Source organism: Dama dama, chromosome 21 (genome assembly GCF_033118175.1).
Source record: "Dama dama isolate Ldn47 chromosome 21, ASM3311817v1, whole genome shotgun sequence".
NCBI lineage: Eukaryota > Metazoa > Chordata > Mammalia > Artiodactyla > Cervidae > Dama > Dama dama.
Window position 1 is genome coordinate 8,780,311 of NC_083701.1, and position 142,293 is coordinate 8,922,603.

The 142,293-nt window shown below is 50.8% G+C and overlaps 1 protein-coding gene and 2 non-coding genes across 7 annotated transcripts; all 3 read left to right on the forward strand.

The window, feature by feature from the left end:
• The first annotated feature begins 1,323 nt into the window (after window positions 1-1,323).
• Window positions 1,324-91,175, forward strand: ST3GAL1 (ST3 beta-galactoside alpha-2,3-sialyltransferase 1). 5 transcript variants are annotated; one of them, XM_061123146.1, is made up of 8 exons: window positions 1,324-1,565; window positions 18,981-19,132; window positions 71,699-72,614; window positions 79,402-79,598; window positions 80,553-80,732; window positions 82,147-82,192; window positions 84,122-84,241; window positions 86,786-91,175. In XM_061123146.1, exons 3-8 carry the CDS (start codon window positions 72,312-72,314, stop codon window positions 86,957-86,959), a joined length of 1,020 nt encoding a protein of 339 aa, XP_060979129.1. In that variant the 5' UTR covers window positions 1,324-1,565; window positions 18,981-19,132; window positions 71,699-72,311; the 3' UTR covers window positions 86,960-91,175. The 5 variants fall into 5 exon arrangements, with proteins under 5 accessions (XP_060979129.1, XP_060979130.1, XP_060979131.1 ...); XM_061123147.1 differs by lacking the exon at window positions 1,324-1,565 and adding an exon at window positions 2,145-2,208; XM_061123148.1 differs by lacking the exon at window positions 1,324-1,565 and adding an exon at window positions 17,340-17,485.
• An 8,664-nt stretch (window positions 91,176-99,839) lies between these two features.
• On the forward strand, window positions 99,840-99,912 carry TRNAC-GCA (transfer RNA cysteine (anticodon GCA)). Its single transcript has one exon. It is a non-coding gene; the product is annotated as a tRNA-Cys (tRNA).
• Window positions 99,913-111,719: 11,807 nt separating this feature from the next.
• Window positions 111,720-111,792, forward strand: TRNAE-UUC (transfer RNA glutamic acid (anticodon UUC)). Its single transcript has one exon. It is a non-coding gene; the product is annotated as a tRNA-Glu (tRNA).
• The last annotated feature ends 30,501 nt before the right edge of the window (window positions 111,793-142,293 follow it).

Sequence of the window (142,293 nt, forward strand, 5' to 3'; positions counted from 1 at the left end):
ATTACGCCCATTTTCACAGATGGAGAAACTGAGGCACAGAGGTAGCGAGCTTAGAGATTCTGAAACAAGTCTAATTTCACACATCCAAGGAATGGCAGTGTGGGCTGGAACCAAGAGTTTGGTCCTGCGGGTCCTGCTCTGGAGCATCCACTACATCTTTTTCTGATGTAGAGCTAAGCCTGTTCTCTCCGCTTTCATTGCAGAAGGCTGGCCTTTCGGGCTGGGGCCAGGGAGCACTGCAAGAATTAACTGACTCCCTAGGCCAAGCTGGGCCTTTTTCCTCGTAGCATTCCTCAGAAAAGTTGTGAGAGAGGAAAAGCCCCAATAAGGAGTTAAGAGCCGTAAAACTAGATTTTTTTCTTTTTCTTTTTTTCTGGTAGTGCCTCTTAAATCCTGTGTCTAGCACTTAGCCTGTAGGACTGGCATTCGGCTACAGAGCAAGATGCCAGCACCGCCCCACTTCCCTATAAAAGAGGAAGGGCCCAAATCCCCAAAGCTGACCCCGAAAGGGGGCCTGGTCCTGGCAGTCGGGCTGGCGAGAGAGCTCGCCCTGCTCTGGATCACGTCGCAGGCCCGGCGGGTGGGAGGGAAGAAACCGCGGCGGGCAGCAGGGCCAGGGCGGGGGGCCGGGCCGCGGTGGCCACTCCACGGCTCTCCTCTGGGCGCCCGCCCCGGGGCCTCACCCGCCGCCCCAGCCCCGCTCCCGCCATCCCTGCTTGCAGTCCCCACGCGACTCGCGCGCCCTTAGAGGAAGTAGGTGGTTTGGCCCCGCCGCCGGCAGGCGGATCGGCGCCTTCCCGCTACTGCGCACCCACGCGGGCTCTTCAGAGCGCCGCCGCCTCTTCCGCGGGTCTGAGCCCGCGGCCCCCCCCAGGCCGCGCCTCCCCAGCCTTGCCAGCCCGCCGGCAGCGGCAGTCCCCGCAGATCCCAGCTCGGGGCGGCGATCCCGTCCCCGCGCCGCCTCCAGCGTCTCCCCCGCCGGGCCTCCGCCGAGCCGGCTGCAGTCCACGTGGCTCGGCGCTCTAGGTTCGGCTCGCCGGCAGCCCGGAGCCCGGGGAAAACTGAGCCGAGGCCGGGTGGGAGGGGGGGCGGCCGCCGGGGGAGCGGGGGGCCGCGAGGGGCGGGCGCTGGGCGGAGGAAGGGGAGGGCCGCGCGCGGGAGAGGCACCCGCTCGGCTCCGGCGCGCCCCGGCTCCAGGCTCCCGGCCCCGGCCCCTCCCCTCCCCGGCCGGCCCGCCCGCCTCCCCCTCCCATTCCACCCGGGGGAAGGTGTTCCCGAGACCGCCCCCCTGCTCACCCCGCCTCCCCGCTCCCCCGGCTCCAGCCTCCGCCGGCGGAGCTCCACTATGCCAGACAGTTTCGACACTTTGCAAAGACAAAGACCAGGGCGAGGGGGAAGAGGAGGACGGAGAGGAAGAGGAGGCGGAGAGAGAGGGGGCAGGGGCAATGTGAGCCGGGAACGGGGCGAGTGTTCAGGACACCCCCGTTTTTATTCTCCTCCGGATCGCCTCGTCCCGTACCCCCCAACCCCAGAGCCCCGGAAACTTCCGCGTGTCTCCGGCCGCGGTGAGTGAGCGCGCGGAGCCGGGGGTGCGCGGGGGGCTACATCCACCCGAGTTGGGGCTCGGGCAGTTTCGTGTGTGTTCTGCGAGTGGAGCGGGGTGATGGTCCGGACCCGAGGACAGAGGCGATGGGGAAGGATCTGGGAGTGTGTGACAGGGGCGTGGAAGTGGACTGAAGACCCCGGCGCCGTGAGGGAGGGGGGCACACGCAGGGAGCCCCGCTCCTTAGCAGCGGCGTCGCCGGGGTCTTTGGGAGAGCGAGGAGGTCGGAGTGGAGGGTCGGGCTCAAGGGGGTACAGCCGTTTCCAAAAGAGCTGCTGGGAGCTCTAGGGAGCCTACGCCGGGTCTGGGGCAGCGGTCCCCGGGCTGGCCCCAGTGACACTGCACACGGCGCGCGGAGCTGGCATCTCGCCGATCGGGGCCGCCGAAAGCGAAGTGGCCCGCCGGGTCGCCTGTGGGCCAAGACCCCACGAGGAGACGGGGCCGCGCGACCCTTTAGAGCGGAATCCGCGGTGCGGGGGCGCGCGGAGGCCGCCCAGTGACCCGAGTCGAGCGTCCAAATCCGCTGCGAGCAGGCGCGGATCCGGGAGGTGGCCATCGCCCCCGGGGACACCGCAGGCCCGCGTTGCTCCGGATACGGCGGAGAGGTTGGCACTCGGGGCAGACCAGCTGGACGTGGCGTGTTGGGCAGGGAGGGACTGGGGTGGGCGAAGGGGAGCTTGACTGGGGTGGTGCCCGTGGCAACTCGAAACTCTGAGTCCGCCCGGGATCCCGTTAGGCGCCGCAACTGCCGCGAAATGACCCGACAAAAGTTAGCAACTTGTCTGCGTCTGGGGTGTGTGACCTGCGCGGGGCAGGGGCGGCTCCTTGGGCGGGCGCGGGAGTGGGCAGCAGTGCCACTGGGGCAGAGCGCCCAGATGGGGGCACAGCCTGGTTCGGAATCGGGACTGTGGCGCAACTTTGAGCTCCTTCTCTCACTAAGCGAGAGTGTGTTTGAGCTTGACCTTGCGGGAGGCAGCGCGGCTGAACTTGAGATGGGAACGGAGGCTGCTCCCTAGCTGGGCACAGTTATGCCCCAGGGCGCCTACGCTGTATCCCGTGGCTTGGTCTCCCGGGAAGGGTGTTGGGATCTTTTGGGCTCTGCCTGTCCGCCGGAGACCCGAGTCCCACCTCCCTCGCACGCGAAGGTCGCGGACAGAGGCTAGAGAGCGTGGGGCTCGGTGGGGGCGCTGGACCAGCGGGCTAGAGTCCGCTCGCAAGTGTGCGCGTGCCTGGGGGCTGGGCGGGTCACTGCGTCTCGCCGGCTCTGCGTGTCCCGCAGAGGGAGACAGCCTTGACCCTGAGGGCAGTGCCCTCCTGGCTGCGGCCCCGCAGCGGTCATCCGCCTGGCTTTCACGTGCCCACCTCCGGGAACCCCTCGCCTCTGCCGGCCCATCCCCTTCCCGGGTCCCACGCCACGTGGATTTGCGCCGAGATGTTTCCTCAGGGAGACAGCGAGCACCCACTCCTGCTCTGCGGCTGTGTGTGTTGGGCGAACGGTACTCGCCAGCTCCGAAAATAATGTCCGCTGGGGACTGGGTAGGTAGTCCAGCTGTCGCGTCTGGCACACAGTAGGTGCGAAAGGTCTGAAAAGGTCCCTTCCCGGGAAGGCGCTGGCGGAGGCCACGGTGTCTCTTCCCTCTTTCTCCCCACGTTTACTATTATTGAATTCGCATCCATCTGCCCTGTCCAGCGCTTTTGACTTCTAGACGTACCTTGCGCACCTACTATGCGGTAGACTCAAAGATGGGCTATTCCTAGAAGATGCGGGAGCGGCCATCAGGGTTTTTTTTTTTTTTTTTTTTTTTTTGTCCATGGGGAGCTGCGCGACTGCGTTCCTCAGGTTCAGAAAAGGCAAAGTGCACTGCCCCCTGCCGACCACTATGGAAACTGCCGCTTGGCTATGGGGATGGGAAGGGGCGCCGGAGGGGTCGCTCCCTGCACCGTCTCGCACCTTCCGTTATTGACCCCAAACGTGGCCTGGCCTTTTTCTGCAATCCTGCAGGTAGCTGAAGAGACCAACCCGAATTCCCCACGTTAACTTGTCCCGATCTTGTGCCAAGTGGGGGTAAAGTGGGGTCATGGCTATTACCTTCCAGATATGTTACACTAAATATTATATGTAATTGGGTGAATGTGTGTGTATAAGTATATATACATACATATGTTTACACACTATTTTTGTATATATATACATATGCCTTGATCTCAAGTCTGGGCATGAAAGGAATTTCATCCTATGAAAAATTTATTTTGTGGAATAAATAACAGAATAAGCAGTGGGGGAGCCATCCCCTGCTTTGAAGAATCCCACGTGGGTGGGAATATGCTGTCCTGTGTTTTGCAAGGCCCGCATTTGCTCTCCAGGTCTGCCTCCCCGGCAAGGCCAGGGCCTGGGCCCCAGCAGAGTCTTGCCTTGACTTCCCTCCTCTGTTGGAGGTGGGACCAGCACCCCCTGGAACACTGGGCTTAGAGTTTAAAAAAAAAAAAAAAGTGTTGGGCAGAGGAATTTATCTAGGGGGTGCACATTCTGCTCCTCCAGGCTCTTATCAGCAGCGGCCTCCTGCTCACCTCATGACTGTTTCCACTTGGAGGCACAGGCCGGGATCACCAGACCTGAGGTCCTGGAGTCCTAGCACCGGCTGTCCGGAGCTCTCTGTGCGCCAGTGTTGGTGGGCCGGGTCCATCTGCGGGCCTGGCGGGGAGGGTTCTGTGCAGGTGGGTGTCTGTCTCTTCTCTCCACCGCCAACCCCCGGAGTATCAGCTGGAAGCCAGCTGTCTGCAGCCCTGTGGGAGCCCCATAGAGGCCCCATAGGGGCCTCTTAATCTTCTGGTCAGTTAACCTCGCCTGGGTCTGTTGCTGACTCAGAGGATTTGTATCTGAACAGGCTTGGCCTTATAGGATCTAAACCTTAACCCTCCCCTGAAGTCCCCTCCCACACCATGAAAAACAGCCAAGAAAGCAAAAAATAAAATCCACTTAAAACCTTGCACGGCTTCCTGGTGAGTCCTCCGTGCATGTCTGCACACACCCATCACGGGCCGGTGAAAGAGCTGGCCTGGTCACTAAGAATTATTCTAGCATAAGGCTTCCATGCACTTTGTCCAGTTGTGGAACCCTCTGGATCCTGCCGCACTGACCCCCACCTCACCCCCGCCCTGGCCGAGCAGAGGATCTGGGTGCCCCTGCTCCGCCCTAATTTGGTTCCAGGAGCCCAGCCTCAGACCCCAGCCAGAGCCTGTGTTCTGGCCTCAGGGCCTGTGAGCAATGGCTTGACCACTTGGCACCCAGACAAATTCAGGCTCAGAGTCTCAGTTTCACTGTGGGAATGAGAGGCTCGGAGCTCTGCTGACATCACCTTGGGGCCCTTTGAGCCTTTTTCTTGTGAAGGCAGCCCCCTCTCCCCCGCCCTTTGCTTTTGCCTCCAGCTCCATCCTCAGAACCTTCCAGGCCTCCCTGGCATCACAGACAAGCCTCGCCCACCCCATGCCAACTCTGCACCTCCTGCTCTCCATCCTGGAGCCTTGAGCAGCACACCCTCATGGCAAAGTCGATCTTTTATGCCCAAGAGCCCCGCAGGGTCCTGCTTGGTATCAGAAATGGGGTTTTCTTATTTCTTTAAGTTTTGTTGTTGGATTATTTTGATTTCGGTTCAACCAACATTTATTAGGAGCTTATTGTGTCCCCGACACCATGCAAGGTGCTGGACGCGTGGTTGATCCTTGTCCCCTACATGCAGATGTGAAAGGTTACCCTCCAGTGGGGTTTGCACTAGAGTGGAAGTGTGCATGAGCTGAGGCAGGGTTTTGACTGAGAAGAAAGGATTCTTCTGCCTTGGGGGACCCAGGGAAAGATTCATTGAGGATACAACCCATGAGTACCTTGGGGAGTTCTTCTAGGCATAAGTCAGACTGCTGGAGAGCAAAGGTATTTTCTTGAATGTATAGTTATTGTTGTTCAGTTGCTAAGTCATGTCCTACTCTTTGTGGCCCCATGGACTGTAGCCGGCCAGGCTCCTCCGTCCATAGGATTTCCCAGGCAAGAATACTGGAGTGGGTTGCCATTTCCTCCTCCAGGGGATCTTTCCAGCCCGGGGATTGAACCTGAGTCTCCCATGTCTCCTACTTGGCAGGTAGATTCCTTACCGCTGTGCCACCTGGGAAGCCCTGATACTCTGGATGTATGTGTGTATGTGAAGTCGCTCAGTCGTGTCCGACTCTGCGACCCCATGGACTGTAGCCCACCAGGCTCCTCCATCCATGGGATTTTCCAGGCAAGAATACTGGAGTGGGTTGCCATTTCCTTCTCCAGATACTTTGGATAGTTGATGTGAAAGATAAATGAGAGTCTCTCAACAAATGCTAGCTTTTATTCCTGAAAAGGTCTAGATCCAGACCTGTTGGTATAGAAGTGGGTTGTGTGTCATCATGTCCTTTTAACCTATTCAATATTCAAGGAATACTATTTGAATATGCTTATATTAAAGATTTTTTTTCCCTTCCAAAAATACCTGAGGATGTTTGGACCATTTCATCTGCTTCTATGTGTATGTATACACATATATTTTTTCTTCTCTAAGATACATGTAAGCTATCTAATTAGGCCTGATTCTGGAACCCATATGAGATTATAAAGTAAAAACTGAAAATTATTTATAGTCTTTCAGAGTTGAGAAGAAAACGTTAGTTCCAAATTATGTGGAAGAATAAAAAAAAAAAAAGAAGAAGTTGCAAATGACTTTTGGAAAGTCCCTGTTTGGGTGTACAAAGAAAATACATTCTCCGAATTTCACTAGATACCTTAAAAAAAATCAAACCAATATCGATATCATTGTAATAGATTGTGCTGCATTAAATATACATCCATTTGAATCCACATGGAACCAACAGACCAGAGTGGCTAAAAATTCCCTTCATGCATATTTACTTAGCAGAGTGCTCTTGAGAAAAACCCAACCGAGAAACACAACCAAAGCAAACCTGGCTACTTCTCTGAGAGGGTGGAATGACTCCAAAAGATCATTTCATGTTCAAAAAGCCTAAAACAACTCTGCATGAAAGATGAAAATCCTTCTAATTGGGCATTTACCTTTTCAGAAATAAAAGGCTCAGTAGAATGAAAAGAAAATGAAAAAAAAAAAACCCTTCAAAAAACCTTTTTCCTTGGAAGACCAGACTGGAGCCCAAAATAAATCCCCTGAATTGGCCAAATCATGAAGAGCTGCATTCTCCCTCCCCACCCCTGGTCTAGCTCAGAGAACTGCCAGTGCTCTGAAAGCAAACACTCCCTGAAATGCCCACCTCTGCACGCCAACATCTGCAGCTCTGACCTTGTGTGGACCTCAGTCCATCTCCTGTGTGTGCTCCACTGTGACGCGGGTCCTCCCCATTTTATGGATGTAGTGACTTACTCAAGGTCACACGGTCTTGCTCTCATTCAGATCTTCCGTGTGCCTGGAGCTACCCTCATGGGAAGTCGGTGACTCCTGGGCAAAGGAATAAGCCCACACATCCATCCACCTCTAATCCCCATCGTACATTTTCCTCTGCTCACTCTCTGCAACCCCCACCTTCACCCTTTCCACCCTGAACTGTACAGATGAGGAAGCTGAAGATCAGTCAGGTGACCAAGTTCGTGGAAATGACCTCCAACCTTGGTGGGGCCACCTCCCTGCATCCTGGCCTTTGCTGTCTCCACCTCAATGCCGGCTCCCTCTATCTGCTCGGCTAAGTCTGAGAACAATGACAGAAAATCCCATAAGTTGAATCTGAGCATCCTTATTAGATCTTACAGTCAACTTAGGGAACCAAAACTTCATCTTCATACAACACAATATGACACAGCCCTACATAGCACAGCACCCGTAACAACCACAACTGCCATTCACAGTTCATGCAAAGAGTGTATGAATGCACTGGAACGGAAACAGACTGAGCTGAGAGCCAGCTTTAGTATTATCAGGAAGCCAGAGAGCGCCATCCCAGGGGAAGCCTTAAGGGAGGGGTCAAAGTGGGGTCTGCTGGTGAGACTCAGGTAGACAGATGACAGTGGAACCTCCAGAACGGAGCTCTCAACCACTAACTCAGGCGTGTCGCTAGATAATTTCCCTATTGTTCAGTTATTTTGCCCATAAATAATTTTCTCTCAGGAGATAGAGTCAGCTAGCGAGTGCATAGAGTCAAAATCATAGAACAATAACATGAACAGAGTTTAGAAGAAAGCCTATGGGAGAGAAAATGCCTGCAGACAGTCTGGGAACAGGGAGGCTTGCCTGCACATTTTAGAGGGTGGGCTCCTAAATGGCCTCCTGATACTTTGGCCTCCTGATGTGAAGAACCAACTCTTTAGAAAAGACCCCGATGCTGGGAAAGATTGAAGGCAGGAGGAGACGGGGACAACAGAGGATGAGATGGTTGGATGGCATCACCAACTCAATAAGCATGAATTTGAGCAAACGCTGGGAGACAGTGAAGGACAGGGAAGCCTGGCATGCTGCAGTCCATGGGGTCGCAAAGAGTCAGACACGACTTGGCGACTGAACATGACATGACATGAGTGGGCTTCCCAGGTGGTGCTAGAGGTAAAGAACTGCCTGCCAACGCAGGCCGCAGAAGAGATGCGGGTTTGATCCCTGGGTCAGGAAGAGCCCCTGGAGAATCCCATGGACTTCGGAGCCTGGTGGGCTGCAGTCCATAGGATAGCAGAGTCGGACACGACCGAAGTGACTTAGCACACACGCGGTCTGGTTGGAGTCTCTGATTTTGCACATGGATCCCAGCACTGCTGACTGCAAGCTCTCATCCTTTGCTCTTCTGCATAAATTGAATTCAGAGAGCCCACACAGTGCCCAGGGGTTGAAGAAGGACTGGGCAGGAAGGCTTGGTATGAAGTTTGTCACCAGGCATGTAGACCTAACCAAGTTCCTAGACAGTTTGTCTCTCGGGCAGTCTGCTGCAAGAAAAAAGAACAGTAGAAGTTGCTGTTGCGACACTAAAAGCTTCCCCTTTTTATATATTTATTTTTTTTAATTTTTACAATGTTGTGTTGGTTTCTGCCATATAACAACACAAATAAACCATAATCATACATATATCGCTCCTTCTTGAGCCTCCCTCCCCTCCCTGCATCCCACCCCTCTAGGTCATCACAGGGTGCCAGGCTGGGCTCCCTGTGTTACATAGCACCTTCTCACCAGCTGTCCACTTTACACATGATAGTGTATGTATGTTGATGCTACTTTCTCCACTTGCCCCACTGTCCTCGTCCCCCTGCTGTGTCGACAAGTCCCTTCTCCACGCCTGCTTCTCCATTCCTGCCCTGCAAATAGGTTCATCAGGACCATTTTCCTAGATTCCATATAGATGCATTCACACACGGTGTTTGTTTTCCTCTTTCTGACTTACTTCACACTAATAACACCTTCACAATGGAGAAAGTGTTTGCTGTTCTTCTTCCTTGAAAACACCGTTAATCCTACCACCTGGTGGAGAGTTTGATGAATCAAAACTGTTGGTTTGAACCATTAGCTGCCACCAACAAGAATGTCTTAGTGGGGGGTATTCCTGGTTGTTTCTGAAGCATATTCTTGGCAACAAAAAGGAAATTAAAATGAAAAGGAGATATTAGAAGATAGTGAGGCTGTGCACCACTGCCTAAGGGTAATTTCAGATGAAAAACACACCTCTCAGAATGGTTTGAAAAATCGGTTCCAGCATAAGGGCAGCTTCTATTTTCTGTCTGTAATCTATGACAGGGAACAAACTGAGCTACACAAAAATCCATCATGAACTACAGGATTATAGAAATTAAACTGATGTCTTCGCTGCAGAAAGTCGGGGGAGCCCTTCCAGGGCCCAAGAGTGGGCTCTTGTCTAATGCTTGGAAATGAATTGTCCGAGGAGACACAGGTACTGACAAAGCAAGAGACTTTATTGGAAAGGGGTGCCCGGGCAGAAAGCAGGAGGGTAAGGGGACCCAGGAGAACTGTTCTGACATGTGGCTCACAGTCTGGGGTTTTATAGTCATGGGGTTAGTTTCCAGGTTGTCTCTGGCCAATCACTCTGACTCACAGTCTTTCCTGGTGGTGCACGCATTGCTCAGCCAATATGGATGCTGGCAAGAAGGATTCTGGGAGGTGGAAGGACACTTGGGGTCTCCTTTTGACCTTTCCTGAATTCTTCCTGTTGATGGTGGCTTATTAGTTCATGTTCCTTACCACGACCTCCAGTTGTAAAATAACTCATGCAAATGGTTACTGTGATGCCTGGCCAGGGTTTCAGTCAGTGTGTTTCCCCTAACATGTCCACAATGCCAAACATCCAAACAAGGAGAAAAGATGTGATGGTCCTGGAGGCATTTTGGAATATCGAAATACTCCTGTGTCCTTGGGAGCCTGCCTCTGGGTTGGAGTGAAGGGGCTTCTCTTTTTCTCTGAACATAAGCTGTGTTGTGCCTGAGTCGATTGAATGATAATGTTACAAAGGTTGTACCTTTAAAGAGCATGGAATCAGAAGGAATTGTCAAATCTGAACATTTGCAAAGATCCTTAGCAGTGCCCTTGTTCAACCTTCCTCTACTCCCAGACTTCAATTATTCATTGACTGAGTCATTCATTGATTCATTCAGTGGAAGTGCTGGCTCTGCCACTTGCTTGCTGTGTGACCTTCAGCGTGTTTCATAACCTCTCTGTGCCTCCATCACCTCATCTCTAAAACTGTGGACAATAATAGCACCAACCACCTGGTAGGTACTAGATTAGTTAATACTTGGAAGGTGTTTAGAACAGGACCCTGCTGAGTGCCTACTTTATGAGTGCTTGCAGAGTGCACGCTGTGATCATCATCAGCTTTCGAGTTAAGCAATGCCTTGCTCAGCTTCCCCTGAATTGTTTCCTCACTTCGACTCTACCAGGTGGTTAATGCTCCTCTGCTTGAATGTTGCCAGTGATGGCCCTCTGATTTCTGGACACCTCTGCGGATTGGAAAGCTCCTCCTCACACAGAGCCTCCATCCACAGAGGACTTCCTGAAGGAGGTGGTAGGGTGGGGGTGGGGGGGCTCTCTGGAGCTGTCTCAATTTAAGGCTGGGAAAGTTCTCTGGGCTTAAGAAGCTATGGTGTGGCCCCTGGATACTAGTAGTAGAGAGGGTCCTCCTGAGACTTCGGACATGACATTTTAGACGCTCTCTGCCCTGTATTTCACCATTGAGACAGCTCAGGTGGAGGCCTGACCCATATGATTCCTCAACTCATTAGTAGGCGGATCCAGAGTGAGAAACCAGCCCTGAGTTCCAGGCTGTCACAGCTGACTTGGGCACCTTGAGGTGTGCTAGAGACGAGCTTCCAATGTCCAGAGCACGGGACACAGCAGCAGGCACAGCCCCGGGTGCCAAGGGCTCCTGGGTAACCCCGCTGGGCAGGCCTCCTCCATTAGGGACCCCATTGTGTTTTCTCCTCAGTCTCCTAGACCACCCTCTTGAGCCCAGTCTCCCTGAGACCTCCCTCTGAGCAAGTCCGTGTTGGTTTTTGTGAATTCTGGCATCTTTCTGCCCTTCTCTCCTTCCTAAGTCCCTTTCCTAGGAAATACCACTTCTGGACACTCGACACTCATTTAACCTTCTAAACAGGGCTTTTAGGTCCTTCTTGTTATCAGTATTTTGACAGTTGAGAACACCGGGGCTCTTGGAAGTGGGCTGCTTGACCTCAGGCCCTCCAGGCGGGGATTGTTCCCCTGCCAGCACACCCCCACATGTCCCGTCCACCCCCATGTGACAGCAGCTTCCTTCCACTTCCCTTCGGTTGTTCTGAGAATCAGATAGTGAGTGAAAGTCGCTCAGTCATGTCTGACTCTTTGCAACCCCACAGACTACACAGTCCATGAAATTCTCTAGGCTAGAATACTGGAGTGGGTAGCCTTTCCTTTCTCCAGGGGATCTTCCCAATCCTGGGATCGAACCCAGGTCTCCTGCATTGCAGGCAGATTCTTTACCAGCTGAGCTACCAGGGAAGCCCAAGAATACTGGAGTGGGTAGCCTATCCCTTCTCCAGCAGATCTGCCTGACCCAGGAATCGAACCAGGGTCTCCTGCATTGCAGGCGGATTCTGTACCAGCTGAGCTATCAGGGAAACCTGGGAATCAGATAAGAGGCCAAAAAGAATGAAGCCCCTCCTTCACCAAACGATACTTCAAAGGACTATAAATAGGACACTTAATGGTAATACTCGGTCACATTCACCATGGACAGGACAGACGCTGCGTGATGCCAGCGTGTCCTCCAGCCCAAGGTTTTCACGGTCAGCACTGGTTTTCTTCCCTGCCTCCCTCTCACTCTCTCTCCGTTCTTTTTCTTTCTTCTTTCTTTCCCCTCATCCACTGTCTTGCCCCAGAGTACATAGTTCAGCCTCCTTCATTTGGCCATGGTTGCCTAGAAAACAAACACATGCCTATATCACTATTTCTCCCAGTTCTGACAGACTCAAAACAGTGCCCAACAGGCCCCCGGGAGGCTACCCAGCCTCCCATTTCCCTCTCTGCAGGCAAAATCAGGTTACCCAACAAGAAAGTCCATGAGGGCAACTCCCATCCTGGAAGCCATGGGGGGCAGAGAGGTCAGTGAAGGCTGGGGTTGGGGGAGAGAACAGGTCCACTGTTGGTTAGCTGTGGAGTGTGGGGCAAGTGTCTACCATGCCTGAGCCTCAGTCTCCCCACCAGTACTCTGGGGACACCAACACCCGTCTTTCTGGCTGAGAGTTGAGATAAATCAGGCTGGAGAGGGTGGGGGAAGGCCCAGAGAACAGATGGTCTTCAAGCTGGAAGATGGGAGAGCCAGGGCATGGGGGACCCCAGAGTGGGACCCACATTTGGAGCCAAGGGCATCTCCCCAGCCATGTGATCAATAGAAGGAGAAAGAGAGGAAAACATCAAGGCACCTGCTTGGTGGGTCCCAACCACTCTGCCCTCTTCCAGCCATGATCAAGGTGTCTTTTCCTGTGAGCAGAAAGAGATTTAGGCAGACCCACATTTTAGGTGAACCAGCGGGCTGAGGTTTGCAGAGGCCTGAGCATCTCCTGGGTAGTCCATGAGGGAGTGTTTGCGTTGCTCTGGTGTGAGAAGAAGTGGTGACTGTAACTCTTTGGGGTTCAAGAGCTGATTGTACTCAGATGCTGAGAAATTAGAAAGTGAAAGCCACTTGGAGATTTCCAGTCTGGTTGCGGAGGTGACTGTGGGGGCGGGGCGTGGATGACCATAGGGAGCATGGCAACCAGACAGACCAGGGGACCATAATGTCCCTCCCGTCCCAGACCTGTGGGATTTGAGGTGTAGGAAGACACCCTTCTGGAGCCCCACCAGGCTAGACGGTGAAGAGGAAGCCTGGGGCTCAAGACGGCCCTGGCTTCGAATCACATCTCTGCTGATTTCTAACTGTGTGGCTGTGGGCAGATACCTAATTCTTTCAGAGCCTCAGTTTCCACATCCGTGAAGTGGGGATAGGACTATCACCCTCAAGAGGCTAGCTGTGCAGGTTGAATGAAATCACACACGTGGAATGTGACTGTGGTGCTGGCCTTGTTGTCCAGATGCATTCCATGGTAGCTGTTGTTATGATATTATCTCCCTTGGCAGAGCAACCAGAACTCAGCATTCAGGCACTGGATTCAGAAATTCACTCCTTCTCAGGACTCCAGCATGTGGAACCCTTTCAGAGAGGGAGGGTGCATGCTAGCTTTCCCAGCCTGGTGAACATACCTGCTTCTTGCCTGAGTTCTGACTGGCTTCATCAGCCCACACACCAAGAGCAGGGAGGTGCAGTGAAACCCTGCAGAGGGCCAAGCTGCTGAACTCAGCTCCCTTTCACTTTCGGTATTAGCTCTGTCATCTCTGGTTTGCACACTCAGAATTTCTGCCTTCATACCCCACTTTCGGTCCTGCTCTGGACATTCTAGCACTTACACCAGGCTTTTCTAGGGCATCTCACAGTTTACCCTCGCTCTTCTGCGTCATCTGTTCCCTTTGCAAGCTGATCTAGCCAGTCTCAGTTCTTTATCTCGTCCTCCATGATCATTGAATGCTGGTCAGGAATTCAGATTAAGAAACCACCCACTTAACCCGTGCCCTCTCTCACTGGGTACAGAGTGAGGTGGCTCTTACTGTCTGCCCGAGTCCTCTTCCCCATAGTGGGAGAACCAGCAAGTGTACTGCCGTCCCCATCAGGGCAGAGCAGGGTGCTTTCACAGTGCAGAAGAAGCTTAGTAAACGCTGACTGAAGGGAACTGTGTTAGTCCTGGTCTTAAATGGAGTCCACCTAGGAATTAGTTTATCATTCAGACTCCACTCTTTACATTGACCGTGAGCAAGTTACTTCATCTCTGCAAGCCTCCACTTACTCATCTGCACATCGACTGCAGATAATAATAGTGCGCACATCACAGGAGCATTATGAGGAGGCACCGAACTTTTGAGTACAAAGGGCTTAGTTTGGCAGAATCTTCATAAACATTTAAAACTGGTACCTGCTACTATCACAACTGCTAGTTTTACCTTATAATTTTTATTAAAGCAACTTCATGTCATTTCTTATTCTCCTGCTTTGCAGTACAGCCCTGTAAAGCATGGAAGGAGGCACAGTTTCCATTTTACTAGTAAGTAAACTATGACTCAGAGAAAGGCTGCTTTTCTAAACTCACACAGCTAGACTTTGTGTGGCTGGCCTCCTCTGCTTGGCATACCTAGCAGCCAGCCACACTGTTTTGGAACATGATATGACTATGGGCCTCTGAGAAAAGATTCCCATAATTTAAAAGCACAGCAGTATTTTTTTTTTTCACCTAGGCCCAGTGTTAATAATTATTCAGATGATCTTTTTTTTTTTTTTTTTTTGACTTGGAGGAGAAAGGCTATGCTTTATTAAGCAAACTGCTATGTTCCAGGTGTTCATATCCTGTTCCCTGCTCTATCCTAAGAATAAATACAATTGGAGAACACGATCTCTTATAAGATGTATTGCATCCTATTGCACAGAAGAAAGGAATTTCAGGTGGTAGATGCACTAACAGGGGCAAAGAAGGGATGATTTAAGAATCCAGATTAGGAGAACTGAGAACTCACTGATTCGTTTGACTGGAATTTGTCCATCTGTGCACCAGCTGGAATTTGTGGGCCTTTTTCTTGCCTCAGGTCTCCTGGTTTAAGCCCAGCAGTTTACCATTAAGGACCTGGTTGGTAGCTAGTGACTGCCAGTTGGATGGAGAGAAATAAGGGGGCAGGCCCTGAGCCTGGAGTCAGAAGCCTTTGACCCATGTTCCCACGGCCCTGTTCTCAGCCGTGTGATCCATGGGCCCACCTCTCTGGGGCCTCAGTTTCTTCATTTGTACCTTGGAGAGTCACATGAGCTTTTTCTGGGCCCTTTCAAAAAATGAAGATTACATCTGATCTATCTTCCTATGTAGTCCCTGTGTATGAACACATTTCACCATTTTTAAGAATTGAGTTAGAAACAATTGTGGAAGCCTTGGGAACGTAGGGAGAATATAAGAGGATGCAGGGCAGGAGGGCATAGGGAAGAACATTGTGATGTGGCATTTTAGAAGAGATTTTTAGGGCTTCCCTGGCGGCTCAGTGGTAAAGAATCCACCTGCCAATGCAGGAGACACAGGTTCAATCCCTGATCCAGGAAGATCCCACATACCACAGAGCTAGGAAGCCCGTGTACCACAACAGTTAAAGCCTGCGAGCCCTAGAGCCCATGCTCTGCAACAGGAGAAAACACTGCTGTGGGAAGCTTGTGCACGGCAACTCGAGAGCAGCCCCCGTTCACCATGACTAGAGAAAAACCTGCTACCAACGAAGACTCAGCAAAGCCCAAAATATACTAAATAAAATCATTCAAAACAAGAGATTTTAAAGAGTGAAGTCACTCAGTAGTGTCCGACTCTTTGTGACCCCATGGACTCACCAGGCTCCTCCATTCATGGAATTCCATCCATGGACTTTTCCAGGCAAGAGTACTGGAGTGGGTTGTCATTTCCTTCTCCAGGGGATCTTCCTGACCCAGTGATCAAACCCAGGTCTCCTGCATTGCAGGCAGATACTTTACCAGCTGAGCCACCAAGGATCAGTTAAAAACAGAAATCAGGGAGAGTCAAAGTAGCTTATGAGGCTGCTTCTCCTGGGACCAGCAGATAAGGTAGTGGGGTCCTCTCCTCCTCTGTGTGATCAGTGCCTTGGGTCCTGTTAGAGCAGCTGAGAAACCCAGGCTCTGGAAGGTGGTTGACACTTGGGGGCACAGATCCTGTTTTTAAAGGCCCTGTGGTTGCAAGCTTGCTAGTTGGGGTTGGAAATCCAATGCAATTGCCAAGATATTGTGTATCATTCCCTGTGCTATAGAGTAGCTCCTTGTTGGTTATCTATTTTATATACAGAAGTGTGTATATTTTAATCTCAAACTCCTGATTTATCTGTCCCCCCCTTTCCCCTTTCATAAACATAAGTTTGTTTTCTGTTTGTGAGTCTATTTCTCTTTTGTAAATAAGTTCATTTTTTTAAGATTCCACATATAACTAATATCATGTGATATTTATCTCTGACTTACTTTCACTTAGTATGAGAATCTCTAGGTCCATCCATATTGCTGCAAATGGCTTTATTTCATTCTTTTCTTTAGGGTTGAGTAGTATTCTGTTATATTTAGATAGATATATCTATCTATCTATCTATATATCTCACATCTTTAGGGCTGAGTAGTATTCTGTTATATATATTAATATATATTATATATAATATTAATACATTATTGTATATTATATATTAATATATAATATATTTTATATATTATGTATTGTTATATTTTATATAATATATAGAGAGTATATATTATATAAATATATATTTATTATATTTTATATATAACATAATTGTATATGTATATATAACAGTATTGTTATATCTATATATCTATATCTCACATCTTCTCTGTCCCTTCACTTGTGATGGACGCTTAGGTTGCCTCCATGTCTTGCCTGTTGTGGATAATGAGCGCACTCACTCACTCATTCATTACTGAGTGCCCCCTCGCCGAGTGCCTCTTTTACCCATACAGTGTCCGGTGGGGCTGGGGAAATCTAGTGATAGGTAAAGTCAGTAAAATTCTGTCCTTTCCACCACCCCTAAGGGGTTCGGTCTCATGAGAACAATGGGCGATAGAATGGAGGTGGTGGCTTGTGCTTGGTAAATTCTTGTTAAACGAAAGAATAAACCAGGGGAGATCAGCAGAGGGAACCATGGAGTCCCTGTGAGGTTCCCTAACCCATTCTGGGGGGAAGGACGGGAGGGTGTCAAAGCAGACATCTTGGAAGTGCAGTCCGTGAGTTGCGTTGCTCACTCTCTGACTCAGGAGATAGTAATCGCCCTTCCCCGGCGGGGAAGCTGGGCGGTGGCCTGTAGAGGGGCGTGTAGGACCGCCGCCTCACGCGCGCCTCGTGGAATTACGGGGCTGTGGCCGAGGCGTGCAGGGGCGCAGAGAATGCTGGGAATGTGTCATGTCAGCGGAGATGGCCCTGGGAAGTGTGCTGACGCCGACCCCGAAGGGTGAGGAGGGCGTGGGTGGGGATGCTGTGAGTCAGCAATGGGAGGGAGGAAGGCGTGAGCGGCAGTGTACAAGGACCCCTCTGGCGTTGGAGGAGGCGGCGGACACCATTTGGAGGCTGGGAACAGTGAGCCTCCGCCTTCATTCCTCCAGAAAACTGCGGCTGAAAAAAAAGTTTCATTCCCGGAACTTCCCCTAGCTGCTCTGGCCACTTTGTGTTTCTTCTGTATAAACATCCTGCCTACATCAGGACCTCCAAACAGAGTCTGTTTATCATCAAAACCAGATGCCTGTAGACAAATCTGAGTGAGTTGGTCACTGAATCCTGTTGATTTTATGTGTAAAATAGTTCTTGAATCTCCTCCTCCGCGTCTCGCCCACAGCCCAGCCTTATACCTGGCCCTCATTGTCTCTTGAGGAAGCTGACTCCAGACAGCACAGACTGACTTTTCCTTCTGACATAAAAATCATGTGGTCTCATTGCCAGCAGTGTGACGATAACTTGGTGGTTCTATCAGCTAGCTCTCTCTGTGTAACAAACAGTCCCAAACCTTAGCACCTTCAACAATAAACATTTATTATTTTTCCTGATGCTGTGGGTAAGTAGACTGGGTGTTTCTTTTGGACTGGGCGACTTGGCTGGTGCTCAGCTGCCGTGATAGTCTCACCTGCAAGGCTGGGGGCTCAGCTGGGAGGGCTGGAGCTTCTCCCTGTGTTGGCTGGTTTCATCCTCCAGGGGCTAGCTCAGGTGTGCTCTTGTGACTGCAGAATGGTTCCCAGCAGCAAGCCAGAGGAAGTCCTCTGCCTAAGCATTCTTAAGGCTTTCTTTGTGTGGAGTGTTTTCATTGGCTTATTGCTCAGAAGCAAGCCACGTGGCCAAGTTCAGACTCCGAGGGTGGAGAAATGGTTTTCACTCTGTGGTGGGAGAGGTAGCGGCCCGCCACAGAGGGTATGCCGCAAGGTGATGTGAGTAACAGGGGACTCTCACCGAAATCCTCTCTCCCAGGAGCTGAGAAGGGTTTGGAACCAGACAGGATGGGTGTGTCCTGTCAGTCTCTTCTCTGCCACTTACTGCTTTTGTCATGCTGGGCAGCATTACTCATGTCAGCTCTCCAAGCTTCAGCTGCCCACCGGTGTTATGGGAATAATCAATCTGGGCACCTTGGATTTCAAGAGAGTATCAGCTAAGAACACCCATGGTCTGCATGTTGCAGTACTTGACACTGCAACTCAACTGAGAAAGAACTCAACTGAGGGTCTCTGTTCCCGTTGTCAGACGAGGTCTTCCAAAGCCCTTTCCTGTCCAGCCTCAGGCTGGTTTATCCTACCTTTGATTTCACAATTTTCACCTTCACTTCTTACCTATTTCTTTATCTCTGTCCTGAAAGACATTTCCCCTGAGGCTTTTCTTTTGCCAGACAGCATCTTGCTTGTACCCTGATCAAGGAGCAGCTAAAAATACCATCTCCTCTTCAGATTTGTCTTTCAGACTGAGTTTGCTATTTCTTCCCCAGATATCATCCACACCCTCATATCATACTGCCCTGGATTGTTTATTTGTTTCCTCCACCAAGCTGAGCTCCTGAGGGGAATGAACTATACTTTACTCACCTTTCTGTCTCTGGCACTTGAGTCTGAGCATGGAACAGAATAGGGGTTTATTTACAAAATATTTGATGTATAAATCATTGGCTGGGTGAATGGGGAAGTGGGTGAATGCCTTTTAATTATGTTGAGTCATCTTCAAAAGGCAGTGAGTGAAATGTCAAAGCTGACAAACTTTTCTCCTCTTCACTTCCAGCTGGTACTGTTTTCAAATTCAACCTTTCTGATGTGGAAATGCCAGTGGAAGTGATTAGCATCTCCAGGGGCTGTGGTGAGCAGACAGTCTGAGCTTTGTGTCCGGGACGGTCGTCTGAAGAGCAGAGATGGACACTCCCTCAGTCCAGCGAGGTAATGACTGACTAATGTCAGTGAGGAACTCTTTCCTGTTTCCACTGTGGCTTACGTCAGGTTGTGGGGAGACGGTGGAGGTGGGGGAGATTTCCCCTGTTTCTTGATCTCTTTGCAACTTGGGTATTCCATAAAAAGGGAGGGCTTTCTCCCTCAAGGAGAAACGTGCGCCTCTTAGGGTATCAAGCAACCTCTCTTTTTTGGAGGTCATTGTGCTCTCTTGAAAACTGGGAAATCCTTCTAGGACAAGTGCCTGTCATCCCAAAGAAGTGCTGCAGTGACAGTCTGGTGCAGTGACGGTCTGTTGTGTCCTGGCGTGAATGCTCAGCCAGCAGACCCTGTGACCCACAGGACAAGTCCCTCCTGGCCATGTTTTACAAATAAAGTTTTATTGGCACTCAGCCATGCTCATCCATCAGGGCCATCTGTGGTATGTCACACCACTGCAACCATTGCGACAGAGAAAGTGTGGCCCCAAAGGTTGAAATACTTACAGACAGGTCCTTAAGACAAAAAAAAAAAAAAAAAAATGTGTCGGCCCCTGGTCTAGAGTTGAGCTGTCCACATATATCCACTCCATCTGTGACTATTTAAATTTTAATGAATGAAAATTAAATAAAGTTAAACCCAGAGCATTCTTTTCAATTAAAAACTTTTTTTTTTCCAGTTAGTTTATTTTTGTATTATTGCAAATTTACAGGTAAGCTGCAAGAATAGTCAGAAAATCATGGATACCCTTTACCCAGGTTTCTCAAGTGTTAGCATTTTATATATTTCTGAAATCACAGCATTATTACACAGCATTATTACACAGCATTATTACACAGCATTATTAAATCACAGCTGAGTCAGAAGCTTAGTATTGATTTGCTGCTAACATTGATTTGTATTTCACAACACTGACCTTTTTTGACACGTTCAAGCCAATTATTTTCCAGAATACCCCTCAGTTTGTGTTTGTCTGATGTGTCCTTGTGATTCGATTGAGACCATGTGCTCTTGCCAAGAATCTCACAGAACTGACGCCGGGTCCTCAGGGCCCCCTGTTAGCAGGATGATGCTGGTCTGTCTCAGAGCTGGTGATGTCACTTTGTCACCTGGTTGGGGTGGGTTCTGTGAGGTGTCTCCATGTGAAGTTATCATTTCATTTTTGAATTATCAAGTATCTTATGGGGAGCGTCTCTAAGACTCTGTAAATATCCTTTTACTCCTTAATATGGGGAGCGTCTCTAAGACTCTGTAAATATCCTTTTACTCCTTAATCTGCCACACGAGCATCTATTGATGGTTCTTGCCTGCATCAGTTTATTATCAGCATGGTTACCAAAGAGCAATTTTTCTCATTTCACTGTTTCTTTTTCATTGGTTAGTTGGTTTTCCACCATAGAAAAGAACATTCCTCCTTCCTTTCCTTCTTTATGTGGGCTGTGAACTGGCAGATTTTAACTGTACTTAATAAATTTTAAACCTTTGTTATCATTAGTTCTTTTGATATTTTAAAGTTGTCCCAGATGTATCCAGTGAGGGATGACTGCTGCAGCTTTTTAACATCTCCCTGTTGGTTTTTGAGCACTCTCTTACTTGTTGGTGCAACACAATATTCTAGCCTCATTTTGTGCTTCCTCTGCCCAGCCTCAGAGTTAGCATTTTTCAGGGAATCCTGGCACCTTTCCGTGCAGGATGTTATTTAGGAGTGCCATCTGGTCACAAGGCATGTCCTCTACTACTGGGGTAGCATTGCCTCCAGGCCCTCTGGGCAGATGGAGCTGGGCAATGTGAAATGTGTGTGGTGTGTGTGTGTGCGCATGGCTGTACACACATCCATCTTTTTAGACACATGCATACATCTTCACATATACATCCACCCACATCACATATACCTGTTTCTATGTGTACGTATACACACCATCTAGATTATTTCTAACTCACACGTGTGGGTGTGTGCTCAGTCACTCTGTCGCGTCCGACTCTGTGACCCTATGGACTGCAGCCTGCCAGACTTCTCTGTCCATGGGATTTTCCAGGTAAGAATACTGGAGTGGGTTGCCATTTCCTCCTGCAGGGGATCTTCTCAACCCAGGGATCGAACCCGTGTGTCCTGCTTTGGCAGATGGATTCTTTACTGCTGCGCCACCTGAGAAGCCCATTTCTAACTCAACCTATTTCTATGTTAAAACCGCCTTAGGTGCACACTGATGATGCTAGAATATTCTTCACACACATCTAAATGTTGGAGTCACCCCACCCCTGCTGTCAGCAGCACCGCCCACCATATTTACTAAACTATGGATCAGATCCTGTCCAGACCCCTTTCTGGCCATGACTGCTCACAAAATCCCAGTGGCCCAAGTTCAGAGGAGGAAGCAAGATTCTGAAGAATTCCTTAACTTGTGCAAAGTGATGCAGCCAGCAAATGTGGCATGCTTGCAGAGAGTGCCTGTCTGCAGGCTGACATTTGATCAGATGGCCCTGGGAGACAGAACAGTCTCAGAAAGAAGAAAAAGAGCAGAAGGTGAGGGGAGCATTTGTCCCTGTGGATCGGGGAGCCTCAGGCCCTTGCAGCAGCAAGAATGCCAAACCACGCTGGTGGACACTGTCTCCTTTGCTTCACACCCCAGGAGCTGTGCTTATGACTACATCGCTGATAGAGCCATGTCACATGTAACAGGATGTGCGGCAATGCACGTGGTGGAAATGTGCGTCCGTGTGTGATTGCTGCGCCTGTGTGCTTCCTGTGTGCCTGTGTGCTTCCTGGGGGGTGGTGTGTGGCTGCTGTCCTAGGCCTGCAGAGACCTTGATCTGGTTGAAGGTGTGATTACGAAACTGGGCCTCTCTGGGGAGTGGGCATTTCCTCTCGTACTGGGGTTTTCTGGGGGGGAAGCTACTTAAGCACAGAGGCCTTAATGTAGATATATTTGTGTTTCCAGCTCTCAGCAGAATATATGCAGAATGTGCAGTGGATCCATGCTAGTTTTATTTGTGCTTCAACCAAATCAGAACTGAGTCAGAGAGCTCTCAGATCTCTTGATGCACCAGGCCCTGTTCTAGTCAGGCAGAGACCCAGAGAGTTCATGTGCTGGCAAACGGTGGGGAAGGCAGGAGATTGGCCTTGAGCAGGAAGAAATAGATCTGTGAGTGGCAGGGCTGGGGGCAGGCAGAGAGAGCCCTGGGAGGATCACAGTGTAGACATGGTGGGCCAGGAAGGTGACTCTGAGATGTTTAAGGAACTGAGTCCCACTGCAGAGAGAAGAACAGCGAAGGGGGGCGGTGAGCCAGGACTGCTGACCCAAGGACAGGCGAGGGGGCTCAGTTGCTCTCCGCCAGGGGCTGTGGCCTCCCCCCACCCCCAGAGCCAGGCCCATGTCCGGCCATGAGTCCTTTCAGGCCTGAAGAGTCACATGTGTGCATTCTCCCCCCTCAGAACCCAAGCATTTCCTCTCCCAAAATATATGTCATCAGCTGGCCCGCAGACAAACTGCAGGCCAAGACACTCTGCTAGATAAGAGCATAGCCTAGCAGTCGTTAGGGGGATGGAAGCGGACAGCAGGAAAGGCTGGTGGAATTTCTGTTGCTGATAACCTCTAAGAAAAGGGCACTCATTATAGAAGCCAGGGCTGTGTCCCAGGAAGGCAGGAGCCCTCTTTGAGTGTCTGAGATGCTGTCAGGTGGAAAAGGATTAGCTTGTCCTGAGCAAGTGTGAGGAGGGAACCCAAGTGGAAAGAGTGAAATGAACAAATTTCCGTTCACTGAATGTTTTTCCTTCTCACTCCCTCATTTGCTCATTCATTCAGCGAGCACACCTGGGTGCCTGGCGCTGGGCCAAACACTGGAGGGATAACGGAATAAGACAAGGGCTGTATCTTCAACATGTTAGTGATTTAGTGGGTCCCCACTGCAGGCACAGGGAACTGTGCTCAATGTCAGGTGGCAGCCTGGATGGGCGGGGAGTTTGGGGCAGAATGGATACCTGTATGTGTATGGCCGAGTCCCTCTGCTGTCCACTTGAAATTATCACAGCATTGTTAATCAGCTGCTGCTTTTTGTTTAGCCGCTAAGTCGTATCTGACTCTTCTGCGACACCGTGGATTGTAGCCCACCAGGCCCCTCTGTCCATGGGATTTCCCTCGCAAGAATAACTGGAGTGGGTTAACATTTCCTTCTTCAGGGCATCTTCCTGACCCAGGGATCGAATCTATGTCTCCTACATTGGCGGGCAGATTCTTTACCCCTGAGCCACCAGGGAAGCGCCGTTAGTCAGCTATACTCCAATATAAAATAAAAGCTTTTTAAAAAAAATAATAATTTAATGGAAGAAAGATGAACAAATCAGTGATATGTAGACATGCAGTTCTGAGTTCTGTGAGGCTGGAAGCTAATAGAATTTAGGAGTTCTCTTTAAGAAAAGAATACAAGGTTAGGAATTTAAAAGACAAGCCCTAGATTAATGGGGACCCTCTGAGGGCCCCTGGTCCTTAGGCTTCCTTGGCCTGGCCCAGGCCTCCAGTGGGGGAGGTGAAAGGGCCCGAGGGTTTGTTTCCTGCAGGAGGCTGGATGAACACTTGGCAGAAAGGCCTGCAGCAGGAATTCTGGTGTCCATGCAGTAAGGCCCCCACATAGGAACCTTCAAGTTGGGAACTTTCAGAGATGCAGACATGTGAATGCAAGCCAGTAAATCATGAAAATGAGTCCACGTGTCTGACCGCATTGTCACTTGTCACCGAGGTGCATCTTGGTCTTTTGTGTACCTCACTGTGCGGTGCTGTATAGAGAACAGCAGTTTTATCTCAAGCTCAGGATGCCCAGAAGCAAGCGCAGAAGCTGTGGCAATGTAGCTGTACTGTAGCTTTCAAGGTGTCGTATTGTAAGATTTAAAAAACATATACATTTTATTTCTTGCATTTGTTTTTATGTCTTATTTGTGTGAAAAGTTCTATAAGCCTGTTACAGTGCAGCACTAGATAGCAGATTGCGTTATTTGGGTGCCTAAGCTAACTTGGTTGGACTTTCGACTTACAAACGTGCTCTTTTTTTTATTATTATTTTAATCTTGAAATATGTGTTTTTATTTTTTAATTAATTAATTTATTTTAATTGGAGGCTAATTACTTTACAAACATGCTCTTAAAATGGAACTTGTTCATATGTAGGGAACTTACTGTACAGTTGGGCAGCCTCGTCTTCTGGGCCCCTTGAGCCTTTGTTCTTGGGCTAAAGACTTTTTTTTCTTAGTTAATGCTGTTGGGATTTTCACAGGTGCTTTCCTTAGAGTTCTGCAGGCTGACCGTGTGATCCCCCTTCCAGGACGATGTTCTGTGGAATTGCCTGGACTTAGGGGTGTAAGCGCTGGTGGGGTGAGTGTGAGCACTCACAGAGGGCTGACCAGGACTCACAGGCTCACCTGACAGCCCCGAATATTGACAACTTTACCGCCACAGCCACTCTGAAAGCTGGCTGCCGACCATCTCCCTATTCTACTGATGATGGAACCAAGGCACAGGGTGGTTAAGTAAGTTGCTCACAGATGCCCAGCTAACAAGTGGAGGAGTTGGGCTTTCGGGGTACCTCGTCTGCCTCCAGGGCTCCGGCCCCTGCTCCACTGGGTCCCCTCGATCCTTGCTGCCTAACTCTTTTATAGCAACATTATGGAGACATCCCAAGGGTCCAGCATTGGCGAGTGGCTAAAGGACATCCATAGAATGGGGTATTACATACTTGATCCTTATAGAGAGTTCTTTTTTTAAAATGTATTTATTTTTAATTGGCAAACAATTGCTTCACAATATTGTGTTGGTTTCTGTCGCACATCAGCATGAATCAGCCACAGGTATGCACACATCCCCTCCCTCTGGAGCCCCCCTCATGCCTCCCACCTCATCCCCCCTGTCTAGGTCATACAGAGAATTCTTACCAGCACGTTGAAACGCTTTGATTAAGTGCAACAGTGGACCACACGGTCGACAGCGTCTCAGGGCATGAACCCACTCTCAGCCTCTGTACCCTCTCCTGGATGGTCATGATGGCTCACTGGTTCACACACCCATCTGACAGGCTTTAACCCTGTCCGTTATGTGCCTGGTACTGGGCCTGTGATGATGACAAGCTCAAAAGCGGGCTCTGCTGTCCTGCCGCTCATTTACTGTCCGGCTTCTCTTTGAATGAATTTTGACTGGAGTCTAGTGGCTTTGCAGAGCTCTGTTAGTTTCTGCTGAGCGGCAGAGTGAGTCAGCCACTTACGTACACGTGTCCCCTTCTTTTCTGGATTTCCTTCCCGTTTAGGTCACCACAAAGCACTGAATAGAGTTTCCTGTGCTCTACAACAGGTTCTGGGTTACCTATTTTATTCGCAGATAAACCCATTGTCTCTCACATCTCCGGTACTGGCAGGTGGGTTCTTTACCACTAACGCCCCCTGGGAAGCTGGTTTTATGCTTAGTAGTATATATATGGGGCTTCCCTGGTGGCTCAGTGGTAAAGGATCCATCTGCAGTGCAGGACACCCAGGTTCGATCCCTGGGTCAGGAAGATCCCCTGGAGGAGGAAATGGCAACCCACTCCAGTATTCTTGTCTAGAGAATCCCCTGGACAGAGGAGCCCGGCGGGCTACAGTCCATGGGGTCGCAGAGTCGGACACGACTAAAGCAACTGAACATGCGTGTGCGCAGTGTGCACATGTCAGTCCACATCTTCCAGTTCATCCCGGCCCACTTTCTCCCCGTGGTGTCCACACGTTTGTTCCCTCTGTCGTATATTAACACGTATATGTGGAACCTGGAAAAATGGTACAGGTGACCCTATTTGCAAAGCAGAAATACCGTCTGGCTTCTGACTGCGAGGTCTGCCTGGGCTTTCTCCCTCCCTGTGACCCTGGATATATTTTCCTAGGACTCTGATTGCCCCTCAGCCCTCAGATCCAGCCCCTCTCTGCACCTATTGCCTCATTTCTAAAATGGACCAGGGATCCACGGACCTCCTGGACTTCAGAGTGTAGGTTCTTCACAGTCGTCAGCAGCCACACCTCACATCATTACCATCTTCTAGAAAAGGCCAAGCTCCTGACAGCTGTAGGGAGTGCTCTCCTCCCTGGATGTTCAAACATCCAGCCCCTGTGGACAGTCAGGCTGGAAGGGAGGAAGCAGGGGCCCTGGATTCCAAGAAAAAGCTTCAGGATGGCTCTCTGATTGCCAGCTGTGAGTCCTTAACCTGCTGAGCTTTGTTCTCTTGATTAATGGGGCCAGTCCCACCCACCAGGGGAGATGGACCTGCACGGCGACAGGCAGGCTGTGGCAGGTTCAAGGCCTGGAGTGGGACCTGCCTGGCAGCACCCACGTCTGTCCCTCTCCAGCTTTTGGGCAGGCATCTTGCTTTTCTGCGGTTCAGATCCCTGATCTGTAAGAAATGGGGTGGTCACAGTAGCCACCTACAAGGGGTTGTGAGAATTAAATGAGACGATGACGCAGAAAGCTGGGCGTGGTGCCTGGCCCGCAGGCAATGCCGGATAAGTTACAGCCCTGTTATGAGTGTTATTACATTATAGCTGTGCTGCTGAGATGTGGGTGAGCCGTGAGGGTAGCAGGGGAAGGTGTCTGGTTACAGCACGGACCCCCAGGGTAGCTGCTGCAGTCAGGCCCAGAGGCCTTAACAACACTAGTCACAGGAGGAGGGCATCCACATCCAAAGCGCGGCGTTTGTTGTTATTGTTCAGTTGCTCAGTCGTGTCCGACTCTTTGCGACCCCATGGACTGCAGCACGCCAGGCTTCCTTGTCCTTCACCGTCTCCCAGAGCTTGCGCAAACTCATATCCGTCGAGTCGGTGATGCCATCCAACCATCTCATCCTCTACCATCCCCCTTCTCCTTCTGCCTTCAATCTTTCCTAGCTTTAGAGTCTTTTCCAGTGAGTCTGTTCTTCACATCGAGTGGCCAAAGTATTGGAGTTTCAGCTTCAGCATCAGTCCTTCCAATGAATATTCAGGACTGATTTCCTTTAGGATTGACTGGTTGGATCTCCCTGCAGTTCAAGGGACTCAAGAGTCTTTTCCAACACCACAGTTCAAAAGCATCAACTCTTCCACATTCAGCCTTCTTTATAGTCCAACTCTCACATCCATACATGACTCTTGGAAAAACCATAGCTTTGTCTGCAAAATAATGTCTTTTAGAAGCCAAGCCCCCAGACTGAGTTATTCTCCAAAAAACAATTTCTATTCTATTCAGACCCCACTGATAAGCATTTGGGTGTTTACCAATAACCTTTGCTCCTGAAGGGCATCGAGTTGTGCCTTTCCTTCTTTCACTGACCATTTCCCTTATGGCCTAGGGACCAAGTCCAAATTCCACCACAGACAAGGCCACCATGAGCTGGTGCTCTGCCAAGATCCTCAGCCTTATCACCACTCTCTGGCCCTTGTAGTTCTAATTATGATTACAAGATGCACGTCAGCAATGACCATCAGGGAACTTAGGGAAAAACAAAAACAAACAAGGTTGTTGGCTCACGAGTTCTGGAGGTAAATGGCATGCCCAGGGCCACACAGGGAGGTGGGGGGCATGCATAGACCTGGGGTTCTGCTTTTACTGGGGCCAGGGTTGGTGGGGGGAAGGGCTAGTGTTTTGCAAGATTGCTCTTCTTTGGCAAATCTGAAACAAAAGAGAGGGAATTAAAGCAAGCGTGGGTAGGGAAAAGCAAGGGCACTCAGAAAGGTCGGTTATCTAGATCACCCAGACTTTCTAGAAAGAGGAACTTGATGGGTGGGGCCAGGTGACTCTAGGTGTGTATCTGTGGCAGTGTGTTTACGACATAGATGTCTAAACAATTAAAAGCTTAATGTCAGGCACTTACATTGCAATCAAAAGAGCTAATTGTCAGGCATTTACAACTACACAGATAAAGAATCTGCCTGCCAATGCAGGAGATGCAAGAGATGCAGGTTCAGTCCCTAGGTTGGGAAGATCCCCTGGAGAATGGAATGGCAACCCACTCCAGTATTCGTGCCTGGAAAACCCCAAGGACGGTGGAGACTGAAGGGCTACAGTCTCTGGGGTCATAAAGAGTGGGACGCGACTGAGCACGGTACACAGTACCATGGCGAGAGATACAGATAGAGATACAGATGCTTCCTATGTTCTCATTGCCCTAAACAGCTTTCATACTAAGTGGAACAGCTTTGCTGTCTCCAGAACTTAGAATACGTGATGTTTATCTGCTCTGCCCTCCACCTAGAATACCCTTCTTTTATCTTCCTGTTTCAATCATCCTTCCTTCAAAACTCAATTCAAACACCGCTTCTCCTGGGAATCTTTCCTCCCTGCGTCCTGTACATTCCCCAAAACACCCCGTGTGTGTGTGCCCGTGTATATGTGTGTGTCTGACTTTCATCCTGCTGACTCCACTGCTTACCTGGCCTGTGTGTGTGTGTGTTTGCCCTGCTGGCCCAGGAGCTCCATGAGGAACAGGAATGTGTGATTCATCCTTCGTGGGGACTTCTTGAGAAGCCCACTGGGCCAGGTGCAGCTCTGCATCTCCGCATCTCCAGGTCAAGCATGAGCTGCTGAAAGCGGGCATGGTTTGTCCACTTGTCTCAGCCACACAGAGTCAGCCCTGGCTGTTGGTTTGATCAACACGATGTCCAGCTCACTGACCTCTCTGCTGAGCTGGACACGAGCCTGCACCCCCCTGGGGATCATTTCTCTCTCCTTGGACACCCCCTGGGGCATCACTCAGCTTGCCACACTTGCTCCGCCTCCAACTTTCGGAGAACTGGAAATGAGGGAATCCCATGTCTAGAGGCTCTGGCTCTTTAATGTTGGAACTGTCCACCTTCTCTGCTGCTCAAAGCTCGGCCTGCCTGCCTTCAGCACACCTGCTATTTATAGCTCTACATGCTCAGCCTAAATTAAGCAAGCACACCCTGCCAGGATACCACAACCCTTTCAGATTTGGATCATGAGAAAGAGGAAGAAAGACATGGGAGGGACCCAGAGCCAGCCTGTGTGAAATGCACTTGGCCAAAATGTCCCATGCACTCTGCAGGGAAGAGGCACATCGCCTTGTGGCTCAGCAGCCTTCACATAAACACTTTGTCACAGGCACTAAAAATATAAAATATTTATATTTTAAAAATATAAAAATATCTAAAAATATCGGCCATCAGAAGAAGAGAAGGGCTGAAGGGAAGGCCTCTGGGGTGGGGGAGTGCTTCGATGTTTGCAATTTGTTCCCTGTACTTTGAAACCTCAGCAGGTAGACAGTCACTTAACTGAAACCTCCTTGAGGGCAGGGGCCATCTCCTTCCCCATTGAGCCCCCAGTATCCGGGTCAAGGAGGGGTTACTCGGTGAGTGTTTCTGGACCTGTCCTGAACCGCTGTCATCCCGTATCGTTGTGTGATGGCCTGTGACTCAGTCATCTCCATGGTGGCATATTTCTGTATAATGTATGTCACTGTATGTCGTCATCATCATCATTGTAAACAGCCCCACACTGAACATCTTTGTGCCTTTAGCATTTCATTTCGTTTGGACTGTGTCCCTGGGCTAAGTTCCCAGGAGAGAGGTCCTGAGAATGTCTTCAGGGTTCCTGTCACGTATTACCAGTTGTGACTTTGTCATGAAACAAAGGAAGGCAGACCAGGGGACGGGAGCTGGGAGACAATTCCTGCTGGAACTGGGAGCGGGACTGTGCAAAGGCTGGAGGCGGCAATAGTAAGATCTTGTGAGGGCAAGTGGGTCTGCTGCTCTCAACTGGGTCCAGTGTCCCTCCCCCCATGCACACACACAAATAGACTCTCTGTCACACACTCCTACACATAGGAAGAGGCATGTTGGCTATCACAGCAGCTGGGCTGAGGGGGAGGGGTCTTCTGATGTTCCGTAAATAGGGGCCTGGGATTCTTTGCGTCCTGCAACGTAGCCAGTCCTGAGCTAGGCAGGAAATGCCAAGATGCACTCTTCAAAAACCCCGAGGGGCAGTTGGTAGTATAGCAGCTGTTCTTAAACCGTTGGTTTTGAAGGCCTCTTTACAGGGTCTTAAATGTTACTGATGGTTTCAAATAGCTTCTGTGTCTTCTGTCTCTTAAGGAGACATTCTTTACATATTTATCGATTTATTTAAAATTATCGATAATAGGTCTATTGCCTGATAATATAAGTATAATGAAAAACAGCTACTTTCCCAAAGGAAACAGAAATTTAGAGAGAAGTAGTGTTGGCTTCCTAATCTCCATGTCTGGCTCAAAGGAAAGCAGCTGGGTTCTCAGTCTGCCATCGCCTCGGTCTGAGCTGGAATCCCATGCTGCCTGTCTCTGGGAAACAGAGGCAAAAGTCAGTTCCTGAGAGAGTGAGAATGAAAAAGCGAGTGATGTCTTGCCGTGAAAATGGTTTTGCCCTCATGGACACCCTGGCGGCCCTGGGACATCATTGGCAGAGCACAAGTACACGGCTGAGAACCTGGCTTTTCGAGCAGGCTGCTAAGAGGGGAAGGGAGGTCACCTTCCAGGTTCACCTGCACCCAGCTGGGTGACCTTAGGCAAGATAGGCGACTTCTGTGCCTCGCGTCCAGCCTCTGTAAATGGGGTGGTAGTACCTACTCCTCAGGATTATTAAATGATCGAATATATATAACAGTCAAAGAACAGTGCTTGGTGCTTATTAAATGCATGTATCCACATATACATATGTGCATACATGCCAATCGTGTATGCATATGTGTATACATGTCATACTCTATATGAACACTATATGCGTCTATATGTATTTGTATACATGTCATACCATGTACATGCTACATATGTGCATGTGTGTGTGTACATATCATACAATATGCATACACTATGTTTGTGTATATATGTATATACTGAATAAAAAACAATTTTAAATCAGCACAGCAAGAGTCACCCCTTTCACTTCATTTCTAAGAATTTGACTCTTAAACAGAGCCAATCTTTTTAATTAGTTTTTGTTCAAGTGTAGTGGCTTTACAGGGCTCTGTTAGTCTCCGCTGGGCAGAAAGGGAATCAGCTATGCGCATGCGCACATCCTTCCCCTTCCGGTCCCCGTAGAGCTCTGAGTTGCCGGAGCTGTGCAATAGGCTCTCAGGTATCTACTTTGCACCTAGTAATGTATATATGTCTCCCAACCTCCCGATTCATCCCCCAGCCCAGCACCGCATCTTAAGGCAGCGTTTCTGTCCCCTCACCCGGGCGGGGGCGCCGAAGGGACCGTCACATTGTGCTCAGGGTCTGTCTCATGCAGCATGGCCAGACGCTCGCTCGGCTGTGGGGCTGTGTCTGTCCCCCTCGTGCTCCCTGGAGCCCCGATCAAGGGCCTAGGGACAACTCCAGACCGTCCTTCTCACTTTCCCTGCCTCCTTCTGCTGGTGAAGTTTCTGTATTCATTTAGCCGCCTGACTGAGAACATCTGGCCACTGGGGCAGATATCAAAGTGGGGGGCCCAGGTGCCTGGCCCCAGAGAGTCCCCAAAACCCCAGGCGGCTCCTCGGGGCTCACGGGTTGCTCTGTCAGCAACGCGGCTCACAGGGGGAGTGTTTTCCTGAAATGCTTTTTGTCTAGAAGCTCTCAGTGTGAGCTTTGCCAAGGCATATGCATTCCCTTAGCCTTTGAAAATACACATCGGTTCAAAGAGAGGAAAAAAAAAAAAAGGTCAGCATGAATTATCCAGCCACAGCATTCAAGCACAGGAAGAAGGAATTTGGGTGGAGGGCCTTTTAATAAAGTGCTGGTTGCTGCTCTTCCTCTTGCTTTTTTCATTAATTCTGCTAACAGATATTGACTGGATGCCTCCTTGTACCAGGCAGGGTTCAGAAAGCTGGGGCTGCTTCAGTCAATCGCTTGGGAAATGTAATAATACATGACTTCTGATAAAAGACAAAGGTAAAGGATTCAAAGATTTGTAGGAAGATGGGAAGTGCTGTGAGAGAGAGAAGCAAGGGGAGGAGAGGGTTTGAGGGGGCCGCCGGTAGAGGTGATGGGGCGGCCACACTGAGAGCAGACAGGTGAGCAGAGATCTGGAGGCCGTGAGGACCGCCATGGCCAAGCCCTAGGTCAGGAGGAGTGTGACTGGTGAGTCTGACCAGCAGTGGACTCAGGGGGCCCTGCGGACTGAGTGAGGGGCCCGGATGACCACGGAGGAAGGGGAGGGCAGATTATAGGGGTTTCACCTTGGACTTTGGGTGACCCTTGTCTCAATGGACTTCAATGACTCCCTGTGGTTAATTCCCTCCTCCTGCAATTAGTCTGCCTCCCCTTCTCTGGGAAACCGGCCCTGAGCCCTTGACTGAGCTTGGAGCCCCTCCTCTGGACATCCGAGGTCCATGTTGGCTCCTAGCCTTGCATCCTCCAGCTCAGATAGAAATTAATCTGCCTACCAGATTAAGGCCCATTAGCTGGGTGTTTCAATTTTCCGTCCGCCAAGTGGGCGGCAGCTGGTCTTGGGTTTCATGACCTCCTACCCTTGTTCAGGAGCACCACCCCCAACCTCTAAGCCCCTAGGGACTTTCTCAAATTCCATCTGTCCTCTAGGACCCTTTCATCCTGTCCCCAGATGGACCCTGACCTCTCCCCTTCCTCAGAACTTGCTCAGATGCTCTTGTGCCCCTCCCAGGCACTCCGCAGTTCTGCCTGGCATTTGCCTGTCACATTCCCCCACAAGATGCTAAATTCCACGAGGCAGGGAATGGCAGCCTGAATTCTGTGTGTGTCACCTTCACTGTGGCTGGAGATGGCTGGAGAGGGGGACCCACCACTGCAAGGCTTGCCCCCACGGCCTTCAGTGCCCGACTGTGTGGTGCCTCTGTGCCCCCCGCGTGCCCCCATCCCCCAGCTCAGCATTGCAGCGCCCACACGTCCTTGCCTGGCCAACCCTCTGCCTGGAGTGCCCTTCCCCTATTTCTTTTTTAAATATTTACTTACTTGCTTATTAATATTTGGCTGTGCCGCGTCCTAGTTGCAGCGTGCAAACACCTAATTGAGGCATGTGAGATCCAGTTCCCCGACCAGGGATCGAACTCAGGAACTCTGCACTAAAAGCCCGGAGTCTTAGCCACTGGACCACCAGAGAAGTCCCTTCCCATATTTCTTCACCCAGCAGGTCCCCTACCAGCCCTTACTAACTCAACAGAAGGGCCACCTCCTGGGGAAATGGTCCTCCGTTTTCCTTGATGTTCCCTCCCCTTTAGCGCCGGCCCCTCCCCCCTTGGTGGCTATTTTCACCTCCCACATGGAGAGGAGGCTCTGATGTGCAGAAGGATTCACGCGGCCCTGCCTTCGGAGCTCTTGGAGGCCTGGAGCAGGGCAGAGAGCTCTTTCTGTAAACGGCTGGAGATAGTAAATATTTTCGTTTTTGTGGGCTGGATCGTCTGTGTTGTGACTGCTCAGATATGCCATCACCACGCAGAAGTGGCCAAGGCAGTACAGAGATGAACAGGCATAGTTGTGTTCCAGTAAAACGTCATTTACCAAAACAGGCGGCCGGCCAGATTGGGCCCACTGGTGGCCATTCGCAGAATCCTGGTCTTGACTCAGCCTTGGCTGCAGAGGAAAACAGCTTGACCAGCACGCGCGTGTCCTGTTTGCTGTTGCCATGGGCCCCCCGTTGCTGGGCAGGAGCTCTTCCTGAGCACAGGGTTTGCACCCAGCGTCGCACCCTCTGTGACTGGCACGTGCCTGTCACAGGGCTAGCTGTCAGGACACAGGACGGGTTAGCGAGCCGTGACATTCCTGCACGTCCTGAGCCTAGCAAGCCAGGCTGGATCCTGCCCCTTCCCTCCCAGCACCAAATGCTGGGAGGGGCCGCTCGTGGGCTCTGGGACCCCTGGACGGGTCACTGAATCCGCTCCTCCAGGTGCGTCTTTGTTGCACTGGTTTTAAGGGGGTGTGGATCATGCCATCCCCTCGAGGTGGCACTGGGAGGATTCGGCTCAGCCCTCCCGATCCCTGACAGCCTAGGAATGCCTCCCCCCTGGCCGCAGCCTACAGACTTCTGAGACACCCAGCCTTAACCGCAGAGCTGTGATGGGGGCTGGGGGCACCTGGAACTTCCTGTCTGCTCTTAGTCCCTGAAAAGGAGGCATTGAGGCGTGAGACCCCCCAGGAGGTAAGCAGTTCCCGTCCTGCACTGGAATGTTCTGGGATCTGAGTGGCTTGAGTCCCAATATATACTTAGGCAGGAGCACACACCTTGTGTGCTTCAAGTACGATTCACACACTATTCACTATTCACACACATTATTTAATTGCCATAACTGCCTGTGCTATGGATATTATTATCCTGACATTATACAAGGCTTTCTGCATCATAGAGGTTGCACCACACAGGAGCAGAGCTTGAATTTGAACCCAGTGCTCTGACACCGAGCTTTGGCTCATAACCCCCAAGGCAAACTGACATGCAAGAGAAAGCATACAGAACTGGAGGGAAGCAGGGTGGATTGAATTCGCCCGCCACCCCAGCCCCCTTTCTCGAGCTGGGACATGGTTGCACAGAGAACTGAAGTAACTTGCCCGAGATGACGCAGCATTGGTGATAGAGGCAATATTTGAATCCGAGGTTTGATTTCCAGTCCAATACTTTATCCACCAAACCCAAACCTCTCCTTTGGCTTGGGACTTGTAGAAAAATACAACCCAGAGTACTACAGACTCTCACCTTATCCTTTATTAAGAAGCAACCCCTTCTCCAGGCAGTGGCAATATGGATGTGTACCTTAGTTAACATGGGTGGGTGTCTGGGCCTGGATCTGGTCAGATCTGGGCTCAAGAATCAGTATCTGATTGTTGTTGTTCAGTCGTTTAGTCGTGTCCGACTCTTTGCGACCCCATGGACTGCAGCACACCAGGCTTCTGTCCTTTGCCAATTCCCAGAACTTGCTCAAACTCATGTCCATCAAGACAGTGATGTCATCCAACCATCTCATCCTCTATCATCCCCTTCTCCTCCTGCCTTCAACCATTTCCAGCATCAGGGTCTTTTCTAATGAGTTGGTTCTTCGAATAAGGCGGCCAAAGTATTGGAGCTTCAGCTTCAGCATCAGTCCTTCCAATGAATATTCAGGATTGATTTCCTTTAGGATGGACTGGCTGGATCTCCTTGAAGTCCAAGGGACTCTGAAGAGTCTTCTTCAACATCACAGTTCAAAATCATAAATTCTTCACTGCTAAGTCTTCTTTATGGTCCAAATTTGACATCTGTACGTGACTACTGGAAAAACTAGAGCTTTGACTAGATGCACCTCTTTTGGCAAAGTAAAGTCTCTGCTTTATAATATGCTGTCTAAGTTTGTCTTAACTTTTCTTCCTAGGAGCAAATGTCTTTTAATTTCATGGCTGCAGTCACCATCTGCAGTGATTTTGGAGCCCAAGAAAATAGTCTGTCATTCTTTCCATTGTTTGCCCATCTATTTGCCTTGAAGTGATGGGACCGGATGCCATGATCTTAGTTTTCTGAATGTTAAGTTTTAAGCCAGCTTTTTCACTCTCCCCTTTCACCTTCATCAAGAGGCTCTTTAGTTCCTCTTTGCTTTCAGCCATAAGGGTGGTGTCATCTGCGTATCCAAGGTTATTGATATTTCTCCTGTACTCTGATAGGCTGGAGCAAATCTCTGACTCTCTGGTTTCTCATCTGGCCACTGGTTCTCCAAGGCCCCACATGGCTGAGTTGTTCTGAGAACTAAGTGCAGTGACGTATGTGAGTGTCATGCTGTTCTGGAGTTCTTGGTCCTCAGCAAGTGCGCCCTCTGGTCCCCCATCCTCATCTGCTCCGTGCTCCTCCCTCCCTCATCACCTCTGCACCAGGGAGCTGCGTGCACCCCTCCCACTTCGCTCTGCTGCAGAACTTCTCCCATCATTCCTCCCGTGAGTGGCCGCTCTGACCTCGGCTTGGGCAGTACTGCAAACCCAGAAAACCACGCTGAGCTATTTCCACCCCAGGGGCCGTGACAGCTCCTTTTTTTGTTCTTGCCCTGTAATTGCAGGGTTTTACAGTGGTTTCTCTGTTGCCTGCAAGTCCCAGGATTCACCCTGTTTCTCTCTAACAAGTAATTGTATCTCAGGAACCCGCAGCAATTAGGCCCCCAACCCCTGGGTGGAAGCCCTCTTTGTGTGGAGACAGATGTCTGGATGGAAAGGAAGACGTTAGCTTGTTGAAGCGAACTCTGTGATTAGACCAAGCCTTTCATGAAAGCCTCTGCATAGATTTGCTGGCTCTGGATGCCTGGCGAGCCTTGAAGTCATCATCCACTCTTTCCAGCTTCCTTCCCCTTGATCTTGGACAGTCATCAGGAGCCCAGACCCTGGGTGCTGGCTAGGGAATGAGTAATGAAGAGGGAACAGCAGAGGGTGAGGGTCTCTGGTGCCCAGGGCTGGCAAGTCGTCATGTCTGCAAAGGCAGTGGACTGTTCAGCTTAGGGACTTGTCAGGACGCACGTTACTCAGGGCTCAGACCTGCCTTCCAAGGTAAGGCTACCTTTAGAAGAACTAAAGGAAGTTGGAGGGTCAACTTGCCTGCAAAACGGTAATGTCAGCTGGAGGTGGCAGTGTTGCTTGGTGGTTAAAGTGCTGTCCCGGGCACACTGCCGGGCTTGTGTCCTGGTTCTACCATTTCAGGCAGGGTGGTCCATCCTTGCAGGGCCCCCTTTGAGGTAGATGCTGGTTTTAGCATCACTGCCCCTTCTTTACACAGAGAGGGAAAAAGGTACAGAGAGGTTGAGAGACTTGCCCAGGGGTGCCCAGCAAAGATTTGGCAGCGCCAGATTCAGACTCGGGGAAGTTGGCCCGGGAGTTCCTGTGCTTAACCGCTAGGCTTCCCTGCCCCTCAGCGTGGAGGGCGCAACAGCCGTGCACCTGCGTGGCTGTCACCGTGTGCCGAGAGCTGAGTCACGCCGGGGCAGGGCGGGCCCGTCGGCCCTCCGACCTCTCAGCCTCCGCCACTGCGGTGTTTGAAGGACAGCGCAACCCCCCAGGAAGGGCTGCACCACACCCTCCCCAGGAAGCTGGGCGGCTCTCCACCGTTCTGGTCCAAAGGCTGGAGGCCCCTAGAGGGGGTGCAACTGAGCAGGGTTGGGGTGGGGCCCAGGCCCATCTGTTTGGAATTAGACGGGAACTGAGCACAGTTGGCCAGAAGGCAGCCACACTGAGCCAACAAACGGTTTGGAAACACTCCGCTCATGTCTCAGAATTGACTCTCCTCTTGTGATTCTGTCCTGGTCTCTTTACTATAGCGCTTCCAGACAAAAATGCTGGAGTGAGTGGCCATTTCCTTCTCCAAGGGATCTTCCCCCACCCAGGGATTGAGCCTGTCTCCTGCATTGCAGGCAGATTCCTTACCCAATGGGCCATCAGGACTGGGGACAGATCCAGGGATGCTCTTTCCTTGGCCTGGGGTGGGGGCGCCTTAGAAGTGGGGGAGGCAGTGTGCTGGTGAGCACCATGAGGCTAGAGAGGGACCTTACTCCAGGGAGGACAAAAGTCACAACAAAAACAACAGTATTGATCCTGTGCTTACAGTGTACCAGAGGCTTAGCATTTGAACCCTAGGGTCAGCATCAGATTTGCCTCCAGCTCATAGATGGAACCTGGTCTCCGCGGGTTAACTAACACAACCTCCACAGCTGCTAAGTAACTGTGCTGGGAGTGGAACCCAGGCCTCTGGATGCCAGCACTGGGCTCCTGGGCCAGCTGTGGCATGGGGTGAAGTCCTCCAGGGGTCAGAGCAGAAGCCTGAGTCCCAGGCCTTGTCTCTTACCAGCTGTGTGGCCTCGGGTGAGTTGATTGACCTCTCTGAGCCTCAGACCTTCTGCTGTGGCATACGTGACCCTGTAATATGTTCCCACAGGACAGTGCAAGGAGCTTCACCCATATGGAGCCTTGATGGTGCTTTGAAAGATGAGGAAGGACTTCTCTGTGCTCCTGGGTGAAAATGACGCTGTCCCAGGTTTTCGGTTGGGATTGGAGAGAGAGGTTCTGGGGGCTGGGTGGGGCCCTAGGGAGCCTCAGAATCCAGGGATGGTGTATCCAAGCCCTCCTTCCTGGGAGCCAGGTCCACCCTGGCTGGCCTGCATTCTCATAGACCTTTGCTGACATCGTATACTGCATCCTATTTTTCTTTCTCTTCTTTGGGTCTAAGCTTTTGGAAATGAAATCCCAAATCCTGGGAGATTTTCTCAGTAAATACAGCCTCAGGGGATCGCTAGATCAGGGTCCCGGGGCCAAGCACTGGGTGGCTGGAGAAGGCTTTGAAGGCACCACCAGTTTTTAGGGTTGGGGAGCATTGGTAGTTATAGTTCATGATCATAAAAGTAGCCATGATCATTGAAGAGAATCCTGAGAAGAGAAGAAAATGTGAAAAAAAGAAAAAAATCCCACAGAACCACCCCTTCAGGAAAGTACCTATTTTAGCATTTCAGAGAATTCTCTTTCACTGTATATGTTTCGGTTCCTCTCGTGTTAAAACTGTCATCTGATTCTAATACTGTTTCCATTGTCTTTTAACAATTTAAGAGTATAGCAAATGTTTCCTCTCGTTTTAAATTCTTCATGAGCATTATTAAAGATGCAGAGTTTTCCACGGCATAACACATATTTGCACGGACTATGGCGCGCTTAGTAATTTCCTTAAGGTGGAGCATGTTGGAGCTCTGTGACATTTTATTATTAAAAATCACATGATGGATAAAGAAGATGTGATATATATATATATATATATATAATATGTGGTGTATACATACACACATACATAGTGGAATATTACTTAGCCATTAAAAATGAAATCTTGCCACCTAAAGTGGGTGGACTTGAAGTGTATTATGCTAAGTGAAATAAGTCAGACAGAAAGATAAATACTGTATGATTTCACTTATGTGGAATCTAAAAACAGGAAACAAATGAACATAATGAAACAGAAGCAGAGAGGAAGGAAGGGAGAAAAGAAATAGGTGAAGGAGATTAAGAGGTTCAAACTTCCAGTTGCAAAGTAAATGTCACAGGTATGAAATATTCAGTGTGGGGAATATAGTCACTAACTATATCTTTGTATTGTGACATATCAAAACTAGACTTATCATGGTGATCATTTTGAAATATAAAGAAAAATGTCTGTATGTTGTGCATCAGAAAGTAACATGGCAATGTAGGTCAATTACACTTCAAAAATAATAAAAAGTTGCACTTCAGAAAAGAGATCAGATTTGTGGTTACCCAGAGATGGGAAGGTAAGGGAGAGAGACTTGAATGAAAGAAAGAGGTAAAAACTTCCAGTTATAAGATAAATTAGTCCTAGGGATGTAATGCAGAACATGATAAATATAACTAACACTCATTGTGTTCCTGCTCAGTTGTATCTGACTCTTTGCAACCCTATCAGCTGCAGCCCGCCAGGCTCCTCTGTCCGTGGGGGTTCAGGGAAGAATACTGGAGCAGGTTACCAGTTCCTCCTCCAGGGCATCTTCCCGACCCAGGGATCAAACCCTCATCGCCTGCGTCTCCTGCATTACAGGCAGACCCTTCACCGCTGGGCCACCGGGGCAGCCATCATTAACACTGCTGTGTATTATATGTAAGCATGCTAAGTCGTTCAAGTCATGTCTGACTCTTTGTGACCCTTATGGACAGTAGCCCACCAGGCTCCTCTGTCCATGGAATTTTTCAGACAAGAATATTGGAGTGGGTTGCCATGCCCTCCTCCAGGGAATCTTCCTGACCCAGGTATCGAACCCGCCTCTCATTATGTCTCCTGCCTTGGCAGGTGGGTTCTTTACCACTAGCGCCACCTGGGAAGCCCATGTATTATATACTGATATAAAAAATGTTAAGAGGCTCAATCCTAAAAGTTCTCATCACAAAGTTTTATTCTATTTCTTTTAATTTCGTGTCTATATGAGGATGGGTGTTCATTAAACTTGTTATCATTTCGTGGTGTGTGTAAGTCAAACCATGATGTTGTACACCTTAAACTTATACAGTGCTTTTTGTCAGTTACATCTCAATGAGACTGAAAGAAAAAAAATAACATTATGGTAAACCTCTCTGGTTATAAAACTGTCTGCACGCCAAGTCTTTTCTGAGAGCAGGTTCCTAGCCGGGGACCGCAGGGGCAGAAGCTGAGCACTTGGTGAGGCTTTTGATGCCGCACGTGAAGGTCCTCTTGTTGGAGACTGGTGAGCAGCGCGGGCAGGAACCGTGCCTCTGCTGCATGGGGCTCGTGCTGCTACTGAAAGAATCTGAAACCACCTGTACCCGACTCAGAGGAGAGGTACCAGCTGGACCAGACTCAGCGTCTCTTTCTGATGAATTCGAAGCATCTCTAGGAGTCCTGATGAGCTCATTTAAGTTTCACCTGAAGTGAGAATGACTAGGACCATCCCCCCGGAAGGAGATGAGGCAGGACACTGAAGCTTTTGTGCTGCTGGCATAGGGGGCTGCCTCCAGCAAGATGGGATTCCGTGTCGAATATCGCTTCCCTGGTGACTCAGATGGTAAAGAATCTGCCTGCAGTGCAGGGGACCTGGGCTTCAATCCTTGGGGTGGGAAGATCCCCTGGAGAAGGAAATGGCAACTTAATCCCTTATTCTTGCGTACGGAGTTTCATGGACAGAGGAGCCTGGAGGACTACCATCCATGGGGTCACAAAGAGTCAGATACACTGAGCAACTGACACTTTCTTTCACTTTCATTCACAAAACAGGGCAGCTATACGGGCACACACCCGCCCCCGGCCTTCTGCGCCCGTCCTTCGTTCTTTATTCTCTATCGACGGTCTCCAGACATTTGACCTGTTCCTCGTTTATTTCTCTGATGATTCTCTCTTTCACCTAGAACTTACGCCCTCTTCATACGTTTTACTCCTTGCTGTAGGACTTTCCAGGTGACACAGTGGTAAAGAATCTGCCTGCCAATGCAGGAGATGTGGGTTCAATCCCTGGATCGAGACGATCCCCTGGAGGAGGAAATGGCGACCCACTTTAGTATTTTTGCCTGGGAAATCTCATGGACAGAGCAGCTTGGCAGGCTACAGTCCATGGGATAAATTTTGCAAATTCTTTGTCTGATTTGCAAAGAATTGAACTTGACTGAGCAACTGAGCACCCACATAGCCCTACCAGCTGATCCATTGCCTGCATACAACGGGTGTTCAGTAAATATGTATCGGATGAACAGGGGAAACTGGTAATTTCAGATATAAGGTCCTGAAAACAAGATTATTTGTAGTAACAAGACTTGACCACATTGATTTATTGAATTAAACATGCCTAGCATGTGATTCCGGGCCCTTCCTGGGTTACCCTACGAGGTGGCTCTGCTTTCATCCCATGTATTTTCTGCCGCCTACCCCCTTGGCATTACAACAGAAACACTTCCCCATGTTTTAAAAAATTCTTCGTGAACCAGAATTTTTCTTCCATGCATGAGAGCATTCCAGATAGACTCCTGAACACTTTGGATAGCTGGGAGCAGAACTGCTGGGGCACAGAGGATGCCTGCATGTAACTTTTGCCATAGTACTGCCAGCTGGTGTCTGAGGACACTGCCGAGTCCACCTTCCCATCCACAGGGCATGAGTTCCCATGTCCACCCGCCAACACTGGGCATCACAGTGCCTGCTAACTTTTTGCCAGGCTAATAGGTGTCAAGTGATGTCTCGTTCTGTTTTTACTGGCATTTCTCTGATTTCTACCGAGGCCCCAGGCCCCTGGGCCTGCCCTGCCCTCAGCCTGGCTCCTCTCCCACTCTGCACTCACTCTGTCTTCTGTGTGTGTTTCTGGACTCAGGACAGACATCTGTCCCTTCGGCAGGCTCTGGGTCCCAGCCTCCCCTCTCTGCTCCCCAGCCGCCCTTACAGAATGGCAGGCTATGGTCGTGTTTACAGACCCAGTCCTGGAGTCTCATATTGCTGGGTTCAAAGCCTGCTGCAACACCTATAAATTCTGTGCAACCTTGACCAAGGGCCTTAACCTCTCTGAACTTGAGTCCTCACCAGCAAATGAGGAAGAGTTTTCTTGAGAATTCGCTGAGATGATTTATGCAGAGCGTTTGGCGTCTAGTATGGGCTGAGTTCATGGTGGCTGTTGAGAATCGGAGCCCACGCCATCCTGTGTCCTGGAGAAGGAGATGGCAACCCACTCCAGTATTCTTACCTAGAGAATCCCCATGGACAGAGGGGCCTGGCGGGCTACAGCGCGTGGAGTCGCAGAGAGTCGGACACCACTGAGCACATCCTGCCTCCTCATTGTCTGTTTGCCAGACTGGCCTCCCCAGCCTGGGAGGACTTGCGGGCGGGGCTGCCTTTGCTGCCTTTTTTATATTTTCAGCTCCTGATGGGCAAATCATCAGGATTTGATGGAAGGAATTGTGTCATCCACTCTGGAGGAGATTGAAGCATCAGATGGTGGGTTGGTCTAGAAGCTTTTGTGAAGTCCCTTCTAACCCTGACATTCTATGATCAGCAAATTACCAGGAAACACTTCTTGGGGGCCCTTTCTAAGGTTTCTCAGCGGGGCTTTATTACACACTGCAGGTAACTATAGCAGGCTGCGGTGGCGGCAGGGAGCTCCCTGTGGCCTGATGGCTGGCTGGTGTGTTCTGGAGGCGATCATCTTTCCGCTGACCTGGGGATCGGAATCCTGGCAGAGGCAGGGCCTCCCCTTTCCGCAGCACAGGGGAGACAGCCCTGGAGGTCACAGCCTCAAGCTGGTGGCCCTCCACTCTCTACCCCAGGGGATGGCTGGGGAGCATTAGTGAGGAGGAAAGATGTCAGAAAAGTCACCAAAAGCAGGAGCAGAGGAGACCTTCAGGACCTTTCATCCAGGAGTCCTAGTCATAGTGACCATGTGGGTGATACGGAGACAGTAGGCATGAATAAGGCCTGTGACAAGTGGGGAAACTGAGCAAGTTCTGACCAAAGGTCGCGGCAGGTGCTCACTGCAGGGAATTGTTGCTCTGGGGAATGGGGGATCAGGCTTCCATAATTTTCTCCTCCTTTATCAAAAGAAGCCTAGAGGGCCAGATTTTTATGATAAGCTTTCTGATTTTTTTAAGTTATAGCTAATTCAGAGTTTTGTCAATGGCTGTGCGGCACAGGGGCCTTCCCTGGTGGCTCAGGGATGAAGAATCTGCCTACAGTGCAACAGACACTGGAGACTTGGGTTCGATCCCTGGGTCGGGAAGATCCTCTGTGGGAAGAACTGGCAACCCACTCAAGTATTCCCTAGAAAATCCCATGGACAGAGCTTGACAGGCTACAGTCCACGGGGTCACAAAAGAGTTGGACACAACTGAGTTACTGAGCGTGTGCGCACACACACACATATGGCACAGACAGAATACCTTTGTGAGGCAGACGTTTCCACACCCTCTGGTTTAGCACATTTTACATATTGGGAAACTGAGGCTCAGAATCAAGGTTCCTGAGTAGATAAATCATGGTCCAACATCCCACTGGGCTTTCCCAGTGGCTAAGTGGTAAAGAATCTGCCTGTAAAACAGGAGACCTGGATTCAGTCCCTGGGTAAGGAAGATCCTCTGGAGAAGGGAATGGCAACCCACTCCAGTATTTTTGCCTGGAGAATTCCATGGACAGAGGAGCCTGGCGGGCTACAGTAGGTGGGCGGAGGGGGTGGGTCACAAAGAGTCAGACATGACTGAGCAACACGACTGAGCCCATCCCAATGGGCTCCTAACTTCTCCTTGTTCCGAGGCAGGAACTGAAGCCCAGAGAGGGAAAGGCACCAGTTCTAAGTCACACAACTGGTAATGGCAGAGTCTGGGGGTAAGACCAGGGCTTCTAGGCCTCCTCCTTGGGACTGTTCAGCGACTGTGTTGTCATAAACGACCCTGGAATGGTTTCCATAAAAGCTGGACCAAGAAGGCAGCAGAGAGCAAATTCTGACCCATCACCAATCGGCAGGAAATAGCTGGTGTGCAGTGGTTAGGGAGGCCAGGGCACTCCTGCCGCCAGGAGAGCTCTTTGTGAACTAGTTCAGCTCTTGCTGAACTAATGCTTTCAGCTCTGAGGGTGCAGAGACCAGCTCTGGCCTCGTTCTGAAGGGTCCCTCCAGCCGAATGCCTGGGCAGCCTGACTGCCCTTGAACTGGTGTCCTTAGAGTCTGCCTGTGAAATCTCAGGCGTTCTGGGGGATGTTTCCTCTCCTTTGTGGTCAGCCACATGGCGTAGAGAAGTGAACCTGACCTCGGAGTTGATCATGAGCAGTTCCAGGTCCCCATGATGCGGCTGTGACCTTGGGCTGCCCATGTTCATCACTGTTGCTCTGCTGCTATCGCGGAGTTATTGTCAATATAATCAAGTGGATAGGTGTAAACTGACAAAGAAAAAGCTGGAGAAATGTAAACTCTTTGCCCTTCTATTCCTTTTCAACAAAGGGTGACATCTGAGCTGGGAAAGGAAGGATAAGAAAGAATCAGCCCAGTCAGCAAGTGCAAAGGCCCTGAGGCAGATTGAACTTGGTGAGTGCAAGTGCAGTTGTGGAGTTAGCCGAGGAGAGCAGAGAGGGCAGGGAAGAACGTGTTGGGGCGAGGCAGGCGGAGGTGGCCGGGGGCTCCAGGAGCAGGTGTGGTCCCTGGAGGGGGGCCAGCTGCCTGGCCTTTTACGGGAGGTGCTCTCCCCTGGTAAAATAGCAAGGATCCCACCCCCGAGACAGGTCCTGCTAGCAAGGCCAAGACTGTGGGTCGGGCAACAAGAGATCCAGGAAATGAAGACGATAGTGGGGTGGGGGGAGGAGGCTGGATCACCCCAGGAGACATCAAGGAAGGGAGGGTGAGTGATCCAGACTGTGAGGTGTGAGGAGGGTGGGCTGGACAGTGAGCGGGAGATGGATTTTGCTGATAGGGTGGGCAGAGGCCAGTGTGGACACTAGTGGTGTAGACTCCCTTTCTACGAAACTGGCTGAGCCACAGGATGCAAGGGACAGCCCCGAGCCCTGGGCTAGGAAGGCACAGTCGTAGCCGGCAGACCCAAGTGATGTCTGGACCTGGAATGCAGGCTCTTGCACCCCCCACAACCTCACTCCTTCCAGCCTCGAGCATACGCTTAAGAGGTCGGGGCCCCAGGAGGGCACCTCACTGCCCAGGGAACACAGAAGTCTGAGGAGTCTCCAGGGACCCTTTCTGCTCATGTTATAGACAGGTGGCTTGGGTATTTACCACCCCAAAGAGGGCACTCAGCGGAGGGGAGGGAGCCACCTGAAGGAGCCTGGGCATCTGTTAGAAGGGAGAAACAGGACAAGGCAGAGCTCCCTCCTCCTGGTCTCACCCACTGACTCCCCTCCCACAACGAGGAGGGCACTTCCACTCTGAGCATCACGCTCCTGGGAAATGCTGAGCCAGTGCGTAGACTCTGGTCCACTCTGGGTGAGTCTGCAAGCCCCAAATCACAGTTGGAGGTTTTTCTGGGTGTGTGCCTTGTGGGCCAGGAGGAACTAGAGGTCAGGGTTAGGTCAGATGTCATCATCTTCGAGATTCTGATAGGTTTGAAATGACGTCTCTTTGCTGTTTGAATCATTCTAATTAGTGAAACGTGAAAGTGTTAGTTTCAAAGATCTCCTTATACCCAGTGCTGTGCCTAAGATACAAATTTCCTGTTAAAGAATTTTAATTATTCACGTGAAAACCCAGACTGGTTTGGCAAAAGGCAGATCCATTTGGTTCTCTGAACTTGAACAGGCTGAATGGTTTTGTTCTCTCCTCCTAGCTTACTTCCGACCCACTCCCGGCTTGGTTAGCCTTGGGACGCATGGCAGAAATGAGGCTTGGGCACTGGACTGTCCCTGAGTTGACTCATAGCTGGCCTGTGACCTGGGAAAAACCCTTCACCTTCTGCAAGTCAGTGGGCTTTCCTAAGAATGGAAAGGATGATATATCACCATCAAGGTCTGTAGGAAGAGGAGGGGAGAAACCTTAGGACCGTTTGTCACTGTTGGCGTCGGCTCCAGAACCTGTCAATCTGGCTTCTGGTATTGACTCTGCCAAGACTCGCTGTGTGACCTTGGACAAGTGACTTCCCCTGTCTGTGCTTGCCTAAATATGGGGTGATGATAAGGTACCTGATACTAGGCCGTTTGGAAAATTGAATAGCTTTATCCACATAAAGTGTTTTACACAGTAGAACATTCACTAAAATGTTCTATTGTAAACAATGCTGAGCACACAGTAGGTGCTCATTGAAGACAGTCACTCTCCTGTGTTATTAGATGCTCCAGAACAATTCCATCATGTTAATCTTTGCCACTTTCATAAGGACTGCAGACTTCCTGCATATCTACCTCCCCGTACACCATTAATGAAAGTTCCAAGCCCAGATAACCTTGCTTTTCTGTCCCTTAGCAAGCTTTGGCTTGATGAGAATTTTCAAACTGTGTTTGTCAACCTTTTAAAACCCCTGAGATGAGTATTTACTGCCCAAATGTGCAAGTATGTCAGAAAGATTTAATTTGGTGCTGGATATTAAGGCTGCAGATTTAAAGAGGGCAGTAACAAGGATTTCCTTTCTTTGCCTTCTGTCTGCTTGTGGCAACAAACGCTTTGGTTTATCACTTGAAATCCTGTTTGAAAAGGTCAGTGTTTATTTGTGTGAAGTACAGTGTGAGGACTCAGGAAGGAAGAATAGGAGGTGGGCATCCTCAGATTTCTACTCCAGGCTCTGTCTGTAACCCATGATGGATTTTGCCCCATGTCCCCGTGCTGCTCCCAGCTGGGGTCGGCGCCCCAGGCAGAGGAGGACTGCCGAGGCCAGGCACGTGATACTGTCAGTGATGAAGTCCAGTTACCTGTCCCCATCTTGCCCGCAGCCTTCAGTCCACTCTCTCGTGGTTCCTGCCATTCCCATTTTCCAGAGGAGGAGACTGAGGCTCCAATGCTCTCAGCACTGGCTTCAAGTTGCCCGGCCAGTGAGCAACAGGACCTGTAGCTTCCTTTGGATGGCGACGAGCACCCCGCCCAAAAGCCTGTACTCTGCCCCGACTGCTCTCCCCAGCAGGTCCTTCCCACGCTTCCTGCGCCCTGTCCATTTGATGTGGGGTGACATGAAGGGGGGCAGATTTACGGCCCTTGTGCAAATGCTTATCAGCCTCATGTCTGCCGGGCGCCTTCACGTGAAAGCCCAAGAAACTCTTTGGAAAGTGGAGCTGATGTTCCAAGGGCCACTAATGGGTTTACTCACGAGCCTTGATCACTGGCTTTGAAATATGATCACTGGCTTTGAAATATTCGGTGTGAAAGATGGACGTGGCCTGGGAAACCCCAGTGGGACAGGCATGCACTGGTTTCCCAAGGACAGAGCTCAACCAGAGGAGGTGACAAGGTCAGGGTCATGAAGAGTCGCTCGTCTTTGCTAATTTCCTGGGTGACAAGCCTCTGCTCCCCCCGCCCTGGGGGAGGGGAACGGCATGATCAGGCCCTACTTCCTCGTCCTGTAAAATCATCCCTTGGCTCAAAGTGCTGGGCTTCAGGGGGGAGTTTGCCTGGCTCATTCCTGCCTTACAACCTTGCACGGACTCTCCCCTCCACCTGCTCTCCGCTCTCCTCACCCCTGCCTTTGCACAGCCGGCTCGTTCAGGAGCTCAGCTTGGATTTCACCCCAGGGCCAGCTTCCCTGTCCCCCGCTGTCCCGCCATCCCCTTGACTTGGCTGCCCAAGTGTTCCCGTGCTCCGCTCTGTGTGATGACCGAGCTGCGAGAGGAGAAGGCTGTTTCTTTGTTCACCGTGGGGTCACCATCACCATTCTGCTGCTCTCTATGAAGCCAGGAGTTTGGACCAGATGGTGGACCGGGGAGCCTCCCTGCTCTGGAAAACAAGTTCTTGGAACTTCAGAGCACTTCACGTTGAGGCTTTCTCTTCCTGACGTCAGACCAGCCTCACCCAGGGGGGCCCAGGTCTCTCCCAGCAGAGCCTGAGGCAGGGACTTGGTGCATGTGGGTTACTGAGGAGGCAGGGAGGGAAGACAGAGGCTGGCCAGGGAGGTGTCTCGGGATGGAATCAAGCTTCAGCCTGGCCTCAGGGGACCCCAGAGCATACAGGGCACCCACCAAGGGCTAGTTCCACATGGAGGCAGAGGGGTCACCTTCGAGCAGCTCTGATTCCCTCTGTCATAGACTGGGGGCCGGGGTGGTCTCCTCCCTGCCTGGGCAGCTCCTGTCTGGCCAGGACAGTCCTTTGGAGGAAGAGGCAGCTGCCAGCAGCCAATAGACACAGCAGCCACCCAGGAAAGGCTCTCTGGGCTGGGCGCCAAGAGGAGCCACTCTCCGGGGACCCAGCCCCGTCCACCTGCCTGACCCTCGCTGAGGAAATTCAAACCCGAGACCTGCACCTCTGGGTGAAGTGACTCCGAGGATCACTGGGAGTCATTTGCTACCTGAGGAAGGGCTTCTAGTTACCAACCCTTGCCCCTACAGGCACTCAGGTTTCCTGCCTGTCCTCCAGGACAGCCCCAGGGAGGAAAGAAGTAATGGTTTCTCCTTTCTTAAGGTCCCTACTATGTGCCAGGAACGGTTCTGGACGCTTTAAGGGTATGATCTCAAAATCTACCTCTCCCACCAACCCTGAGAGGTGGGGCTTACAGTGCAGGTAGCAGCATTGTGAATCAACTATGCGCGTGTGCTAAGTCGCTTAAATCGTGTCTAAGTCTTTGCAGGCCCATGGACTGTAACCTGCCAGGCTCCTCTGTCCATGGGATTCTCCAGGCAAGAATACTGGAGTGGGTTGCCATTTCTTTCTCCCGGGGCTCTTCCCAACCCAGGGATCGAGACCGCATCTCTTATGTCTCCTGCATTGGCAGGAGGAGTCTTTACCACTAGGGCTTCAATGAAAAGAAGTCGTCCTTTCATATGGTTTCCATGGAGAGTCGGAGGTAGCCTGAGCCCACCCTAGGCAGTGACTCCCTCCTGCCGGCCGGGGCGACTGCGGTGTGGACACTAATAGGCACAGGTCGTTCGTTATTGATGGGCAGAGGTCAGCGAGCTCAGGTCAGGGGGAGAGAAAGCGGCCTGGGGGTTTTGAGTATTCGTAAGGTTGTTTTCACCCCCACCCCCAGGAGGGACAGCACTTTGCACACCTCACAGGTGACGGGAGCTGGTGGAGCATGAGGCTGGACCTGCTGCAAGCCTGCAGGTTTATGTGTAATGATAACACTATAGGGTGTCATCATTGTTGTTTAGGGAGGGCCCTCCCTGCTCCTTCACATTTAGGAAAAATAGCTAAATAGCAATGACGCCTCCTGATTCCTCAGATTCAAGTTCTCTCCCCCTTCCCAAAACACCCAGCGGTCTGCTGCCGGTTAGAATGTTCAGGGATCAGACCCCGTGCCCCGCCACCACGTGTGATCTGGGATTTGCCACCAGTTCACCCACAAGTGCTACCTGCCCGTGTCTGTCCTCTGGTTAGAGAAGGGCTTCGACCCCACAGGCTTCCAGCCCCCCTCCAACCCCGCCAGGCTTTGCCTGACAATCCTCAGTCTCCTCCTGTGTCCCATGGGAAGCTGTAGGTTAACCCACGTGTGAAGCGTCCGTCTTAAACTCAGTGCAGGGCGCACAGCGGTCACCGGTCCGAGCACACCCTTCCGTCTGCGCTCTAGAGCAGAAAGCCGGCTTAGCGATCAGGCAGCGCGGAGCTTTCATGTTGGGTGTGGAACAGGAAGCCTGCACCCTCAGGTCCCCCGACTCCCCCCACACCGGGACTCTGAAGGTGACTGCTGTCCCTCTGCCCTCCGCGGCTCTGTCGCTTCTCACCAGCGCTCAGCATTCACTCTGTCTGAGCTGAGCACGAGGCAGGCGCTCTCCTTAGATCTTCACACCCTCTCTGTAAGACTGAGTGTGGGTTTTTTTTCTCTTTTGGCCATTTTTCAGATGAGGAAACAGAGGCTCAGAGAGGTTAAGGGACTCCCCCGAGATCACACAGCCCATAAGTGGCAGAGCTGGACTTTGAACCCAGCTCTCTTTGACACCAGAATCTGTGCTCTTAATTGCCTTGTTTTCTGTGCCTTAAGCTGTTCGATCATCCTCTTCCACCTGAGTGTGGGAGACCTGTGGCTTGGTGACTATTTTATTTCTTCCTGTGCTTCCTACAGCATCCAGAACACAATAGGCTCTCCATACCTACATGGCGTTTAGAAGGCAAGCCTTTCTAATCCCGCTTGGTTGTACAGTGGTCAGGTAATGGGGTGTGTATCTAATCACTGAACTGTCCTGGTTAACTACTTCCACTTTTTGACACATTCAAATACATCAGTATCTCCAGTGTTCTTGCCTGGAGAACCGCATGGACAGAGGAGCTTAGGGAGCTGCAGTTTCCATGGGGTCACAAAGGGTCAGACAGGACTGAGTGTCTAAGACACACAAGTTCATCAACATCTCCAACAGATACAAATAAGAAATGCGTTATTACCCCCTTGTTGTAAAGACCAGATAACCCTACGTGCAGACTGTATCCATAGACTGTTTTGAAGATGAGTGGGTCTTTTTGTTGTGATTCCAAAAGTAGGAATGTCCCCCAGGGTGGGACGGAGGGCAGGGCTGTGAGTGCATCCGGAGCTGCCTGCTCCTCCCCCCGTATCTAAACGGGCTCTCGCTGTGTACTGGTGCTCTCCCCCAGCCTTCCTCCTGCAGCCTCGCCTTGGCTCTGACTACGCCCACTTTGCCTTGGTCCTCCTGCTTCTCACGTCTCTTCTCTTCCCTCTCCTCTTTCTCATCCTTGAAACCAGTCTCTTCCTTTTCAGAAGATTTCCTATTGAAAACCCTTTGAATATGAGCAAGCCCCATTTAGTAACATGACCACACGCAAACTACCTGATTTGGTCTCCAAACTCCTCAAAGAAAAACCCTGGAGTGGGGGTGGAAGTGGGTGTGACGTTCATAGGCCACCAGTGTGGACTTTGGGTGTGGTCTATTAACGGTTTTGGTTTTTGAACCCCTTTAGAGGCCCAGCAGCTGGGCCGGGGGTCCCCCCACCAGCCATGTGGCCCGGAAAAACTGAGTTTCAGTAGCTCATTTCTGCCTGGGTGAGATTCAGTTTAAAGAAAACATGAAAACCACAGTCGATGTCCTTGTCCAGAAGTCTGGAAAGCTGGTTCTAAGCCTGGTTCTGCCACATCACCTGGTGTGGACTTTGCTAAGTCCCTTGTCTTCATGGGGGCCTCAGTTTGCCCGTCTGTACAGTGGGTTATGGACCAAGTACAGCTAAGACTGACCCCCGGCTGTGGTTTTTCAGCTGCGGCATCGGTGAGCCTTTAACGATGCTTTTGCAGATTCCTGGGTTGATAGGAAGAGCCACGGGGCAGAGGACTGAGGGAGAGGTGGCATGTGATCAAAACAATGCTGTACCCTGATCAGGACAGGCCCAGAGCCAGATGCACACATGGGTTCAGGGATCAGCCTCCCGTGACTGACAGGGGCCATCCCACTCCAGGAAGGTCAGTCAGAGGCTCAGACCAGACCCGTGGGCCCCGCAGCGGGCCAGGTGCCTCTGCACAGGCAGTGTACCTGCGTCATGTTCCGGCCACAGAGGAACTCAGCAGGCAGCTCTCACACCTGCAGGCCACACCTCTGGGCACCGTACAGATACACAGTGTGGTTTTATAGTATCTGGGGGTTTGCTGCTTTTGCAAAAACCAAAGGAAGTGTGTAGGCTGGGCTGACTTCCCCTCCCTGAGGATGGCCGATCTGCTTGGGCAGGGACCAGCAGAGCTGAGCGAGGACCGGAAACCTCCAGACACAAGGTCCAGGGATCAGAGGGCACCTGCTCCCACCCCTTGGGTGCTGTGGCCGGCCGTTCACGTGTCAGGCCAACTGAGTTGTCTTTGGAATCGTTCCATTTGCCGTATGAGGACACCAAGGCTGGGAAGTGACCGAAACCCCTCACCCACACTGTGCACACAGCAGAATGAACCTCTGCTCCCTGAGACTGGACCACTTCTCACCCTGCCGTCGGTCCACGTGGATCCGTTGAGGCCCCAGTGTGGTTCTCAGTGGGGTTGACGCAGCAGTGAGGGATGCTGGTGAAGTTCCTGCCCCCCTGGTTGGTGGGGAGACAGATAGACAAAGAAAGAAGAAACTCGGTGTACAATGGAGTGTCCTTTTGTGATTAAAGCTATGAGGGAAAATGCAGCTGAACAAAAGGGCTAGTGACAAGAGTGACCCCTAGAGTGATCCTGTCTTAAGGTGGTCAGAGAAAACCTCTTCAAGGAGAGCAGCTGGGCAGAAGCATGCATGCAGTGAGGGAGTGAGCCCCGTGGGCTCCACCCTAAGACAGTCTAGGTGAGGGAAGAGCATGTGCAAAGGCCCTGGGGCAGGGCATGTGCTTACTATACCTCGCACCCTTGGCATCTGATGGTCTGTGTGTTTGCCTCCCCACCTTCCCAGCAACAGCTCCTGATCATCTCTGTTATTCCCTCCATCCGTCACCTCCACATGTCTAGGGCTGTGGCAGGGACTAGCCGTTGCATGGTAGGAAAAATCAGACAGAACTGAATGGGGCTGAGGGAAGGTGCGACTCTAACAAGAAATTGCTGGTCTCAATCCTTCATCTTCTTTGCACAGTTCACTCTTGGGTGGCTTCCCTAGTGTCCCAGTCCATAAAGAATCCGCCTGCCATGCAGGAGACATGGGTTCAGTCCCTGGGTCGGGAGGATCCTCTGGAGGAGGGCAGGGCAAGCCACTCCAGTATTCTTGCCTGGAGAATCCCCATGGCCAGAGGAGCCTGGTGGGCTGCAGTCCATGAGTCTGACACCACTGAGCTACTAAGCACAGCGCAGTGCCCTTGGGTGACACTTGGAATAGTTTCACATTCTTGCTTTGTGTTTATTCTCATAATGCATGTTTAAACCAAGACTGAGTTTTCAGCATGCTGTGATGCACTAGTTTAAGCTCATCTTTCCAAGCAGGGCAGGAACCTGGATTCTAAAACCACAGGAAGAGAGCAAGAAAGTAGGCTGGGGCTGCACCGCTGACCTCAAGCTGAGCGCAGGAGAGGAGGTTCCAGTGCCCTGAGCAGGGCCTGGGGTGGGGGTGGGGGCGTGGGCCTGGCCATTAGCTGGCTGTGATCTTGAGCAGACCCCGTCCCCTCGGGGCTCCGTTTGTTTCCTTTGCATCCTTGGTACTGATGCTTGTCTAGCTCCTTCCGGAGTAGCTCACAGCCCGGCTGTGCCAGAAGGGACATGCTTTGGGAATGAGGGATGCCAGCTTCTAATCTTCCTGCTGCCACCACGTTGGCCACCTTGGACAGGTCACATCCTCGTCTAGAGCCTTCGTGTCTGCACCTGGGGGGAAGAAAAAGTGGAAAGGCCTGGTTCTCCCTGTGATCTTCTGCGATCTCAAAATGCCACAAGCCTTTGCCTCCAAGGCAGGCAGCAGCCCAGCCCAAGGACAGAGCCTTCTAGCAGCGCCCCTTTGATTCTGTAGACCTGGCGCTCTCAGCAGAGAGGTGCCCAGTGAAGAGGGCACGACCTTGGCCGTCCTGCCTCAGGCATTCAGAGTAGAGCTTCAGATAGTCCTCACCTCCCCCTGATCTGAGACCTGGGGCTGCAGAGCCAGAAACTCATTTACCAGAGCAGAGGAATATGTCTATTTCTTCAGGGCCCAAAAGGACTTATTAAGTCGTCCATGAACTGAATTTCATTCAGCTGGAAAAAGAATAATCAGAGAGCAGTTCCGCCTGGTTACTTGAACGTTTCTCATAAGAAAGGGTCAAAAAGCTCCTGTACCGTGTGGCTCAGCCCGCCCTGCTTCCTCCCCAGGGAGCAGGCAGCCTGGTGGTTGACCAGCAAGCCCATCCACATCATTGGGCTATCCACCTGTCCATCTACCCATAACAGGCCCCCACGAGGGGCCAGGGCCAAAGGCACCAGAGACACAGTCTGTGCATTCAGAGCAGTTACGGCTCAGTCTGACAGTTTCCTACATCTGGTCGAACTCTAGAGAGTCTGTGACTGAGTTCACTCTTAAGGTCACAAAAATGTGAACATTCAGAAACTTTCACTTTTCTATGTTTTCCGTTTTCCCCAATGTTAACTCCAGATTCATTGGATCAACACATTCTTTGTTTGCTAACTAAAGCTAATGTCTGTCTCTCCTTTAATCAGTGCAAATTTTCTTCTGGTCCATTTCATTCCATCCAGTACATCCCAGCCTCATGTGAATTCTGGGGAAAAGGAGAGGCGAGGGAACCAGGGAAGTTCCTGGGAAAGTGGTGCTAGAGACGTGAAATTCACCAGCCGGGAGGGGACAGGAAACAGCCACTCCATCAACAAGGAATTTTGGCTGATAACAAAATACTTTAAGATATGGAAAGTAAACTCTGGGGTTTGATTTATTCCACTTACAAGCTAATGGGTGTAAGGTCTGGGGTTTGATTTATTTCACTTATGAGCTAATAAACTAACTTGTTAGTGTTTCGGGGATGCTGGCAAAACAGAAGAGTTCTATGTCAGAGATGAGAGACTTGTGAAGTGGGAGAGACCTTACTCCTTTCATGCCTGGAGCCTCAGCTCAGGGTGAGTTCTTCTGTACAGTCAAAGCTATGGTTTTTCCAGTAGTCATGTATGGATGTGAGAGTTGGATCTTAAAGGAGGTTGAGCACTGAAGAACTGATGCTTTCAAATTGTGATGTTGGAGAAGACTCTGGAGAGTCCCTTGGACTGCAAGGAGATCTGACCAGTCAATCCTACAGGAAATCAGTCCTGAATACTCATTGGAAGGACTGATGCTAAAGCTGAAACTCCAATACTTTGGCCTCCTGATGCAAAGAACTGACTCCTTGGAAAAGACCCTGATGCTGGGAAAGATTGAGGGCAGGAGAAGAGGATAACAGAGGATGAGATGATTGGATGGCATCACCAACTCAATGGACATGAATTTGAGCAAACTGGGAGATGATGAAGGACAGAGGAGCCTGGCGTGTTGCAGTCCATGGGGTCATAGAAAGTGGGACACAACTTAGCGACTGAACAATAACAACATAACTTAGTCAATGCTTTCAGAGGTTGAGTTCAGGAAACAAAAAGGAGTGAAAGTTCTTGGTACCATTTCCTAGGTCATGGATTATCAGTAGGCACTTATTCTCTACGCCTGCTTATCTACCTGTAAAATAGGAAGGAAATAAGCACCTAGGCGTATATGATGAATCAGAAGACCATGTACTTATTATTTGCATTAATGTGAGGAAGCAAACTCACCCTGATAGTTCAGCCTTCTAGGTTTTGGATTATTCCTTTCTTAACTGAGATTGAAACTGTTTGAGTTGCAGCTCTAGTTCACAGCACACATGCAGACACCTGCGTGGAATTCACCTGCCAGGATCTTCCCTGATAAAGATGCTGGTCATTCACTGGGAGAGAGGAGGACATGAAGGTGAAAAGGGTCAGGTTCCCAGAGAGCAAAAGAATAGAGCAAGAGAGAAAACAGCTGAGGCAGCCCCTCTTCAGATCTTGCCCCAGTGGACAAAAGAAAAAAAAAAAAAAAAGCATCATCAACAGTCCATCTAAGAAAGAAATGGAAAATTTTATTTGAGCCAACCTGAGGATCACATGTTGACTTAAAACTCAACATTCAAAAAACTAAGATCATGGCATCCGGTCCCATCACTTCATGGCAAATAGATGAGAAACAGTAGATATAGTGGCAGACTTTATTTTGGGGCTCCAAAATCACTGCAGTTGGTGATTGCAGCCGTGAAATTAAAAGACACTTGCTCCTTGGAAGAAAAGCTAGGACCAACCTAGACAGCATATTAAAAAGCAGAGGTATTACTTTGCTGACAAAAGTCCATCTAGTCAAAACTATGGTTTTTCCTTTTCCAGTAGTCATGTATGGATGCAAGAGTTGGACTATAAAGAAAGCTGAGAGCTGAGGAATTGATGCTTTTGAACTGTGGTGTTGGAGAAGACTCTTGAGAGTCCCTTGAACTGCAAGGAGATCCAACCAGTCCATCCTAAAGGAAATCAGTCCTGAATATTCATTGGAAGGACTGATGCTGAAGCTGAAGCTCTGATACTTTGGCCATCTGATGCAGAGAACTGACTCTTCTTCAACACAACTGAAGCGACTTAGCACTGCACGAAGATTATAACCCAGGAGACAGTCTTTCAGAAAGCTTGGAGGACTATTCCTCATGTTAGAAATCAGAGCACAGTTATGCACATTTTGGAGACAAAAAGTTCTACGTCAGATGACATGTTATGGACAGTTTACACAATCCAGATCTACACATCCAAAGCAAGCAATGGGTTATATGGGTCTTCGTGAAACTTCACAAGATTAAGAAGAAAGTTTATCTCCTGAAGAATATGGTGGCCCTTGATGAGATGAAGGAGGAATCTTCTAAGGAAGTGAAAGAAAGTGAAAGTGTTATCACTCAGTCGTGTCCGACTCTTCGAACCCATGTAGCCCACCAGACTCCTCCGTCCATAGGATTCTCCAAGCAAAAATCCTGGAGTGGGTTGCCATTTCCTTCGCCAGAGGATCTTCCCAACCCAGGGACTGAACTCAGGTCTCCCACATCGCAGGCAGATTCCTTACCATCTGAGCCATCAGGAACACCCGTCTTCTAAGCAGGTCTGGTCAATACAGATGCACAACACGCACACTAAAATGAAAGTGTTAGTCGGGCTTCCCTGGTGGCTCAGACGGTGAAGAATCTGCCTGCAATGCGGGAGACCTGGATTCGATCCCTGAGCTAGGAAGATTCCCTGGAGAAGGGAATGGTGGTCTGATTAATAGGGACGTACAACACACCCTAAAATGGAAGGAGCAGGCCCACACGGACAAAGATAACCTTTGTGTTTAAATTTTTCTTGTCTTGCCATAAAACATGGGCTTGATTTCGTTATCCATCACTCTTACCCTGTACTATATATCTGGGGAGGGCTGTAGTTACCCCAGTGTCCCTCCCACAAACTCCAGTGGCCCCTGTGTCAGCTCAGGATACTCAGACACAAGGATGTGCATTGCCCCGTGGCTGGGTGAGATCACCCAGCTGGCAGAATAGAAGCGCTGGGACTCTCGGGTGGAGACCCTGCCTGGTGTCAGGTACGCTCCGCCAGACCCCGAGACATGCCTGAACCTGCCAGCCCGGCCAGCCTCTGAGACCCCAGGGCAGCAGTCAGTCTCTTTAAAGCCCACCTCTCACCACAGCATTTCAGGAAAAGATGAAAGGAAGTCTGTGCTTTAAAGCAAATTAGGCAGAACGAGAGGGTTTCAAAGTGCCACGCTCCCCAAGTGGGAGGCTCTTTGATGGGCGACAGGGGACAGACCCTGCAGTCTCCCGCCCTCGGCCAGGGAGCTGGGGCAGAACGGCTTTGTCCCCAAGCACCTGTGGCCACAAGGGGAGCATTCGCCGTCTGGGGCGGGTCAGTGTAGCTCACTCTTTCCTGCCTTCCTGCTTGACTTGCCTCCCCCATTGCATAGAGGATGGGTAGTAGCTGTGAACACTTTGTAGGGAGGGGTGGGAGTGGGAATAGGGCTGAGTGGGGTGTGACCTTCCAGGCGGTGTGGATGCACCCACAGTGGGGGTGTTGGGCTCCAGCTAGGACCCCAGCCGTGAGAGCAGCTCAGGCTGTGGGGCAGACGCTTAGGTGCAGAGCACAGGATCTTGACCCTAGATCACCTTTTCGTGTCCCTCTTGCCACATGTACAGCCCTGGGCCAAATGGCTTAACCTCCCTGAGCCTCCATTTTCCTCATCTGTAAAATGGGCGTATTAATAGGCTTAGTGAGTTCACAGGAAGAAAGCTCTTAGACCAGTCCTTAGAGGTACACTCAGCACAGTCAGGGCACAAGTTATGTCTGCTCTTAACACTCGATACAGAGGAGGAGTCGGATAGACTACTGGCCTCTGTGGAGCTCACAGCTCTTCTCCGTCTCACTCCCAAGGCGTGGGTTTTTACGGTTCCGATTTTGCACACACAGGATCAGTGTAGTCAGGGTGGCTGGTCACATAGCTAATCATGCTTCGGGACTTCAGTCCTCCGTCCTTGGAACTTCAGTCCTCCGTCCTCAGAACTTCAGTCCTCCGTCCTCTTTCTGCTTCCCTCACAGGAAACAGAAACTGGCCCGAGTTCTGTGTCTCCATCCCCTGCTTGCCGGATGGCTGACCATGATCACGTGCTTTAACTGCCTGAGCCCCTTTGGTCAAATAAGGCCTTGGACAATGAGCACTTATTATTAATAGATGGCATTCGTTCATTACAGACGGCGAGATGCAAGGCCGAGGGGCCAAAGCTCCAGCAGCGGGAGAGGACCACCTGGCTGTGGGCACCCCTCACATCCCCCAAGGGGGATTAAGATGCAGGGCAGGGCCTCCTGCGGGCACGGCAGCCTCAGGATGGCTTTGACCCTCGGTTGAATCTCAGGCTCATCCCTGGCCAGGTGCCCTTGAACAAGAGCCCTCACCTTTGACCTTGACGGAGATATCATCACCCCCTCACGGCCTGGGAGGAGCGCCCAGCTCTGTGCCTGACGCCCAGCTGTGGATGTTAGAGACAGGTCCCCTGCCCCCTTCCCCGACACACACCATCAGCGCTGGTTTCTCCGGGACTCACCAGCTGTGGGTGCAAATGGGGAATACTCACTCGGGGATCCCCGCCTCCCGTGACTCCAAGCCTCCCTGCTGCTCCCGGCACTGAGGACTCCTGCCACGTCCCCCGCGTGTGCAGGTCGTCCCTGGTCTGCGTGCTCCTGCCTGGCTCGCTGGGCCTCTGCTGCCCGCAAGCTACCCGACCTCAGCCGCCAGGAGCTCGCTGGGGCCCCCGACACCATCCTTGCGCATCTGCTCAGACACCCTTGCTCTCAGTCCCCCCGGTGGACAGCTGCACAGCCCCTCATCAAGAGGGCAAGGTGTCCCTCCTTCCCCAAGTTCGGGGCTAGGGAGGGGGCCCCGCGTGGGTGACTTGGGCCCAGAGCGCTGCGGGCTTGAATACACAGAGCGGCCCCTCCTCTCTTCCCAGACGGGGCTCGGCCAGGGGAGGGGAGCTGGGCCAGTTCTATCCCAGTCAACCCACTGGACACCATGACAGTCCTCCGACCGCTGACTTCCAGGGATGGTTTGTGCCCAACACATGCTTCCCTGGGGCCCCTGCCCACCCCAGGGCACAGGTGGGTGCTGGGCTCCTCGCCGCTTTGGCCGCTGGGTTTATCCGGCAATCTGAGCCCCCATTCTGGACGTCACCAGAGATCAGCCCCCCTCAACACCCCTCCAGGAGCCGATTGGGTGCCCTTTGTTAATCATCGGAGTTCAGATCTCCCCTTGAAGTCAGGGGGCCTGGCAGGAAGTCAGGGAACCCCCAGCTCTTCAGAACCAAGGGCAGACCCCCGAGGTGAGGGTGTGGTGGGGAAAAGACATTCTGAATTGTCTTTCCTTTGTCATGACTTCTCCGCCACCCAAATCAGGAAACCCCTCTTTTTTCTGGGACCTGGCGTCTGCCTGGAGGTGCCTACACAGGGCGACTCCTGAGATTCCTGACCACGTTACACACTTTGAATATTGTGTGGATGCCTTTGGACTCCGATTTGAGCATCCCTCAGTCTACACACATAAGGAGATTTGTGGATTTAAATTCCCTTTTGTGCAGCTCAAAGCATGAAAATTGATCCAGCTCCTTCTCATATGACCCTAATCCTGGTTAATCATGTTTCTCACGGGTGCTTCTCCAAACTGCCAGCTCTGAAGTCCAGCTGGTGCGTCCGGGAACCTCTGCTTTCTCCTCCAGCTCCCCAGCACAGGAGCAGGCAAGAGGTTCTAGGGCAAGGAGAGGATTTACAAGTCCTAGAGAGAGTCCCCCCAACCTGCTGCACTTCTTGGGTGTGGGGGAAATGGGCAAACAGAGAAGTCATTGCAGGAAGGAGTGGGGGAAAGTGAAGTCCCCCAAAACGGGCTTCCCAACGCACCGAGACGGAGGCAGGGCTGCTCTCCTCCGGGGAGCGTGGTGTGCACACCCTCCGGTCCAGGCTCCTTGTGCTGGTTGTTGGTGCCATCTGCTGCTCACAGACCTTCTCTGGCTCCCCACTGCCTTCATCCCAAAGTCCGCATTCCTACAGACTTCCGTCACCGGGCCCCCACCTACCACAGTCACTCCTAAGGGCACCCTGTTTTCCAGAACTGTGCCCCCCATCACCACCACCTCCACCAACTCACTGTTTGGGAGACACCTGGTTTCCACCACCTCTCTGGTCGCCTCCATCAGCCCCAGGCCCCTGCTGTGTTCAAGGTCCAACTCCCTGCCCACCTCCTCCACAGAAGCTGTGTCCCTTCTCCCTTCGGTGGTTACTAACCCGCCACTTCCAAATCCCTGGGGCCCTTGGCATTCCCTCCTTAGCGATGCTGGCCCCCATGGGCTGCTGCCCAGGGGGGCCTCACTATCTAGTGGTGAAGAGAGACACAGCAGTGCTCACTGAGGTGTCACAGGTGTCCTCTCGTGCCCAGGTGAGAAGCAGTGCCACCCAGGAGGGCGGCATTGAAGAGACCTTGGGAATCAGCCCCAGCCTGCCACGGCCATGTGACCCCAGCTCTGCCTTGAACCAAGGAGGTGATAATGCTACCTTCCCCAGAGGACTCGGGACTGCCTCCTTCACACCCGGGCTGGTCCCTAAGAAGCCATGTGGCCTTGAAGGGTGTCCACCCCGGAGATCCTCGAGGTGCCTTGAAGGTGTCCAGCAAAGAAAGCATCAGATAGTGACACAGCTGGATGGGTGGGTTGCGAGAATAGATGGGGAGACAGGACAAAGGTACCACTACCTGTGGCCAGCAGATCTGGTTAGAGATGTTCTATGAGCCTTGTCTTCAGTCGCTCAGTCATGTCTGACTCTTTGCAACCCCATGGATTGCAGCACGCCAGGTTCCCTGTCCTTTGCCATCTCCCAGAGCTTGCTCAAACTCATGTCCATTGAGTCAATGGTGCCATCCAACCATCTCATCCTCTGTGGCCCCCTTCTCCTCCTGTGTTCAGTCTTTCCCAGCATCAGGGTCTCTTCCAATGAGTTGGCTGTTTGCATCAGGTGGCAAAAGTATTGGAGTTTCAGCTTCAGCATCAGTTCTTCCAATGAGTATTCAGGGTTGATTTCCTTTAGGATGGGCTGGTTTGATCTCCTTCAGTCTAAGGGACTCTCAAGAGTCTTCTCCAACACCACAGCTCAAAAGCCTTAGTCCGCAGGAGAAACAATGAGGATTCTGTCTGATACCTGGATATTTAAGTCCAGCAGAAGTCAGAGAACTGACGAGTGGGAGACAGCCGGTGACTTGTTCACAGACAGGGCCTCAGGAGTGGGTGGAGTCAAGTCTCAGGCGCCATCCAGAGCAGTCAAGGGCTGAAGGGCCCTTGGTCTGTGACTCACCTGTGATCCAGCAGGAGGCAGCGCTGGGAGGCGGCTGGTGGGTGTGACCCCGGAGCCTGGAGGCAGGGCTTGTTAGGGTGCCCCCTGGTGGGACCTGGAGTGCGGTGAGCCTGGAGCCTGCATGGCACCCACAGGGACGGCCGCCCCTGTGCTGTCCCTGCCCCAGGCCGTCTCAATGGCCGGAGGAGGACAGGGAGGCTTCTTGATGGTGAGTCTCGGGCAGCGTTGGGAGCAGGGCTGGGAGGATTCCAGAGGGAGCCTGAGCCAACCCTTCCTGAAAAGCCCTCCGAGCTGCTGCGACTGTTCTTGGAGCAGCTGTTTCTCTGGGGAGACAAGGGGTGGGGAAGCGGGGCTCCCTGTGGACCACACCCCCAGGGGTGATCTTTGCAGGATGCACACGGCCCATTCAGAGTGGGCCATCTGGGGCAGGTGTGGCCAGGCTGATTCTCGGGTGCGGTGTGGTCCCTGGGGATGAAAACCATGGGGTGTTTCTAATCCTGGGGCTGAGGAGGCCTGAGACCCACAGTCACTGCATGAAGAGGGCCATTGACAGGAGCCAGAGGCCACCAGGTCTTGACTACCCCCACGGGAGTCGGGAGGGACCAGAGCCCTAAGTGTCTGGCCTCAGCTGCCATTCTCCTTCCAGTCTCCTGTCTGTGCCCGCATGGCCCAAAGCCGACCAGCGTGGGAACTCACGGTTGAGGCCACAGGGCAACCCTGGGCACAGAGCAGGGTGCCAGGAGAGGAGGGAAGGAAAGCCAAGGCACCCAGCTCACCGCCCGAGCCCCCAGAAGGCCGGGCCGCACACCTTCGGCCCTCCTGGGAACGCAGGGACGGCTGGGCAGGGGCGGTGCTGCGTGCGGGAGGTGCCCTGTGGGCGCCCCAACCCGAGGGGCTTAGGCAAGTCAGCACCTTCCCGAGCCTGACCTCCCCTCTGCTTCAAACCCCGAAGAGACTTCCCCAGGCTCCAGTATGGTATGTGGTTCCAGCCCTTGCCTGACCCGTCCCCACCCCCAGCCCCATTTTGCGTCTTCCTCTCTGCGTTTCTGCTCGACTTGACCACCTCTCTTTCAGTTCCTTCCAGCCCACCTGCTTTCCTGACAGGCCTCTGCACCTGCAGCTTCCTTCGCCCGGAGGCCCCTGTCCTCTCTGCCCAATTACTGACCCATCCTGCGGTCCTCTGGCCATTAGCACTTTCTTAGGGGGCCCGCTGACTCACCCCCAGCTCTCTCTTCAATCACACGAAGGAAAGGGTAACAGCTGGTTCTCCAGAGGAAAAAAATCCAATACAGTAGATGTGTGTGTATATTGAGAGGTTAAATTTTAGGAATTGGCTTATGCCATGGGGCGGGGAGAGGGCGGGGAGGGGCGGGGAGGGGGCGGGCCTTCCCTGGTGGCTCAGTGATAAAGAGCCCGCCTGCCAAAGCAGGAGATGCAGGTTTGATCCCTGGGCTGGGAAGATCCCCTGGAGAGGTAAATAGCGACCCACTCCAGTATTTTTGCTGGGAAATCCCACGGACAGTGGTGCCTGGCTGGTTATAATCCATGGGGTCAAGAAGAGTCAGACATGACTTAGCGACTGAAAAACAGCAACAGCGTGCAACGCGGGGCTGGCAGACTCAAAATCTGGGTGGCAGACCTACAGCCTGGAGACTCAGGCGGGAGTGGGTGATGCAGTTGCGGCTGACGTTGCAGCCGTAAGTGTGAACTCTGTACGGCCAGCTGGCGGGCTGGCAAGTCAGGCAGGATTTTTGTGTTACTTATCATCACAGCCTGTTTGCCTCTCCCTGAGGCCATCTCTCAGGCCTCACCTCACCCAAGCTGGGCTGCTCTTGGATGATGCTTTCTGGGGCGATCTGGGTCTGGCTGCAGCCAAGGCTGGTCCTTCTTGAGCCGGGGGAGAGAGAGACACACACAGAGCTAGTCCAGGTCCAGGCTGGGCCACACGAGCCTGGCTGCCAACTTTGTGTATGACTCAGAGGGTGGGGCTGGCCTGGAGATGCTGACCAGGGAGGAAGCAAAAGCTGGGGGAGGAGCGGTCACATCTGCCCTCTGCCAGGCCCCGCACTGGCTGCACGCAGATCCTCATGTCACCACTGTGGCGTGTCACTGTCGGTCTCCCTCAGCTCGGATGTCACGGGGGGCTCAGGGCGGGGCCCCCACCTGCTGTGCTCCCCCTCGCCCAGTATCCCAACTCCTTGGGATTCTGTCCCTTGACAGCTGTGGGCCTCTGTTCCCGCCTCTGAAAGATGGAGCTGGTACCCAGCCCCAGAGCTGTGACTGTCCAGTACTGTGGGTACACAGGGTCTGCAAAGGGCCTCCATAAGCAGGTGAAGTCCCCTGATGACAGATTATTCAGCACCTTAGGCGGCCCCCTCAGCCCCTGCTGCCTCCTTCCCCTGTCCATCCCAGCCCATGATGCCCTCTACCCTCCTGACCCCGGCAAGTGTGGAAACAGCCACGCCAGGGTAGCTGCGTGAAAGAGCAGGTTCCTTCTAAGGATTCAGGCGGCCTTGGAGTCAGGCGCCTGGCTCTGCACTTTGCCATGTGTCATTGGATGCGTCGCTTCCCCTTTCTGAGCTCAGTCTCCACCGTCTGTTCAGTGAAGTGGGCAGAAAAGAGAGGGCCAGGTGGGGGTGTTAGATGGCGCTCCCTGCAGGAAATCAGAAGCCGCTGGAGGATGTCAGAAGTCAAGCCCAACATTCAGGGAGTGCTTGCTGTGTGCTGGGCGCAGATCCCTGAGTTTTGCCTGCACTGACCGGAGCCTTTCTCAGCCCAGCCCCGTGAGGCATGTGTGACGTGTGAAGTGAAATGAAAGTCGCTCAGTCGTGTCCGACTATTTGTGACCCCAGGGTCACATGGAGCCTGTAACCCGCCAGGCTCCTCTGTCCATGGGATTCTCCAGGCCAGAATACGGGGGTGGGTAGCCTTTCCCTTCTCCAGGGGATCTTCCTAGCCCAGGGATCGAACTCAGGTCTCCCACATTGCAGGCGGACTCTTTACCAGCTGAGCCACAGGGGAGACCATGAGGTGGGCACCGCCTTATCCCCAGGTGATGATGAAGCTTCACTGAGACAGAAGCTTCAGGAGGATTTGGTTCAGAGGATCTGGGGCTTAGATTGGAAAGGTGATGGGGGCTGTGCCCTCAGGTCCATCCGTCCTGATGCTGAAGGCTGGAGCCCGGAGAGCAGGAAGCTACAAGAAGCCAGCACAGGGATTCCCTGGTGCTCCTGTGATTAAGAATCCACCTGCCAGTGCAGGGAATACGGGTTCGATCCCTGCTTCCAGAGGATCCCACTTACCGAGGGGCAGCTAAGCCCACGCACCCGAACTCCTGAGCCTTCTGCCCTGCCCTGCAACAAGAGAAGCCACACAAAGGGAAACGTGCACCACAACAAAAAGTAACCCCTGCTCACCACAACTAGAGAAAGCCTGAGCACAGCAACAAAGACCCAGCACGGCCAAAAATAAGATAAAATTAAAAAATAACTCTTAAAAAATAAAAAGATGCCAGCACAGAGTGTGGGGATGCCCTGCAAACTGGGAGGTGGAGGGAGGCAGAGGGGTTGGTCCACAGAGCAGCCGCCGCCCCCTCAGGAAGGAGGACAACCCTGTGTCCATGATGATTATCCTTCCGTTACTGCAGAGCCCTCCAATCAGGGCAAGCTGGGAAAAGTTACTTCTAACCTTCCAGCCCTCGCGATGCAGAGGAGAGAGCAGAGACACAATCCCTAGTCCAGTAGACGCTAGCCATCAGGGGCCGTACAAGCAAGAAGGATCAGGATGCCCTAAAAGCCCTCGTGTTGCCCACAGGTTGATGCTCCAACAGTTAACCCTTTGAAAAGAGAAGGTCCCCGTGAATGACAGATACCCACTACACTCTAGCTCATGCATTGCTCTGGGACCCTCCTCCCTGCAGATCCTCAGAGGTCCTGGCCAGTAGAGCAGGAAGAAGGGAAGGGCTGGTTGTCCCATCTCTCGACGCATGGAAGCAGCTAATGAAGCAAGTAGGAATCATCATTTTCCTCATTCCCCTGGTTTGTTCTTTCATGCCTGATTTCATTCAGCCTTTTAAATAACCCCGCCAGTAAGGTAAGCCCGGGAATCTGTTGGCCTTTTTACAAACGAGGAGCCTGAAACTTAGGGCAGGAAGACAACTGACCTTTATAAGGTACCCCCAAACCAAGCTGCTCGCTTTTGTGCAAATACCTTTGTTCCACACAGCCCTGCCTTCGGACATTACAAGTCCCACAGTGTGGGCTTCCCCCGTGGCTCAGGGGTAAAGAATCAGCCTGCAATGCAGGAGATGCGGGTTTGATCCTTATGTCAGGAAATTGCCCTGGAGGAGGAAATGGCAACCCACTCTAGTGTTCTTGCCTCGAGAATCCCATGGACAGAGGAGCCTGGAAGGGTACAGCCCATGGGGTCACAAAGAGTCGGACGCGACTAAAACAACTGCACACAGCCCCAGTTTGTGGGTTCAGAAACCGAGTGTCAGAGGGCTGCCGTGCCTTACCCCTGAGAGCAAAACTGGGGATAGGAAGAGCTGGGACTTGAACCCAGGTATGTGTGGGCCACTTTTTTATTCCAACAACCACTGGCCATGACTCATTGTCACAGAACCAGCACAGATGGTTCACAAGTGTCCAGTGACCAGCGGCTCCGGAAGACCAGCAGAGAGAAGCAGCCCAGTGCTGAGCAGTCTCAAGAGGTGAGGAGTAAAAAATAGTAATAATGAAACGAAATAAAAATGGAGGACAGGACTCCCAGGTCAGCTAAAATGAAGGGGCCAAGAAGCAAAGCAACAGAAACCTCAGGAAGAGGGCCATTATCCTGCACCTTTTTTATTCCTTTCGAGGCATTTGCCAGAATTTAAGTTGCATGGGACCAGAGCCTAAGGAAACAAGCTGAAGACAGCAGCTGAGAGATTGAAACGCTAGACTGAGCTTTTGATAGTCTCACAGTGTGGGGGAGACAGAAACTGGAAGTGAGAGGGTGCACAGAAGAGGCATGCCTACCAAACTCACAGCTCCCCCAGCTTTCCTCTAAGAAGGACTGTGCCCTGGGCTTCCTTGTGACTCGGTGCAGGAGACTCTGGGTGGATCCCTGGTCCTGGAAGATCCCACAGAGCAACTAAGCCCATGTGCTCAGCCACTCAGTCGTGTCTGACTCTTCATGATCCCCTACACTGTAGCCCGCCAGGCTCCTCCATCCATGGGATTTTCCAGGCAGGAATACTGGAGTTGGTGGCCATTTCCTTCTCCAGGGTACCTTCCCAACCCGGGGATCGAACCTGGGTCTCCTGATCAGCAGGCAGACTCTTTACCGTCGGAGCCTCCGGGGGAGCCCACAAGTAGAGAAGAGCCCATCAAAGCAAAGCATAGGCCTGGCATAGCCATACATAATAAATAGCGTATTAAAGAAAAAAGAAGGGCTATTCCTCATAAATGGGCTTCCCTGGTGGTTTAGATGGTAAAGCGTCTGCCTACAATGCAGGAGACCTGGGTTCAATCCCTGGGTTGGGAAGATCCCCTGGGAAGGAAATGGCAACCCACTCCAGTACTCTTACCTAGAAAATTCCATGGACAGAGGAGCCCGGTAGGCTAGTCCATGGGGTCACATTCCTTATAAGTAAGGGCAAGCCAGGAATAACTAGTCATCATGAAGACTGTGCAACCTGGTTGTCTGGTCACCAACTGGGGCAGGGGGAGAGTGCCTGTGTTCTCCCTGCCTCCAGGGACAAACAGATTCCTTCCTGTCTAAGCCACCTTATCCTCAGCTGCTACACTTCCAGCCCGTGCACTGTCCACTGTTAACCAGGCACTCTGGAAGGCAGACCCAAACGACCAAAGAGAGATAAGGAGAGAAAACAGACAACAGAAATAGACCCTCATCTCCTCCAAATGTCACGAGGGCAAGACATGGTTTTAAAATAACCGTGATGGATCATTGCAGGCAGATAGATGACAAGGTACAGATTTTCACCTGAAAACTGGAACTTATTTAAAATATTACACAGGTGGCAATTCTAAAACTTAAAAAATAAGATAACTGAACTAAATGTAGTATATAATTTAAACAGAGTGGACACAGCAGAAGAGAGGATGGACAAGGTAGTATCCATCTCAGGAAGTCAGAAAGATGACAGATTTGAAACCCACAGAAATGACAGGAAAGGAAATGAGGACAATGAGGGCAGGTCCTGATGAAGTAGAGCAATTAACCAAACAGTCACAAACCCAATCTGCCCATTCGTTTGGTTTGCCAAGTATTGGAAGCAGTTCTCCTCTTAGCGGCTGGAAATCACCACTATCTCCCTATTGTTGGGGGTGGGGGCGCGGGGAGGAGGGTAGCTTCATTAGGGACCCTCCTTCGGGGAATCCTTTCTGAGTTCTTGAAGGGGCACTGACTTGTGTCAACTTTGAGGGGTGACCCTGTTGGACCGAGACATGCACCTTCTCTGCACGTCCCCCAGTGAAATTGATCAGTCATGTCCAACTCTTCGAGACGTTATAGACTGTAGCCCACCAGGCTCCTCTGTCTTTGGGATTCTCTAGCCAAGAATACTGGAGTTGGTTGCATTTCCTTCTCCAGGGGATCTTCCCAACCCGGGGATGGAATCTGGGCCTCCCGCATTGCAGGCAGACTCTACCCTGCGAGCCGCCGTTCAGAACTATCCATCCTTTGCGGCTCCTCTATGCCTTTCCTCTGTGTGTCCCCCAGAACTCCCATCCGTGGCTGAGTGCTGCAGACAGAACTGGGAGCTGGGTCCTCCTCCCCTTCCTTCTCCTCGTCCTTGTTAGGGGAGGCGTGGCCAGCCTTCCTTGCTGTGCTCTTGGCTGAGGGAGATCTTTGGCCCGTGGCGTCTTGGCCTTGGTCCCATCTCAGGGGCCCGGGCTGGTGTTCCCTGTGTGTTGCAGGCTGCCTCACTTAATAGAGAACAGAAAGTCACGCGTTCTTTGTTTCTTCCCTGGGGCAGGGGAGAAGGTGGGGGGAGAGCTGTTCCTACTTTTCCACGGCAGTTTTGTTCCAGGGCTTTTGAGGGTACTAATTGGTACCAGCCTGGAAGGGTCTGGTGGTAGGTGGGTTTGGAACCAGCACCCTGGCCTCGGAGATGCAGCTACCAGGAGGTACCAGATGAATGGATGGGAGGAGGGTGTCCCGGTCCCCCATGCCTCTGCAGCCCGGCCTTGCCCTCTGTCCCAACACTCACCGCCCCTCTCTCCAGCACCAGGGTAGAATGTTAATACCTCTCGTGAAGCTGGGATGTTGTAAGGGACTTAGCTTCTCATTCCCAGTTGTATTTGATCGACATGGTTCAGTAATTACCTGTTTCAGTGAACTCGTCTCTGCCCTTGGCATCAGGATACAGAGTCCGAAAGAGCATCATGGACTCTGCTCTTTACAAAGACAAATGTAATGAGACCTTGTGGGTCAGACCCTCCAGTGAGTCTCCATGTTGCTCAGAGACACTCAGTCTTGATCCTGGCTTCTGAATCCTGCACACCCTCCACTCTACCCATATGCATGCCCCTCTCGGATCCAAGGTCACCAGCATCCTCCCTGCCAAAGGTGCTGGGGCCTGGCAGGTACCTGGGAAGTTCCCACTTTAGAATCTTTCATGATGGCTTCCTGCCACCCAGCCCAAAGCCTGGACAGCACAGGGCCCCGGCAAATATGCATCAAGTGTATCAGTTGAATGGCTAGATCGTGCGTGATTGATAGCCTCAAGAAGTGGGCAGAATCTGTGTTGTCAGCTCCGTTTTCCAGTTGAAGGGATGGTTCAGAGAGGGTCGGGCACTCGTTTACAGTCACACAGCAAATGGGGCTGAGCAGCCTGGTGAGAACTGGAGTCTTCAGACTCAGCCTGTGCTTTCTGGCTCAGCTCTCTCCTCTGACTCAGTGGCTCTTTCCCTTCATCCACGTCTACATCCCTGTAGGTTCCTGACATCAGGGCCACAACAAAGAGTGGGACTGAGTGTCCATCGTCATGGAGCGCCCAGCTCAGGGAAGAGACAGACTAGCACACAGCACAGGCAGAGAGGAGCCGGGATGCAGTGGAAGAGGCCCCTGCTCAGGACAGGCGTGGGCAGACCTCCCTCCCGGAGTCAAGGCAGCCAAGCAGGGTGCGGTGGGTTTTCTGGATGGTGTGGGGACGACCAGGCTGGGTGCCTAGAGGCCAGAACAACTGTGACCTGTGGGTCAGTCATGTTGCTTCAAATTACAAGCAGTCTGCTTTACACAATAAAGGGGATTTATTCTCTGATGTCACTGAAAAGTCAAGGCCCAGAGAGGGCGGCAGGCAAGATCAAGTAGGGACTCAACACCGATCGCCTCTTCCAGCGAGGGAGTTAAGTGTCTGGAGCAACTCCAGATCTCACATCCAAGCAGCAAACTGGCCAAAGCCAAAGAACGTCTCTCTCCCCGCTCCTCTGCAAAAGCCAGGAGTTTCGCTCCAGATGAATTAGGCTGCGTGCCCATCCCTGGACCAATTACTGCAGTAGGAGTGGTGGGAACCCTCTACCTGCCAAGTTAGATCAGAGCCCGCCCTTGAGGATAAGCAGGTTACTCTGACTTAGATGGCAGAGCTGGTTGCTGGACAGAGGAGCAGGGGGCGGCTGGAAGGGACGGCTCTGGACACCATTAGGTTCTCCATACAAGTCACACTGTCACAAGTACCAAGTGGAGCAGGAGGCAAATGGAGAGATCTTGCCCCCCAGGCTGAGGCCTCAAGGAAGCAGTAGAAGCAACACATCTTGTCCCCTGACTGTCTCCAGGATGGTGCCGTGATCTGATTTTTGAACTGTCCCTCTTTCTACCGGAAAGTAATCAATCTCCCTTTTGCTGTCACTTCCCTGGGGAAAAAGAAAAAAAAAAAAAAAGAAATATCCAGCTGGTTGACAGCCTACACGTTGAGGATGGGGAAGGTAATTGATCAGACAGATAGAGATGGGGCATATGCTCAGCAAGGACCAACGGGGGGCAGGTTCAAGTGCAGAGGTGTGACCACAGCTGTGCTCTGTAGGAGCCCGAAAACCAGGGAGGTGTGGGGACTTGTGTTACGAGCCTCCGAGGAGTCCCGGTGTGCTTTCTCTGAACAAATGGCTCCCAGCTTTCTCTGTACCCCTCCAACTATGGTCATCTGGGGCCCAATCAGCGGACAGGGTGTCCATCCAAGGCACACTCCTCCAGGTGCATGGACTCAGAAGGCCTGGGATCCAGACTCGGATCTCACTTCTTCCTCTCCCCATGACCTTGGGCAAAGCCACTTAATCTCTTTGCATCTCAGTTTCTTCTTTGGACAACTTGGGAGACCCCTACGTGGGTGGCCATACACTTTGTTAGTTGAGGAAATAGATATGCACCATCCTCTCTGGCTCTTAGTGGCTCATCCAAGAATATCCATTCATACATAGAAAGTGATAAAGGAAAGTTTGTGTGCATAGTCATGTCTGACTCTTTGTGACCCCGTGGACAAAGAGCCCCGTTCCTGCCGGGCTCCTCTTGTCCATGGAATTTTCCAGGCAAGAATACTGGAGTGGGTTGCCATTTCCTTCGACCCAGGGATCGAACCTGCATTTCTTGTGTCTTCCACCTTGGCAGGCAAGTTCTTTACTAGCTGAGCCACTGGGGACAGAAAGTTCAGCAATTGCTTAATGAATACCAGAAACTCAGCAGAGAGCATTTTGTCTTATCTTCATGGCCATCCCATAAGTGGAGGTATTATTGTCCCATTTTACAGAAGGGAAAACTTAGGGTCAGGAAGGTTGAATAAATTGCCCCAAACCATTCCGCTGGTAAACCAGTACTTGAATCTTGGTCAGGTAGAAGCCTGGGCTACCCTCTAAGAGTAGCATTTTGGTTGTTGTTGATCGTCAGAATCCAAGAAAGCGTGAAGGAGAGAGAAAGTAGCTTGTGCTCAGCAAGCTCGTGTGCCCAGCACTGTACGTGCGTTATTAACTCTCTTCACAAACTTTGGTCGAGTGCTTCAATGTACTAGGTTCTGGTTGCAGGAAAGATGCGGGGGGACACCTTCTTAGTCTCTTGGCAACCTTGCACAATGGGCATTAACATCTTTTTGTACACATGCACTCACTGAAACTCAAAAGGTTAAAAAATTGTCCATCTGCCATGTTGGTGGTGTCGCAACACAGCAGAAAGGGAGGAAGTGAAGAGAGGAAAGTTTTTTTTATAAGAAGGGGATAGACGTTCATCCTGTTTTCTTCCTCTTTCTCTGTGTAGATGACAGACAACCCGCAGTGCCTTCATCAAGCCAGCTGCTTCCCCACCACATCTCTGGTGACAGCGTGGGCAAGACCCAGTTCTAATTAAGGATTGTCACGCACCATCCTGTCCAGAGGGCATTGGCAGAAACAGCTTCCCTCTGTCCCGCACCGCGGCCCTTCCTGCGACGTCTTCACCTCCGAGGGACCCTGGGCTGTCACAAGGATTAATTACACCACCACCCCCTTGGATGGGAAAGGAAATCACGGTTATTAAGTTTTGATTAAAGCTTCATCAAGAGACATTATCGGGTGTTTGAAGATTGCTGATGAAACAGGACACTTTATTTCCTGAAAAGACAAATTGCATGCCAGCAGAGCCAATCCACCACGAGTGGTCCACTTAGCCTTTGAGCATCGCGGGTGATGTCCGACACAGCCTGCTGCCCATCAACCTGCAGAAGTGGCCGTCTGGAGGCTCTGAAGCTCCCTGGCCGCCCCTGTCTTGTCCTGCCCTGCCACTGAGCCTCTATCTCTGGGTTCTTTCTTGGGAGTTCTTCCCCAATTAGGCGTGGTTTCCTCCAGCCCATCCCTGGGCTCCCCCTCACCTCAGGGAAGCAGAAACGGCGACCATGAGGAAAAGAACTCTCAAAGTGCTCACGTTCCTCGTCCTCTTCATCTTCCTCACCTCCTTCTTCCTGAACTACTCTCACACCATGCTGGCCACCACCTGGTTCCCCAAGCAGATGGTCCACGAGCTCTCGGAGAACTTCAAGAAGCTCATGAAGTATTCCAACAGGCCCTGTACCTGTACTCGCTGCGTTGGGCAGCGCAGGGTCTCCCCTTGGTTCGACGAGCGATTCAACCAGTCCATGCAGCCGCTGCTGACCGCCAAGAATGCACTCCTGGAGGAAGATACCTACAACTGGTGGCTGGTGAGAACCGGGGCTGTGGGCGGGTCTGGGGGGAGGCGGGGTGGAGGGCTTCTGACAGCCAAACGCTCAGTCCCTGGTGTGCACCTGGGGTCCTGCCAGGCGCTTGCTGGGATTCGGAATATCAGTCATTCATTCATCCAGCATCTGCGTATTGAGAATCCACTCTATATAAACCAGAGCCGAGGGTTCTGTAGGAGTTTCCGGTGTCTGCCATCACAGGTGACGTAGAAGGTGGCTTGAAGCTATAGATGTGCGTTCCCTCTTGTTTCTGGAGGCAGAGTCTGGGATCAAGGTTGAGATCAGCCTGATCAAGTCTGAGATCAGCAGGGCTGGTTCCCCTGGAGGCTCTGAGACACTCCACCCCCCCCCGCCTCTCTCCCAGCTTCTGAGAGTCGCTGGTTGCTGCGAATTCCTTGGCTTGTAGACACATCCCTCCAGTCTCTGCCTCCATCTTCACACGGCCCCCTTCTCTGTGTCTTAGGCACCTCTCTTCCTTCCTCTGTAAGGACACCTGTCACTGAGTTTAGGGCCCACTCCGTATTCAAGGGGACCTCATCTCGAATTCCTTAACTACATCTGCAAAGATTGTTTTTCCAAATAAAGTCCCATTCACAGGTTCCAGGGGTCAGGACTTGGACATATATTTTTAGAAGCCACTATTTAACTATTATTGAGAAACAAAAAAGACAGAATCCTCTTCTCATGGAGTTATATTCTGGCAGAGAAAGATGGATAACAAACAAGTAAGATAGGCTCGGCTAGAAGTGCTTGGAGGAGGAACAAAGGGGTTTGTGATAGGGAGGAGCTTGGGGCAGAAGCCTCTATAAATGGGATCAATGGGAAGGTCTCTGAGGAGCCAGGACTTGAGTGGAGACTAAAGGCAGAGAGGACACAGGCCATGGAAGGATCTGGGGAAAGTGCAGTAGGTCACAGGGACAGCAGGTGCAGAGCCCTGGGGCAGCGTCAGCTTGGTGTCTTGGGCGGGGAAGGTGATAGAGGAGCTCTGTGTGGCCGTGAGCAGGGGTTGCTGCCTCTAGAGGAGGTCTGGGAGCAGGCAAGACCCAAAGTGAAGAGTGTGGCTTTTGTGTCTAAGTGCAGCAGAAAACTTCAAGAGTTTTAGTCAGGAGAGGTCCATGATCTGATCTAGTTGTTTGAAAGGTCACTCTCATTGTCAAATGCAAAATGGATTGAAGGAGAGTGAGAAATACCCAGTCATTCAAGATTTATTGAGCATCTAGTAGATGCCAATGTATTTAGACGGAAAAAAGAGCTTTCCCTTTTTAGGGATGGTGCGAGAGAAGGGAAAATGGACAATCACAAGACAGAGTGATGGATGGTAGGCACCCAGGGTCCCTGGGTTTTGCTCTTAATTTCCTATATTTTATCAAGAATGATTTTGAGGAACTTCATCTTGCTGAGTTCTGGATTGAAGTAATAATAGTCCCCTCATCTAGTTTCTCTACAACACTGCAAACATTAGGTTTTAACATTTTTATTTATTTGTGCTGCATTAAATGAGCATGGGATAATGAATTCACATTTTTGTTCAGCACGTGAGAAGGCTGAATATTTTCCCACATGGCTGCTAACATTGTATCAGTTTTTTTAATCCCTACCCCAGTGCTTGTCTTCAGTCCTTCTTTGCTGGAGTTTAGCCTCTGGTGGCCACTTGGTAGGGATTTTGCAGGGGAGGAGGGGAGTCGAGAAGGGGCCTCACCAATAGAAATCAACAGAAAGGAGCAGGGCTTTCGAGCTTCTGGGTTCCTTGACAACACACAGACCACATGTTTTGAATAGTCGGGACACCACATCTGACAAGCACTCCTGTCCCTCCAGGCAGAGACACAGAATACTGAAATCAAAACCATCCTGAGAGCTCCCGGGAGGCACCGTAGCACTGCCTAAAGGCCCCCAGGCATCCAGGACAGATCCAGATTTAGGAGGCTGAACACAGAGCCCTGCCTTTCAAATGTGACAAGCCTGGCAGGAAATGCCCTGCAGGCTGGTGGGCTGGCAGAGGGCCACGGAAGGTGCTGGATGCTGTGAGTCAGAGGGGCTGGGCCTAGACCCGCTCCTCCCCATCCGGTCTGCGGCCTCTTCTCCTCTGTCTCCAGGTCGGAGTGAAGGACTTGACAGGTCACCCGCCGTCAGTACAAAGCCAGGCTTGGGGCTCTGCCGTCTGCCTCCAGGCACTGTCGTTTTCCGCCTTCTTGCCCACTGTGGCCTCTCCAGACCCACGTGGGAGCTAGCTCAGGGAGGCCAGACCAGGGATGGAGGCTTCAGGGGCTGGAAGCTGACAGCCAGATGCCTTGGGGATCACACAACCCCCCACTTCCTTCACATCAGGGTCACGCTGGCTGTCTCAGCTTCTGCCCCTAAGACAAGCCCCACCAGCAGCGGGCAGGCGCTGGCTGAGTCCTGACTATAGACAGGGAAATAGACTACAGTACTTGGGAACTAGTCAGGAGGGTGAAGGGGAGGGGGCGACTTTGAACCTCTGCCCCACTCTCTCCTTGTGCTTGTCAGCAGCCCTCTGGGACTTTGCTTTGTCATTTACAGGAGACAGAGAAATCAGGAGGTCCTTTCCCAGGGAGGACAGGGACGCAGCGGGCTGTGACTGGCCTAAGCTCCCCAAGCCAGTGAGGGGACGCTTTAGGGTTCTCATCCCCAGAAACACGGCTAGACCCCAGCCCGCTGCCTCAGGTTCTACCCTCTCTGCCCTCCCCTGGTGGCCTGGATCTTTCCATCTCTGGATCTCAGTCTGTCAATGAAGGTGGGGAACAGAGCCAAGATTCCTGGAGTGTGAGCTGGGGCCCCAGGGCGTGACTCCTGGTGATATGGGGGCGGGGCCTTTAAGAGCATCGTGTCAGGCACGGGTCGGAGGAAGTCATCCCAGCTTTAATTCTCTTTCCATCTTTGAAATTGCAAGGGTTGCATGTGCCTCCTTGTTTCGTGATGCAGCCTTTTAGCACCTGCCTGTCTCAGTTCTATTAATAGTGAAGACAGGGCGGCTTGCCTGGGCAAGCAACAGGATGGAGCTGGAAGTGAATAAGGTGATTTTGTTTTCATCATATTGGGTAATTACTTTTTTACTTCTGCCAAGTAACTCTTGCTTTCACGTGTGGCAGAGATATGAGATTGCCTTTTAAAATAAACTTAATCTTTAAAAGCAGTCAATCCTAAGGGAAATCAACCCTGATCATTCCTTGGAAGGACTGATGCTGAAACTCCAATACTCTGGCCACCTGATGAGAAGAGCCAACTCATTGAAAAAGACCCTGATGCTGGGGAAGATCTAAGGCAGGAGGAGAAGGGGGTGACAGAGGATGAGATGGTTGGATGGCATCACTCACTCAATAGACATGAGTTTGGGCAAGCTCCAGGACATGGTGAAGGACAGAGAAGCCTGGCGTGCTACAGTCCATGGGGTCCCAAAGAGTTGGACATGACTGAGTGACTGAACAACAATAACTTTTTAAAATGATTCAAGGAGTGAACCAGTAATAGGTGGATGAGACAACGAGAGGCTGTCCTCCCAACACGGGTATCCTGCCAGCTCTGAGCCTTCAAACTCCGGGTCCCCTGAGACAAAGCAGACAGGTGTGTAACGTAGTAGGCACTCAGTAACTCCTGCTGAGCGCTGGATTAAAGAATGCCATGTGACTCCTAACCCAGCATACGGCGTCATGCTCCCCGAGATAGTGACACAATGGAGGACTCTCTCTGGTCTCGGGTGCATCCTCGTGATGTCCAGGCCCTTCTTGTGTGGGCGTTCTTGGAGGAGGTTTCTGATGAGGAGCTTGCCTGTGGTCTTCAATCCCCGGGGTTGTCAGAGTATGGTCCTCACTATACCAGCTGCAGCATCGCCTGAGAGCCTGTAAGAAGTGCTGGACCTGGCACACAGATCTTGCATGTTAGCATGTTAGTTGAGGCTTCTGCCCCAACATTCCAGGTGACCGTGTCTTCAGGAGCCTGGAGCTGCCCCAGAAGGTCCTACAGGAGCAAGTGTTTAATCTGGATGTGGTTTTTGTCTTCTTGTGGTAGAATAGACATCACATGAGCTCCCCAGATGGGCAAGTGGTAAAGGATCCACCTGCCAGTGCCGGAGACTCAAGAGACCTGGGTTTGATCCCTGGGTCAGGAAGATCCCCTGGAAGAGGGCATGGCAACCCACTCCAGTATTCTTGCCTGGAGAATCCCATGGAGAGAGGAGCCTGGTGGGCGACTGTCCGTGGCATCACCAAGAGTCAGACACGACTGAGTGACTAAACCATCACCACGTACACACAGTATTTATCATCCTAACTCTTTGTGAGTGTACAATTCAGTGACAGTAAATGCATTCATGATGTTGGGTAACTATCACCACTACCCATACCTGGCACTTTCATCACCCCCAGTGAAACCCCATACCCATCAAATAATAACAACCCCCTACCGTCCCTCTCCTCCCCCAGGCAACCACCATTCTACTTTCTGTCTTGATGAATCTGGTGACTTTAGTATCTCCTGTAAGTGGAATCGTACAACATGTCCTTCTGTGTCTAGCAAGTAAGTCAGTGAAATAACACTTAGCATAAAGTGAAGTAGCTCAGTTGTGTCCAACTCTGCGACCCCATGGACAGTGGCCTACAAATTCATCCTTTGGTATTATATATCGAAATGTCCCTTTTTTTTTTATAACTGAGGGATGTTTCACATTTTGTTTATTCATTCGTCTGTTGATGGACCCTTAGGTTATTTCCACCTTTTGTCTGTTGTGAGCAATGCTGCTCTGAACACAAGTGAACTTGTTCAGGACCCTGATTTCAGGTTTCTTTCTCTGTTTTCTTGGTCATGGCTTGTGGGACCTTGAATTCCCTGACCAGGGATTGAACCTGGACCCTCAGCAGTGCAAGCGCCGAGTCCTAAGCCCTGAATCACCAGGGAGGCCCCTGATCAGTTCTTTTCAATACTTAGCGATGGAACCACTGAGAGACCGCCAAGCAGTTTGCCACCATGGCTGCACCATTTTACGTTCCCACCAGCAAGGCACGAGGGCTCCAGGTCCTCCAGGTCCTCACCAACATTTGTTAGTCTCCCTGTTCTTCTCGTGATTACCATCCTGTGTGACGTTTACAGCGAGGGTGTGCCTGGGGCCCTGACGTCACTGCCCGCGGCTCCCTAGGCACGAGCCGTGTCTTAGGCTGGAGGAGATGCTACGTGGCTTTACCCACGGGACCATCCGGGTCTCCCGCTGCGCCTCCTGTTGTGGATGCTGACTCTTCCCAGGCCAGGTGGGGACCAGGCGCCCGGGGACCTCCCCATACAATCCCCCAGTCACTGATCTCCTAGACAGTGGCCAGAGCAACAGCTAACCTCACCTTTCTCTCCCGCAGCCCTTCCCCTGTCCTTGGGGCTGGTGAGACAGGTGGGACTCACCCCACGGCCACCTCCCCCATCCAGCCCCAGGGACTGGGCTTTCTGCAGGGTTCAGGAGGTTTCTCTCTTTCTCTCTCTCAGGAGGCTTTCCAAGGTTCCAGGGCTCTGAGACAGGGGTGGTGTTGGGGAGAGGCGTTGAGGTGGGCCTTATAAAAGCCTGGCTTCAAATCCCCCTTTGGATTCGGGACACGCGCTCAGCAGGCTCACACCCTCCTTCCTTGCCCACCTGTGAATTGACAGCTCTGTGGCCTGGTGACATGGGCGATGCGATGCTTCTTAGGAGATCTCTCCAGGTTTCACTCTGAGTGGGGGGTGGTCTGTGTCAGCGTGTGGTCACTGTGCAGTGTGGCCCCCAGAGGCGGTGGGCAGACATGGGCAGGCAGAGGGGGCCTCAGTAAGGCAGCCCAGTTGCCCCACTTTCATCACTGAGAGTCCTGCTTCCAGTGCTAGCGCTCAGCTGTGTCTGACCTCACGGATGGCAGCCTGCCAGGCTCCTCTGTCCCTGGGATTCTCCAGGCAAGACCACTGGAGTGGGTGGCCATGTCCTCCTCCAGGGAATCTTCCTGGGTCAGGGGTCTAACCCATGTCTCCTGCATTGGCAGACGGATTGTTTACCACTGAGCTACCTGGGAAGTCAGGGAAACTCCTTAACCCTGGGCCAACCAGGTGGCTGGTTGCCCTCAGGATAAACCCAGTGTTTGCCTGCGCCTGGGGGTCAGGCAGTCCCCAGGGTAGTTGACCTTGGGTGTGGACGTGAAAATAATTTGTTAAGCAGAGGATGGACTGCTTGATGCATCTGGCGAAGCGCTGATTCTCAGGTCTGGACAGAGCCCAGAGGTCCTGGGCTGAGGTTGCGGAGGGGTAGGACGGGAAGGGGAGGCGGGTGTGGAGGGTCACCCGACCTTCCTTCCATGCGCCTCACTCATACTGCCTGGGCTCAAGAGGCCAGAGCTGTACCTCGTTCATGAAAGTGAAAGTGTCAGTCACTCAGTCATATCCAACTCTTTGTGACTCTATGGACTATAGCCTCTGTCCTTGGGATTCTCCAGGCAAGACCACTGGAGTTTGTGGCCATTCCCTTCTCCAGGGGATCGTCCTGACCCAGGGATCGAACCTGGGTCTGCTGCATCGCAGGCAGATTCTTTACCCACCAAGGACAGCAGGTGCTCAGGAAGCATATGTAGACTGGATGAATGATCTCTGGCCTTCCTGTCTCCCCGAGTGGATGCTGTGGGGGAGGTGGAGCTGTGTCTCCAGGCGCCTCGGGAGGAGCCAGGTCACCAGCCTCGAGGGGCTCAGGCTGCAGCCGCCAGGACCAGCGGTGGCCCAGCCCGGCTGACTTGCGTCCCGCGTCCTCTGCCCCCAGAGGCTCCAGCGGGAGAAGCAGCCGAATAACCTGAACGACACCATCAAGGAGCTGTTCCAGGTGGTGCCCGGGGATGTGGACCCCCTGCTGGAGAAGGGCTCGGTGGGCTGCCGGCGCTGCGCCGTCGTGGGCAACTCGGGCAACCTGAGGGAGTCCTGGTACGGGCCTCAGATAGACAGTCACGACTTTGTGCTCAGGTGAGTGAGGCCCCTCGCCCCCTAGCCCACCCTGCCGCCTCCACCTGGGCCCCTGGAGCTGCAAAGGGCGTCATGGCTCGGGGTCAGGAGGTCAGGACTCCAGTCGGGGAGCCCAGACTTCCCCAGGGCCTCAGTTTCCCCGTGTGCATTGCCGGATGGGGATGGATCAGCAAGGCCTCTCTGAACCCAGAGAGGACACCGTGCAGAGAAGCACCCAGTGGGCTGGGAACTCGGCCTGGAGTGGCCTGACTGGGAGACAAGACTAACTTGAGACTCTTGTTTCATCTTTACAGTCCGCCCCTGCTTGGCCATCTAGGCCATAATATAACTCATGCTTCTAATGCAAAATAGGTTTCCCTGTCTCCAAGTAAAATGAAGATGCCCACGTCTCTCCTGGGTTTCTCGTCACCCCTACACCAGGCACCCGATCCAGGGCTCCAGTGCCCAGTGTGAGAAACTCAGGCAGCCATCCCCAGGCGCCTTCTAGAACTGCCCCCATTTCTGTGGACTCTGACGTTATGTCTTTAGACCACTCACCTGGTCTCGGGGAGTCTCAGTGTACTGGCGTCCAGTTGGAACGTCTGTGATGAGGGGGAAAGAGTCAGGTTTAGGTCGACAGGCCCTGAGTTCAAGGCCGCCACTGGGTAGCTCTCGTGTTCTGGGATGAATTCTTGACACATACCAGTTTTCGTTAAAGGTCGACGAGGTACATCACCTGCACCGGGACAGAGGCAGCTGCTGGTGGTGGGGATGTTTAGGCTCATCGGAAATCATAAATGAGAAAAAAGTAGCGAACACTGGCTGACCTTGCCCTCACTGTGCCCGTTTTACAGATGAGGAAGTTGGGGCCCAGCGAAGGGGGGGAGGACACAGCACAGCCTCTCTGAGCTAAAGCTGACCCTCCAAGTCAGCTTAGGTGCTGACGTGATGCCTGTCGTCTCTCCCTCCCCGCAGGATGAACAAGGCCCCCACTGCAGGGTTTGAGGCCGACGTCGGGAGGAAGACCACCCACCACCTCGTGTACCCCGAGAGCTTCAGGGAGCTGGCAGAGAACGTCAGCATGGTGCTGGTCCCCTTCAAGACCGTCGACCTGGAGTGGGTGATCAGTGCCACCACCACGGGCACCATCTCCCAGTAAGGCCCCCTGGGGCGTCTGCGTGGGGGGCGGTGGTCACTGCCGGGGGGCTCACTGCTCCTCCTTGCTGAGTGAGGGCCTCTGAGCCCCCTGCCACGCTGTTCCACCCACTGCAGCCACGCTCATGCTGTTCTGCTAGCGCCGCTCGCCTCCCCAAGCCGCATCCTATTCGGCACAGCCCCGCCCCCAGGCTGCCCCTGGCTCTTCCTGGTGCCCCTCCTCCCATCGCCCCCACACCACAGCCCAACAGACCTCCCCGGTTTGCTTCCCCAAAGTGAAAAATGAGAGTGTCAGTCGCTCAGTCGTGTCCGACTCTTTGCATCCCTGTGGACTGTAGCCCACCAGGCTCCTCTGTCCGTGGGATTCTCCAGGCAAGAGGACTGGAGTGGGCTGCCCTTGCTTCCCCAAACGCCCTGCGAGTCCCCCAGGAGGCGGACCCTGCTGGAGAGAGCCTGGCGGTGTTGGTTCTGCGTGCTGAATTTTCTCACCTCTGTGCTGTTCCCCGATTATGACAGCTCTCCTGCGCACCCGCCTGCCTCTCACACTGTCAAAACTGTTCCAGCTGGGCTGGGGGGCGGCTAGGGAGACCGGGTGAGGAGCCTATCGGCTCTGGTGTGAGTCACCGGTCCTGCCTGGAGCATCGAGGAGTCAGTTCACATCTGATTTGTTCCGGCCTCTTGGCACGCCTCTCGCTGAGTTCACACTAGTCCTTCTCGTGACCCCCGTCCTCCAGGGAGACCCAGAGGCTTGGCCTCCACACAGAGCCAGGCTCACACCTCGTCCCATTCCTGCCTGAAAGGAACGGGGCATAGTGCCCAGATGGCCGAGAGCCTCCTTGTCCGAGGCCTGCTTAGGAAACCCGAGGGATTTGGGGTGCAGGGCAGTGAGAGAAGCGGGCTTGGACAGAGGAGGCGCTAGGTCACCAGGGCTCAGCTTCGGCCTCTACACAGTTCAGTTCAGTCGCTCAGTCGTGTCCGACTCTTTGCGACCCCATGAATCGCAGCATGCCAGGCCTCCCTGTCCATCACAAACTCCTGGAGTTTACTCAAACTCATGCCCATCGAGTCGGTGATGCCATCCAGCCATCTCATCCTCTGTCACCCTCTTCTCCTCCTGCCCCCAATCCCTCCCAGCATCAGGGTCTTTTCAAATGAGTCAACTCTTCGCATGAGGTGGCCAAAGTATTGGAGTTTCAGTTTCAGCTTCAGCATCAGTGCTTCCTCTGCACAAGGCCCTCTAAGTAGCCACGATCGCCCTCTGGTGTCCACAATGGGCTACTGCAGGAGGTGGCGCCCCTTGGTGAATGAGTGCTTCTCCTGGTAGTCCACCTGCCTCTGCAGCCCTCCCCTCCCCAGCCTGTGCCCAGGCAGCCCACCCCTCCCCATACTAACCACCTGCCTTGTCCTCCTGCAGTACCTACGTTCCTGTCCCCGCCAAGATCAAAGTGAAAAAGAATAAGGTGAGTCAAGGCGCAGGTGCCTTGCCCTCTGCGCTCAGCCTCGCTTTGAAGTCTCCGCCTGATGACAGAGAGAGCCATCTCCCCACTCGGCCAGCATCTGGCTGCAGAGAGCCCCCTGGGCCCCCAGCATTGGCAGCAGGGGGTGGGCCCCCACTTCGAGAGTGGAGAGATGAACCCTGGAGAGTTTCACTAAGCCCGGACCCTGGACCAGCCCCTGTCACCAGTGCAGATCCTCGGGCCGCCCCAGATCTGCTGAATCAGAAGCTCTGGGTTTTTACAAGCCCCCCAAGGATGCTGACACTGTTTGAGAACCACTGCCCGTACGGTGTGAGCATCTCAAAGCCAGTCCTCGCCTCCCGTGTCTCTGTATCGCCACGTTCTCCAGTAGGCCCTGGTGTGGGGTTGGCTAAGACGTGGACAGAGGGATGGTGGAAGTGAAGTGTTGCGTGGAGATGAAGAGATCAGGTTCAGAGAGGCCAGGTAACTTGCCCAGAGACACACAGCTTGTTCACTGATGCTGTGTGCGGATGTCCTCCCGGGGGCGGCTGTGTGATGTTGAGCATGTTCCTTAGTGTCGCTGAGCCTCGATTTCCCCACCTATGACACAAGGAGAGGGACAGCTGGCATGTGAGGTCATTTTCAGGACTGAAGGTCATTCAGGCCCATGTCAGGCCGGTGTCTTCCTGCAGTGTGACAGGAGTGTCCTTGTCCGCAGCCCATGCTATTCCCTTGGATCCTTCTCCTGCAGGCTCATGTCCTGCTCCTGGCCTCCTTGACTGTTGTTCAGATGCCACCTTCTCACCCCAGCGCTTCCTCACCTTTCTGTGCTTTCTTTCTCTCTGTGGTCTCATCATTCTTTTCCAGCATCCTCTGTGTATCCGTGATTCAGGTTCAGTTCAGTTCAGCTCAGTCACTCAGTCATGTCTGACTCTTTGCAACCCCATGAATCACAGCACACCAGGCCTCCCTGTCCATCACCAACTCCCGGAGTTTACTCAAACTCATGTCCATTGAGTTGGTGATGCCATCCCACCATCTCATCCTCTGACGTCCCCTTCTCCTCCTGCCTTCAGTCTTTCCCAGCATCAGGGTCTTTTCCAAGGAGTCGGTTCTTTGCATCAGGTGGCCAAAATATTGGAGCTTCAGCTTCAGCATCAGTCCTTCCAATGAATATTCAGGACTGATTTCCTCTAGGATTGACTGGTTTGATCTCTTTGCAGTCCAAGGGACTCTCAGGAGTCTTCTCCAACACAGTTCGAGTTCAAAAGCATCAATTCTTTGGCGCTCAGTTTTCTTTATGGTCCAACTCTTATGTCTGTACATGACTACTGGAAAAAACATAGCTTTGACTATACAGACCTTTGTTGGCAAAGTAATGTCTCTGCTTTATAAAATGTGGTCTAGGTTTGTCATAGCTTTTCTTCCAAGAAGCAAGCGTCTTTTAATTTCATGCCTGCGTTCACTGTCTGCAGTGACTTTGGAGCCCCAAAAAATAAAGTCTGTCATTGTTTCCATTGTTTCCCCCTCTATTTGCCATGAAGTGATGGGACCAGATGCCATGATCTTGGTTTTTTGAATGTTGAGTTTTAAGCCAAACTTTTTCACTCTCTTCTTTCACCTTCATCAAGAGTCTCTTTAGTTCTTCTTTGCTTTCTGCCCTAAGGGTGGTGTCTTCTGCATATCTGAGGTTATTGACATTTTCCCCTGCAATCTTGATTCCAGCTTGCACTTCATCCAGCCCGGCATTTCATGATTTAGGTTAGGGTCCATATTTTCCACTAGATCGTACCCCACCCCAACCCCCCATGTAGGGATATGAGCTCCGGGCACTGCTGTGTCCCCTGTGGACCCAAGAGCATGCGGCACCTGACACGTGCCTGGGGTCCTCCCCCAGCCCCCTCACCCTGGGCCGCATCCTTCCCTCCGCAGATCCTGATTTACCACCCAGCCTTCATCAAGTACGTCTTCGACAGCTGGCTGCAGGGCCATGGGCGGTACCCATCCACCGGCATCCTCTCGGTTATCTTCTCACTGCACGTCTGTGATGAGGTAGGACACACCCCGTCCCCGTCCCCCTGCTGCCTCGTGTTCTCCAGGGGGCGGTGAGGGCGCCTGCGGTCAGGACCTCCATCCCCACCCCCAGGCCTCTTCTGGGAGCTCAGGTCCTGTCTCCATGGTGGGGCTTGCAGTGCCTCCTCCACAGCACCTTCCAGGAAAGAGCCGTGTTCTCCTGGTGTGGGAGCTGCTCCGGCCAGGGCCAGGCCCAGCAGGTAGAAGCTCAGACCTGGGGGCAGAATAAGGGAGCAGATTGTAATGGGGGAGCTGTCTGGGGCCTCAGTTTCCATCTCGTTTGCTCCTTAGAATCATCTGTGCAGCTAAATTCCAGCCCCCAGGCCACAGCCCAGCCCACTTCCACCAGAACTGCTGGCAGTGGGGACCAGGGACCCAGGGGCTCCCCCAGACACCCAGGGGTTCCACTGATCACCAAGTGATCTTGCCGAGAGTGCCTTTCCCCATCGTGGACTCGCCTCACCATCTGCCAGGCTGTGCCCATGTTACCGTTGGTGATCTGGGGTGCTCACTGCCTGTGGGCAGTGAAACAGGAGGGAGACCACAGTCCCCCCCCCCCCAACTTCCTCCCTGGCCCTGGTTCAGGCAGGACCCTCCGATGTCCCTTCTTGTCACCTGCGGTCCATCCTTGCCCCCTGCCCCAGCAGGCTCATAGCTGAGAATCGAAGATAGGAGTTGAGGGGGTAGCAAAGTCCACCCACCGTCTCTAACTCATGTGTTCTGCCACCATCTCCCCCCATCCTTCAGCCAGAAACCCGGGTGTCCCTACCATAAACCGTATCTGCCTGTTGACGCCCCCTGCAGTCTGCTGGTCACAGAACCCGTGGGCTTCTGCCTCAGAGTGCCCTTCCCTCCGCCCTGGGTGGCCGTGTCTGTGCTGGCATTTCCTGAAAAGGCTGCAGTCAGCACAGAGCTGTGTCCTGGTCCGGCGGGCCCCCACCCCTGGGCTATGTCTGCCACGCTGCATCCCGCATGGCCGACCCCCGGACTCTGCATCCCACACGTCCTCTCCCTGAAAGCCTCTTCCCCAGTCCCCCGGGCTTCCCAGGTGATGCTAGTGGTAAAGAACCCACCTGCCAATGAAGGAGATGTAAGAGACGTGGGTTCCGATCCCCGGGTTGGGAAGATTCCCTGGAGGAGGGCATGGCAACCCACTCCAGGATTCTTGCCTGGAGAGTCCTATGGACAAAGAAGCCTGGTGGGCTAGGATCCATAGGGTCACAAAGAGTCGGACATGACTGAAGCGACTTAGCATGTCAGACCCTTCCTGGTCATCTTCTACTCATTTTCCAAGACCCAGTTCAAAGGTCACCTTGTGGGACCAGCTCTCTGCCCCCTCCCGTCTCCTCGCCCTCCTCGGTGCGGGGAGGCGGGGGGAAGCCCCGCGTCAGCCCCTCTTGCGGGCTCAGTCTCTGGCTGTCGTAAGTTAGCGGCTCAAGGGGACTGTTACTCACACCTTTTTGTCGTCACCTCCTTTTGAATATGGGCAGGACTGTGACTTGTTTCTAAAAGACAGGATGTGAAAAAGTGCTTAACATTTGACCCTTTACAGGATAAGTTTGCCGATCTCTGAACAGAATAAAAGCAAACAAATAACCGTCTATTAAACTTCCTACCTTATTTGATCATGAAATATATTATTTTGTGTTAACACTTGTTTCTCCAAGAAGCACATTAATTAAAAATACTTTTATGGAGAGTTTCGAGAAAAGAAAAGTTAGTATTTAAGTTGCATAATGTACAAGTAAAACTTTCTCACACGTTTTGTCTTTTACCCCAGTTTAAATTTGCTAAATGGTGATATGGTCATAGAAGCTAGAGAAAGAGAAAATATCCTGGAATCATGTGACCAAAAATATATATTTTTGTCTAAGTAAAACCGTACTCATCCTGGCAAGGGCATGTTGATAAAAAGATATGTTTATATATTGATAAAAAAAAAAAAAAATAAGAAGCTCCGAGGGCTGAGACCTAACTCCCTCATCCCTAATTTCTCCAGCATCCCCCTGAACTCTGACGGGTTTAATGCACACTCGACACAGATAAAGGCTCAGTAAATGCTTGTCGCACGTAAGAAGCCTGCGCCCCCCACACCAGACAGTGAGGGCCCCTGGACCAGATGAATATTAGCCTAGGGGAAGAAAAGGGTCAGTACCTTTTCTTGGAGGATCACACCCACCTCGCCATGGTCGTCACTCTTGGCCCCATTTCCCAGATGAGGAAAGTGAGGCTCAAAGGAATGGTTTGGCACTCACAGGGTATCCCAGCAGGCGGCAGAACTGGGGCCTGGGGTGGACTGCTCGCCTTCGAAGTTCTGCTCTTCAGTCCTTGGAGAAGAGGTTGTACCTCCCCAGAGGTGGACCCAGCAGGCACAGACAAGCAATAGGCTTTCATTATGCCTTCTGGCCTTGGACTTGACTTTTGCCCAACTTGCCTTTGCTACACCAAGCTCCCGGGAGTTCCAGGCTCCTGGAGGCTGTGTCCCCCCCTGACCGGTTCTCACCTTTGCTCTGCCCTCGGCAGGTGGACTTGTACGGCTTCGGGGCGGACAGCAAAGGGAACTGGCACCACTACTGGGAGAACAACCCGTCGGCGGGGGCTTTTCGGAAGACCGGGGTACACGATGGGGACTTCGAGTCCAACGTGACGGCCACCTTGGCATCCATCAACAAAATCCGGATCTTCAAGGGGAGATGACGCTGCGAAGGGTTGAGGACAGGTGCACCACGTGTGACTCCGCATCCAGCCCCGGCTTCCCACCGGAGCCGTTCTTCTCCAGGAACTTCGAGGGCCAGCCTCGGGGGTGTGCCCAGGTGCCCCTCGCAGCCTCTCGCACCCCAACATTTGGCAGCATCTACTCAGCAAGGTCGCCGACCCCAGCCAGGGCTGCAGAGCAAGTCTCAGAACCAGTCTCGGGAGGGGAGAACCCCCTCCTCGCTGCTGTTCCGGGCTGGGGGAGGCGGGGAGACTCTGGAGAGATCCCATCTGAGGATTCCCATGTTCTAGAGGAGAGAATGGTCTCCCGGGGGGAAGCACAGAGGCTACGCCCCCGAGGGGTCCGGGGCCAACACTCTGATTCTCGCTGGGAAGTTTCTGGGTGATGACCTCCAGGACAGCCACCCCCACCTCCCCTTTCTGCCCAAAGATCACTGAACCATGGCCAGGAGGGGTCCCCGCCCTGAAAGTCTTCAGCGACTCTAAATGCCCGGGAGATGTCTTCTTCCCAAGCTGACGTCTCCTCCAGTAATTGACCTCTGTGGTTATCATGAGGGCTGAGCGCGGGTCTAAGTGCTTCCACGTGCCTTGGTACTGGGGGGAGAAACGCATGCCTTGACTGAAATGTGGCAAAAGCCCCAACTTGCGGAAGGGGACCCCAGCAGTGCGCTCCCCTTGGTCTGTAGCTGGGGACAGTGTTCTAGTTTCCGGAGCCAGTGTCTGAGCTGCAAGAAAGCTCAGTTGGAACTAGGCTCCATCCAGAGGCCCCTCAGCCATGAACCATATATTCTTAATTTCATAGACTATTGGATTTGGTGCCTGAAACCTTCCAGAGCTTCACGGTGGAGTGGGGGTGGAGGGCACCAGCCAGCAGTTGCCACCAGGGTCAGATCCCCCCTGGCCACCTGTGTGAGGACATCCTAGGAACGTGACCATCAGAGGGGAGAAGTCATACCTCATCCTTCACGTCCCAGCTGCTCTTTCTTCCTCGTCAGCCTTCCTGATTATTTATTGTTTTGTCTTTTAAATTCAACTGACATCATCTGCACTTTGTGACTCGGGTGTGCTCGCTTTGGCAGGCAGCTGGGGTGTAGGCGCTCAAAGCCAGATTTGTAGAAATCTTCAGACGTGGGGTACTGGGCTGTTGAGGGCTTGAGGGCTTGCTGGTGGGCAGACCCTGGAGTGTCGGGTTGGTAGGCTTACCGGATGCTATGTATCTCCTTCTCTTCCAGCCCCACTTTCTTCTTCCTCACTGTGGGCTTAGATTCAGTCTCGGGCTAAGAATCTCTAAACCAAGTGGTACTGTCTTGGGGCTGGGTGGAAATAGACTCAAAGTCCCACGCAGCGCTTGTGGTAAAGAACCTGCCTGCAAATGAAGGTGACCTAAGAGATGCAGGTTTGATCCCTGGGTTGGGAAGATTCCCCTGGAGAAGGAAATGGCAACCCACTCCAGTCTTCTTGCCTAGAGAATCCCATGGACAGAGGAGCCTGGCGGGCTACAGTCCATAGGGTTGCAAAGAGTCGGCCACGACTGAAGCGACTTAGCACGCACGCACTGACATTTAATAAAAAAAAAATCTCTTGCTGTCCAGGGCATTCCCTGAAGGGCCACAGGTGCCTTGAGAAGGTGTGACCGTGGCCTGGAGGAGGATGAAGGATGCTACTCTCAGAGGCCAGTGGTCCCACCCCACCGCACCCTGCAGCCCTCTGGCAAGCCCTGCCCTCCGCCTCTGAGTCTCCCTCTGCCAACGGGGAGGGTCCACAGCGGCTATCGGTCATTCGCAAGTGTCCCTAGAAGTCACACACCCTGCTGGTTCTTCCCCTTAGTGTTTGCCTGGGGAGAGGGTCCAGTTTTTCTTTGATTCTCAAAGATTCAGAATCCAGAAAGTCTTCAAAAAAAAAAAAAAAAGCAAGCAAACAAAAAAACTGTTCCAGCATTAAAATCCTCCAAAACCGAAGACCCTCTTGACTGACAAACGCTTGTCAATTGCTGTGAGGTCACGATTCCCAGCATAAATCCTCAGAGGCTAGAGGTCACGGCAGTCCTTGAGGAGGGGAGCTCTGCCAGTGGGTGTGGGTTGGCTGACTCGTGGCCGTCTGGTCTCCGTCCCGTGTCTCCGGCCACCAGGCTGTTCACTGTGACATGCCTTGCAGCCCTCGGGTCCCCTTCTGCAGGAGAGCAAAGCAAGGCCAGAGAAGGGAAGTGACCGTACAAGTGAACCAGCTGTGAAATAGATTTCGAGCTGAAAAAGGATGTTATTGGCTCCCCATTAGACCACCTAGAGGTGGGCTTCCCCAGCCCCTCCGTAGTCGGTGTGAGTTTCTGACTACAGGCCTCTCACCACCCGGCTTTGTTCTCAGGCTGCCATGGGGCCCGAGGCAAGCTGTGACCTCTGCCTTCCCACGCCCTCCTTCCAGTGGAGGAGATAGCATCATCACGTTTTTCCCACAGCTGGGGCAGATATGGCTTTGTGGCTGTCTCCTGGACTTACCAACGGCCACCTAAGCAAATCCAGCCAGCCACTGTGGCCAGGATTAACACACCATTGCCTTAAACCAGGGAGGCCCATACCCAGGGTTAACGGTGGCCGAGACCTGGACAATAGTGTTTCCACGGGGGTTTGGCCATCAGCCGGAGGATGAGAAGCACCCACAAGGGGAGGCTCTCCCTGTGGCCCAGCATACCAGCCCAGGCTCTGCCCATCCCACAGACAGAGCTCCTTGGAGACTAGCCCCAGGAAGGGTTAGAGGCATTCCTGCTGCTGCGGTCAGTGCTGAGCCTGAAGCTAAACAGGCCAGGCTAATGAGGGAGAAAGACGTCAGCAACACCCCAGCCTTCTGGCTCCCCAGGGAAACCAGTGCTCTCTGGTGCTGGAGCAAAACCTACGCCTGCAGCCATATCCCCTGGAGCCTCTGGCCTCACCCACGGGAAGGGGAAGAAAGGAGGGCGGGAGGGTAGTGATCTGGGGTAGAGAAGAAAGTTCTTGAGCGGATGCGTTTGGAAACCCCAGCTCCATCAGGTATTGTCCAGAAAACCACCTGGGCTGGGCTTAGTGGGAGAAGCCAGATCTAAGGAAATAGGACATAAAAGGGAGAAGCCAGGCAACAAGGGGTGGGCAGGTGATTCCTATGGTGGGTAGGGTGGGGGAGCAGGTTCAGAGGAGAGCCCCCAGGCTCGGCTGTGGCCAGAAGGGCCAGCGAGAGGCCAAACCTACCTCGATGCAAACTGGGCCTCTGGGTCCAAGGTGGAATAGAATCACAGCGAATGCTGAGAACTGTGATGTCTGCTTTAACTGTTTTCTTGAAGGCAGCCTGAACCCAAAGAAAAAAAACTGAAAACTGAAAACAGCTCGCCCTCCCTCACGTGGTTGTGGTCGGAAGTGCTTTCTGCAGGGAAGCCAGAGGTGACTGGGCTCCGGCCACGTGCCGTCAGGACCGGCAACTGTTCTGGCCCCTCCAAAGAGGCGGGGGCTGTCACTGCGTGAATCAGGGACATCTGGTCTGTGGCAGGGCTGGCCACAGGCCATTGGCTGGTCATCCTCTTGTGGGGTCTGGGCTAATGTGTTTGGAGCCCCCCCCGCCCCCGGGGGAGCTGTGGGGGGTACGGGACACCTCTGCACAGAAGAGGGTGAGGAGCAGCTGCCAGGCAAGGTGGCACCTCACAGTCTGTCCTTACCCAAAGCAATGCATTTCCTCCAAGCCTGCCTCCAGCCTCCCGTTTCCATCATCCCGTTTCCTAACCCATCAGAGACCTGCACTTATATTGAACTTGACCTTGTTGCTCAGCTTCTGATCTGCCATCGTCGCCCACCCGCCCAAGATCCTGGTCCAGACACCAGCTTTAATCTGGGTCTGTGTCAGGAGCCCCCACTGGGCCCCGGTAGCATGGACGTGGTGCACCATCGCACTAGCCCTTAACCCAGTTTGTGTCAAAGCCAAAGTTCCCTGAGCACTATTCTGCTCTTTGCAGTCCTGTTGGTGGGTTGGTTGGTGATGTTTTAAAGTCAACTTTCTTCGTCCACCCCTCCTTGCCTGGCTCCCGTGTTTTGCAGCTGAGTGTTCATCTGGATGCTTTTTTGAATGAAGTTGGCAAGAGTCTGCCTTCCACAGCCTCTGCTCTATTTTTTATTTTTAATTTATTGTTGAATATTTCCAATGATCCAAATCAAAATGAATAAAAGAGAGCTATTTTATCGTTCAGGTGTGTCTGTCGTTTTTCTGTAAGGGCCGTGTCTTGGTGCAGCCTCTCAAAGTCTCCACGCGAGAGACGCTTTGAATCTTAAAAGACACCTCCGGGGTTAGTGTCCACCCTGACCAGGTACCCAGAGGCTCAGGACACAGAGAGCTAACCTCTCCTCAGACGCAACTGTGCCTTCTCCCTGCTGTGGGCCTGACGCCAGTCACCCGCGCTCTGAACCTCATGTATCCAATGGGCACCACTGCAGGAGCCGTCAGAGCGGGTGTGAGGTCTAGGATAAATGCATCTTGGGAGGCTGGAGAGGACACATGTCCGCTCAGTGCACTGAGCATTTGCTGAATGAACTAGCCTGATGCGGGCAGAGTTAGTGTCCCGCCTTCCCAAGGAGATGGGCACATCCATGTATGGGTCCAAGTATAATCCAGAGTGGGCACAAATCTCCCAGTTTTTAGAGTAATTCCAGCAATCCAATCACAGGACTACAGGATGGAAAGTTGGTGTAAATAGTACGACTTCCCAGTTGGTATAGCACTTTACAGTTTGCACACCTCCTCCCTAGGGGTGGTCTTGACTTTCTCAAGAGCCCTGCAGGGCTGGCAAATGGCTGCAGGCAGTTGAGGGCAGAGGTGAGGTTCAGGCCAAGACTTCCTTCCCTCTCCAGATTTGGGGCTCCTTATTCTCTTCAGTGACACCTCCCCAGGCTCTTGACAAGTTTGTGGTGACCTGATGGCAGCTCTCGGAGGCAGGGCGGTGCAGAGATTAACACAGGTGCTCGGGAGTCAGCCTGCCTGGGGTCCTACGCATTAGGTGTGTGAGCGTGAGCAAGTTGCTTAACCTCTCTGTGCGTATTTCCTTATGAACAAAGTTGGGATGGGGCTTCCCAGGTGGTGCTAGTGGTAAAGAATCTGCCTGCCAATTCAGGAGATGCAAGAAACTTGGGTTTGATCCCTGGATCAGGAAGATCCCCTTGTGGAGGAAATGGTCACCCACTCCAGATTCTTGGCTGGGAGATTCCATGGACAGAGGAACCTGGCAGGCTACAGGCTCTATGTGACCATGGGGTCACAAAGAGTCGGACAAGACTTAGAGACCAAACAACGTTGGAGTGTTGGAGTCGCACCCGTGTAAACATGTGAGTGAGAGTGAAAGTGATAGTCGCTCAGTCATGTCCGACCCTTTGTGACCCTACAGGCTATGGACCGCCAGGGTCTGCTGTCCATGGGACTCTCCAGGCAAGAGTACTGGAGTGGGTTGCCATTCCCTTCTCCAAGGGATCTTCCAGACCCAGGGATGGAACCCAGGTCTCCCGCAGGGCAGAGAGATTCTTTACCATCTGAGCCACCCGGGAAGCTGCAGACACGTATTGAGGGTTAAATGAATTATACCATATCTGGGCCCTGCTCTTATCAATTGTTGGCTGAAAAAATTACTGACCCTCCATCAGAGGCCCACCTTCCCCTAGATTTGTTCCTGGTTGGTGTCACATTAGACCTCTGCAGAAGGGAATGGCTACCCACTCCAGTATTCCTGCCTGGAGGATTCCAAGGACAGAGGAGTCTGGCAGAGCTACAGTCCACAGGGTCGCAAAGAGGCAGACTCCACTGAGCGACTGCAGGCCCACAGTATCCATGCTGTGGAATAGAGAGGATAGCCTTCTAGCACAGTAGAGCTGTAATGTGGACAGGCGGCCACAAGGTGGCGACACACGAAGTCAGCCCCACCGGATGAGCTCCCCGCCCCCTTGACCCAGGCGGGAGCTGCCAGCGGGGGATGGAATCAGCCGGGATCCTCCACAGGTGGCCCCGAGGATGCAAACGCATTTCTTTGGGACCCTTCAGGCACCCGCTGGGTACAAGCCAAAGCCAGCTTGCTCTGCACCGCTGACGCTTCCCACAAACGCCGGTCCCCCAGGATTTGGCTGTGGGGCCACCGACAAAATACACCCAGCAACACCCTTCAGGCTGCTCCAAACACACGCTTGACTGTTTCACAAAGGGTTAACGGAATAAGAAAAAAAGAACAAAATTTTCCCATTTGCAGCAACATGGATGTACTTGGAGGGTGTGATGCTGAGTGAAAAAAGTCACACAGAGATAAATACTGCATGGCACCACTCACAGCGGAGTCTAAAAAATACAACAAGCTAGGGAATATAACAAAAAGAAACAGAACAAACCAGTGACTATGTGCAGGGGAGTGGGGCGAGGGCTATATAGCGCTGGAAAAGTAGGAGGCGCAAACTACTGGGTGAAGACAGGCTCAGGGATGTATTGCACAACATGAGGAATACAGATACTATCTTGTAATAACTGTAAATGGAAAGTAACCTCTAAAAATTGCATAAAAGTTATCTTAACATTTAAAAAGTAATGAAAAATTTTGAAAGTAGGTAAAAACAAGCCAACCAAAAGAGAAGGTGGGCTTCTAATTTCTTTTTACTTTCTATCATAAAGATCTGTACACATACACAAGGATTGACAGGAGAGAGTGTGTGAGCATCAGTGTTTCCTACATACCCCCCTCATTTTTTCTTTCTCTTCCTTATTCATTGTCACTGTTCATGGCCCCCTGTATTTAGGGATTCACCTCAGGCTCTGCTCTGTCCTTGCGCATGAGCGAGTGGGTTTCTTGGAACGTGCCCGTCACATCTGTCTGCGGTCACTCGCCAAGCAGAGGTGTCCCTGGCCCTCTGGCGCCCCATCCTCCAGTTGCCTTTAGAAGATGTTTTGTTTACATTAGGGCTCGCTAAAGTCAAGTCACCAAAGTCTATCTCTTCCTAAGTGAGGAGCTCGTGTGAGGTCCAGGAAGCTTGAGAAGAAAGCCCCGCCCTGGTCCGTGGGTCCCTCTGTGTCCACTGGGGAAGGGCCGGCCTCTCCTTCTGCTTTGTTCACTGACTCAGCACTCACCAAACACCGCCGGGGCTCAGGCACTGGCAGCCCTCCCTCAACAGCATCCGTCCACGGGACAAGGATGATGGTGCGTTTTCCCCTCTCACCTCCTCCCTTTAACACCCACCACTGGGCCTCTCCAAACTCTGGAGCCCTGGAGGACACAGTGATGTTCCTTCCGCATGTCAGAGTCACAGCCCTTTGGTCATCTTCAACTGAAACATCAGGTCCTCATTGGAATCAGCAAATTCCAGGTAACCTGCTTCTCAGAGACACTGGGCGCCTTGCCACACTTCTATTTGTGGGCATAGGGAAGGATTCAGAGACTGGCTATGCAAGCCCAGTCCCACTACTATGACCTAAATTGTCTTCCCCAAAACCCACATGTTGAAGCCTTCACCCCAATGTGATGTGATTCAGAAACAAAGCCTTTGGGAGGTGATTGGGTTCATTCCAGGTCATGAGGGTGGGGCCACATAGTGGGATTAGTGCCCTTGTAAAAAGACACATGACTTCAAAGGTGTCTCAGTGGTAAAGAACCTACCTGCCAATGCAGGACACATGGGTTCAATCCCTGGGTCAGAAAGATACTCTGGAGAAAGAAATGGCGACCCACTCCAGATTTCTTGCCTGGACAGAGAATTCCATGGACAGAGAAGCCTGGTGGGCTACAGTTTATGGGGCTGCAAAGAGTCAGACACAGCTTAGAGACTGAACATCAGCAACAACAAAAAAGAGACCTAGAAAGAAGGCAGCCCAGCAAAACCACATCCCCACTGGACCTGAGGGAGCTGATTCCCCTGCCCAGCCTCTCCCCATCTCCAGACCTACACAGGGCTCACTACACAGGCTGTCATGGCTGCTGCAGGCGGGATGCTGCAGTCAGGGGTGGGAAAGTCAGTTCAACTGGAAGAAACAAATAAGGGAATTGCATGTTTTGCTCCAATTCAAAGCCACATTCTCCAGTTCAGCTTGACTGGAAGCACAGCAAGCAAGGGATTTTGACTGGCTCCTTAAGCAATCTCTCCATAAGCCCAGAGCCCAGGGCAGAAAGGTGGGCTTGAAGCACTAAGACCTCAGCCACTTGGAATCAGAGACCTGGGCCTTGTCAGGCTCCGGACCATGGAGGCCATGGATCTGGGTGGAAGCCTGCAAGCCAAGGGAGCAGATTGGTAAGAAACACACATCATCGATTTGCTGTCTGCCACGAATGGGGGAGAGTCTGCAGCAGGACGGTGGGTACCAGTGACAGGAAAAGGAGAAGGTGCTATGTGGCACCCGCAGCAAAGGAAAGTTTGGGGAGTGGGGGTGTGTGAAGTCCAGAACCATCAACGAAGCCAACAGAGATGTGGTCCTCACCCTGGAAGCTGCTGCTGGGAGCTGGACGAGAGCAGCCACAGGCTGGGGTGATGGCAGCACCCTCAGGAGCCTCCAGGCACTTCCCACGAGTCAGGGAACAAGCCAGCTTCTTTGCAGGGCTGGGGGTCCGCCCGGGTGCCACACACCCGGCACACTCCCTGGCAAGTGGAGGACCACAGCAGGGGGTCCTGATAACCATCAGCTCAGAGCATCCTTTCTCCAGTCCCGGAGAAGCAGTGCTTACATATAACCTATTACTGTGGACAGTCAAGTGCCCTGAGGGTGACTTCCGCCCCACCACAATGGGCAAGCTCAGCTTCTTGTGGGAAGGACCAACCAGCTCTGAGAACTCCTTCCCCTCCAAGTTTTAAAACATTTGGACAGGCTTTCTCAAAACTTTGTCCAAAACAGGGAGCTAGAGTTGGTATAGATTTGTGGACTGCTGGAAGATTCCTTTCCTTTGTAAGTCCTCCAAGAAGGATCACAGGCACCCACAGGTCCTGGGTGTCAAAGACCTGGATCAGACAGGGACCCTTTCTGTAAAGTGGGAACTGTGATTCCTGTTGTTAGGTATGTGTGTGTTAGTCACGCAGTTGTGACGGACTCTGTGGCCCTATGGGCCATAGCCTTCCAGGTTCATCTGTCCATGAGATTCTCCAGGCAAGAATACTGGGGTGGGTTGCCATGCTCTCCTCCAGGGGATCTTCCCGGCTCAGGAATCGGACCCACATCTCTGATGTCTCTTGCATTGGTGGGCAGATTCTTTAACAACAACATCACCTGGGAAGCCCAGTGTTATATATATATATGTATATGTATATATGTACATGTCATTTGAAAATTATGTACCAAGAGCCACTGGGGGCTGGGGATGGGCAAGACAGTTTCCCTGACATCGGAAGGTCACAGTCTTAATGCCAGGACGACAGTAACACCAGGAAACATGGGAGATTCTTAATGATGATCGTAATTCCCTTTCATACGCTGTCAACATGGGTTAAGGGCTTTGCCTACGTTAGTCTCATTTAATCTGGCAGCAATCCTGCCAAGAGGCACTGTTTCTGGAAGAAGACAATTTAACAAGGAAACTGAGATTCCAGGAGATGAAGTCACCTGCCCGCGAAGGAGCGGGGAGAGAGCCAGGACTCCAAAAGCAAGGTGCTGAGATCCCCACAAGAGTGTGCAGACAGGGAACTGTCTGCTCTGCTCCAAAATGAAGCACTTTGGAGATGCGCTCCCCTAACAGACTGATTTGCCCTGACCTGGGAGCTGCCCACATTCCACGGTGACCTTGGTCAAGAGCCAGACCCGAACACAGAGACACTGGCCACCAGAGGGCGCAGTGGAATCGCCTTCAGCCAGATTGTCAACACGGTTTGAAAGCGATGAGAAAACACACACACCCAGGTCAGGATCTCAAACGACTTGGCATTGATTAGTTGGGACAAATTCTGGACAGAAGATACAAGGACACTAAAAAAAAAAACCCAGTTGCCACTTTTGAAGAGCCAGGAGCAAAAGCAAGGTGCCATGCATGCCTCCCCCAACCCCCACACACAGCACCACCTAAGTGGGGGGTCAAACCACCCCTCCAGCCTGACCCCTGGACACACCTCTGCCCTCACCTCATGTAAGAAACCAGCTTGCCCCTCCCCAGGGAGCGAGCCGGCAAGCAAGGGAAACTGTTGTTCTTGCTTCCCTCCCTGCTGCAGTAGTGGCCCCAATATAGCTTTGCCTGGAAAGAAAAAAAAAGACTTGGCATTGAAAATTATCAAGTCCACACCCTCCAGATAAGGACATTGAGATCTCTGTCACTTGGCCAAGAGAATTGGGTCAAGAGGGAAAGGCTGGACGCAGTTGGAAAAGGTCAAAACCCCAACAAGTGTGGACTGGCTAAAAAGCTTTAAATGATGTCACATTGTCACACAGCCTAGCTCTCCCCATGGCCCTGCTGGACCTCTGGACCTCAGCATTTCACTAGCTTAAGACTCCTGTGCTTTCTGTGACTCATTAGCCTTATAATGTATGGGATAAACCTGATTTTTTGGAACCTCAGCTTCTCAATCTGTAGAATGGATACTATAAGACAAAATATACAGAAAGCAAAGAGGCAGCCCCACATTTTCTGAGTCCTGTCTCTGTTCCAGGCATTCATTATGCTTTTTCTCATTCAGTTCTCACAAAAGCCCCCACGGATGAGATAGTGCTACCACTTTCAGGGAAGACTTGAGGCTCAGAGACTGTTAGTTACTTGCCTGTGGTCACAAACTCCATGAGGGATTAGAGGGTTCAAGATCAGACCTGACTGCATCGGTCAGGATGTGACAGGCTGGTGCTGCAGTAACAAATAAACTCACAGATCCCCGTGACTTAGAGCAGAGAGGCAGAGGTTTATTTTTTGCTGCGTCACAGGCTGGTAGGTTTGGCTATCCATTCAGGCTCCCTCAACGTCTTCATCTTGTGACTGTGCTGACCTCAACTTCAATCCATGGTCTTCAAGGTCACTGGCAAAGGGACGAGGAGGTGGAGATGACTCACTAGTTCTTAACTCGGACTCCACACCCATCACTTCCACTCATAGTCTAGTGGCCAGCGTGATCTATCCATGTGGTCCAAACAGAACTGCCGGGGAGGCTGGGAATGTGGGAGACCATCTGGGATAGCAGAGGAGCAGTGTCTCCACCCATGTCTTCCTCGACGTCACAGACATCAGGGGGCTGACTGGTGAGAGGCCCAGAGTCCTGAGCATGCCTGGGTGGGGTGCTTCCTTCTGTGGGCTCAGCGAAATGCAGACAGGCCAGCCCAGGGTGCAGGGAGGGGCCCCAGAGACAGCAGGTGATGGAATCAAGGCTGCCCAGCCCAGTCTTCATCAATGCCTTCTGTTATCGCGAGGGCTGTTGTGCAGACTAGGAGCCTGGTGTGTCCAGGTGGCTGTTCCTGTCACCTTTGTCTGGCTCCTTCTGTGCAAGATGGTCCGTCCCAGTGTAGACACCCCAGTGGTGTCATGAGCTGCTGTCTCCTGGGGGAAGGGAGCTCTTTCTGGCAGCTGCCACAGCAAGTCCAGAGAACTACTCTGGGAAGATGCTAAGAGTAATTTGGGTACCAGGGAAAACAGACTGGGAAGAGAGGGTGAGTTTTGCCAGTGAAGCCAGGCCTCTTCATTCTTGCAGGCAGCATGGCGGTAGCGGCCACACACTGGCTCCGGGGTCCCCATTACCGGATCTGTATACTGGGGGGCCTGGGCAAAATCTGTGTGTCTCAAGCTTTTACACCGAAGGGTGCCTCAATTTCCCACTCTCCCAAAGTCACAAACAGATGTTCCCTGAGGCCAGGAACACAGTCTGTCTCTTCTCTTCAGAATTCCCGGCTGCTAGCACAGTACCAGGTACATAGTAGACTCTTAAAACTTGTGTTGGTTGACTAAGTGGGCCTTTGGGAATTTATTCTATTTATATGAAATGAAAGGAACTTCCCCGGTGGTCCAGTGGTTAAGAATCCACCTGCGGATGTAGGGGACACAGGTTCGATCCCTGGTCCGGGAAGAGTCCATATGCCACAGAGCAGCTGAGCCCAAGTGCTGCAACGACTGAGCCCACACTCCCTAGAGCTCATGCTCTGCAACGAGAGAAGCCCCTGCGATCAGGAGTCAGCGCCCCACAACGAAGATAGCCCCCACTTGCTGCAACTAGAAAAAGCCCACTAGCAGCAACAGACCCCATTCCACCAAAAATAAATATTACTTAATTAATTAAAAGAATAGATGGAAAGCTAACATTGTTAGGTACTTCTGCGGGTGACTCAGATGGTAAAGAGTCTGCCTGCAATGCAGGAGACCTGGGTTCAATCCCTGGGCTGGGAAGATCCACTGGAAAAGGAAATGGCAACTCACTCCAGTATTCTTGCCTGGAAAATCCCATGGATGGAGCAGCCTGGCGGGCTACTGTCCACGGGGTTGCAAAGAGTTGGACACAACTTTACTACTTTACTACTTTAACAAGTAGTAAGTGTCTCTCAAACTCCAGTCTGCCACAGACTGCAAGATGTAACTTACCTGCTCTGCAGTTCTAGGAGACAGGTACCCTTCCTGGCATGTACGTTTTAAAGATAAAAACCTCTGAGAGGTAAACCAGCTTGCCCAGGTGCACGCAGCTCCTCAGCAGTGGAGCCTGAATGTAAAGCAGGTGGTCAGGCTCTGAGCCTGTGCTTGGAACCCCTAAGCTCCTCGCAGTGTCTCCCAAAATAGCTGTCCAACACCCTCGAGACACCTGAGGCCGTGGGGTATACAGAGGACAAACAGGAGATGACTTGTGCTGGGAATGAAATGAGTCATTACTGAGACTTATGTGTGCTCCATCTCCCACCAAAGCTGTGGGGACAGAGAATTCACAGTTTTGCTCTAAAGCAGGCCTGTTAGGCTTTCCTGGTGGCTCAGATGGTAAAGCGTCTGCCTGCAATGCGGGAGACCCAGGTTCAATCCCTGGGTCAGGAAGATCCGCTGGAGAAGGAAATGGCAACCCACTCTAGTACTCTTGCCCGGAAAATCCCACGGACGGAGGAGCCTGGTGGGCTACAGTCCATGGGGTTGCAAAGAGTCAGACACGACTGAGCGACTTCACTCACTCACTCACTCAGGCATGTTAGAGGTGAACCTGGTGGGCTGATTCATCACAGAAGGGCCAGCCCAGTTCAGGGAGCACCTGGGGCTGCCAGAAGGTTAATTTTCACCAGACTGAGCTTGAGGGGTGCAGCACGACTGGGGCAGCTCCAAAAAGAGAAGACGGTCACACCCAGCTGAGTGCTGAGGGTATAGTAGGAGTACTCCAAAAAGAGAAAGCAGCGGGAGCCCCGACGCTCTGCCTGTGGCTGCTGCGGCCCACCTCATCCTTTCTGATTCTGTCTTGGCCCTTGGCAGGTTCCACATTCCCCACTTCACCTTCAAATATCTGGGTTTTCTGAGAGGCTTTCTTTGGTCTTCTTCCTACAAATCACAGACATGCCGCTCCTCGCTGATGGTGCCACCTCTCTATTTTTTCTCTCTCCTCCTTCAGACCCACATATCCATCTGTCTTCTGCATATTTTCTCTTCTATGGCCCTTCAGATTCCACAGACCCAAATCAAATACTTCATCTTCCTTCCTTGCTTCTGCTCCTGGGGACTCCATTGGCCTCTCTTGTCTGCAAAACAGATGTGCAAGGTAGCTTCTCTGGGGTTCCCCGTCTCTCACCCATCACAGCCATCCCCTGTCCCCGTACCCTGTCCATTCTGCCTCTGTAACATGAATACTTTAATTTTTAAAAATTAAAAAAAAAGTTTTAAATTATTTTTTACTGGCGGCACTGGGTCTTTGTTGCTGTGTGCGGGCTTTCTCTGGTTGCAGTGAGCAGGGGTTACTCACTGGTTTGCGGTGCATGGGCTTCTGATTAGTGGTAATCGCACACCACGGCAAAAGCATCTGATGCCACTGGATGACATAATTTAAAATGCTTACTTACGTATAATCTGGATTTCACTGAAGTTAAAAAATTAAATACAGAAATCATTTAAAATAATAATCAATAATTGTTTTCCTGTATTTTCTCATTTGATAAGATGAGCCCTAGGAAGAGGACAGAGTATGAGTTAATAACCACTTTTTATGAACGTGGAAAATAGGGTGTGGGTATAAAAGCTTGCTCAGCGTCTAAAAGGGTCTCAGCAGCAGGAGACCCTGACCGTCTGGCTTTCCGGGAGCATCTCGGGCCTTGTGGGAACTGACCAGGTGGCGCTAGCGGTAAAGAATCCACCTGCCAACGCAGGAGACAAGAGGAACGCAGGTTCGACCCCTGGGTCAGAAACATCCCCTGGAGGAGGAAATGGCACCATGCTCCAGTATCCTTGCCTGGAAAATCCCACAGTCAGAGGAGCCCGGCGGGATGCAGTCTACGGGGCCGCAAAGCGTCGGACACTACTGAGCATGCACACACTGGGGGCTTGTGTCTGCAGAGCTGGGCCCACGGCCAGAGATTAGGGAGACAGGGTCTCCCTCTGGGTGGAGTCTCTGGGCAGCCCCCCAGCCCCGCGTCCTCGGCGTGTAAGGGATTCTTCTCGAAGCCCTGAAGGAAGGCGGCCAGGTCACACACTCCCCACAGCCAGGCCTCTGTGATGGAAGAGGTGGGACGGGAAGGAGCAGGGAGGGCTTGTCAGGATCAGGAACAATGAGAGAGAAAACTGGCCTTGCAGGGTTTCATTTGAGTTTCCTAAAGAAAATTGGAACCCATCAGATTGTTCCAGAAATAGAGCTGTGACTGCAGGCACGTCCTGGAAATTCGACTTCCTGTCACCACACGTGTCTTCCCCTTGCCAGCTGAACTTTCCAAATCGAGGTGGAAAACGCACAGCGCAGCCTCTCCAGGTCACCGTTGCGTACACAGTGGAATTTTCTCTGTCCTGACGCACGTAGGCACAGCTGAGAGCGGGAAGCTTAGAAAGAGCAGGGTTGCTCAGGTGATGCCTCCGGTCAGATACACACTCCCTGGGGCTCTGAGTCCCTGGGAAACCAGGTCACAGTCACCCTGTGACCTGTGCCCGGTCCCAGCCCTGCCCCCGACCTCCAGCTCTGCAGCCTCCTGGCGGGGCTGCCATGCGTCACCTCTGGACCACTGGGAAGTCACGAACTGGCCTCACAGCTTTGGAGCATCCATCTCCCCCTGCCCCCTGGCACCCACATCTCAAGTCTCACCAGGCTTCCAGAGCCCCCAGGATGGCCCTCTACTCTCAGAGGAACGCGCTTATTCCACAGCAAATTGCTTCCTTGCCTTCCTGTACACCTCGCCCCCTGGGCAGCTCTTGTTCGGTGCAGGGGGAGGGCTCCTCATGTTCTTTCCAGGCCTGGCAGCTGGCAGGCGCTTGGTCAGTGCTGGCTGAATGGAAGAATGCTGGTGAGGCAGGTGGGCAGGAAATGGAAGAGATGAAGCAGAAGGTGGAGGATGGCTAAAAAGTGAGAACGTAGGAGAGCCCTCCCTGAATCATTCCCGACCCGCTGGAGACCCATAGGATCCCCCTATCTCTCCTTGATCCTGGTTCTCTTGGCCATAAAGTAAAGGCCTCGGGGGTCCAGATCCCAGAACTCCTCCCCTAATCTGGCCCTCGATGGGACTCAGAGCCCAGGGCATACAGGGGGATGCATGGGGCTGTCCCAGGGCCAAAGACTCAGGTTGGCAGAGGTCTGGACCAAGACACACCACCTGGAAGGATCCACCTGGGACGGAGAGGGGATGAACAGAACAGGGAGACACTTTGTGCCAAGATCAGGGGTCCCCAGGAATACTGTGCAGTATTCCAGGTCCTGGAATAGTGTCCAGGTTGTTGCCAAATCGTGTCTGACTCTCTGTGATCCTGTGGACTACACCACACCAGGCTTTCTGGTCCTTCACCATCTCCCAGAGTTTGCTCAAACTCATGTCCATTGAGTTAGTGATGCCATCCAACCATCTCATCCTCTATTGCTCCTTTCTCCTCCTGCCTTCAGTGCTTCCCAGCATCAGGGTCTTATCCAATGAGACTGACTTTTTGCTCCACCAGCTCCACATGTAGGGACATGGACTGACTCACGGAGGCCCCCAGCACAAAGCATCGCTTTCATTCTGTAGGCTTGAAGGTCTCTACGCACATGCACGATGGATCCAAGCGAAGGCGCTCAGTAAGGACCAGGACCCAGGACCCTCTGTGTAAATTACCTGGCCTGACAGCTTCAGTGCAACAGAGTGATGGCTGAGTGGGGATGGAAAACAGGGACGGGCCTGGCACCAAGCCTGCTCCCTCCCGCCCCTCTGCCCTCCCTGCCCAAGCAAGCTGTCCGCTGAAAAGTCTTCCTGCCATGAAGACAGCTGGAGTTCCTGAGACCCATGCTCCTTGTCAGCCTCTCCAGCCTCTGCATTTTGCACCAGCCCTCCTCCCCTCTTCTCTGCCACCTGCCCTCCTGTGCCCACATCTCACCCCATCATCCGCTCCCCTCCACTCCCCCCCCCACAGCTCCTATGTCTGCTTCTCCTCCATTCCACACCCTGGATATTCCCTCCTCTGGGGTCCTTTTCTGCAAGACTAACTTCTTCCCAGTCCTGATGCATATTTTCCAGCCAGAACTGGTCATATCTGTCCTCTGCCCCCACTGGGATAACAACGGGGCCCTAATTAGCATGCAGGGTAACTTAGTAACACAGTATATTTCCCCACCACGTCTCGTCTCCCTCATAACACAGTTCACAGGGACTTTAGCTTTTAGGGGCTTCCCTGGTAGCTCAATTGGTAAAGAATCCACCTGCAATGCAGGAGACACCGGTTCAATTCCTGGGTCAGGAAGATCCACTGGAGAAGGGATAGGCTACCCACTCCAGTATTCTTGGGCTTCCCTGGTGGCTCAGATGGTAAAGAATCTGCCTGCAATGCAAGAGAACTGCGTTCGATCCCTGGGTTGGGAAAATCCCCTGGAAAAGGAAAGGCTACCCACTCCAGTATTCTGGCCTGGAGAATTCCATGGACTGTACAGTCCATGGGGTCACAAAGAGTCAGACACAACTGAGTGACTTTCACTTTTTAGCTTTCTATACTGCCCCACCATTAGTTGATTCTATATTAAATATAACAACAGCCAACGTTTATTGGGTGCAGACTATGGGCTAGGTGCTGTAGGGGTATCCCTTGTGGATAAATTCATTGAACATTCATATCTACAGGCAGGGTTGCCGCTGGAAAGTTACTCATAGAGCAGCCTTGGCCCTACTTGCAGTAACGCCATCCGTAAAGTAGACACCATCATTATCATTGTCACCATTGTCTTTGTCATCATCATTAGCCGCATTTTATAAATGAAGAACAAGAGACACAGAGGGCTTCAGTGACTTGCCCAAAGTCACAGAGTTAATAAATGACAGAACCAGGATTTGAACTGGCCCTTTGACTCCAAGTTCAATCAGTGACTCTTAATTATTACATTCTGCTGTTTTCTACCATGTTGGGCTGCCAACGTGTGAGTTTGGGGTGTTGGAATGGAAGAACTAATGGATTAGACGTCTTTAGGAAGAGCAAGAATGATGCTTTTGAACTATGGTGCTGGAGAAGACTCTTGAGAGTCTGCTGGAGAAGACTCTTGAGAGTCCCTTGGAGAGCAAGGAGATCAAACCAGTCCATCCTAAAGGAAATCAACCTTGAATATACATTGGTGCTGAAGCTGAAGCTCCAATACTTGGCCACCAGATGTGAAGAGCCGACTCATTGGAAAAGACCTTCAACCTGGGAAATATTGAGGGCAGGAGGAAAAGGGGACAACAGAGGATGAGATGGTTGATAGCATCTTTGATTCAATGGACATGAGTTTGAACAAACTCTGGGAGTTGGTGATGGACAGGAAAGCTTGTTGTGCTGTAGTCCATGGGATTGCAAAGAATCAGACATGACTTAGTGACTAAACAATAACAAATAACGATAAGATGTCTCAGGTGCAGTGTTAACCAAAGCCAACAGACATACATCAATATGGTGCCCCTTCCAGATCCAAAGAGTCTATGACAAATTGATATTGCTGTGGTTCTCTGACTCCCACCCCTCCCCCAGCCTGCCCACAGATGTAGCAAAGATCTGACCCTGCCACATACTTTATGTGCGATTTAGGGCAAATTTCTTAATCTCACCGAGCCTCAATGTCTTCATATGTAAAATGTGGAAAAGAATTGTATCTTCCTCATAGTTTGCTCAAGAATGGAAAGACGTGTGGTCTAAGAATTGCCTAATATGGTGCCACGAACATTGTGAGAGCTCAAGAAATGGTGAAAGAAGTCTAACGTATTTTGATAAATATGGTGAACTGTAGAGGGTAGACACCTTACCTTTGTCTGCTCTGCTTGTGGCCCAGAGGGCTGAGCCCTGCAAACTACATTTCCCAGGCTCACTTGCCAATAACTTCCAGCTGGGTTCAGCCAACAGGAGGCACTGGTGGGGGATGGAGGGAGGGAAGGAGGAAGTTATGCTATTTGTCGCTCTGCTTCCAGCAGCATCTTTGCAGAGGCAAAGTGCCCTCTCTGGTCTCAGCCCCAGCGAGGCAGTCCCTACCAGGGTGCCAGCTCCAGGGGGCAGCACCAACCCCTGGGCCCTGGAAATAGCCCCTCCTTTTTATGCCTCAGCCCCAGGAAGGAATGCTTCCTCCTATTGCCAACCTCCAGGAGGCCTCAAAGTCCCCTGTGAGTAGAGTTCACTAGAATTAAGAAATAAAAATACAGCAAGCCCAGTTAAAAATGTGCATTTCAGATAAACAATACATCATTTTGTTTTTGTTTTTTTCCCTTAATATCACATGAAACATACTTACACGGAAAAAAAAATCTTGTTTACCTAAAATTTAAATGTAACTGGCTGCCATGTATTTTATCTGGCAACCTTGCATGTAAGGCCTCTCAAATCTCCCTACACTGCTGTTCCTAGCAGTATGCATTAAATATCCTCTATTAAACTTCCTGGTAAGGGCTCTTTCATTGCTGGATCCTGCTTGATTGGAATGCTGAGTCCGGCATGATCCAGGGACACATTTCTGGAATTCTGAAGTTGCTGCCTTACCCCAGCCTTCTATTCCTCTTCCAGCTCCCCAGGAGTTCAAAGAAGAAGACGGAATTCAAAACTAACATTAATTCAGCATCTCTAGATGCCAAGCACTCAGAAACTTGGCAGAGATAAAACGCTTTGCTATCTTAATTGCTGGCATCAGAACACATCCCAGAGAGAAGTTTTGTTGAGGAAAACACCTTTACAAACCACTTGGGGTGAAATCAGAGACCCTGAGGGCAGAGGCTAAGACAGTAAAAGGCCTGCCTAATGGGATGCTTGGGCTTCCCAGTTGCCTCACTGGTAAAGAATTGCTGTGCAGGAGATGTAAGAGACACAAGTTTGATCCCTGGGTTGGAGAGATCATCCGGAGAAGGAAATGGCAACCCACTGCAGTATTCTTGCCTGGGAAATCCCATGGACAGAGGATCCTGGTGGGCTACAGTCCATGGGGTCACAAAGAGTCAGAAATAACTGAGCACACACACAACAGGATGCTTAAGAAAAGCCTTAAGCATCTGGGATATCTGGGAAGGGAAATTCCAGCTGCTCTATTAGAGGTGTAAAGTACCCCCAAACCTGAAGACGGAAAACCACAGTTTTATTATGCTCATGAATTCTGTGGGTCAGAAAGTGGGGTGGAGCACAGCAAAGTGGCTCAGCTGGGAAGACTCCACCGGATGGGCTGCCTGAATGTCAGGCAGCTGAGAACATCAAGAGGTACCTCTGCTCCCCAACTGGGGATTGCTGCAGCCTCAGCTGGGGCTGGCGACCAGAGCCAGCATCACAGCGTCTCCATGTGGTCTGGGCTTCTTAACACTATGGTGGCCCCAGGGGAGCTGGATCTCTTACACATCGGCTCAGGTTGCCAAAAGCAGGTGTCCAAGGGGACAAGGCAGAAGCTGCATCGCCTATAAGGTCCTGGACTCAGAAGCCATGAACATGACTTCCCTGTTGTATCAGGAAGAAGCATAACAGACAGACCTGCTTAGAGTCAAGAGGGCATGGAGAGAGACCCCCGCCTCTCGACCAGAGGATGGCGAGTCACATAGTTGAAAAGAGTGCAAAATGGGAGATGGTGTTGCCATCATTTGGGGATAAAAGCACATCTGCCCCAAGGAGAGAGAAGAGAGGAAAAAGAGGAAAAAGAGAACCAGGAAAGGGCCAGGCAGTGAGAATAGCGTGTAGAGAGATGCGGCAGGGAGAGTAAGTACCTGGGCAGAGCCGCAAGGGGGCCCCGGAGGTAAAAATGGGTGGTTGACTGCATTTGGATGCTGCATACATGGTACTGGGATGAATGTGGTCCTCTGCCGCCTCCAACTTTAGTCAAGTGTCCTGTACCCACAAACACCCTGGGCTGGGGTGTGTGTGTGTACACACACATGTGTGTGTGCTTGTGTGTGTATGTGCACAGAAAGAGATGGGGTTCCATGCTTAACTTGTCAAACTGAATACGATGAAATGAAGACACTCAGACTTAAACAGTCCAGTGGAAAGGGGAGCAAAACGCCAGAGCTCTGAACCCTTGAGCTCAAGTCCATGGCAATTTGCAAAAACTTGGGTGGGAATTAGATTGCCATAGAGCATTTAGAAAGGGGAGTCAGGGCAACCTGACAGCTCATAATATCTGACAACTCAACAAAAATACAACTCATGTATTTATTTATCCAAAAAAAGCTTAGTTTGTGCACCTACCTTGTGTCAGAGACACTGTGCTCGGAGCTGAGACAACAGGAACCAACACAGCCAGTGACCTTGTGCTCCTGGAGCTGCCGTTTTAGTGAGATGGGCAATAAACAAGGCAGCAGATACAAAAATGTCAGGGTTGACCAGCAACCCCAAATCTCAGCCGCTTAGGACAATGGGACTTTCTTTCTCACTCATGGAGAAATCCGGCGTGGGTGTTTATCAGGGCTCCTCCGATTAGAAGGTGAAGTCTTCACTAGCATGTGACCCCTTTCCCCATCTGCCAGGACCTCCTCGTCCTCACTGGATGCTCTGTACTTGGCCTTACAGCCGGGGACAGAGAGAGCAGTGAGGACCAGGCAGGAGGTTTGCATAACTGAGTGATGTAACCGAAGGCATCACTCCCACACACGTGCCACTGGTGGCAAGGATAGTCATGTGACCACGCTTCACTGCAAGGAATGCGGGAGGTGCGGTCCAGCTTGGTGCCCGGGAGGAGGAGGAATGTGACACGTGTGATGAAGGAAAGAAGCATGGTGCTCAGATGGAGAGGAAGTGCAGGAACGACTCAGACTGATCTGCCCTGAGCGGTGGGCTCTGGGCTCAGTGCCAAAGGCGAGACCGTGGCTGACTTAGCTGGGGAAGAGTGTGCTGGAGAGATAGGGAAGATGGGCAAATCCCAGAAGTGCATTTGATGTATTTAAGGAACTGGAAGTGGGCCGGTGGGGATGATTTGGGGCAAGAGGAGAGAGGTGGGCAGGGTGCTTAGATTAAGCACTCTTAATCTAAGTGCTTCTGGAGTGTGTCAGGCAGAGAGTGCCAGAATCCGAGCTGTTCTTCAGAGATCTTATCCTCTTTCCAAAGTGCAAGGAGACCTTTATGGGTGTCTGAGTGATCTGAATTGCAGTTCACCATTTCCAGTCTTCACAACAGCTTTGGGGAGGGGATGGCATTGATGCTTTGGTAACAGTCAGAGGCAGGAGTAATTTGTCCAGTTATTCTTGATCTTGGTGTGGCCAAGTCTGGTTCCAGAGTCAAGGCTGAGAGAGGGGCCCCAGCTGAAAATGGAAGCCAGAGCTGTATCAGCATCCAAGGGTGAGGATGTGCCCAGAGGCGGTGATGCCCGGCAGCGTGAGTGTCACCCCCCAGAGCAAGCTGCACCTTGTCACCCTGAGGGAGGGCTCCTCCCGGCCCTGGCACCCAACCCCTTCAGCGAGGAGGTTCTGGGATGCCTCTGCGTGTGGGTCAGTGGGAAGCTTGACATCCTTAGGACAATGTGATTATTGCAAAGAGAGTGCAAACCCATTGTTGATATTTGTTGTTGTTGTTTTGAGTCAAGTCTGACTCTTTGCAATCCCAAGGACTGTAGGCTCTCTGTCCATATGATTTCCCAGGCAGCAATACTGGAGTGGGTTGCCGTTTCCTTCTCCAGGGAATCCTCCAGACCCAAGGATCGAACCCATGTTTCCTACATTGACAGGCAGGTTCTTTACCCCTGAGCCACTAGCAAAGCCCACTGTTCACCCCCCAGTAACGGCCCCCTCCCCAGTGAGGTCCACATGCTGGCAACCGGAATCTGAAAACATGTTACCTTACGTGAGAGAGACTTTGCAAATGTGATTAAGTTTAGGGCCTTGAGATGGAAAGATCATCCTGCATCATCCGGCCAGCTTCATGTGGTCACAAGGGTCCTGAGAAGAAGGAGGTAGGAGGGTTAGAGTCCCAGATGGAGATGGGGGTGGCAGGGTGATGCAGGCCCTGATTCGAGGAACGGTGGGTAGCCTCAAGCTAATGATTCTCTCCTCGAGCCTCCAGAAGAAACACAGTCCCATTTTGAACATCTGACCCCCCAGAACTGTAATATAACCAGGTCCTGTTGCTTTAAGCCCCTGTTAATTCGATTGCCTTGTGCTCAGTCATGTCTGACTCTTTGTGACCCCATGGACTATAGCCTGGCAGGCTTCTCTGTTCTTGGAATTCTCCAGCCAAGAATACTGGAGTGGGTTGCCATTTCCTCCTCCAGGGGATCTTCCCAACCCAGAGATCGAACCCACATCTCTTGTATCTCCTGCATTGGCAAGCAGGGTCTTTACCATGGCACCACCTGGGAAGATTAAGCTCCTAAGTGTGTGGCAATTTTTCACAGCAGACCCAGGAAACTCATACACCATCAGCTAAGACAGAGCCCTGGGAACTTCGGAAGATTCCAGAATTTCTTTTCCATTTTTGCTGTTTGCTTTTCTTGACGGTCATTTTTCTTCCCACTTTTCTGTTTCTCTGCAAGTATTATTCATGAAAACTTTGAAGACCTGTGAGTTCACCAGTGAATGTGGGTTTCCCTGGTGGCTCAGCTGGTAAAGAATCTGCCTGCAAATGCAGAAGACCTGGGTTCGATCCCTGCATCAGGAAGATTCCCTGGAGAAGGGCATGGCAACCCACTCCAGTATTCTTGCCTGGAGAATTCCATGGACAGAGGAGTCTGGAGGGCTACAGTCCATGGGGTCGCAAAGAGTCAGACACGGCTGAGCGACTCAGCACAGCAGGGTGAATGTTTGTGAGGGTCTGTAACTTGGAGCCGGTGTAAGGGCCAGGTCAGAGATGGCAGTTGAGGCCCCAGGACCAGCAGGAGGAGAGATAGCCAGTGAGGCTGAGCAGCTGGCAGGCCTGGAAAGCAGGGCTTGGTTAATCAGTAAGGCTCTTGTTTGTCTGCCTTTGCCTTTTGATGACTTAGCACCCTTGGCCGATGTATGAGGGTTGGCAATATCAGCATTTAATAAAATTTAATGAGTAACCCAGGTCCCGAGGCTTCCATATCTGTCTTTTTTAAACACAGTTCACTGGGCCCAATCTCCCCGGGGACTTTGTTCATTATTCAGTGGCTAAGCTGTGTCTGGGCTGGGGGCAAATCCGGCGTGGTTGAGAACATGTGGCCTCCTGTGGGGTTGAGCTCCTGAGACCTGAGCTGGTCTCAGGTTCTGGGTCCAACTTTTTTTACCTGCCTCTGCAAGGGACGTGCCTTTGTCCATTCAGCTAATGCTTGCTGTTACTGTTCAGTCACTAAGTCGTATCCGACTCTTTATGACCCCATGGACTGCAGCATGCCAGGCTTCCCTGTCCATCACCAACTCCTGGAGTTCACTCAAGCTCATATCCATCAAGCCAGTGATGCCATCCAACCATCTCATACTCTGTCTCCCCTTTCTCCTCTTGCCTTCAATCTTTCCCAGCATCAGGGTCTTTTCCAGTGAGTCAGCTCTTTAAATCAGATGGCCAAAGTATTGGAGTTCAGCTTCAGCAACAGTCCTTCCAATGAATATTCAGGGTTGACTTTCTTTAGGATGGACTGGTTGGATCTCCTTGAAGTCGAAGGGACTCTCAAGAGTCTTCTCTTGAGAGAAGACCGGTCGTTAACCATGAACTCTACTGCCTGTGCTGAGGAGTATGTGACAGGGTGGCAGGAAAACAGATGAGGGTATTTGGGGCACCGAGTAAGCACCTCAATCCCTGGATATCACTCAAGGTGGCTTGAGTTTGCCGTGAGGGGCTCTCAGAGACCCATGGCCTCTCGGAGAGGCACGTCCCACTGTGGGGGCATCGTTCAGGCAGACAAGGCACAGGAAGTGCCCACCCCAGTGGTGCTGGGCTTGGGTTCTGTGCATCAGGCACCGGGCGGCCTGAGGCAAGAGCCGGGTTTGAGCATCCCGGTGGTGAGTCCTCAAGCACGTGACTCAGTCTCTCACAGCCTCAGTTTCCTGGGGTGTAAAACGAGGACAGTGAGTCATGCCAACATGAGGAAGACTCAGGGAGGTGATGGACAGAACGCTGTGCCCTGGGTGGCTGGCACATAGTAGGTGCTTAGCAGAGGTGGGGTCTCTTCTCTCCTGTCAGCTCCACAGACCTCACCCCACACCCTCAGAGAGGCTTTCCATTTTGGGAAATGGAAAGCCTCATTCTGTATGGCAGGGAGCTCCCCATGACTAGAAGCTTTGCAGAAGAGGTTGGACTTCCACACATGAAATATGAAGAAAAGACTGAGGGAATTCCCTGGAGGTCCAATGGTTAGGACTTGGTGCTTTCATTGCCATGGCCCCAGGTTCAAGCCCTGGTCAGGAAACTAAGATCTTGCAAGCTATGCAGCGTGGCCAAAAAAAAAAAAAAAATTGCTGTTTCATTTAATTCTTAAATATATTTTCCTCTGAGAGGCCACCTGTTGAAAAAGACTTTCTCCTTGCTACTCTGCATCTCAACGTTTAACCCAATGTTCGATCATTTTGTTTTTTGTTGAAGATGTTTGTTCATTCATTCAACATGTGTTATTAGGTAACTTCCTGTTTGCCAGGACTGAAGGTCACGTGGTAAGAAAAAGTTTCCTAATAATAAAAATTGTCCTTGCTGTCACAAAGCCTACAGGTGGGACAGAAAGATATTAAATCACTCTAAAAATTGTTCTTGGTTTTCCCCATCAAACCGTGAGCCCATGAAGATCAGGATTCAGTGGGTCCTCCTAGGACAGACGGAGTACAGAAACTCATGAGATCCTAAAAGCCGGTTGTTAAAGATGCAGGAATCTTGCCAACCAGTTAAGCCATCAGTAGCTTGAAGCGGATGATGGTGGGCGTGTTTACAGAACAGCATCTGGCAAAGGCCACATATCAGGGCCTTTCTCTTCTTTTGCAAAGTGTGATTTACCAGCACAGCCTCTTGCCCTCTGTACCAGGGGGCCCAGACACAGTGAGAACTCATGAAGTACTTACTCTAATTGATGAACACTCAAAATCCTTTTCTTTGAAAGAGGCATGGTCTTGTGTCCATTTTTCAGATGAGGAAACTGAGCTTGAAGAGATTAGGTAATTTGCTCAAGGTCATACAACCTGTAAGCGGTGAAGCTGGACTTCAGACTCAGGTCTCTGACTCCTGTTCTGCAAGGTCAGGTCTTCTGGGAAAAGAGGACCGTCTACACCGAAGGAAGGAGGAGGGAGAGGGCCTGGGGCTCGGACACCCGGGGCTGCCTGGGAAGGGAGTCTAAGATGCCCCATTGTGAGGTCAGAGTTGGGTTTCTGAAAATGGAGGCAGACACTGCTTTTGCCTGCTGTTGATCAGTTTTGTTTCCAAAAATATAAATGTCCACCTAAGGTGCCTGGAGTCCTTCCCAGGCAGGCACATGTGAAGCGGACGGAGGTGAGGTCAGCTGATACACCCTGGGGCTAGTTGCTTAAACATGCGTTTGCCAGTGGAGCTCACAGACAGACCTGCCTCTCTGTATAAGAAGAGGTGGCTCCTGAGGGCTCTGTGTCCCTGGGTGAGCCCAGATCTTGCAGTCTCTGTGAACTTGAGGGCTCCATGGAGGCTCACCTGCTGGGGACTGAGCATCTTGGTAACACGTGTGATTATTAGTACTGACCACAAAGTCAGCACTTTGGTAAACATGATGAATGAAGAAGACAGTGTATCTCTGATGTGGATTAAAGAACTAACACCTGTGTTTATTCTGATTTAAAAGTAACTGAAACTTAATATAAGTCAATTTGGAAAAGACAAATAATTATAAGAGAGAAAGTAAAAGCTATACCTATTAGTTACAGAGATAACCACACTCAGCATTCTGGGATATCCTTTTAAAAAAGTGTGTGCGTGTGTGTGCCTCTACCCTGATTGAATCACACAGTATCTATTAAGTTTGTATTTTCTCATTATCACATAATCCTTCATCAGAAAAAGTTTCTCACGCTATTAAAGTCCTATAAAATTTTCATTGTATTGTCTACCTAGCTTACTATCATTCAGAATTACCAAAATATAACTGATCCCCTAAACTGACTTTGGCATTGTTCCTTTTTAATTCTTATACCTAACCTGGCAATGATAATGGTTCTACATAAATTGCAATTCAGGTGTCTGTTTTGTCTTCTTTCCCTTTTGAATGAGTCCCTAGAAGTGAAATTAGTGGACCAGAGAGAATGAAGTTTTCAAAATAATTGTTGTTATTGTTTAGTCGCTAAGTTGTGTCCAACTCTGTGTGACCCCATGGACTGTAGCTCTCTAGACTCCTCTCTGTCCACGGGATTCTCCAGGCAAGAATACTGGAGTGGGTAGCCATTCCCTTCTCCAGGGGATCTTCCCAACCCAAGGATCCAACCTGAGTCTCCTGCTTAGCAGGTGGATTTTTATTGCTGAGAAACCTGGGAAGTCCTTTCAAAACAGTATTATAAGCCTAAACTGATTTCTGGGCTCCCCTCATAGCTCAGTCCGTTAAGAATCTGCCTGCAGTGCAGGAGACCTGGGTTTGATCCCTGGGTTGGGAAGATCCCTGGAGAAGGAAATGGCTACCCACTCCAGTATCCTTGCCTGGAGAATTCCATGGACCGACGAGCCTGGTGGGCTACAGTCCATGGGATCTCAAGAGTCGGACACGACTTAGCGACTAAATGACCACCACCACCAAACTGATTCCTAGCAAATTTCTTTCAGGACCTGTGAAAGTGTGAGTATTGGCAATTTTAACATCACGAGTGTGACAGGTAACCAACGTATGTTTCTTTGATTGCCGGTGAGGGGAGCTGAGTTTTCTGTCTACCCACTGTCCACGTTTCCTCTTGCCCTGCTCTGCGCCACCGGGTCTGTGGGTGCAGACCTCTAGCGGGCCTCAGGAGAGGGTCCTAATGACCCAGGGGCCTGGGTACAGTGGCCTCAGCCCCTGTGCTGCCCGCCCCCAGGCAGGCCGGCCGGAGCAGCAGAGCCAGACTCTGCCTGGCACAGTGGGCAGCGTGGATTCCAGGAGAAGACTGGCACAGTGTGACGATTTCTGGGAAAAGCCACAGCCCACCTGGCTGGAGCCCGAGGCTGACTTGGCACCCGAAGACCTCAGCGTCTCGGTGGGAGGCCAGGACTGGGGGCCCCAGGGCAGAGGCAGGGGTGCAGCCTGGCCGAGCTCCCCGAGCTGCCTCCTGGCTCGCTTGGCTCCCAGCAAGGGCCATCTACCTCTCCGGCTGTTTTCCTTCGTGCCGCCGGCTTCCTCCTCGTGGAAGGAGGCAAAGAGAAGGTGAAAAGTGAAGAGGAAAGAGAGATTCCAGCCTCTGGGGTCTGGATGAGGAAGGAACTGAGATTCTTTGAGATTTTCCCTTAGAGTCCACACTAACACAGTCAGCTGCGGTGTCTGGGGGTCACAGCAGTGAAGATGTCCAGCATCTTTTAATTCAGGGGAGCAGCTAAGAGCTGGGGCTCTGGAGCCAGATTGCCTGGGTTCCAATCCCTTCCTGCCACTTAGTATCCACGTGACAGTCACGTCACTTGTCAGCCTCCCGGGGCTAGAAGACAACAGACGCGCCGAGCCAAGCATCAGGGAAGATGCAGGGAGCCTTCCCCGAGTATTAGCCGCTCCTTTTCTGATGTTTTCTTATTCCTGCTGTAATAAGAAGTCAGTGCCTTAAAATGACACAAGCTTAGGATCTCGCAGTCCCTGTGAACTTGGGGCTCCATGGAGGCTCACCCGTTGTGGACTGAGCATCTTGGTAATACCTGGGATTATTAGTGTGTAAAAGTCAAGTCGCTCAGTCGTGTCTGACTCTTTGCGACCCCAAGGACTGTAGCCTACCAGGATCCCCCGTCCATGGGATTTTCCAGGCTAGAATACTGGAGTGGGTTGCCATTTCCTTCTCCAGGGGATCTTCCCAGCCCAGGGATCGAACCCGGGTCTCCTGCATTGTAGGCAGATGCTTTACTATCTGAGCCACCGGGGAAGTCCATCAGGGATTATTAGTACTGACCACAAAGCCAGCACTTGGTAAACTGTTGAATGAAGAAGACAGTGTATCCCTAAGTGGGACTCCATGACCTAAAATCAAGGTGTCAGCAGGGCTATGTTCTTCTGGAGGCTCCTGGGGGAGAATTTTGTTTATGTTTCTTTTCCAATTTCTGGAGTCAAGCTGCATTCCTTGGCTCATTGCCTCTTCCTTCTTTGTAAAAAAAAAATTGAATTTTTATTTTATATTGAAGTATAGTTGATTTACAATGTTGTATTGATTTCAGGTATATAGCAAAGTAATTCAGTTATCCATATATATATATAATCCTTTTTTTTTTTTTCAGATTCTTTCCCCATATTTGTTGCTGTTTTTTAGCCTCTAAGTTATGTTCAAACCTTTGTGACTGTGAACTACAGCATGCCAGGCTCCCTGTCCTCCACTATCTTCCAGAGTCTGCCCAAATTCATGTCCATTGAGTTGGTGATGCTATCTAATCATCTCATTTTCTGAGAAGGTTCTCCTCCTGCTCTCAATATTTCTCAGCATCAGGGTCTTTTTCAAGGAGTTGGCTCTTTGCATCAGGTGGCCAAAGTATTGGAGCTTCAGGTTCAGTGTTAGTCCTTCCAATGAACATTCAGGACTGATTTCCTTTAGGACTGACTGGTTTGATCTTGCTGCCCAAGGGACTATCAAGAGTCTTCTTCAGCACCACAATCCAAAAGCATCAACTCTTTAGCACTCAGTCTTCTTCATGGTCCAACTCTCATATATGTACATGACTACTGGAAAAACCTACCATATAGTCATTACAGGATATTGAGTAGAGTTCCTTGTGCTTACAATAGGACCTTATTGATTATCTGTTTTATTTGATACACACTAGTGTGTATATATTAATCCCAAACTTCCAATTTATCTGTTCCCCCACTTCCTCCCTCCATTTTTCAAAGTCAGCAGTCACTTCACTATGACAGCTGCTTCTATCAGTTCAGTTCAGTTCATTTCAGTCACTCAGTCATGTCCAACTCTTTGCGACCCCATGGACTGCAGCACTCCAGGCCTCCCTGTCCATCACCAACTCCTGGAGTCCACCCAAACTCATGTCCATTGAATCGGTGATGCCATCCAATCATTTCATCCTCTGTTGTCCCCTTCTCCTCATGCCCTCAATCTTTCCCAGCATCAGGGTCTTTTCAAATGAGTCAGCTCTTCACATCAGGTGGCCAAAGTATTGGAGTTTCAGCTTCAACATCAGTCCTTCCAATGAACACCCAGGACTGATCTCCTTTAGGATGCACTGGTTTGAGTTCCTTGCAGTCCAAGGGCCTCTCAAGAGCCTTCTCCAACACCACAGTTCAAAAGCATCAATTCTTTGGCACTCAACTTTCTTCACAGTCCAACTCTCACATCCATACATGACCACTGGAAAAACAATAGCCTTGACTAGACGGACCTTTGTTGGTGAAGTAATGTCTCTGCTTCTATCATCACATCTCCTTCTCTGACTCTTCCATCTCTGAAGATGCCTTGTGGTTACTTTGGTGCCACCTGAATAGCCCAGGGCGAGGGGTAAATTAGAAGTTTGGAATTAATGTATGCACACTGCTGCTGCTGCTGCTAAGTCACGTCAGTCACGTCCAACCGTGTGTGACGTCATAGACGGCAGCCCACCAGGCTCCCCCATCCCCAGGATCCTCCAGGCAAGAGTACTGGAGTGGGATGCCATTGCCTTCTCTGGTATATACACTACGGTATATAAAATAAAACAGATAATCTCTCTGTCTAAAAATCCTTCACTTTATCACAATTGCAAAGTTCCCTTTGCCATGTATAGTGAAATATTTACAAGTTCCAGGGATAAGGACCCAAACATCTTTAGGGGCCATTAGTCTGTCTATCACAGAGTTATATTTTCACACATATTTATTGAATATCTGTTCTTTGCCTAGTATAGTATCTTATTCTAAACTGAACAAGATTTAGGCCTGTCTTCTCAAGAAATTCACAGAAATTTGTAATTTCTCAAGAAATTACAAATGACACACAAGTAAACAAATCAGCAAATTAGAGTTTCGGATATAAAGGTGTAATTCTATACAGGGAGTGGTGGGACAAACTAGGCGAAAAAGAATCCTGCGAAATTCCAGGAAGAGGAAGCAGGAAAAGCCAAAGCAGAAAGATACCAGTTAGAGGCCGTGTCAGCGGCTGACTTTCATCCACACTTAGACCAGGTGGCTACTTACAAGTAATACATGCTGTTTGAATCAGGGGCTGACACGAGCCTAGAGAGGCAAGAAGAAACCAGATCATAGAGGGCATTACACGTCAAAGTGAGGAGCATGGACTTTATTAAGTAGCCAGTGGAAAGGAAGAGGAAGACTGAGGCACTGTGTGGCATGGGTGGGTTTCTAGTTTACATCAATAATGTGTAATGTGGGTTATAGAGGGCGATATGGCATGGCAGTGGTGGGTTAGTCACTAAGTCCTGTCCGACTCTTGCGACCCTCTGGACAGTAGCTTGCCAGACTCCTCTGTTCTTGGGATTTTCCAAGCAAGAATATTGGAGTGGGTTGCCATTTCCTTCTCCAGGGAATCTTCCCAGCCCAGGAATTGAACCCAGATCTGCTGCATTGCAGGCAGACTCTTTCCCATCTGAGCCACCAGGGAAGCTTGATGTGGCATGAGGGGAAACCAGCTCATCCATTGCCATCCTTCTGTCCAGCCACACAGTCACTGTCTTCCATTCTTTAATCCATCCACCCCTTCTTTAATTCATACATACATATATACATGCCTATACACAACCAACTTATCTATCCACTCTTAAATTGTCATCCATACATACAACTATTCATCCATCCATCTAGCCATTGAATTATCTATCCATTCTTTTATTCTTCACCCATTCATCAACCTACCCAGTCATTCATCTATCAACCCACCCATCCATCCTCCCAACCATCCATCAGTTTGTCTACTAATCTATTTAATAAACATTTAGTTACTACTTATTTCCCTGCTTGGCACTGCAGTCAGAATGCAGAGACACAGAAGACATAATCTATGTCTCAAGTAGCTCAATTTCTAGAACTGATAGATGAATAAAACCTAATTACAATTAAGTGTGATAAATATCAAGATAACAAAAGCTCTCAGGAGTTGGGGAAGGAGATGTGGCCAAAGAAGCCACTTTTGAAGGACACCTAAAACAACCAGAGTGTGAGATTAGGGAAAGCTTCCTGGAAGAGGTTAACACCTAAATTGAGGATTTAAAGCTGAGTAGGAGTCAATGAGGGAGAAGGCAATGGCGACCCACTCCAGTCCTTTTGCCTGGAAAATCCCATGGATGGAGGAGCCTGGTGGGCTGCAGTCCATGGGGTCGCTAAGAGTCAGCCACAACTGGGCGACTTCACTTTCCCTTTTCACTTTCATGCATTGGAGAAGGAAATGGCAACCCACTCCAGTGTTCTTGCCTGGAGAATCCCAGGGACTGGGGAGCCTGGTGGGCTGCCGTCTGTGGGGTCGCACAGAGTCGGACACGACTGAAGCGACTTAGCAGCGGCAGCAGCAGCAGGAGTCAATGAAGCAAAACAGAAGAAGGGAAGGAAAAGTGTTTCAGGTGAAGAAGACATTAAAAGCACGAACAAGCATGGTAGGTTCTGCGATTCCTTAAGGGATTCGTAACATGATCCCAAACTAAGCAAGTAGCAGGAATTATGGTCCCAGAACCCAGTAGAAAGCCAGCTCTGGGAGAGGGACTTTACCTTGTTCTGACATAGTAAGTGCTCAGCTAACATCTGTTGAATGAACAAATGACAAAAAGGAGGTCTGTGCCCTTACGTATGTTTCTAACATTCCTCCTTTTCCACTGCCTGGTTCTTATATGATTAGTGATGTTTTCAATATTAAATTTGATATGACTTGCATTCTATTTCAGAACTCTAATTCTTGCATCTGGTTTGAATCACTTGGGCGTTTAAATGAACTTGATGTTCATCATCGGTCTGTTTATGGAGCTTCTCCCTGTCAGTGTCCTGTGTTTATCACTTGGGGGGACAGGAATTTATACTAATTAGTTTTTCTCCTATTTTCTTCTTTTTCCCTCCCAAGAAGAGCTCAAGCATACTCTAGTTTCTTGCTTCACTGCAAATATCTGTCTGTAGCCTTTATACACAGAAGTCAGAGTGGCTGGATTTTACGTATTTGAACTCCACTTCCTTCCTTCAAAATTTCATTGCCATTGTTTCTGGCAGTTGAAACTGCTGGAGAAAAATCAGCATACCTTTTTCTACCCGAACAGAAAAAACTCATACCTTTCCTACCCCAATGTCTTTGAGGTTCTTTCTTTAGAATTAAAGTTCAGTAACTATATCTTGACATCAATTATTTTCTGGCATTTTTTTCTGAGACTTTACCCATTGAATCTGCATATTTATTTTAAGCAAGTTTCACTCTAGTATATATGTGAATAATTTTCTCTCATTTTTCTGTTTTCTTTCTCAGAAACCCTAATTATGAATAAGTTAGATATTTTCCATTTGTTTTCCTTGTTTATCTGTCTCCTCTGTTTTTACCTTATTTTTCACACTCCTGGAACAAGGAAACGATAGGATCAGAAAAGAAAGAAAGGAGAGCTGATTACATATGACTTTGTAAAAGTTTTAGCTTCTCTGTGTAGCTCAGATGGTAAGGAAGCCACCTGCAATGCAGGAGACCCCAGTTCAATCCCTGGGGTGGGAAGATCTCCTAGAGGAGGGCATGGCAACCCACTCCAGTGTACTTGTCTGGAGAACCCATGCACAGAGGAGCCTGGCGGGCTACAGTCATGGGGTCGTGAAGAGTCGGACACGACTGAGAGATGAGACACAAGCATGTGCATGAGAGACGGAAAGTCATTAGGTCAAGAAGTAACTGTTTGTATTATTGTTGTTGTTGCCTTTGATGTTTTTGTTAGCAAGATGGCTGCTGAGCTATGGATCACTCCAAGCTGATTGTTGACCATCAGTGGGTGAAATGTGACCCTTTCTCTGGGCCAAGAGGAATCTACCCAATGGTATGATTTCTGTGAACATATTGTGACACATACTGCTCCACCCACAAGACCCAGGTTGAGCTGCTCCCTTGGGTCACCCTCCTGCTCCCAGGCCCCAAATAAGCTGCAGAACTCTGTCCAAGGTACAGTGGCACAGTGCTGAAGTGTAGCCAGCAGAGGGACCAACCGAGCACCTGGTGGGTGCTAGCACTCTGCGTGGTCCCTCCACCCATGATCACATTGAGTGATCCCAGCAAACTCCTTGAGGGTTCCCACCATCATCATCTGGCTTAAAGGAGGGGGCACTGCATGAGGGCAGAGGACTGCAGCTGAGAGCCCCTCCTGCAGAGAGAGAAAAGCCTGAGCAATCAGGGAAATGACTGCAGAAGGGGACAAGGACATACTAGCTGCCAGTTTTGAAAAGCCAGAAAAGAAAACACAGATAGGTCTTTATGCAAAGATGAGGGCAGAGGGTAAGTGTGTGTGTGCCAAGGCGCTCCAGTCATGTCCAACTCTTTGCTACCCCATGGACTGTCATCCGCAAGGCTCCTCTGTCCATGGGATTCTCCAGGCAAGAATACTAGGGGAGGTTGCCATGCCTTTCTCCAGTGGATCTTCCCAACCCAGGGATAGAACCCACATCTCTTATGTCTCCTGCATTGGCAGGCGGATTCTTCACCACTAGCCCCACCTGGAGGGCAGGGCATACCAGAGATCTGGGATTGGGGTGAGTGCTGGGGACAAGACCTTGACCTTTCATGTGTCCCTGGGGTAAGATCCATGAGAAGAAAAGAATGATCAAAATGCCAGGGGAGTCAACAGGAGATGCCAAGTTTTAGGCTGAGTTTCCTAAGAATCAGACTCTATCACAGGGATTTGCCCATCGGTAGTTTGTTGGGGAAATGCTCTCAGGAAACACTAGGGGTGGGAGAGTGAAGCAGGGGAGGGAGGGACAACAGTGCCCTCGCATCCGTGAGCAGGTCATGGCTGTGGACCCCTGCGGCTCGCTCCTAGGGGGTTCTCTGGGAGATGGCAGAGAGCCTCACTCCTCACTGAGTCACCCAGGGGGAGAGGGCTGGGTGAGTGCGTCCCAGTGGATTACATAGGATCTTGCCCTGACCCCAGGCCAACTGGTCCATTTCTGATCACCTTGTGGGGGGCTGCAGGAAGAGAAACTCTGGTCTGATGGGCTCAGGGGCCCTTCCTCTCCATCCATTGAGGGTTTTCTGGAAGGAATGTCCATTTTCAGCTCAACCAAAGGGAACCATAAAACCAGCTGCCACCTCTACCACGTCCCACCCATGCAAGTGAAACCAGGTAAAACTGTTTCCTGCTTTTTCATATGGTTATAGAGATTTCTCTTCCCCTTTTATGACTCTGGAAATAATACTTTCACATTAAGGTTAAAAAAATACAAAATGTAGAAGAAAGAAATTACAGCTGAACTGCCATCATTCAGCAATAAACATTTTTGTTAACGTTTTTGTAATTTATCTTTCAGATTATTTTTATGACATGTATTTTTCGGTGGTTGAACTTACAGTTTTAGATATTTACAGTTGCCTATCCTCCCTTTCAACCTAACATATCCTGAGCTTTTATTTTGTGTTGAACAAATATTTGCAAACTTGCCTTTTATGGCTGCCTATCATTTCAACCTGTGGTTTATCTCTGTCTTGTCTGCTCCGTACATAAGAGCTGGGCATTAAGATTGCATCAGATGTTTGCATTATAACAAGCACTCTGTGACCAACAGGGGACCCAGTGCTAGCTTTTCATCTCAGATTGTTTCCTTAGGATTCTACCCCTCATGTGAACTCTCAAGCTATGAGAAAACTGTGATACAGTGCCAGTGAACCTGAAAGAGGGCAGAGAGGGGAGGAAGCCAGAAATACATGGCAAAGTCTACCAGAAAACCACCCAAGAACAAGGGGATATTACATCAACCAATTTTATTCATTTTTTTAAATTAATATCGTTAAGGACAGGGAAAACTGAGAGAAAGGAAAAAAATGTCTGTGCTTATTGACAATTACTTTCACATATTCTCTTATGAATAATGGAAAAGTAGGTTAGAGATGACTTCTAACTGCTGAAATCCATCATTTTGGTAATAGAACTCAATTTTTAAATGAAAGTATTTAATGAAGGAATTGAAAATGACGTTCCATCTAAATGGCAGCCAAAATAGAGTAGACTTGGTTAGACTAATAGCAAACAAAATAGACTTTACGTTGAAACTGTCATAAGAATCCAAGAACAATGTTACATAGTGGTAAATGGGTCAATTCCCCAGGAAGATACATCAACTATAAATATTTATGCACCAAACGAATGAGCTCCTAAATATATGAAGCAAACACTGACAGAACTGAAGGGAGGATGAGACAGCAACACAAAAATAATAGGAGACTTCAAAGAAGGCTCTATGGAAGGACTAACGTTTGAGTTGAGACTCGAAACATCTCCAAGCTAAAGCAGTGGAGTAGGAATTATATAATACAATACATATACCAAGCCCTGTTCCAAATTCTACCTGCAAAAAGTCATTAAATCATCCACTGTGCCTCAGAAGGAAGTATTTAATTTCCTCATCAGACCAATGAGGAAGCACCCAGAGAAGCTAAATCGCATGCCCAAGGCCACCCTGCAAGGAGGTGGAAGAACTGGGATTATGACTCCAATAGACCTCAGCCCATAACCACTGCTCTCAACCACTTGCCCGAGACTGGCATGGCGGGCAGAGGGGAGGAATGGAGGCCTAAACACCCCAGTGTGGGTGGTGAGGTAGATGTGTTCCATGTGGTTGAAGTTAGGGTTGCAAAGAGGTTGATGGAGGGAAAAGGCAGGGCCAGCGCAGCGAGGCCTTGCCAACCATGCTGAAGAGCTGGGCCTTGGACTTCCCTGGTGGTACAATGGCTAAGACTCTGCACCACCAGTGCAGAGGGCTTGAGTTCGATCCCTGGTCAGGGAACTAGATCCCACATGGTGCAACTAAGACCCAGCACAGCAAATGAAGCAATAAGTAAAGCAAAAAAAAAAAAAATTTTTTTAAGAGGCTTCCCTAGTAGAAGTCCACCTTCCCATGCAGAGGATTCAGGTTCGATCTGTGGTCTGGAAAGATCCCACATGCCATGGGGAAGCTAAGCCCATGTGCCACAACTACTGAGCCCATGCAGTCTAGAGTGTGTGTTCCACAACAAGAGAAGCCACTTCAGTGAGAAGCCTGCACACTGCAACTAGAAAGTAGCCCGACACAACTAGAGAAAGCCTGTGCATGGCCACAAAGACTCAGCAGAGCCAGAAAGAAAGAAATAAAAGTTTAAAAAAAGAGAGAGAATTGGGTTTTAGGCTGGAGTCAGTGGGGAACCTTCAAGGTACAAAGAAGGGAGAGATCAGTGCTCAGCCTTACCTTCTGTATGGATCCCTCCTGCTTCAAAGGGAGACACTGGAGGCCAAGGGAGAAGGATGCAGGTAAAAAATTAAGGTCATGGGGAAAGAGAGGGAACTTGACTTCTAGAGATAGCCCCCCAAGTTCAAGAAATGGACACTCACCGAGCCCACTCTACAGGCCCAGTGCTGGGCACTGCAGGGTACAGTCAACACTGCAAGGTCCATCTGCTGAAATATGCTCCTGTCCACCTTTGAGAGTCTTATTACCCCACTCCATGGCTGAAGAGAGCCAGACTGGGAGAGGTTTCGCAAAGGTCAAGCTTCAGGTCACATTGGAACTTGAACTCAGACACATGTTCTTTCCTCTGGATCCTCTTAAGAGTTTTCGGTGAATGGAAAGTGCTAGAGATGTAAAGGATTGCCACTGCCCAATTGAAGGCAGGAGGAGAAGGAGACGACAGAGGATGAAATGGTTGGATGGCATCACTGACTTGATGGACATGAGTTTGAGCAAGCTCCTAGAGTTGGTGATAGACAGGGAGGCCTGGAGTGCTGCAGTCCATTGGGTCACAAAGGGTCGGACATGACTGAGCAACTGAACTGAACTGAACTGGCTGAATTCAGGAGAGGAGGCCAGAGACAGGAAAGCTTGATTCTGTACATGTCTACCGAGTACTCGTTGTGCACCAGGTCCGTGGTTTGTGCCAGGTGCTGGGGGCTGGAAGATGAAGGGAAATCTCCCTCTGACCTCTGGGAACTGGACACCTAGTTAGAGCGATACAACATTCAACAGGTAACCAAAGACAAGAGTCGAGAGGCTCAGCTCCTTAGCACCAGAAATGCCTTCCCGGAAACAGGAGCTCGGAGCCTGAGGGAGGGGTCTTTGCACGGATTTTGTGTATCACTCACACACACCTGCAAGCACTGCTTTGCTCTCTTCAAATCTCAAAGTCACAACAGGGGTGGCCCCCATCACCCATGAGCTACCAGCACTCAGACAGCTGGAGTCAACCCTCCCAGCCTGCAGGGGGAATTTTTTCCATACCCAAATTGCCCAAATCATCTTTCTCTTGTGGTTTTTGGCCAACATTTTCTGAAGGGCAGCTCAAGTAACTTGAAAACTCTCCTTTGTTACATCCAGCATCGGATTCTTCCTTTCGGTCCTAGAGACAAATCACAACAAACCCTCACCTGCATGTGTCTTATCAGCTGTTATGAGTCACAGCCGTCAACCAGAATGTGAAATAAATAAATGGCCAAAGACACATCATCCACAGGGGTGTAAACAACACTGCACGTGGCAGACAACACGTTCAGCTTATGTGTGGGGTGGAGCCCCGGAGAGCCGGGCTTGGTGCTGGGAGCCTGAGCCGTGCAGAATGTCAGAGAGCTCACAGAACCAGAGAGAAGGCTAGAGGCCCAGAATCAGGAAAGGGCAGAAACTGGGGGCACCAGGGTCTTGGCATCCTTGTCTCTTGAAGGTTGGTATTCATTTTCTATGGCGGCTGTAACCAAGTACCACAAGCTCAGTTATCTCTTGTTTACACAGATTTATGGTTTTCCAGTGCTGCAGCTTGGAAGCCTAAGATCAAGGTGCCAGCAGGGTTGTGTTTCTTCTGGAGGCTCCAGAGGACAATCTGATCCTAGCCTTTTCCAGCTCCAAGGAGCCTCCCACATTCCTTGGCTCCTGGCCCCGAATCACATCCCCTTTTCTTTCTCCACCTCCATGGTCATATCACCTTCTATCTCTGACTCTGATCCTCCTTCTCTCTCTCTCTCTCTCTCTCTCTCTCTCTCTCTTAAAAACCCTTGGGATTATATGGTCCATTTCAAGACCCTATGCTTAATCACATATAGTTTAGTTGCTTAGTCGTGTCTGACTCTGCGACCCCATGGACTGCAGCACGCCAGGCCTCCCTGTCCATCACCAACTCCCGGAGTTTACTCAAACTCATGTCCATTGAGTTGGTGATGCCATCCAACCATCCCATCCTCTGTCATCCCCTTCTCCTCCTGCCTTCAATCTTTCCCAACATCAGGGTCTTTTCAAATGAATCAGTTCTTCACATCAGGTGGCCAAGGTATTGGGAGTTTCAGCTTCAGCATCAGTCCTTCCAATGAATATTCAGGACTGATCTCCTTTAGGATGGACTGGTTGGATTTTCTTGCAGCCCAAGGGACTCTCAAGAGTCTTCTCCAACACCACAGTTCAAAAGCATCAATCCTTCAATGCTCAGCTTTCTTTATAGTCCAACTCTCACATCCGTACATGACTATTGGAAAAACCATAGCCTTGAGTAGATGGACCTTTGTTGGCAAAGTAATGTCTCTGCTTTTTAATATGCTGTCTGAAGTCCTTTTTCTTTTATTTATCTTTTTTTTTTTTTTTCTGGACCGTGCTAGGTCTTCGTTGCTGCATGGGGGGACTACTCTCTAGTTGCGGTGCACAGGCCTCTCACTGCGGTGGCCTCTCTTGTTATGGAACATGGGCTCTAGAATACAGGCTCAGTAGTTGAGACACATAGGCTTAGTTGCCCTACAGCATCTGGAATCTTTCCAGACCAAGGATCAAACCCATGTCCCCTGCACTGGCAGGCGGATTCTTAACCACTGGACCACCAAGGTGGTCCCCTTGGCCATGTGAAAGAATATCTCTGGGCAGAAGGAATATGGACATATTTGGGAGTGGGTGGTGAGGCTGACTGTGGAGAGGGACTCCAGGAGCAACACCAGATATCTCAGCCACACTGAGATCATGGGCTCCAGGCCAAGGGCTGGGTGGCATATTCTGTAGGAATGAAGGCTCATCCTTAAACATCCTGCAGGTGTTTGATCTTTGTTATTGTGCCCATTTTGCACCCAGGAAGTAAGGAAACTGAGGCTCAAAGAGCTTGAAATATATGGTCTAAGAATATCCACTTAGTGGATGGTCAAGTGTAGAAACTCAGTTTTGAAAGAATTTAAGCTCCATGTAGTAACTGACTCAAATGTTAGACTGCTTTTTTTTTTTCCTTCTCTGTTTTGTTTTCCATGAAATTCAAGGCTGGGTGGGTAAAGAAAGGAATCTGATAAACTTTCTCAGGTCTGGAACTTTTCCCAGAGCCCTGGGGGCAGAGAAGCAAACTGTACAAACACACCCTCTCAGCCAGAAAGTTCTTTTCCACAGCCATCCGGGCTGGCTCAGTTCCTGTTTGTACCACTGGGAAGGGCCCGCCTCCAGGTCAGAGGGGAGAGAGGAACAGGCTCCCATGGACTTCACGCCTGTGTAGCCTGGAGCCGGGCATGCAGGAGAGGTCAAGCAACTTGCCTGAGGTCACACAGCGCAGAAGCAGAGGTCTGGGATACAAAGTTCATTCTGTCAGACACAGACCCTCTATGAACAGACCCCTGAAGGGACTCCAAGAAGCAGCCTTGGAATGTCATGTTAGTTAGCTAGTTCAGTCTCTCGGTTGTGTCCGACTCTTTGTGACCCCATAGACTGCAGCACACCAGGCTTCCCTGTCCATCACCAACTCCCAGAGCTTGCTCAAACTCATGTCCATCAAGTCAGTGATGCCATCCAACCATCTCATCCTCTGTCATCCCCTTCTTCTGCCCTCAATCTTTCCCAGCATGAAGGTCTCATCCAGTGAGTCGGCTCTTCATATCAGGTAGTCACAGTATTGGAGCTTCAGCTTCAGCTTCAGTCCTTCCAATGAATATTCAGGACTGATTTCCTTTAGGAAGGACTGGTTGGATCTCCTTGCAGCCCAAGGGACTCTTTAAGAGTCTTCTCCAACACCACAGTTCAAAAGCATCAATTCTTCAGCACTCAGCTTTCTTCACAGTCCAACTCTCACATCTGTACATGACCACTGGAAAAACCATAGCCTTGACTAGACAGACTTTTGTTGGCAAAGTAATGTCTCTGCTTTTTAATATGATGTCTAGACTGGTCATAGCTTTTCTTCCAAGAAGCAAGGGTCTTTTAATTTCATGGCTGCAGTCACCATTTGCAGTGATTTTGGATCCCCAAAAAATAAAGTCTCTGTTTCCACTGTTTCCCCATCTATTTGCCATGAAGTGATGGGACTGGATGCCACGATCTTAGTTTTTTGAATATTGAGTTTTAAGCCAACTTTTCACTCTCCTCTTTCACCTTCATCAAGATGCTCTTTAGTTCCTCTTCACTTTCTGCTGTAAGGGTGGTGTCATCTGCATATCTGAGGTTATTGATTTTTCCCCCGGAAATCTTCATTCCAGCTTGTGCTTCATCCAGCCCAGCATTTCGCATGATGTACTCTGCATATAAGTTAAATAAACAGGGTGACAATATACAGTCTTGACGTAATCCTTTCCCAATTTGGAACCAGTGCACTGTTCCATGTCCGATTTTAACTGGTGCTTCTTTACCTGCTTCTTGACTTCTCAGGAGGGAAGTAAGGTGGTCTGGTATTCCCATCTCTTTAAGAATTTTCCACAGTTTGTTGTGATCCACACAGTCAAAGGCTTTAGCATAGTCAATGAAGCAGACATAGATGTTTTTTTCTGGAATTCTCTTGCTTTTTCTATGACCCAACGGATGTTGGCGATTTGATCTCTGGTTCCTCTGCCTTTCCTAAATTCCACTTGAACATCTGGAAGTTCTCGGTTCATGTACTGTTTTAGCCTGGCTTGGAGACTTTTGAGCATTACTTTGCTAGCATGTGAGATGAGTGCAATTGTGCGGTACTTTGAACATTCTTTGGCATTGCCTTTCTTTTAGATTGGGGGAAAAAACTGACCTCTTCCAGTTCTGTGGCCACTGCTCAGTTTTCCAAATTTGCCGGCATACTGAGTGCAGCACTTTCACAGCATCATCTTTTAGGATTTGAAATAAATAACTCAGCTGGAAGTCCATCACCTTTACTAACTTTGTCTGTAGTGATGCTTCCGAAGGCCCACTTGACTTCACATTCCAGGATGTCTGGCTCTAGGTGAGTGATCACCCCATCGTGATTATCTGGGTCGTGAAGATCTTTTTTACATAGTTCTGTATTCTCGCCATCTCTGCATAATATCTTCTGCTTTCTTAGGTCTATATCAATTCTATCCTTTATTGTGCCCATCTTTGCATGAAGTATTCCCTTGGTGTCTCTAGTTTTCTTGAAGAGATCTCTAGTCTTTCCCATTCTATTGTTTGCCTCTATTTATTTGCATTGATCGCTTATCTCTCCTTGCTATTCTTTGGAACTCTGCATTCAGAAGGATATATCTTTCCTTTTCTCCTTTGACTTTCAAGGGTCATGCGCCAAAGACTATTTCTCAGGGGCTGGAGGAAGACACCATCATTACACCCCAGACCCAAAAAAGGTTCTCCTTCTCTCTGGTTTTTGCTGGCCTGAAGTTTCAAACAGAAGCTTCATGCACAGAATTACCAGCTCTGGGGGACCCAGCAAACTGCCCCAGGAGACCTCAGCTTGTGAGCAAAACAAGGGTCTATGTAACACATTGCTTAATTTTTTTTGTTCCCAAAACAACAAAGTAACACTCGGTGGGTAGCCCTGGCTTGCCCATTTTTAAGATAAGAGCTTTAGAACTGGGAGAATTCCAAGGAAAGCATGAAGGCTGGGCTCACTCATCTCCAACACCTGGAGATACCTCCAGGCTGGGGGCTTGGCCTCTGCTACTAAGTTGCCATGTGACTTTAGGCAAATCAAGTTCCCTCTTTGAATCCAGTTGCTTTGTCTGTTGGGGAGAAGGGACTGAAGGGGGCTCCTACAGGAGAGATCCTCTCAGAGCCCTGGTCCAAAGAGGGCTGTGCCTCTGAAAAGGAAAACCTGCCAGTTCCTGTGACCCTTTGTGTCTTAGCAGGAAGAGGCTCATTGCATCTCCTTCCAAGGAGGGTTCTGATCTGGGAAGGTGGCTGGGGTCTGTCCTCCGAGGGACAGACCGCCGGTGGGCAGCCGTCCTGGAGCAGGCCCTCCTCTGACCATCTTCCTATGGGTACAGTGGTATCTCCCCATCAGGGCCCTTCCCCTGCCCGCCTGCCAACCTCACTCAGTGCCCAGGTCACCTCGGCCACCTTGTTCTCCTTTCTGTTTCTCAAAGCAGACAAACCTTATCTCACCTCTGAGTCCTTTCTCAGGTGATAGAAAGTTCCAGAGCCCACGCCCTGGCCTGGTTCTCAGCTTGGCCAGGGGCTTCCCGGGCCTCGGTCCATCCCTAGGGGGTTTCAGTTCTCTCCTCTGTCCCCAGGGGTCCTGAGAGCAGCTGTGGCTAAGACCCCTCTATTCTCAAGTTAAGGACCCCCTGAGCCAAGGGGAGGAGGCAAGAGAGAACGCTATGACTCTCACGGGGGTGGACAGCACTTCTGCTTGGCACCTGCCCAGGCTGTGTGAGGTCATGCTCACTGGGCAGAGGAGAGTAGGGAGAGTCACAGGTGACTCAGAGTCACAGCGCTCATCCTCAAAGACCTCCTGCCCTGCCCCACGGAGATGCATGAAGCGAGGAACTGAGACTTCCAACATACGTGCTTCTCTTCTTTAGAGGTATAGACTTTTTACCTGGGCAGGATACCCAGCTAAAGTATTCACCTCCCAGAGTCCTTTGCAACTGAGCCATGTGAGTAAGTTCTGGTTCATAGGATAGGAAAGCAAAGACTGTGTGAAACTCTTTCTTCCTGCTGATTGAATGCAATGAGAATGGGGCTGGTGGAACTGGAGCTGCCATATTGGAACATGAGAAGGAAGCTTGACCTTGAGATTGACAGAACAATGAGACAGAAGAAGACCGAGTTCTGATTACTGTGGCCATACAAGCCCTGGACCATCTATTCAAATTTTTATGGGAAAGATAATTAAATTTAAATTTCTGCATTAAGTTGTTATTTGGGGCTATGTGTTACAGCAGCCAAACAGATAAATTAACAAATGTAATTGCTATGTTCTGCTGTCCCATCCTCGCCGCTAAGTAATTTTTTGAAGTGTTTTGTAGTCCTGGCTGGACACCATGAGACTTCTTCTTAGGGGCAAGGAGGGCTTTGAACCCCCATTCTACGCTGCAAGAACTCGATGCTCAAGAGACATTACTGACTTCCCCCAGGTCGCACAGGTGGTTAGCAACAAAACCAGGACAAGACTTCAGGCTTCTTTACACTATACTGATTGCATTTATCCTGTCATCATTTGGCTTACAGCAATGCAATCAGCCAAATGTTAGATAGGAGAACTGAACCTATAGCCCAAACCCATTGGCTTGGTAACTTCATGGGACAGCTCTGCATCCCTGGATTTGAACAAAGGCTCAAGAAACCCCTGAGGCTGTGCACTCTTGTGACTTTTCTGATCCACTTTCTTCACACATTACCTTCTTAAGACCATTACACATCCTTGATCACTCAGCAAGAACAGGGAGGATGTTGAGCATATGTGCCTATGCCATATCACATGGACTTTCCTTGGAAGGAAAGTTATGGCCAACCTAGACAGCATATTAAAAGGCAAAGACATTTCTTTGCCAACAAAGGTCCATCTACTCAAGGCTATTGTGTTTCCAGTAGTCCTATGTGGATGTAAGAGTTGAACTATAAAGAAATCAGAGCACCAAAGAACTGATGCTTTTGAACTGTGGTGTTGGAGAAGATTCTTGAGAGTCCCTTGGACTGCAAGGAGATCCAACCAGTCCATCCTGAAAGAGATCAGTCCTGAGTGTTCATTGGAAGGACTGATGTTGAAGCTGAAACTCCAATACTTTGGCCACCTGATGCGAAGAGCTGACTCATTTGAAAAGACCCTAATGCTGGGAAAGATTGAGGGCAGGAGGTGAAGGGGATGACAGAGGATGAGATGGTTGGGTGGCATCACCAACGCGATGGACAGGAGTTTGAGTAAACTCCGGGAGTTGGTGATGGACAGGGCCTGGTGTGCTGCAGTCCATGGGGTCGCAAAGAGTTGGACACGACTGAGCGACTGAACTGAGCTGAATATCAGATGAAAATATGAAGGGCGAAGTTCATAGACACTGACCAGTAAGCCAAGTACTTTACAGAGGTTAGTTTGTTGATTTTATTTCGTTTACTATGTTGCAGACTTCCTTTGTGTGGGTTCCATTCTATCCTCTGTCTGCAACAAGGAAATGAAATTATAAGAAGTGATATGACAGGACCCCCCAGCCATGAGTGAAGGTAGGGTTCCAATATAAGAACTCTTCCTGTTGACTTTAGACATTATGTTCTTTCTACTCCAAAGTATGGCCAGACCTTTTATTGCCTAAAATTTAATTCCTAGGGGACTTCCCTGATGGCTCTATGCTGCGCTTAGTTGCGTCTGACTCTTTGCAACCCCATGGACGGCAGCCCACTGGACTCCTCTATTCATGGGGTTTTCCAGGCAAGAATACTGAAGTGGGTTGCCATTTCCTTCTCCAGGACATCTTTCTGACCCAGGGATCAAAACTGTGTCTCTTGAGTCTTCTGTATTGGCAGGCAGATTCTTTATCACTGCCCTCATGGCTCATTGGTAAAACACCCGCCTGCCAATGCAGAAGACACGTGTTCGATTCCTGATCTGGGAAGATTCCAGTTGCCGCAGAGCAACAAGCATGTGCGCCACATATACTGAGCCTGTGCTCTAGATCCTGGAGTGGAAACTACTGAAGCCCGCAAGCCTGTGCTCCACAACACAGAAGCCACCACAACGAGAAGCCTGTGCACCACAGCTAGAGAGAGTAGCCCCAGCACTCTAACTAGAGAAAAGCCCGTGCAGCGACAAAGATCTAGCACAGCCAAAAATGAATTAAATTACAAAATTTTCATTCCTACAGATTTCAATGATTAAATCTACCTTTTATTTTGCAACTGAATTATACTGTATCTTACAGTGAAATTTATTTGCTATGATTCCACTTTGAGATGACCGAGTCAAACAGGTTCCCTTGGAATGTCAGGTGGGGAAAAGCTTCTAAAGAGTGTGTTCTTTCAGCCTGTTTTTCTCAATGTTGTCTTTTCCAGAAAGAGAGAGAAAGAGAAAGAAATAGGAGGAGAGAGAGCAAGTTGGAGGCTCCCATGGGAATGTGATGGCTTAAGAGAAAGGGACCTTTCCGGGATAAACAAGTCAGCATTTATAGAGGAAGTGATTTCTTCCATTGGTTGAGGATAGGCTGCCCACTTGCTTAGCCGTTTACTTTTCCCAAATGAGTCCTCAACCCCACCTAAACGTTTGCTCTCCTCTCCTAACTCCTAACACTCCTCACTGCGCCCCTGTTGTCAGCACTGAGTTTTTACACCATCCCAAAGCTGTCAGAGGATGAGGCTCACTGCTGAGAAACACCCCACACAGCCCTGGGGAGTAACCATCTTCAGGTCAGGGTCGTGTCCATTCCTCTTTGTACCCTCAAAGCCATGCTCCTTTCTAGACCAATGGTATATGCTCTATATATGAGCGTATCTGAGTATCAGGAGCCCCAGGTAGATAACTTTGACCTCCTTTCTCAAGGCAACCTTGGTAAGTCTCATCTGTCCTTTAAGGAAGTAGACCAGATGGTCTAGGAGTCAAAACCGAGACCAGAGGACTTCCCCGTGGCCCAGTGGCTCAGACTCCACGCTCCCAATGCAGGAGGCCTACGTTCAATCCCTGGTTGGGGAGCTAGATCCTGCATGCCGCAACAAAGATCCAGCAAAGCCAAATAAATAAATAAAATAAACATTAAAAAAAAAAAAGCCCAAATATGAAAACTGACATCAGGAAGTAGAAGTTTCATGAAGTCAGATTATAACACCGTGTAAGAAAGAACTTGCGATATTCTCCAAAGACGAGAAGAAAGATGGTGAGCTCCCTGCCACCAGATATGTTCAAGCAAATACGGGTAGAGCACTATTTCTATAAAGGTTATTTAGATATTCCTTCAATAAGTATTCACTGCCTCCAAACACTGGCTAAATAGGAGTGTGGACTTTGGATTATGATGGGGAGGTTTCCGGAGGTACAGTTGTCATTGTCTCCCGCTGTTATATTTGGCACATCATCTTTCAAGACCTCTCTTGCTTCATCTGTAAAAGGAAGAAGGGTGGGGAGGTTTAAAAAGAACAGGAACTAGTCATCCCCACTGTGGCAATCTGCTGAAAAATGAAAGCGTCATGGTGAGGGTATTTATACCAGATATCTATTACAGCAAAGTTTATATTGTTTGAAAAACAACCAGAGGGGTTCCCTGGTGGCTCAGTGGTAAAGAATCCACCCATCAATGCAGGAGACATGGAATAGATCCCAGATCTGGGAAGATCCCACATGCCTCGGAGAAAGTAAGCCCATGCGCAGCAGCTATTGAGCCTTTGTTCTAGAGCTGGTGCTCTGAAACAAGAGGAGCCTCCACAATGAGAAGCCCCCATACCACACCTAGAGAGCAGCCCCCAACTAGAGAAAAGCCTTCAGCAACAAGACCCAGCACGGCCAAAAATAAATAAATAAGGCTTTTTTTCTTTTCTTTTAAAATGATTTTTAAAATTAAGAAAAAAAAAAACAAAACAGCTAGCAACCTCCTCAGTATACCAACAGGAAAATTGTTAAATAAATTATGATATATCCATACTACAATTTAGTAGCCTAGTATGAAAAAGATTATGCTAGAGTTCTGTGTGCCCTGACCTGGAAACTTGACCTTAATATAAACATTAAGCAATTACTATGTATGGCGTGCATAGTATTTTCTAAGCATACATCTTTGCTGTGATAGTGAACTTGTAGGAAGATGTGATTGCTAATACCACTCATGTCAAGAGGGGGAAAGGTAAGACAAATTATTAGTTATAATTAGATCTAGGTCCATACAATAGAAAACTAAAAAAAAAAAAAAGAAAAAAGAAAACAAAAACCCATAAGCTCAAGTAAATAGGTTTCATTGCTCTTACATAAAGAAGTTCAGAAATATATGGTCCAGAACTAACGTGGCAGTAAGTGTGTGGTCATCAATTCAGGCATCATCTTTTGTTTCATCACCCTTGACTAAATGGCCTCTACCCCCAAGACCATCTGTGGTCCAAGATGGCAGCTGATGCTCCAGCCATCACATCTGGGCAGGAATACAGGAGAAGCTCTTTTAGGAATCTATCTCAGAAGTCCCACCAACCATACCTAATTGCAAAGAAGGCTGGGAAATGGAGTTTTTTAGCTGGCTATAGTAACTGTATGATATTTATTTTGTTGAACCCCAATAATATAAAACTTTATTACTAAGAAATGGAGACTGGATATTGGATAAACCAACTCATGGTCCCCGTCACAAGAGGATTATCCACTTTTTTTCTGAAGTAGACTTTTGTATTCTCTGGCTAAATATAATGAGAATTCACTCTTTTACAATTTAAAAGAATCCAAGTGGGGAAGATTTTTTTAAAGGAGAAGAGAGGAACTAACTTATCTTAGAATATACCATGAGCCCGCCAGGCCTTTCATGTCACCTCATTTCATCTTCAGTCATCACAAAGGAGACAGGAGGACTCCTCTTCCTCTTTGGCAAGAGGAGGAGTCCAGGGTGGAGAGAGGTGGCACAAATTTCCAAAAAAGTCTCACTGTCTCCAAGTGGCAGAGCCAAGATTGGAGAACAGGAGTGTGTGATTCCCAAGTCTGTGCTGCATAATCTAAGACCATTTTAGGAGGGGGGAAAAACCCCAACACAGCTTGTGTATGAATCTAGAATCCTAGATTTGAGAGGGGCTGTATTCCCTAGTCAAATCATTAGGTGAAGAACAAGACAGTGAGTTCTGACCTTTCTTTAACTTCCAGATCTCTGATGGGTGTTATCTAGTGACCACGGCTTACTTCACCAACCTCTAGGACATATTCAATTTCTGGCAACATAAATCTTTCTTCCCTTTTTTTTTTTGTTCCCTTTGTTAATTTTTCACACGAACATCTAGACGAACACACAGAGGTGAAAAATAAAGAGCACATTTTCATTTTTTTCCCGTTTCCTAACAAGTCCTTAAGAGTGAGAAGGACAAGACCAGAGCCTTACATAAACACTGGGCTCCTCTTGGATTTTTGTTGACATGAATTTATGAAGGAATCATGGAGGTGAACCTACAGAATAATATTATTCCAGCCAAGATGCTGTCTGCTGCCTGCTGGGTGGGAAAACACGAGCCCCAGGGGGCATTTTCCTTGAAGCACTTTCAATTTTAGACAGGACAGAAACAAGCGCAAAAAGAAGACATTGTATTCCTCATCCTGCCCTAACTTGGGGTTCAAATCTTGGGCTCTTGATCCCACCAGAGGTAGAGTTTTGTCCCTGAAATAAAAGCTCTTCCCAGAGAAAGATGAACTGTCCACCATGGAGTCTTTCTCATGGTGGGTTCTGGTTTTCTCCCTATAAATTCCAGGAAGGGACTAGCCCCACAATCTGGAAGCACAGAGAGTGAGCTGGAGCTTTCTCTTCTGGAAGGTCTGTTGAATCTTGGTACATGCCTGGCGTTTCTGCCAAACTGCATCTACACTTGCCGGGGGGTGTGGCGGAGAGTCAGCTGGACCTGGGGAGGAACCCCAGCTTCAATCCTCACTCGCGCTAGAAACTCAAGCTGATCCCTCAGCTCTTCTGACTCAATTTCCTCTCCTGTAAAATCTTGATAATGAAGTTGAAAGTGCATTAGTCGTTCAGTCCTATCCGATTCTTTACTACCCCATGGATTATAGCCCACCAGACTCCTCTGCCCTTGGGATTCTCCAGGCAAGAATACTGGAGAGTTGACAATACTACTGAGTTGCCAATGCCCTTCTCCAGGGGATCTTCCCAACCCAGGGATAGAACTCTGGTCTTCTGCACTACAGGCAGATTCCTTACTGTCTGAGCCACTGGGGAAGTCTGATAATATATAAGTTGGGTCTTTGCTTTTCCTCTCCCTGTCCTTCAACAGCTGGGGAAGTTATCCTTCTCATCTCTGGGCTAATCTAACATTGCTAGAAAAATTCAGAAAAAAATCCAACAAAGATTGTTCTATGTGTACCATGTAAGACTGTGCCCTTAGCCACTGAAAAAATTCTTTGAAGCCTGGCTCAGAGACTGAGAGGCAGCAAGTGAGAACATGTGATAAAACACCCCTAAACCCCAAAGTCCAGGTTCAAATCCAACTCCATCACCTACTTGTTATGTGACTTATAGCAGATAACCTGACTTTTCTGTGCCATAATTCCTTCATCTATAAATGGGAATAATGATAGTGATGACCTCATCAATGAATTAATTCAAGCAAAGTGCTTAGAACAGCCTAGTAATATAGGCTCAATAGACATTGACAATTGACTATTGTTATTGCTATTCCTGGGGCTTCCCAGGAGGCTCTTTGGTAAAGAACCTGCCTGCCAATGCAGGAGACACAGGTTCTATCCTTGGGTCAGGATGATCCTCTGGAAAAGGAAATAGCATGGCAACTCACTGGAAAAGGCATGGCAATTCACTCCAGTATTCTTGCCTGGAGAATTTCATGGACAGCAGAGCCTGGGGGGCTACAGTCCATGGGGTCGCAAAAAGAGTCAAACACCACTGAGCAACTAAACAGCAGTAACAACAAATTATTATTCCCACAGCTGCTCTGGGGAGGTTAGGGCCTCACCTCATCACATTCCCTCCAGATGTTAGCTATGTCTATAAAAGAGAGTTGCTTTTTCCTGCAGTCAATGCCCAGAGAGACCACTCCTGCTGCCCTGCATCGAGTTCTCAGTTCCATGCTCCCTGGTCCCTGACCCGTCCCCTGTGGAGCTCAGAAGATGGAATTCTAATGAACCAATGGTGAATCAGAAAACAACTTTTTTTGAGACCAGCAAATGCTGCCAGGATCCAGCCTTCATCTCCCGGCTATGCTTATGGTGCTACCTTAGACTCAGACAAAACATCAATTAGAGGAGGCAACCAACCACTTTCTCAGTGGGAAAGATGTTATCCGGCTGGATCCAAGGTCCCTCAGGATGCATGGACTTGGTGAATGTATCCAGCATCCAGCAATTCTGGGCCAGGCACAGCTTTCATCCAAGCAGATCTGGTTTATTGAGCTTCTCCTATATACCAGGTCTTATGTTAGCCTCTTTATATATTCAATCCTTTCGACAGCCTGGGCTCAGTTTTCCAGTTATCGGGGACATGCAGCCCTTCAGTAGCATGCTGGCAAAGCTGGTAGGTTCTGGAGTTGTTCTGCTTGGCTGAATTATGACTCCACCTCTGACTGATTCGGTGACCAGGGCAACTCCCTCTCTTCAGTTTCACCTTTCTCATTGGTGAAATGGAGGTCATATTGGTGTCTGGAAGTGTGAAATAAGAAAGTCTACATAGAATGCTTGGCATACACAGTGTATTCAATAGCATCAATGAATGCCAGCTCCCAGAAGCCAGGGTGGCCTGGGCCCTGGGGATAGAAGTGATAGAGGCAAGGTGCCCAGCTCTGAGCTGAGTGTGATCTGGAGAAAGATGGGAAAGTGAGCCTGGATAATTGGGCGTCTTGTCTTCCTTTCATGGAGGAGGCTGTGGAGGCCTCAAAAGGCTCACTGACTTGCCCAAGACCCCCCACAATACCAGGTGGAGGTCCAAGGATTCCCTCTGGGGTGCTTTATGCTTACCTGGTCTGGTCTCCCCATCGCACATATTCTCCACCCTCTAACCCCATCCCTCGCCCCAGAAGGGGTATCACACTTGCAGAATCCCATTGGGGAGAACCTGCCTGGTTGGTCTGCTTCCCTGGGTTACCGTCTTTGGGTCTGGATGAGACCTCAGGGCGAGCTCGAGGACAGGCATGACCTCGGCCCTGGTGGATCGCTCTTTATCCAGAGGCCTTTTGTTTTGCATGCTCCATTGTTGGGGTGGGGCTGTGGAGGAGACTGATAGGAGTCAGCTCGGCGGCCCTGGGTGGAAGTGAAAGGAATGTAGGGAAGTTTTCGATGGGTGATCTGCCTGGGCCACAGCAGCCCCTCCCCAACCCCTTCACAAGGATTTGTGGCCCCTGAGTTACCCAGGGAGGCCTGGCGCCTGGGTTTTGGACAGAAACCCAGAAAGGACGGGGGATGGAGCTGACGTTGTGGCTCCTACACACTCCTTAGGAGTTCACCAGTCAGCGAGTGCAGCAGCTCTTCCTTGGAAATGTCCTTGCATCTGGCCTCCCTCTGCCCTTTGGTCCTCTGCAGCTTTGGGCTTTGGGGACTCATCTCTCCTCCCACCCCCTGCACTGCTTCCATCCAGGCTGGGCCAGGGGGTGGAGCATTTCCAAGAAGGAGTTAATTCCAGCACCAGCACTCTTAATTTCTAGGAGTGAAAAGCCTTGGTCCCGTTACCTAATTGCTCTGCTTTGGGGGCCACATCTATGAAATGGAAGCCTCACCCAGAAACATGCTTCTGAGGGTGAAGAAATATGAACAGCTGGAATCTATTCCCAAGCAGTGGCCTAAAGGCTTCCACAGAAGGAACTCATTTCATCCAGACCACACACTCTAGGGTCTGTGTGTTGCCACCTCGTTTTACGGGAGTGAAGCCCTGGGGAGCCTGGGAGAATTTCAGTATCCATGGAGTGGAAATAAAAAAAAGAATGAAGAAGCTGGGAGCTCAATGGGGCAGTGCAGGTGCTGAGTCTGGGTCCTAACTTGAGATGGGAGGCAGGAGAGCAGCTAGATCTGGGTTCACATTCAACCACTGAAGCTAGAAGAACACTAAGATCTTGATGCCACAAGCTCGGCCTCTGTACACTGGTGCTGAGTCAAATCTCGGAGACAGAGTTTTGGGTGAAACAGAAAAGAATTTATTGCTTTGAAGCAAAAGGGGACACAATGAGCTCCTGTCCTGAAAAACTGTGTCCTAACTCAGGAGGATTTGGTGAGGAGTTTTATAGCGATAGCTCAAAGGTGGGAGGAGAAGGCAATGGCACCCCACTCCAGTACTCTTGCCTGGAAAATCCCATGGATGGAGGAGCCTGGGAGGCTGCAGTTCATGGGATCGCAAAGAGTTAGACACGACTGAGCGACTTCACTTTCCCTTTTCACTTTCATGCATTGGAGAAGGAAATGGCAACCCACTCCAGTGTTCCTGCCTAGAGAAACCCAGGGACAGGGGAGCCTGGTGGGCTGCCGTTTATGGGGTCGCACAGAGTCAGACACGACTGAAGCAGCTTAGCAGCAGCAGCAGCAAGGGTGGGATCATTGATGAGATTAGAGTGTGTGCAGGACCTGAGCTCTTTTAATCTGGCATCAAGTAATCTCTCTTTTTAAGACAGTTTTTATTCAATATTATGTTTTAGTTTTGGCTGCTCAGGGGCTTCACTGCTGCACGTGCCCCGTCTCCAGTAGCAGTGCGTGGGGACTGCCTTCCGGTTGCAGGGCACCTGCTTCTCACCGCCATGGCCTCTCCTTTGGCTGAGCACAGGCTCCAGGGCTCATGGGCTTCAGTTGTTGCAGCATGTGGGCTTAGTGGGATCTTTCTGGACCAAGGATCAAACCAGAATCTCCTGCATTGGCAGGTGGACTCAACCACCAGGGAAGTCCCACTTAGGTGATCTCTAGATGAACTTCTCTGGTTCCTTTAAGCTGGCCTCATGTGGTCTTCTCTGGAATGAAGAATGCTGACGCCTTCTGTCTGTTGGGTTTATTTCTGTAGAAGAGTTCAAAGATATTGCTCTGTGTGTCCCTGAAGGGGAACCAGAACTCTGCCGCAAGATCTTACTATTGTTGCTAGGCTGCCCCTCCCTGGTCTCCACATCCCCTCCCTTCACCCACAAGCAGCTATTGGAACCTGCTCCTTGGAACTCAAGGAAGGTCATGGAGGCTGAACAGAAAAGCTCCCTGGCCTAGGAGCCCCACTGGGTTTCAATTTCTGTACTCCAGGCTCCCCATTCTGGCCAAAAAACGGAGCCTTGAAGGGTTTCAAGATGAGTGGTGACACAATCCACCAATTATGGCCAAGGATGCCCAACTCAGGGGGTGGGGGAGCTGGTGTGAGAATTCATGCCAAACCCCCAGAATGGCGCCCCAGCCTCGGTCAGTACTTCCTAGAGGTCAGGCCTCCCTCTGTGGGCACACTATCTTCTCAAGTCCATCAACGAAGGGAAAAGTCCCCCCTTCCTCTTAGAACCCCCAGGTGTTCCCGGCCTGGGGAGAGATGAGCAATGCTCTGGAAATCTCGAAGCTCAGGGAGGCGCCTGCCCCAGGCCGGAGCCTGTGGGAAGAGACGGAGAACAGAAACAGCCTGGGGAAACAAACCCACAAACAAACCTACAGACAAGGGCTGCATTTGTTATGAAGGAGAAAGGGCCCATTCAGCTCCGGGCCCTGGGCGCCCCGTGCTTCCTCCAGGCTGGAGCTCCGCGCAGTGCTCACAGCGGCCCTGGGGCCTGGCTTCCCTAACGCCACCTGTGACCCCCCGCTGCAGCGCGCGGTGGGGTCTGCTGCTGAGGCCCGACACATCCTGGAGTTCAGGGGAGTGGAGGCAGCTGCCTTCTCCCCAGACACTCCTGGGTGGACTCAGCTGAGAGGCTGGGGGACCACGGTCCAGCTGCACAGGCCAGGGTGGGGTCTCGCTTTCACTTCCTCTTTCCTCTGCTCTGCTCTGCTCTTTCATCATCTCCGAAACTCCAGGGGTAAACAGGAAGCTCTGGGGCAAACGGTAGAATTATTCCAGCCATCTTAGGGTAGGGGAAAAGGAAAGTGATATTTATTGAGCACCTACTATGTGCCAGGCACTCAGCTAAGTCATCATCTACTAGTCTTGGCAGAAAAGGAACTGGAGTTCAGAGGACTGAAGAGGACTGACTGACAACCTGTTCTCTTTCCACATAATCCACCCCACAGGGCTGTGATGGTGTGAGCCAGGGTGAAGACAAAAGGCTGGGATAAGTGAGTTAGTAGCCAACACACAATAGGCTGGGCCCCATCTCTAGTCCCTATGCATGCTGGGCCCCATCTCTAGTCCCTATGGCACGTGCCGAAGACGTGTATACAGTGAAAGGAAAGAATGGTTGCTTTAATTGGTTCATTTCTTTCATTCAACAAATACTTACTGAGCACCTACTATGTGCCAGAAACTGTGTAGTGATTGGAACACCTCAGGGGCAGAGACAGAAATGTGAAAATGCCCTACCCTCTATAGTTTATCCACTGTGTAATATCAGGGAGGAGTGCTCTTGACATGGATTTATCCAACACAAATGCGTTGAGGGCCTGCTACATAAAAGTTTCTGTTCTCTGTACTGTGTTCTTCTACCGGATGTTGTCAGGCTAGAAAGCCATGGTGCCTTGGGCCACATGGCAACTTCATGAGGACATGAGAAAAAGTGCCTTGTCCTCTGATACCTGTCAGAAAAACTGTCAGAGTGTGCACTCAGTTGCTCAGTTGTGTCCAGCTCTTTGCGACCCCACGGACTGGTAGCCCGCCAGGCTCCTCTGTCCATGGGATTCTCCAAGCAAGAACCCTGGAGAGGATATCCATTCCCTTCTCCCAGGGGATCTTCTCAACCCAGGGATTGAATCCA

Coding starts and splice junctions, on each gene's coding strand:
- ST3GAL1 (XM_061123146.1), top strand. CDS start 72,312: ATGAGGAAAAGAACTCTCAAAGTGCTCACGTTCCTCGTCCTCTTCATC. Junction 72,615..79,401: donor ATACCTACAACTGGTGGCTG/GTGAGAACCGGG, acceptor CTCTGCCCCCAG/AGGCTCCAGCGGGAGAAGCA. Junction 80,733..82,146: donor ACCACGGGCACCATCTCCCA/GTAAGGCCCCCT, acceptor GTCCTCCTGCAG/TACCTACGTTCCTGTCCCCG.